Source organism: Pezoporus wallicus, unplaced genomic scaffold (genome assembly GCF_028554395.1).
Source record: "Pezoporus wallicus isolate ANWC-B61680 ecotype Strahan unplaced genomic scaffold, APGP_CSIRO_Pwel_v1 contig_3324, whole genome shotgun sequence".
Taxonomy (NCBI): Eukaryota; Metazoa; Chordata; class Aves; order Psittaciformes; family Psittacidae; genus Pezoporus; species Pezoporus wallicus.
This window is the reverse complement of record NW_026643042.1, coordinates 631,488-775,666: the sequence shown is the minus strand read 5'-3', so window position 1 is coordinate 775,666 and position 144,179 is coordinate 631,488. Positions and strand designations below refer to the sequence as shown.

The 144,179-nt window shown below is 39.5% G+C and overlaps 1 protein-coding gene across 1 annotated transcript; it reads left to right on the top strand.

The window, feature by feature from the left end:
* The first annotated feature begins 30,746 nt into the window (after window positions 1-30,746).
* On the top strand, window positions 30,747-139,737 carry NKD1 (NKD inhibitor of WNT signaling pathway 1). The gene is given in 10 exon segments (XM_057396556.1): window positions 30,747-31,116; window positions 31,257-31,289; window positions 31,488-31,648; window positions 99,710-99,767; window positions 119,738-119,844; window positions 122,404-122,499; window positions 131,250-131,388; window positions 132,421-132,505; window positions 136,935-137,065; window positions 137,813-139,737. Coding segments are annotated over 10 exon segments (1,410 nt in total). The 5' UTR covers window positions 30,747-31,091; the 3' UTR covers window positions 138,388-139,737.
* Window positions 139,738-144,179: the final 4,442 nt, after the last annotated feature.

The following is a 144,179-nucleotide window of genomic DNA, read 5'->3' as shown; positions in this document are numbered from 1 at the left end:
GGGAAACACATGGGGTGAGACTCTGTTTTGTAGTGCTGTAAAACTAACTGAAGAATGAGAAATGAAATTATGTAAGTGTTACGCATGTGTGTACTCTTAAAGATCTGTTTGTCTTCAGGAACGCAGTTGTCTGCTGAACGCATGTGGCTTCTTCTTAGGCTTGTACTTCCTTTTGTGATCCTGTGTGCTCAAATTAATGTAATTGGTAGAAACCAGATATTAGAAATTTTATTATTGGCCAGGTTTAGTTTGATTTCTCTTGCAAAATACATTCAACAAAGGGAAGCTGCCATACAGCTCCCATCATGTTCCACCTCTGCTATTAGTAGCAAAGTTTGATGTGTGAGTAACAAGCTGTTGGAACTAAAAGGTAGTGGCAGCAGCAGGAGGCTGGTAGCATCTCATATCATAGCTATTATGAAACTACACTTTAAAGATGTCTTTAACTTGTCTTTAAAGATATATTTAAATTTCATAGTAGTTCCTTCCCCTGCAAACAAGAAATTCCAGTAGCACATTTAGCATTGCCCTCACCAGCTGCCTTATTTTTAATAACAAAACCAGAAGAGGAAGCATTTATCTTTGTACATTCGTTTCCAAGTCCCCAGATTACTAATCACGTAATATTCAAGGAGGCTGAATTAGTAGTGTCTGTAGAAAATGTAATGTTTGTACTTGTATTTGTTTATTTTTAGACAGGCCTGCTCTTGTTTCATCCTTTGCAATTTGCTTCACTTCAAGAGGTAGAGCCCATTCAGTTGTCTAGTTACAGGAGAATTACAAGTCTGTTTTATGACAATGTTGGTATAACGTTCCCAGCTAGGAGCATTGTCTTGAGATCATTTATTCCATTCCCTGGGACATGAGGACTATATATGTGAATAAGCCTCTGCAGGATGAGGCTACATTCCTGCAAGCTTAATGAGACTGTGGGATGAGGGGGGGGTGAGAAAATGGAGAGCTACCACTTTGCCAAGGCTTGCTTTAGGAGACATTTTTCTGCAGTGCTGCTTAAGTCTGTACTATCTGAACTGTGATAGCAATAATGTGTGGCTCAGAAAGATAAATAGCTACTGAAGTAGCTAACCCTGGAAACTCCAACTGAAATCAAGGAACAGTAAATATTTAATTCATTACAAATTAATAACATTAAGCTTAAGGTCAACATTTTCTGTATATAAATGAATACTGATTGGATGTAGCAACAAGGTAGCAATCCTAACTGCAGAAATCACAGAAATTACCACCTTTGTTTTTCCCCAAGATTAGTGCTGACATGCTGTGCACGTTAGAGCACATCCATGACTTCCTGCTAGCTGCCAGCCGCCACGAGTGCCTGTGAGTGCCTAGAGGCTGCTCTGTGTGCTTCCCAGCTGCCTGATAGCAGGAGCTCTGAAATCACAAGCTCCAGGAAAAGCATAGGGTGATTGTACAAATCATTAAGTTTGACTGTTACTTTTCCTCTGCCTTCTGAGCTTTTTAAGTATAAAGGAAATCACTAAATTGACTAAATATCCCTACTGAGATGCCTCTAGGTGGAGTGATTTCAGCTAGAAAGGTCATGGTAGTTGCTCTGTACTCAGAGATTTCGAGTCTACAATGCAATGTAGATGTTACCGTCTCCAAGTCTTCTGTCTTAAGAGGGCTGTCACTACCCTAGATATCTTTCCTCATTGTTTGCCTGCTCCTCTTTTGGGCCTATGTTGTACAAGCTAATTCTCTTCCCTTCTTCTCTTTTCCTAAAAAGTTCTGCATATGGGAGGAGGCAGGGCATACAGTGTTGTAGCTTACAAGGTAAGCTTACATGAAGCCATATGGAGTGAAAGCAGCAGAGCTTCAAGCTGTGGATGATATGATGAAAACTGTCTTTAGTAGAGGCAGAATATTTTTCATGTGCTACTAAGGGATTTTCATCCAAGATCTCTGGAGGAATAAAAAAGCAAGATGACCGTATCCTTTGTAAGTGGAAAAGAAGTCATAATGCATTCAAATTTATATCTGTATGTATGAAGAAATGTTTAAGCACCATCTTAGGTCATGAAACTGGAATTGAAATAGTGAAAGCTGTTTAACCTCCTGCAGTTTCTTTAGACCTCAGTGGATATACACTTGTCATACTCGGAAAGTATTTTCTTTTATTATCTAATCTCCCATAGACTGTTACTAGTTACATAGTTACTGAAGGGAAAAGAAAATCAACAGTTTAAAATGTATGAATTACGAAACTCTATGTTACATCCCGAAAGTATGTGGGGAGTTTGTGTGCCACGAGGAGTTCTGGAGAAGCTAAACTGGTACGTGCATTTGGCTTCTCAATGAGTCAGCACTGATCACTGAGCATAATTCAACGGTCAAGATGCATGTGTTGTACGTTACTATGTGTTTGAGGTGTTTGTCCAGTCTGCACACTGTGAAATTCATTACAGCACCAAATTTCTTCTCAAAAAGAATTTGTATAGAAGATTTGTATATCATTTTAGTCTCTTGCTAAGGTCACCTTTTTGTGCTTTGCAGGAGGAGAGGTGTTTCAGTTAAAATGCAAATGCTTGTGCAGGGTGAAAGGTGTATTTCTAAAAGAGCAGTATGCTTACTAAAAAGTCAGTCAAGTCAACCAGCAATAAAGTAGAAAAACTTCTTGTTTCGAGTGCAACTCAGATTTTGATGTTTGCCTAAAAAAACCTCTAGACAACACCTGTTTTTCATTTGTCAGCACCTGGTCAGCCAGACTTCAAAGCTGTTTCTACCTCTGTCTCGCTCTCTCTCTTGCCCTGAATATAGTTTATAGTATTCTGAACACAGGCCTATGTTTGCTTTGCATTGCTTTGTATTAATGTACACAATTTTCATACTTCAGTCTACACTACATGAAGATGTATGATATAAAGCCTTTGTGGAATTCACCCAGAAAGGTAAGATATTTCTCATGGAAGAGATGGAATTTGTAAGTCTCCAGGACAGAGTATTTCAAAACAACTGAGCTTGCATGGCCAATAGTTTTCTCCTCCATTGGAGCAGTATCCTTTATGAAGGACTTTGAGAAATGGGGTGTACTATGTCTTCTGCAAAAGGATTTTTTTCAAATTCTTAATCCACTGCGGCTCAGATAGACATTCAGTTAATTACCAGTCATTGGTTTAATCTGCAACATCACGCATGTTAAAAAAGTACCACTGATGATGGAAAAGACAAGGTGACTGAGCTAGAAATCCCATTCCTGAACAGCTTGCTCCATTTGTTAGGCTTATCTTTTCTAATTGAAATATGTTGAAAACATTGCCTTTATAAGGGAAGCTGGTACAGTGTAAACACAATCTGCTGGACAGCTTCAGTTATGTTTGCCAGCCTTTAGAAAAGGCTGTATAGTAAGCCCTTCATCTCTTTGGCTTTTATCTGTGGTTGTGAAGATGTGAACTTCAGGCTGCCCCTCAAAGCCAGACAGAGAACAGACTGTCTTTTGAAGAAATTCAGGACTGTTTTTCTTATTTTAACAGTGTTTGTTAACTATTGTTGTAATACTACAGTCATGTACTATATAGTCATCAGTAGCTTGTGAAAAAAAATGCCTTGTGATGCTTCCTCTAGGTGTTAATTTCATATTGACCTGCCTACTTTTTATACATTTTCCTTGCCTTTTACAGCAAGCATGCCACTAGACATTCTGAGATATGTAAAGAAAATTTGCACTATAGTTGAACTCTGACTTTGGTGTTTAGAGACTAACTTAAGCTTTGTTCTTCTCACTTCTTACAGAGCTTAAACTACAGTATGTGATGTTTTAAATATGGTCCCTGAGCCAAGTTGTTTCCTCCCTAGAACATGCGTTAGGCATCAGCTCTCGCCCGTCATTTGCTGGGATTGATAATGTGCCAAGTCTTGAAGTCTTGACTCAGTTCTTACTCCGACAAGACTCCCATGGAAATCAATGGAAGTTTTGCCTGATTAAATACTTATGGATAGCTCTCTAAACCACTTGGATAATTTATATCAGGCATATTTGGAAAAATCCAACATTTTAGCCCCTGTAAAATAGAATTATCAAAATCTTAACTGATGGAGGCCATTCTGAAGGCAAAATACCCAGCGACCTTCTTGCTGGCAGTGGAACACTGCCTATGTTTGAAAACCAAACAAAAACAAACCCCAAGTCTATAGGACAATGCATCATCTATAATACAGTTAAACTTACCTGGCAATATCCACATATGGACAACATGAGATGACAGTGTCTTCTTCCACTTTAAGGTGATTGATCACTGACTTGTGTTACTCAGGGTTGTTTTGAAGCTAAATAATTGGCTTGAGATATATATAAAAAATATTACTTCTTTTTGTGAAAGTTAGAATAACTGTGCAATAGATTCATGCAGAAAGACGTATTGTAGATAAGTAAACATTTCATTGCAATTTCAATTAATACCACACAAATATTTCAGGATTAATGTAATCACCAAAAATAAACAGAAATTAACATAATGATCACGTTTTAATGTATGAGTATCATCCAACTCTAATTTTATAAACATGCTTAGGTTTTCATGGAACTTGGCATGCCTTTTGTCATACAATACATGTTGCTTTTAAAATAGTACGTGCTTTTCATCCGGAAAAAGAAGCAATTTGGGGGGTATAAGGAAAAGTAATGTGTACACATTCTCTATCATTCTGCTATGGAGTAAATCTAGTTATTTTGAGACAAATGCAACTTTCATTTCTCGGTGAAAGCAAAGGAAGTGAAACAGAGTTTTCAGACAGAGTAAGAAGTGACACCACATGAACCAAAATTAGATGTAATTTTTTTGTTATTCTGCTAAATCTGTGAGTCACTGTGGAGCCTGAGAATTCCATTCTGTATCACATATATCTGTATGTGGTATAAGCAGTCAGGCCCTGCAGTACCATGGGATGATAAGCATCTTTGTTGTGTCTTCATTTGGAGCTGGAGTACATCCTTGGAGGTATTTATGCTGTTCCCACTGTAGGGCACACTTTCCTGCAATGTAGATGCACCTCATTTGAAATAGCTCTGTCAGTGTGAACCAAGATCAGGTCGTGATTCTTTTCATTGCCTAGAGAGATGTTTCAAAGGAGTAGAGCTTGGCATACCATATTTCTTCCAAAGTTTTCATCCAGCTGCCCAGGAACTGCATGTGAGATTGTGGGATTATGTCTACACTGTCTTCACTGACATGAAGAGTGTTAAAGTCTACTGAACCCTATGACACATGCTTTCTTTCCCAATATCTACTATACCAGCTGTACTTTTGAGTTAGAGCATTCACATATTCAGGAAGAGTTGCTTGTGTTATCTCTTGGCAGACTATTTTGTAGCAGGTATAGTTTGCTTGTGTCCCTGTAGTCCATTCAGATTTACGGACAATAGCTTGGGCCTATGCTGAAATACTAGGCATGCTTCACAACTATAGGCACTGTTTTGTCCTCTGGTATCTGCCTTTTGTTTTCCTTTCTTTTACTGTCAAACAAAGCTTGTGATCTTAGAACTGATTTACTATTGCTGTATAACCCGCACAGACAATACTTTTTCTTGTACCTTCGAAAAGTGCAGAGTTTGGGCTGAGATAGGCTGTTACCATGGGCATGAGGTTTTCAGTATGAAAGTGGGGGCAGGTGAAACCTTGAAAATGCATCTAAAAAAGTCTGCAGAGCTGACTTCGTACCCATGCTCTGTGACAGTGCATACAAAGTGTAACAGCAAAAAAGCCTTTGGGAGAGGAATTCTTTAGGAGGGGAGCTGCAGAGCACAAGATGCAACAGCGCTAGGCAAGAGCCAAACTTTCTGCCTGCAAAACTTTGTTTCCTGTCTTTACAAAAGCAAGTTGAGAGAGAAATTGCCTCCAGTCACTTCACAGCTATGTTTGGAACCAGATTGCACTACAGCTTTTGAATGCTTCTTGCTTTAGTTCCTGTATGGTCCATTAGCAAGGGGAAGGACGTATGCAATAGCAATGACAAAAACATCTAGGGAGTTGTCATCTGGTCAACTGTTCTCCAGACTCATGCACAAAGAGTAGTCCTGCGGTCTCTAAAAACACGAGCATGATTGCACGAACAAAGCTACCTTCTTTGAAGCAGGGTGATGTATTTTCAAGTTTTAATTCTAATTTTTTATCACTAATTTATTCATCTTTGTTCTTTGCAATCTAATACCTCTGGAAATCCCCCTGCTTCCACAGGGCCTATGGATGCTCGTCACAGGCTATCATCACTCCCTGCTAAACCAGAAAAAGTTAAAAAGCTTTATGCTACTTCCATTCTCTGAAGTTCTTGGAGTGAGTCTGTTTTATCTTCTCTGCCTTTCAGTTCATATGCTCTTTTGGCAGGAACTGTTGGCCTGATTCTGATCTCATCTGGTGTGTAAATCAGAACAAAGCCCCGTGATTTGAGTGAGATATTGAAGCAAACACCCTGGCACGGTGTATGGCATTATATACTGTCAAGAATTCCATTTGGATTCACAGCAAAACAGAATTCTTAACCAACTTCAGTTTATACAAAGTGCAGTGTACTACTACAAAGGGAGTCAAATAAACAGAATGACTCAATACTGAAACAAAAGTGGAGGTAGGGATCACAGTGTGAGTTTTAAAGGCATTTATTGGAAAGTCTATGGGAGGAGAGGAAAGTAAAAAGGAGGATAAAAGTCAGTTTAGCACAGGCATGAGCAGTCAATATAGACTCATTTTTCTGGATGGATGGATGGATGGATGGATGGAGGCATCAGACTGAATGGGGGGCATCCATGGGAGTTAAAGTCAGCATAAGTAAAAGCATAATTTTAAAAAGAGTGATTTTCAATTTTAAGGTTCAGTATTCTGGCCAGCAATGACTTTGGCAGGAATATATATAGCATTTTGAAGTGACAGTATTTAACTTTTAGTTTTGGACTGACATAGTGATGAGTCTCTTTGGAATTTGCCTTTGATCTTAAAAGTGGGCAAGGAATTGTCTTTTAGGGGAAAAAAATATATCTCCAAATTCCTTTCTTTGCATTTTTGCAGTCAGTGCTTATGTACATATTTAGATTTACCAGCCAACCTATAATACATTATGATAGCTATATTGCTGTTAATCCTGGGTGAACTGACCTATTTTGGAGTGTCTTCACATGAGAAATTGCACCACTGGAAGTCTAGTGGTGAAATTTCAGTGGGATAATTCTGATGGTAAACTATTATGCAGAGAAATTCTCAAAGAATGCTAACGTTTGCTATCTCAACAATTTCCCTGAACTGGAAAGTTTGAAACATCCTTGAGATTGTTGCCACTGAAGTTGCATAAATGAGCTAGCAAAACCGTGCTTCTTAGTCTCACTTGCTTCCAGTACAGTATTGCTAAAGCTGGGAGAGCTTGGTTTGTTTCCCTTCAAGTGAAGGAAGCACTTTTTCATCATTTATAATTCAACTACAGCACTTACCACCACAGAATGCTGTGGAAAAAAGTAGGTTCAAGAAAGTATTAAGCCTATGTCTAATTAAGCACCACTGTGGGGCTGCAGATTCTAACTCAAGGAATTCCTAAATTTCCACTCTTTTGAATCAGGAAGGATAATGGAGATAGGGCTGTGCATGCCTCATTCTTCCCTTAATAGCTTTAGTGCTTAGAAACATGGTACTGATTCTCAGTTTGACAAAGAGCTGCAGATCCTACACTTCTAATTCTCATGAGGCTCTTCCTGGAGATGCAGAGTGGAAATTTGGGAAGCAGTGGTCATAGGCTTCACCAAGGGAAATTCTGAGAAGACATATGGGTAAAAAAGTGTACAGGGTTTGGACTAGGTGGCCTCCAGTGTTCCTTCTAATCTAGATTATTAAATAATTCTGTGTTTATCAAATTCGAAGGAACTTGGCAATATGCCCAAATCACTGCTATTGCAGGAAACATCCCGTTTCTGTCTCTTCAGTTGCTTTCACAAGTTGGTCAAATTCCTTCTTCAAAATAATTGGTAGGGTCAGTGAAAAAAATATATCTTTCCATCTTCAGCTTCTGTGCACTGCTCTTTTCCTCTTCAGGGTTAGGTCCAGTCAAATCCAGTGACTTAAATGGCAGTTACATCTCATTGTTTTCACTTACAGCTGAGGACCAGAGATCATGAATCTAGAGCTAGGAGCTAGCATCCTTTGACCCACACAGCTGGGGATTCCCTGACTGAGGTGACCTCTCTCTTCCCTCTAGTAACTTAAGAGTCATAACAAACAGTTTATGGCAGTGTGTCAACAGAAATTTCTATTTGCCAAAATTGAACTTCAATAAGCCTACTAGAAGGAGATTAGGACATTTTCGTTAGCTCCTTGCTTTGTCTCTTCATAAATATTGAAACTAAATTCCTTTTCCATTCATTGTACCTTCTGTTCCCAGACTACTCCTGCCTGCAAATCCCCCGTCACAGCACTCACTCTTACCTCATTAGACAACTGGATGAACTCTCTTCTACTTTGCTGATAGAGAAGCCTTAAGCTACTCAAGAGCCTGCAAAAGTGCAAACATCCAAACATGTGCATGTCCATGGGGAAAAAGCATCAAGAAAACAGTTATTTTTTTCCATTATTAGTCTTAAACCTGCACTATGATTTGCAGAACCCAAAATGTTGTATGTGTCATATACATTTCATGTGTTTTCAGTATATCCCGTACTTTTAAAGAATAATTTATGCTCATTAGTTCCCTTAGTATTATTCACCCCTGAAATATTTTGCTTTAGGAAAAATAAAAAACATTAAATGGTCAGTATTTCAGCATGAAATGTAGATGTATTACAGAGGTGTCCACTTGAATGAATGTTTAATTTAAATATAATTAAATGTTAGAAATGTTTTTCTTTTACCTGGCTCACCACCTTATTACAAATCACAGAATAGAGAAATCTAGTTCTGGTACTTTAGTTCATAAAGTTGTTATTTTGAAAGTCTTAGTTCTTGCAATCTGTACTGCAAGTCACAAGAACAATCCGATCAGTCATAAGTTTTTACATGTGCCTGATCCTCTTGCTGATTTCTGGTTGATTTAATACTCTTTCAGATGAGCAGCTGATCCCTTTGTCTAGTATCTCATTTCCCGAGAGAAAAGAAGTGACCCCCACAACGTCCACTCTCTGCAGCCCAGCTGTGACAGAGCTCCTTGCCTGTGGCATGCTGCACTTCTCTCTCACAGCAATTTGCCTTTACAGGAATTTCTTTCATAACCAAGAATAGCCACAAGAGAACAGAGTGTGGCTCTCCCCTGTGGGTATGGAGCCACTATTTTTGTTTTGATTTGTTGTTTGGGTGGTTTTTTTTTTTTTTCTTGTGTCAGTGTCCTACATATTTGGCCTTGTCAACTATGTTTACTCTAGAGGAGGAAAAAAGAAGCTGGTCAGGAAATGAAATGACACAGGGTTGAGCAGTTGCTCCTTGTATCATCCTTTAAATGGCGTATCAGTTCACATTCAGAAAGCTAAAACCTGATATACCTGTATTAGAGGCAGAAGGAGAGCTTTAGATTTGAAGCGTATGCTCTTTATATCTAATTATTTCTTAATGATATTCATCTTGAGATTTGAAGAGGAAGGTTTATAGATAGCTTTAGGCTTTGTGCTTGCTCTGCTCATTCACCATGTGATGCACCTTTCCTGTATCAGTGAAGTTCTGAGCTCTTCCAGAGCCCAGCGCGTGAACTCCAGTTTTCCCTGTTCTGACCTCATTTCAGAGTGTGCTGGCATTTCTGCCACCTTTGCCTCTTTGAAGTGTAAAAGTTGGTAAGACAGAGTAGGCTCTGGAGAGTGAGGGACATCAGAATGAAAAAATACTGCTCCAACAAGATCATCTTAATGTTGTGTCCTAGTGTTAATTCATGTAAGTAGCTGTCAGTGTATGCAGAGCAGGAGCTAAAGCTGTTTATGTGCTGCGTAACATCGCAGGGGAGCCTTTTGATTTACTGAGCAGCTTTGTCTAGATTTGTAGCTGCTTCTTTGCATGCTTAATATTATCTTTACAGTTCTAAGAACAGATAAGCTGTTCTGACCCTCAACAGGATCATCATCTTAACAGCTATTATACTGATTATTTTTTAATAGAAAATGCACTCACATTTCTGCATTAACATTGGGATTATTTTCAAGATACAAACACCCTCAGAAGAGCCTTCAGAGTGAGTAGAGCTATTTTCCTATTTTGTTATCTTTATATCACCAAATATAATCTAGCAATAAGTATATTTGCTCTGATCATCCTCTAAACATCAGTTATTATCCCCCCGTAATCATGGGCTCTCATTGGCTGGGTGCCCTACAGGCTTGTCTAGAGTATTAGTGTTTTGTGGGTATCAATGATTTGCATACTTGCAGGATTGCTTTGAAGCTCAGTGAGTGTCCAGCAATTATAACTGGACAATTTGTGGTTTTATGGAAACATCTATCTGGTAGATACTTCAGTTAAGCATGACTAACTAATTTCCAAGCACACATTTAGTCACCTACTTGAGAAATCAATCCTCTTATAAACTACAGATCTATTCTGTTTTGAGAAGCAACTGCTATCTGATCACAAGCTAACAGTTTCTATTTCTTCAATATCCCTACTTTTACATGTGACTCTGCTGATAAATACCTGGATTTCAATCAGCATTACTGCCTTGATGCTGCTAATGTTCTTCATCCTGTGCAAGTTATATGTGAGCCTAGTAGAGTATCTTCCTTCACCTTTATGCATTTTAGGCTGTTAACTGGCTTAGGCAACTTCAACAATCTCTTCCACATAAATTCAGCATTTGTTTAGATTTTCTTCCTGAGTAAGACTGCAACACAGTCAATTGAGATTATCTTATAACACAGTCCTTCAGTGGAGGCTACTGCTCCTTACTGTATACCTGGCTTTCCTTTCCATCATGCTCTGTCACGAGTATGATGTCCATGTATTGTTAGCTGGCGCTATTTTGAGGAATATAGGACATGTAAGCAGGGAAAGATGGCATTGTGGCAGGAATGGATTTTGTGTGGATACTGTGAGCTGTGTTAAAAAAGTATGTCAGGGCCTAATTATGCTTATGCATGGTTTTTTTTTTCCCGTGATGAAAACAGGACCTACAGACTTGGATCTCTGAATCACTGTTGTCATTTCATATGGCTAAAACTTTTTGGAAGGCTTTGAAAATAAGAAGGAAGTGGAGGTGACTTGACTGAAAAGCAGGTACTGGAGGTGTTAGTCCATAGATCCCTTGATAAAGGCCCTATATTGTAGCAACTTTAATGTCTGAACAGTGTGAATGCATGTCTTAAAGACAAAAAAGTGTTCATGTGTCCTAGAAGTGTTTGTTCTAGATATGGGACAAGCAAATCAGGGGCACTTCCACTCTGCTCTGTTTTGGAAGTTCAGGATTGAAATCTGTTTTTCCTTCTCGTTTGTGAAAGGAGGCCATACCTTACTTTTGTTGCAGTTTAGTAATCGCATAATCTTTGTTTAGTAATCACATAATATGATGAGCAAACAGCTTCAAAAAAGAGTGAAATATGCATTGTTGGTTGTTTAAAAAAACTCTTGATGGGGTCTTTAGTATGACTAAAGGCTTCATCGTTAAAACTAACACACAATATAAACATTTGTCAGCTTGCCAGCTTCAGCAGACCTGTAACAGCAACAGCTTGAACCTGGGTATTTCAGTCTCTTAAAAGGCCCAGGAGTAACTCATCCCTCCATATCCTGCACCTTTATTTCAATTTGAAATTCTGGGATTTCCATCTGTGATGGAAAAAGCATTAACCATGATTATCTGAAGATGAACTGCATATTAAAGTGCTCCGTTTACCAGATGATTTCACTGAGGTATACTGTTCTGATACAGCATCCCTCTTAGGTAAGTATTTTAGCACTCTATGGGGTGTTTGCTCTTGAAAGAACAAAGCTATTGTTCCAGTCAATGAAGTGGAAACATTTTCAGTTGTGTTTTTTGATGAGCCAATTCTTTCAGGTATATTTATCCTAGATATTAACAGGAGTCAGCAGAGGCACAAGGGGCCGTCTGGTTTTTGTCCTATGTAGTTTTGTTTGGATGACTTTACCTGGTAATTGCTCTGTTTTGGATAGCATTTGCTGTTAATTTTTCAACCTAGTGATAATGGACAAAGCATTATTGCCATCCTTATATGTGGGCCTGTTTGTATTTTAAATCTATTAAGCTATGGCAGCAACGCGTGGCTTGTCCAGATCACAAATTTGCTGTCCTGAAAATTCAAGTAGAAATGCCCGACTGATCTAACATGTGTTGCCAGGTGGTACAGTACTATGAAACATAAACGTTACCTCTACTAAAGCACCACTCTGAGTTCTTTTCTGTGCTTACCCTCCATCACTAGACTCTGGGTTCAATCTGTAAAAACTTTGACTTGTGGGTAGGCTAGAAAAAGGCAGTCTTTGTGTGTGCATTTGTACGTATGTGTGCATGGAAAGGATGAATGAAAAATGAAAACTGCCAAATCACAATCTGCTGACTGCTGAAAGGGTTTTTCTTTCTTTTACAGCCTATGCTGAAGTTTTCACATACTGGCAAACTCACAAATAAGGCTTCAAAGCTCTGTGCTGTCTATGATCATTCTGGGGGACTTGGATCAGATGATTTTTTCATACTACCAGGTTTAATGATATCATTTAATGTTTCAGTTGTTCCCATTTACTCTTTTTTCTACCAACTGAACTGATTACTTTTGCTAATTGCAGGAAAATATCTCAAAATACCTCAGATTTCCTCTTTCCCTAAACACAGATCAGGCTCTGAGTTGTGCTGCATCAGCTCACAGCAATCAGTTGGTACCTTTTTCAGCTCCCGTTGCCTTCCTGTTCAGTGGGCTGCCAAAAGGGAAAGGTTCAAGTTATATGGGAAAATCTACAACTTCATGGAATGACTGTTGCTTCTTTTTCCTCTTGATCTTGATCTGCAAGTCCAGATGCATCTGAGTGTGTATAAACTGGTTCATTGCCTGCTTATCCTGGAGGACCTTACAAGTACTTGAATATGCCAAAAATAGAAGTTTCCTTAAGTCCTTTGCCAGTTCAGGTGGGGTCTTTTCCTGACTCCTGACTCCTACCTTAGTTGTGCTGTGGCCAGCTGTGTCCTGTGCTGGCTGGTTCAAATGTGTCCGGGTCTGGTCCTGGGTTGGGATGATTCTGGTTTTTGGAGGGGAAGAATTTTTGCAACATTATTGGTGCTACATCAGACTAGCTCGCTGCTAAAAACCTCTTGCCCTTTTTGACCATCTTGTGAGCCATTTGTTTGAGTTTGACATTGAAATGAAAAAATGCCAGAACTTTCGCTTTGGCTTAGCAGGAATTGCAACCTGAAATTTCTGTGCTTATACTTGAGATCTTATTAATCTCTTTTTGACCTAAGGGGCTTGCCAGTTTTAGCTTGTTTCTGTTAGTAGAAGAAGTTGACTATGGAGTGAAATATTTCTCTAGGACAAATCTGTTTAGTTACAAAGAATATGCACTGGGCCCTGTTTGCCTGAGCAGAGCTGCGATTAACAACAGGACTCAGAGATCCAGGCCTTTGTCCAGCCAGCCCTCTACTCTAAAACTCTTTTTTTTAAACTCTTCTCATATCATGTCACCTCTGTTTGCTTTGGATTTCTTTTTGCTGCCTTCATTTGTTCTTTCCCTGCTTCTTTCTCATACTCAAAGATGCAGCACATAAATACAATACAGACCCTTCTGTCATTGCATTTTTTCATCAAACCCCAATTCAGTTTCTGCCTGCAAGGATCAGTTCATTCCCAAGTTTTTCCAGGGCTTCTTCTCTTTCAGCTGTCACTTAACCAAAGGAAAACTAATGGAAATTATCTCACACTCAGTAGAATGACTCGTTCGGTGCCAACCAGAGTATTTTGAAACAAAAGTTCTCCATTGATGTTCACTAGAGCAAACAGCCAACAGATGAAGTCACATTTCTGTGAGCGTACGCTGGAAGTTGGTGCCTGTCTACAGAAACATACCCATTTATGAATTAATTGTGATTTTGGTCTTATTGTGACTAAAGATATAGATGTATGGAGGGGAAAGCAGAATGACTGCCTCACTTCACTTTAGTAGAATGGTGCATTGCTTTTGTTTATCTACCCAAGAAAGGTCTTACCTCAGAAAACTACACCTAAGAAATTGAGTTGGGAGTGACTTACTCTTGACTGTATGTTTCTTGGATGGCTTTTCATGTCTGGGGAAGAAGGTGAGGATGTTCTCAACAGAGGATGTTGTGTCAAAGATTATGCCATACCTTTTTCCATCATCTGAATTGCAAGTACAAAGTGAGGATGGGCACTGGGTTGTGAGCTGCAGTGGTAAAAAAGAAAGTTCTGTGACTGTTTAGCCTGCAAGTTCTGGTCATCTCCAGCAAAATTATAATCTAATCAAGACACTTGATCTGTACCCTTTCTGGTTTTTAAGCATAATTTAAAACAAATTTTGATGGTTTTATCCTAGAGAAAATAGCAGATTACACAGAAATAGTGCATCAAGCATAAGGCTGTACATGAAGAGGCATTTTAAAGGCTCTTCTGGGAAAGAAAGAATCTGTAGAGATACAATCAGGAAGGTTTTTTTTAGCACAAGAGAGCTCTACTATTTTAGTGGTTATGATAATATTTCATTTTACTTCTCAGTATGAGCGGTGCTTGCCTTTCCCTCAGTGTAGGGCACTCGCTTATTTCCATGGTCTAGATCTGGAGCTGGTAGCTACTAGGTAACCTCCTTGTAACTGACCAAACATAGACTGCCTCGTGTTCAAATACTAGATTTTTATTTCATCAGTTATAACTGGGTCTATTATAAATGCTCTTCCTGGAGAGCTGATAGGAAGGCTAGAGCCCTACTCATGGCAATTTGGAAGTGCTGAGGTTCTTAGTAATCACAAATTTAAAAAAAAGTATACTCCAAAGAGGAACATGTTTAGTAAGCAAAAGCGACAATGAAGGGCTTATCTGTGAAGACCATCAAGAAATATATTTTTGGTCCTCAAGTAAAATCAGTGGAAGCTGACAAAAAAAAGAATTCTAGGGCATAATTCCATCTTTTCCAGTTTTATGCTGGCATTATTTTCTATGGTCTTGATCTTTCTATAGTATTAAAAAAAAAAATAAAAATCCATTAAAATGTTTTGGTGTTTTACCCCAAAAAGAGGAATCTTTTCACAAAAACTGTTGAACAATAAAATTCCAGCCAGCATAATTTATTATTTTACATATATGTAGCTGTGACTTAGGATGATCATGCGTTCAGAATACATGATGTTTCTGATGCAGCCCTAGAGTTTTCAAGGATCTTAAATTATTCATAAAAAAAGGAAAAGTAAATCTTTTTTCTCCTAGGTATTTTGTTGCTGCTGAAAAATCAATTTGGGAAACAGCAAACGCATGACCTGGGAAAGAGGGAATCTTTCAAAAAATTTTAGGTTTTCAAGGTTCATCATGATGTACCAAAGAGGTGCTATCTGAAGTGTGCTATGGGCAAAGGAACAGGTTTTGATGGTCCCTATGATTATTTATTTTTTCCCTGAACTCTTAGTGCAATTTGTCACTCAACACTACTTCCCCTACACTCTTATGTTCTTGGTAAACATAATTTGGATAGCAGTATGCCTCTGGCAATCACTGTGTACTAAAAAAATCTGTCAAATTGGTTGGAGAAAGCCCTTATTTAAATTTAAATTTTGTGAGGCACCACTAAAACCTCAGTCTGCCCAGTAACACCAAGGCACACAACTTTAGCCCAGTGCTGCTTTGGAAGGCCTTTGAATGAGAATGTTCAAATTCCAAATCATAATGGGTCTCATTGTCTTTTACCTTGTCAGTAAAGTGATTGAAATCTACATGGGTCAATAAAAAACCACAAGGCAAATATGTTCAAGAACACAATCCCTTCATCTAGCATTCACGTGATATCCAGACATCAGAAGTACCTGTCTCTCTGCTCCTTGAGAGACAATTCAGACTTTATCACTACTTCAGACCTTTGTGAAAACAGCCATAAATACATGCATTTGGGTGACAACCATAAATATATGAAATGCATTGCATACTTTGAAGTCGGTGGAGTTCAGTCCCGGGGAAAGAAAAATAACATATAAAGATTTTATAGAAGTGTAAAAGCAAGGGAAGGAATTTGTTCTGAAAGTGAAATCCCCAACTCCACAAATGTCTGACCGTTTAAAACTAGGGGAATCGCTATAAGTGCTTCATACTTCCTAACATATCCATTCTCATATTAGATGATCTCTGTAGCCCTTTGTACTCACTGTGGTGAATTGCCAGAAACAGGAATACTTTAGCTACTCCTTATTAAGAAAAGCATCTGAGGAAAACTTCTGAGAACTAGACTTTCAACTGTGTTTCTTCCACATTCTTATGTTGTTAGAAAAGAATGTTTATTGCCACCAAAGGATCTTCAGCACAAATATCTCCAGGCTTGAAAGCAAGAATGGAAAGTATTGTTTACTGATAATTTGTAAAGTTTTGTGTGAATTTTAGAGGACATTTTATGTATAGAAAATTTGCACATCTGCCAGCAGAATAAGGGCTCGTGTCTGAACTGCCAACAGCAATAGACTGCGCATGTATCAGGAAGGGTTTGTCAACTGCTCTCTTCTTTTAATTTGCACGGTTAGTGCTGTGAGGTTTATGCAAGGCAGCTCTCAGGGGAGGGGACTGAAAGTTCTTTGAAGTCCTTTGTGGTGGCTGTCTAATCTGGAGAAGAGGATTACTTTCTTTCTGCCAGAAGCACATGACAGTTTGGTAATTAATGAGCATCATAAAGTTCTCTTTTTCTATTAGATACCCATTAGTAAACCTGGGATGGTTGTCATTTTGGACAAAACCATGCATATCCTCATTTTATCCCAACATCAAAGGGGATCTCCTACTGTCTGATGCTGAATGCTCTGATTGTGTTTGCGTTCAGTAGAGTTGGTGCAGAATGCATCTGAAACAAGTCTTGGCATAAACTGTAGGTCCTGTGATTGGACCCACAGCCTGAGCCTTCCCAGAGCTAACAGCTTAAAGGAGTGGTGGGTTTCTATTATTTTAAACATACTGCTCTCTTCCTCTCCTGTCTGTCTGTTTATGCAATTTGTTTTCCTTTGAGAATACAGGAATTAACATACTTTCCACATCCATATCATGCTGAAAAAAAGGAAAGCACTGTGTTGGGCTATTTCCCTTTCCCCTTTTGATATAGTATTACAAAAAGTCTTTCTTTAGGATTTAAGAGCATTTCAGGTATTAAAGCTCTCTTGGGTTGTCTTTTTCACATTATTCTGAAAGTACAGAATGGTTTCCTGCTCTTTATATTTGGCTCTTTTATACTGAAACAGTTGAAAAGTCCTAGTCTGTGGACTTTTTCTTTTTGAGAAAATGTCACCCTTTCTTCCAAAGGGTCCAGTTTCTGAATGCAGTGTAGTTTCTTCAACTGCATTTAATCTCCTTTAGAAATAAGAAGAATGGCTAAGCAGCCTGTTTTATATATTCTGAATTTAAGATTTTTTTTGAAGGTCAGATGCTCATCCTATACTCTAAATCTATGCCTAATACAGACAGGAAAGAAGTCATGGATATGCCTTTTCTGTGAGTGAGGTCGGACCAGAAATCTCCACTGTAATGAAATGTGATGCCTTCAAAGAGACAGTACAGTTATAAAGCCAAAAGAGGAATACATGTATTTGAGATTCTTTTTGGTTTGTTTCCTCTTTTATTATTTTATCTTTTTAATATGGTTATGTCTGTATTATTTGTAGTATCTGATGGGGACAGAGTTCTTGTTCAGAGTTAGTCTGGATGCTGTACTTTGTGACTGATAACTCACTATTAGCAAACAAAGTATTATTAACTTTTGCACCTCATGAGGAAAGATTCCTGGCATTCTAACAAAGCAACTGTAAACATTTCCATAAAATAAAGGCAAACTGGCTCTAGCTCGCCAAAACATTTAGCACAGTCGGAGCCACCCTGAAGTCTGTGTGGAAAGGAAGCTGGCAAAACCAAGATGTTCTTCCTTTATAGTAAAACTGGAATAGAGACTGAAATGCTTCTGAAATGAAAATGTACCTTCCTTCCTCACTAAAATCACAGAATCATAGAATAGTTAGGGTTGGAAAGGACCTTAAGATCATCTAGTTCCAACCCCCCTGGCATGGGCAGGGACACCTCCCACTAAACCATGCCACCCAAGGCTCTGTCCAACCTGGCCTTGAACACCATCAGGGCATCACTGGGCAGATAAACTTGGGTAAATGAAGAGGCAGATGAAACAGAATTGGATTTTTTGTTTTCTTCAGATTATATCTTAAATCTTTAAAATATGATAAAATAAATATAATTATTATATTTGTTATATCTAGGGCCTGGACTTTCAATCATGATTTTCTGAGTCATCTTTGCCCTTTAGGAGATGAAAGGGATGAGTAATACCATTGAAGATATAAAACCACTTGTAAATATAATGCCTGTATTCTCTCATGTTCCAAATTGGAGCTGGTCAGAAAATTTATTGTGGAACAACTTTTCATTGCAAAATGGCAACCTATAGAAATGTTTCACTTTTGACCATTTTATGTGTATTAAAAATATTAGAGCAGGCTATTTGAATAGACTTGAAACAGAAGTTCTTTATATTTTTGGAATAAAACATTTTGACCTTGTAAAGTAGTTTTTTAGTTCATTGTTTCAAATTAGGAAGACAAACTGCTTTGTAATAGTAAAAGCCTAAAAATCACAATGATCAGTTTGAACACCAATAGAACATTAAAAAATTATGAAAATTTCAAGAGTTTTTTCCCTCTTTCAGAGTAAAATAAATATTTGTGGAATTTCTTACAAAGCAGAAAAACTGCTTTCTTCTTCACAGCTCTGATCCCAGCTATATAAGCTTGACAAAGGCTTGGACGACTGTAGCAGTTTTTAAACTTTTTTTTAAGTATTTGCTTAAAATAAATGCAGGGAATCACATCTGAATTCTTTTAATTGCTAAAGTGAAAATTAGGATGGCAGGGATATTTCATGGGCCTTACAAAATCAGTCTCCTGCCTATGCACAAAAAAACATTCTATGTTTACTTTTGAGATTGGTACCTTAAAGTTATAACTGCCTCTAAGCACAAATTCCAGGTGTGTTCCACAGTGTAGCCTCTAGCAACCCACATCAACATCAGGATGGTGCTGGGAAAACCAAAGCCCACCGGGAGCTGAACCTGGCAAGGGATGTGAAGGGCAACAGGAAGGGCTTCTACAAGTGCATCAGCAAGGAAAATGGGGGTCCTCTGAATGAAGAGGTAGACCTGGTGACAAGAGGATACAGAGAAGGCTAAGGTACTCAGTGTCCTCTTTGGCTTGGTCTCTACTGGTAAGACTTCAGCAATTCCTGGTTCCTGAGTCCAGTGAGAAAGTCTGAAGTAATGATGACACCCTCAGTGGAAGAATGCCAGGGTTAAGCAACATTTAAATAAAATGGATATACACAAGTCCATGGGAGCTGATGGGATGCACTCACAAAGAAGCTGGCTGATATCACTGTGAGGCCACTGAATATTGAGCCACATTTATCTTTGAAAGGTCATGGCTACCAGGGGAAGTTCCTGAGGACTAAAATAGAGCAAATGTCACTCTCATCTGCAAGGAGGGCAAAAAGCAGGATCTGAGAAATTACAGGCCAGTCATCTTCACCTTGATCCCAGAGAAGATAATGGAACAGATAATCCTGGAAAACGTCTTCAACCATGCTACAGACAAAAGGTGACCAGGAGTGGTCAGCACTGATTTATGAACGGGGAAAATAATTCCTGACAAACCTGGTAGACTTCTGTAATGACAGGTGGATGTTGCAGCAGGTATTGTTTATCTTGACCTCAGTAAAACTTTTGACACTAACATAATATCCTTACTGACAAACTGATGAAGAACAGTCTAGATGAGTAGACAGGGATGTGGACTGAAAACTGGCTGAACTGCTCACAGTCTTGTGATCAGCAGCACAAAATCCAGCTGGAGGCCGGTCATCACTGGGGTATGCAAGGAACCTATACAGGAGCCAAATACTGTTTATCATCTGCATTAATGACCAGGATGAGGCCATGTTATCTTTTAGGTTGTAAATCCTGTTTGAAATGATTTAAGACTGATATATTTAAATTTCTTAACTATTTGCCCAGATGCCATAATTCTGAGTATACATTTTAATTGTGTGAAAGATTACTATTAAAATATAAGGCTTTATTATAAAGAGAATATGGAATTTATAAACAAAAGTTACATTATCCATCTCATTGCTTTGTGCTACAGAAAAGAATTTGTGGAAACCCATAGGGTATTCAAGAATAATCAGCAGGGTAGAGCTGAAACACATTATTTTTCCATAGAGATTTATGCTGATTTTTGGAATTTTAAATCCAGTTTTATTAATGCCTTCCCACTCTCAGTAGGAAATACTCAGAACATATAAGGAAACTGTCTTATGAAACAAGATTTTATTTTAATAATGTGGATATTATTGTACAGCTACTCAGACATAAAGAAGATGAATTCTGCCTCATGGGTGTCTTGAAATCAGTAAGAAGACTCCGGGCCAGCTCAGTGGTTTAGTTGAACTCGGTGCAGGAATGGGGGCAATACTAATTGAACTTCTTCAGTTGGTCTCAAATGCTCATGTTATGGTAGATAGTTTAAGAATTGCTGTGCAGGATACTCATCTCTGAAAGTGACCAAAAGCAGATGCCTGGGGAAGAATATAATAATAGAGTTAACATGTCATGATACTTCCACTCAGTCATATCACAGTCTCTAGCAAGTTGTAATTCAGGGGATTCTTGAATTTTAGATGCCTTCTATGTATTTAGAAACTCAGTTGATCTCCTTTGTGTTGCTTTGCCCAATCTTTCCTTGAGCCTAGCTATGTAAACTAGGGTACTCCTACTGTTCAGTTGGGTGGGAATATCAGAGGGCTAGAGATGACATAGCTGTTCTTTCATGTATTTTGTCTGCTGGAGGTTGATAGGAATGGTTAGTCAGGTTGCTGGACAGTGCTGTTTCTGTCTGCACAAGAGGGCTGTTTAGAGAAGACCCTAAGATCAGAGCAATTAGAAAGGATTTTATTGGTGCAGTAGTGTTTATGCTACTGAAATTTTCTATGGTGACATTCTTAAACCTTGTAGTAACACAAAAAAACACCTAAACCATTCCATAACAGCCACAAGTACATATACAGGAATTGGCTTAACACGTGTAACTTACACATTGTGTGTCTTTTGTGTTATGGCAAAGGTGTGATCTCTTAGGTTTTTACCTATGCTCACTTAAGCCTTGTTCAGCTTAGCAGCAGTTTATTCCCTCTGATCTCCTAGAGGTTTTGCAGTGTGCAGCATGAAGGATATTATTTTTTTGTGTTAAAAAAGAACAACCCACTTCTTTCTTGAAAACCAGAGAAAAAGAAACCTTAAGTCTTACACCATGTATAGGGAGTGGAATGCATCTCACCTAACTTTAACTGCCTACAGGATTTTCAGTTGATTTGGTTACCCAGTCTCCCCTTGTAGCCAAAGGAGGAGAATAGCTATTTCATCTGACCTGCTATATTAAGATGAAACAAATCATGTCCTAATAGGTACTTTTAGAAAAAGTTTCATCTCAACTTTATATAGATTTATAAAATAGCTCATAAGGGCCTCCTATTTCTCTCCATTGACTGTAGAGAGAGATGAAGTCTACCTTGCACGTTTTCAGGAATTTGTATTTTTTAAAATCTAAATGTGGTTGAATACATAAGAGACTGGGTTATTATTGCATGAAGACAGTATTAGATTCAGTGATCTAGCCCACAATACTATAACTGCCTCAAAATACTGAAGGAGTCCTATAGGGAAAGAGACCCTTAAGACATGACAGAGAAGTCCCACCGGTGAGAGCAGTAAGTAATGCTGAGAGGAAGCACAGGGTGTGTGATTAATGTGCCAGAGATGTTTTGCTTGTCTGACCTTCTGCTGACAGAACAGAGGCAAAAGGAAAAGCCTGCTATGATGTACCCTGTCTTTACAGGATGCTGGCTGAAGTGCTGCCTTGGTTAGACATGGTTTGGCACTTGTTCAAAACCACCACAACAAAATTACTGAATGCCAGGAGAAGAATTGGGGGATTGTTAGGTTTATGCAAATCCCAGATTTCCTGTAGCTTCTGTCATGTATTTGAAAATACGCGACGCAAAAGGACACAGAGTGTGGAACAGAGCAGCAAAGTGGATCTCCATGGGTTATCTTCACTTCATTCAAACTAGTGCCGCCTATCTGAATGCAATAATTATGTCATTAACGCCATAAAACAATGTTGCAGAGATATGGTGAAAAGGCCACATATACAGCACACAAGATCAATGTGCAATGTGCTGGGTAGATGCAAGCTCTTGTAACACTGACAGTTAATGGTAAAAAAAACCCAACAAAACAGAGAAGTATAAATTAAGTGTCCAAAGAGTTTATTTGGTCATCTTTTATCTGTAGATCTGTCAGGACTCCAGGAGTTTCCTTGTAGGAGCAAACACAACTTTGATTCGAAGCTCATTTAAGATAGTGCCTCTCTGTGAGTCAGTCTTCTGGTTTCATTGGATGCATCTTGTAAGAAAAACCTAAGTGAGTTTTGAAAATAAAGCTGCTTTTCACAGCAATATTTAGAGAATACAGGTAAAGAACAAAGGCCATTTAAATCAAGCCATTTGTGCTGTGCGGGTTGCACCAATGTAGTTGAACTGTTCTAATGATTTCTGTTCTTGAAAGGAATTTGTTGCCCACAGGGCTCAGTCTATGTCCATCACATGGGGTGGGTGTCTGTGGTGCTAGGCAATGCTAAGGATTTTTCTCCTTCTGCTGCATGCCTCCACCTCCTTAGGTCCGTGCCTGAAACAAGTCTATTGCTAGTTCAACTTTTGTAGGCTGCACAAACTGAGCACTGTGCCAGGCCCATGCTTTGTGTGCCCCTTGGATGAAGTTACAGAGAACCTATAGTTAACGGTTTGGCTTTTTTCTGTTTAAGTATTGTGTTATTCATCACCAAGACTGTCTCTTGGCTACAGGCAGCCAGGGTCTGCTCTGTGTCCACTGGAGCAGAAACACACAGCCTAAAATGGAGAATGGATCCTCACCTCTATCAGTTGCTGCATCACAAGCTTTACATCAACACCGTTCCTTAGTGTGCACAGAGTATCTGTAGGGAAAATCAGCAGAAGTAAAGGATTCCACATGAAAGCAACTTAAAAATAAACCTAAAGGTTTATTTTGCCATATCTTACTGTTCAGAAGGCGGCATTTTTTACAGCCAAGTTTATTTTAGAATGACAAATACTTGTGGCAAGTTACTGGTGCCAGACTTGTACAGTGACGTGGTGGGCCAGGTGTATTTTTTTAGAGTGAAATTTTCTTTCACAGTATGATATTGGTACAAGTGAGTTTTCCAAAACATTTTGAAATTGTTATAATTCACATAGAGCTTAAAAGATAGCTTTACTAACGTTTTTCACCCTTTTTGGATATCTCTTAAGTTAAACACTTCTTACACTTACTTGTAAGCACAGCACCAGAGCTTCAACAAACTTTATGCTTATTTAAAAAAAACCATGCAAAACTAACATACAAATGCTGTACTGAACCAACACACATTGAATTCAAGCCTTTCATGCTTCATGAGAGTTTTGCAAAGGCTATCATAGCGAACATCAGGCCTGGATGTCCATCAGACTCTAGTTTCAAATATGCTGGTTCCAAAGATGGAAACTAAATACAAAACAGGTGCAGATCCTGATTCTTACATTATCTTTCCAAGCTTTGTCAACATGTGACAATATAACTAAGTGTATAAGACTTCACCAGGCCATAGCTGTAAATAACAGGACAACTATTTCAAGCTGTCTTTCTATCTCCTTCCTCCACTCCTCACTGTGGGTTGCTACTTTGTCAGAAGTGACTTTACACCAGCAGCTTGCTCCAAGGGCAAGGTCTGACTGGTCTCATTCTGTTCACATGCCGATCATTTTTCCCAGACCCTTTTCTTAGAAATAAAAGCAAGTTACAAAATAAAAAATGAAAACAAAAATCCAGCTTCTTGTACCTTAAAAAACCTCCACAACGCTGAGCAAGCAGCAGCAGAGAGGAGCTCAGCTGCCTTACCTGGCAGCAGCTATTTGCTCTAATGCAAGACACATTTCTCTTGTCCACGAGCAATGAGTAGCCTCTAGAATGGATATGAAAAGTAATAAGGAATTGTGTGATTGAATGGTGACCCTCAGTGCCATGCTTTGAGCAGACCTGTGTTGCTCACGTTGTCAGCTGTCAGGAGTGGGACTCTCTTCAGTCATCAAAACATTTATCTGAGTTTACAGTCAGCTGTTTACATTACTGGCCAGTACTTTACTCTTCTGAATACAGTTTACTATTCTGCCACCCTTGTGATGAGTATTCTTTTCAGCAGCAGCAGTCCTCACAGCCTTGGAACATTGTTTTTGGACATAAACGTACACTAGTTATTAGAACACAAGATCAAAGGAGGTGTCCCACTGTCTTCCTTTCAATACTCCCATTGTGTTTGTATGCTGAAGCCTGCTAGAGACTTAGAACCAGAGAAGGGGGGGAAGGGGGAAGGAAACCTTTGTACAAAGGTACTTGTCACTGAGAGAAGCCCATAAAAGATGATGTGAAAAAAGACACCAGGTGGAGTATCAACCACCCTTATTGTTAAGAAATGCAAATAAAAATCCTCTCATATATTAAAACTTTCTTACTTGTCATTTCTTAGATGCTAAAGGAAAGGTTCTGATTATTGAAGTAATGCACTACTTTTTAGTTTGCTTCTTTCCTTTTTATGTCTAGCATACTGTACACAATATTGGCAAAAGTTATTTTTCCTCTTTCTCTGCATATTGTTCTAGTTGTTAGCAAATTTCTTCTCAGCAAAATATTCACTGGAAAAAACCCACAGAAAAATCCCACTTTAAAATGTCTCAAAGATTGCTTGCCTTTTTTTACGAAGGACATCCCCAGTGTTTCAGATTTGTAAATAAACTGCAGGGTCATTTTATTTGGATAGGAACTGTGTTTTCCTTGGGGAAACTTTGATAGGAAAAATCATAGAATCATAGAACAGTTAGGGTTGGAAAGGACCTTAAGATCATCTAGTTCCAACCCCCCTGGCATGGGCAGGGACACCTCACACTAAACCATATCACCCAAGGCTCTGTCCAACCTGGTCTTGAACACCGCCAGGGATGGAACATTCACAACCTCCCTGGGCAACCCATTCCAGTGCCTCACCACCCTTACAGTAAAGAATTTCCTTATATCCAATCTAAACCTCCGCTGTTTAGGTTTTAACCGGTTACCCCTTGTCCTATCACTACAGTTCCTAATGAAGAGTCCATCCCCAGCATCCCTATAGCCCCCCTTCAGATACTGGAAGGCTGCTATGAGGTCCTGGTAATTCTGTCTGATATTTTAATTCTTTCTGGTGGATCTGCAGTCAGATTCCAAGCAGAACTCAGGCCTTCACTGACGGCAGTTGCTGATGTGGACTTTCAGGGTAATAGATAGTGAGAACAAAGATTAACCTGTCCTGAGCCTACATTCTCATTAGTGTGGATTCTTCCATTATAAGACTTTTTAGATTAATTTCCCTGTGAAATGTGATACAACCTAAACAGGAGTATTTTAATGGAGGTGGCATGGAGGACATCTAGCTGTCTCCTGGCGGTCATGGTGGAAAGCAGGGAATCTGCTGAATCAGCACTTGTCACCCTAAACAACCAACTCTTAAACCCGACAGCTGTCTCTTTGTGATGAGATTTCTTGGTTTTGAAGAGAGGTGAAAGAGAAAATACTTTAATGATGGAAACTACGTCCACTAGAGTATGGAAATATAGAGTTTTAACAGTCCAGGACTACGAAGTTTGCCAAGGTTTCTCCAGCAGATCATCACAGGCTTAAGAAGCATAGGGGTAATCTTGAAGAAGGCCTGGAAAAAATTTCTCATGGTACCTGAGCATGTGCAATAGCTGGCATGCTTACACAGCAGGGTAAGTGATGTAGTGAATGTGCTCATTTGTGATAGACATCTTTCTGCTGCATAGGCACTGTTTGAACTTGCTGATCAGTCTTTCTTCCCCTCTAGGGTCAGGGCAGTTGCTGACATCCCCCCCCCAAAAAAAAAACAAACAATAAAAGCAACAAAGAAAACCTGCAAAGTGAGTAGGTTTGGAGTTGAAAGGATGCCACAGTGCAAACTCATGCCAAAGCTTTGAGGCAATAGGCCAAGGCTGCAAAGTTGCTAAAGCTAGTGGGTGCTGACATGCCAGACTGCAAATATGCCTGAGGCAAAAGTGGTGAAAAATCTGCCAAGACCATAGGTACCAAAGACAAAGACCCAAGAGCTGAAAGTGTCTTATGACAGGCATCCCACCTGTGTGTGTTGGGAGTGAAAGACCAAAGCACTCATATGGTCACCAAACCAAAATTTAAATGTTATTAAAAGGATCGGTTATACCTGTAAGAGCAGGACTGTGACCCCGAATGCAGGGTAGTAATTGAAGCAATTGTTAAAGAGGTATCATTGCTGTGGGCAATTCCTTATTGAAGGAGTAAAATGGGATTGATTAGAAAGCAGCTGAAATGGAGGCTGAATGTGGTTTGTGACCCTCTGAGATTTTGAGAGGGATGTGGTTCTACATCGTCTTTCAGCAGGATCCTGGAAAACTTAAGAGCTTAGATATATTTCAGATTGTCTCTGACAATGGTGCTGAGAGCACTAGAGCATCTTTGAAAACATGCAATTATATGTGTTTCCTTTCACAATTGAGCAGCCTTTTCTTAAAATACTTTTGTAAAATGTAGACATAGATTGTTTGCTGCAGAGGAGAAGCAGCACAGTTTGCATTTCACTGCCCCTGTGTGCACTGTTTTTTGAGAATTACATGGGGTTTTTGTTTTTTTTTTCACTTTAAAAAAACACAGTTCAACCCCCACTTCTGCTGGCGGTGGTCTAGCATGACCTGTATGCCACTTCCAGGTGGACAAGAACAACACCCATATGAGACCTTGTGAGGCCAATCCCAGACTTTTCTAACCTTCAGCTGGATGGGAACATGGCAGAAGAGGGGAAGAAAACAAAAGAGATAAAGCTGAAAAATGAGAAAGCGGTTTCCTGCCACTTACCCGTTACCCACACAGGGAAATCAGTGTGATTCTTTTGTCCATCATGCCTATTCCTCCCTTTGCTCCTACACACAGGACACAGCAGCCTGGTAGAAGGGGTGTACCACTGATGCCTTGTCCTGGGCACCAAGCAAAGTCCCTCACTGCCTTAGGGCACTAGTAGTTCTGCCACATGCCCGGTGTGCTGTGCAGGGCTGGGTTTCTCCATCTGTACAGACTTTTGAGTGTGCGTAATGGGGAGATGAATCCCATCAGCTATTTATGAGCTTGCCATAACAGGCTACATTTGTAGGTCTGTGTCTTATGTGATCTCTGACTACATCTACAGTCTAAAGGCAGGTCTACCATTAGTGTGTAGTGTAGTGTGGTGTTTCTACACTGGCATCTAAAGAACTGGTTTTAGCATGCGTGCTTTCACACATCTTTTTACTGTGTTTGGTTGTCTTTAGGTACATGTTGAATTGCACCTTTTCAATGCTCTCTTACTTCATCATACACTAGGCTAGTATGTATTTTTGCCTGCTGTTCTACAGCTAATATGCAAACACAGAATCAAACATGACTTGGTTTGGCTTATATGACTGCATAGGAGTACTCAACTCTGTCTGGACATCAGAACAACCTTCAGTACACACAGGGTTCTTCTCAATCTAATTGATAATCTAATGATATAACTCTTGCTATTGCCAGGTATTGTCATTAATTTTACTATGCTATTGAATATTGAAAATTAATTCCCAGAGTGGTCTTATTCACTTGTTCCTTGGCTAGGATACATTTATTTCCTATCATCAACTAGTTTATAGTATATCAAGGTTCAAAAGGCTTTTTCATCCTCTGAAAATGTACAGTGTAGTCAGCACTAATGAAAGGGCAATGAATAATACTGTACGTCATGGCTTTCACTGGGGTCACTGGGTTGAATTAGAGACCCTTTAACCATTAGTACAGTTTTATGAATGGTGTATTTTACCCTGATATTTTACTAGATGTCACTACTTAACACACTTCTGGCTCCATGGAAGGAGAAAAAAAAGGCTGTGTGTCCCCCGAGGTCCCTGTAGTTTTGGGGATCATATCATTCTGCTGAGTCGCATCCTGAGGTCCCTGAGCAGTTGCCATCCTGAAATCCTCCTGAAATCCTCCTGAAATCAACTGAAAACCATGCTAAGAATCTCAAGATTTGGCCCTTTATTAGTAGCTAAAACTCTCTCCCAGAGAAAGAAATAGCTGCCATTGTGATTCCTACTCACCATAATGTAGCCAGCCTGTATTTGGGTAACTCCTAGGCCCAAGCATTGCAACTCTGAATCCCATCGTATGCAGTCAGTCACTGACATTTGGGCTTCTTTAGTCAGTTCACCTCTCCTGTGCAAATCTTGGTTTGCAGGGTACGTCACTGGCTGTAATTAAAAAGGGCTTGATTTAAACTCTAACAAATGTTGCATAAGGGCAAGCAGAGCTGCACAACAGGGACTGTGTTACAAATGCAAGTCCCTTCATCTCTGTAATGGGGACACAAGTGGACCTCTGTAATCTGTTGTGAAAGTGAGTGCTTCTTCTCCCAGTCACTGGTTGAGAGCTGCTGAACTCATGGCATTCCTAAGACCTCATTCTGTTCCCAAGAGCTGAATGGTGGGGGCACCACTTCACAAAATCAGTTAATAAATCCATACCATTTGGGGGCACTTCATCTATGGTGCTCTGTCTCATAAACAGTGAGGATAAGTGATATCCCAAATAAAGCATTTGCCAAAGAAGTTAAAAAATGGTAAGCTGAGGAGAAAATAAAATAGGTATTACAATTTCAAATTTGTTCATATGCATAAGAGAGTTTTTACAAGTTTTCACAGCCTAGGTGAGGCTCATGCCCCAAGGAGTCTGCTTCATCTCTTTTTTCCCTTCTTTCTCCCTAAAACAAGAGGCAGTCTTCAAAGGAACAAATATGCCACTTTAAATACACAACATAAAAATGGGCCAAATACATTATTAAAATACACTTAAAAAGAGATTCACAAAAGACTCATGTGATTAGCTCTTTGACAAACAATTGATGCTGTTGAAATGGCTGCATTTCACAACACAAGTGTTTTCTTTGCTAGACAGATAAATAGTTGAAATAATGTGAGAAACGACTTTGCAGTCATCCAAAGACCAATTTGGCTCTAAATGGTTCATTTAACGTCTTTCGACTGGCTGTGCTGCGCAGTCGCTCCATACCCGCCCTTCACCACAGCCATGTGCTTTGGAATTCCTTCTAAAACTGAGCTCCAAGCCTCACCCTCCTCTCCCCGTCCCAATTCCCTGCAGAAGTGTTACTACATATGCTTTGAATCTTTCTTTCAGATGCGCTCCCAAGTCTAACTCCTTCCTCCCGCGCTTGAAACATATGGATTTGAAAGCACAGATGTGGCCTTGAAGTTTTTGGACCAGGCTCATCTGGGTCAATCCCTGTATAGTTTGACTAGTACTTTCTTCAGCAAAATTCTCAGAAGCCTTCGTTTTTTCTTGTTCTGACTCTACTATGCACTGCCTTTTATCTCTCCTAGTTGAACTACAAGGATCTCAGGGGAGATGTGATTTTCATAAACAGAAACATAATGGCCAGCCAGAGGAAGAAAGAAAATGTTTAATGACTGTGAGAATTGTCTTTATGAAACACCAAGTTTCCATTTAGTTTATTCTATATGGAAAAAATATATCACCCATAGACTGGAGGAGAAAGGGAGGTTATTTCAAGATATTATTATTATTATCATCATTGTTATTATTATTATTATCATTGATGATGACTGATCATCATCATCATCACTGTCGTCGTGGTTTAAATCCAAGCAAGAAAATTAACTTTATCCCATCCGAAACCAGGCCACTTATTATGACAGTGCTGATAGAGATTTTGTCCCGCTGCTGCCAGCACTGTGCGTCACAGAGAAAGGGTTCTGGATCTGGCCCCGAGAACTCCCTTTTGCCATTAACAGGGACTCGGTAGGATCCCTTCTGCGCACAGGGATGCCCGTAAAACACAGTTTGCGGACTAAGTCAACCGTACAACTGCTTTACCGGACATGCTGTTTTCCTTCGCGATCCAGATGACTCGAGCGGGTCAGGAGCACCCCGGCACCGTGTCCCAGTGCCGGGGGTGATGGGGACCAGCTCGCGAGCAGCGCGGGAGCCCGGCTCCCTCCCGCACCCCGCCGGGCGAGCGGCGCCTGCGAGCCAGAGCCTGTGCCGGGCGGGGGAACCGCTTTGCACCGCGCAGTGCCAGCTGCCCGCGGGGGTTCCAGGGAGTCCGCGGAGGGCGGCGCTGCCCCGGACAGGGTCAGGACGGCTAGCGGAGCGGGGCTGCGGGGACTCATTGTGTGCACCCCGCGGAGCTGCTGGGGGAGCAGAGCGGGCGGCCCCGCTGCCCGTGCCCGGCTGGAAGTGAAACGCGCTCCGGCTGCTCCTTTTTCTTTTCTCTTTCTCTCATTTTTTTTTTTTTTTTTTTTTTTTTTTTTTTTTTTTTTTTTTTTTTTTAGCCTCCAAAAGGCTCCCTCGCCCCTTTCATCTGCCGCCGCGGCCCAATGGGAAGGCGGAGGCTGCCTGCAAGTGGTCTAATCTCAATGAGGTGTCAATCATGTTCCCCGGTGGGTGAAGTAAGGTCTTTTGTAACCGCCTCTGTCTTTGGGAAAGAGAGGAGAGAGAAGGAAGACTGGAGCGGAGCGGGGGACGCTGGACCTTGCTGCAGGAGAGGAGCCCAGCTCTGATCTCCTGCATGCCTGAGCAGGGAAAGCGGAGCACATGGATTTCTAAACACGCTGGGATTTTATAGATCTACAAAAATAACAAGAAGCCAACCTGACCCTACTGAAGATAGTCAAATGAATCGTAATTGCAGATCAATGCAGAGAGATGGGGAAACTTCACTCGAAACATGGTTAGTTCCTTTCACTTGCTACTTCCTTAGCCCCTTCCCCTCATTCGGATTTTACTCGGTTTGTTGCTGTGATTTTATACTGGTGTCTAATGATCTTCCTTTATTATTTCCCCCACACACTTTCCTCCGGATCTGCTTAGCTGCCGTTTGTAAACCCCGAGAAAGTCCAGAAGGTAGGGATGGCTGCTTGCTGCTAGTAACTTTGAACGCTTTCCCTGCTCTGGGTGCCTGCCCCCGGCCCCCTGCCCTCTCCCCTCAACTTTCCGCCGCGATTTGGGCGATCCTGCCCGTCTCCGGGGGATGCCGGTGGCCGCGGGGGCCGGGCGGACTCTGCGGGCGGCTCAGCGGCGGCATTGTCTCCTCTTTCCTAGGTGATAGTTTTGCTGTGAACGCTTCTCTGGCTCGCAGAGGGCTGGAGGACTGGATGGTGAAGCAGAAATACTCCGGGGGCAGCAGCAGCAGCGGAGGCAGCAGCTCGGGACTCCAGCAAGGCTGCCAGCACCGGGCTGTGTGCAGGCTCGCCAGCTCCAGGGTATGTCAGCTTCCTTGCTGCTCCCACCCCCCGTCCCTCCTTTTTGAAACGGGGAAAACCAAAACCTCTTTCTACATCCCTCTCTACCTCCCAAGGGTCGGTTGTGCAAAGGCAGGGTTTGCTCTGCCCCAGTGCTGCTCCAGAGGGCTGCACCGTGGGTGGCTTCCTTCAGTCCTTTGATGAAGTTAGGAGGTGCGGAGCAAACTTGAAACTGGCACAAAAGCCAGAGGAGTAAGAGAACCTATCCGCACTTCGATTAAAACAAACCCCTTCACAAACAGGAACAGAGAATCTCTGGGCAAAGCCCAGCACCCTGCCAGTGTGTGCAACCTTGTGCACCCTGATTGGTGTACAAGTTCGGCTGTGACATTTTGGCAGAGGAATTCTGGAAAGGAGAAGTGCCCGAAGACTGTATTGTTATTTATTTGCTCTTTGCTAATAATGGGGGGCAGGCTTTCTCCGTAAGAGTCATTGCACATGTTGCTTATCCTGGCAGTTAGCACACTGGCCACCCTTCCTCTTGCTTCTGGTCTTTTCGTGTAAAGTTGAGCTGAAGGAAATGTTTAAGTTGCCTTTTTTTTTTTTTTCCTTCCCTTCTTCTTAATGTTGTCTCTTTAAACAAGAAGGCATGATGGGAGGTAAACAGACTTAACAGTTCATAGATATGGTCCTCATAGTGTTTCAGAGTATGATCCAGAGCTTATTGATGTTTACTGAAAGACTTCCATTGACTTCTGAGAGCTTTGCATCAAGCCCTGAAAGCTTCATCAGTGGAAAAGTAACCTGAGAGATGGGGAGATTGGAATCTGTGCTTCCCAGCAAGGAATGTGGCTCTGAAAGCACAAGCAGAGCCTGGCCACCAAACCTCCTGCAGGCTCTTTGCTTTGTTAGCCACCAGTTTTATTGTCAGAAACCTGGACTTTCCATGTCTCAGGAAAAACTATCTCTCAATTGGAGAATACTTAATTGTATTGGGTGTTAAAGTGTGTAGAGGATGCGTATGGGAAAAGATAATGATGACTTATTAGATTCCACCAGTATAGGGGACGATAAGTTGTTTGGAAGAAGTAAGGGGGGGGGGGGGGACGGACGGACGGGACAGGACGGGACGACGACGACAAGGTATTGATGCAAGTGTTTGTTTGATGAGTGTAATCACTTCATGTGCAACTTGCAGGTGTGGTTGGTTGAAGTGGTTTTTATTGTGCTTTACTTGGAGACAATGTGTGCAAAGAATGAAGGTCTCATCAACAGTGGTACATAGATGTGTAATACAGACACAAAGAGTGAACCCATGTGCTTTTAATTCTTTTCATTATCCCCATTTTAGTAAGTCAAGCTTTTTAGATATGTTCTACCTTTCAAATACACATTTTCTACAAAGAAGCTCAACTCACCAAACTAAATATGGGTTTAAAATGCAAGAGTTAAAGGCAAAAAACTCTGACTTTAGCTTTGTGAAACGTGTTTTCTTCCACAAATACAGTTTGTTTTCTGACAAGAAGGAAAAAAACCCCAACTTTGTCAGAGATACTTTTGTATTAGCAAAACTTCAGTTTTCGTTTCTATGTGGTATGCTCAGCTGGAGAGACAGTATTTCTCTTCTTAAGGCGTCCTTTTACTCATGATAGCTCAGCAATTAGCAAGCCATTAGCTAAAAATTAGTCTGCAGTTTTAGTACATTATAATAATGTAAATAGGTTTAAGTATGTTTAAAAGCTGTGTTCCCATGAGGCTTTTTACTGTCATCCTGATAGAGCTGTTGCTGAATGTTTGAAAATACAAATTTATTGCCTAATATATTGGGTAGTATCTGCATGCATATATCGCTTGCTAATTGACTTAGCTTAATTGTCATCCTGTCACAGGCACACTGTGACAGCTACATTAAAGTTCCTCTAAAATATGCTCTTTTTGTAATATGGAAGGGTGCATTCCTAATCCTACATTGGAACCAGATGTGCCATATGTACAGTCTTTTTGACAAGGATTATGGAGTCTCAGCTATTTGCTGCGAGATTGCATGACTGTTTCTTTTCTGAGATCTCTTTGATCTCTTGTATAATTATACCAAGATACAAAGGGAATTGTAGCCTAACCTCTTGGCTCTTTGTTCATCTCAAGATGTAGCAATAGCAGTCACTTCTGGTAATGGTTAGTCACTTGAGATTGTGTGGGACAGTTGTGTATTCCCCAGTAATGTAGTACTGGTGCACTTGAATTGACCAAGGGCTCTTACTACTTTAAAATTCTTCCAAAAATGTTCAGTAAGCTTCCAGGGCTCTGTAGAATGGTGCAGTTTTATTGTATCACAGCTGAAACTTTGCCTTCTCATTAAAACATACTTTTTAGCCCTGAAATAGGTCCTTATTGCTGAGCTTGTGACTTACGGCAGAAGGAGTTAGATCAAACACTGATGAAAATATCTGCATTCAGAGAAACATCCAATGAGTTTTAAAAAGAATGGTCTGAGAAATAATTTCCTCCTAGGAATCCTTAACCAGAGTTTTGTTGATGGTGGTTTTATTGAATCTTATCTGCTAAAATCCAGTGTACAGGTCCAAATACCTGTTTTTTGTAGAAGAGAGCATTCAGTTGCTTTCAAAGCTGAAACTTAAAAGATTTGAATAATTTTGACTAGAATTTGAATGTGATAGTGAAATTTGACTTATGCTGCTCTGTATAAGCCAGAAATTCTGTTTTGGTTCTAGAGGAAGGCTGTTTTCCTCAAGAACAGAGACACTGAATCATTTTGCTGAAGTTCATCTCCAGAGGAGATGACAATGAAGTTCAGGGAGATTCATGTAGCATTTTACAAGAGCAGGGAGTGACTAATACAGGAAAGCAAAAATTTTTCATTTGTGCTCCTCTCTTGGAGGGGAGGTCTTTACATCAGGGTGTTTGACGCAAGGAGGATTCAAGAATACACTACCTTTTATCCTCCTGAACTGAAGTTTTAAGAGTTTCTTGGTCAAAACTCTTCCCTCAGTTGATGTTATTTTTCATGTCATGTCCCATCCATCCATGTCTCCTGCTTCCAATTCACTGAAGAACAGTTAGTGTCCAGCTGTTGCCAAACGCATCAGTCATCTGAGAATGTTCTCATAGTATGTTGGGTGAATGCATGAACCAGGGGAAAGGGAGTGTATCTGGAATCCATGCTTCTGGTGCGTACACAACTTTCTCTTCTAGGCTGAGCTCAGCTCATTAAACCATTGCCACCCGCCCAGCAGGGGCTGCTGTGCTCCAAGGGTTTTAATTACTGTGGAGGATGAGGGTTGGGCTGCAGCCTTCCACATCAGGCAGAACTAAAGAAAAAGGGATTTCTGCTTCATCCATGTAAAGTATGAGGTCCAGAGTCATCTTCTAGTTTCAAAGCTAATTGAAACCACTGGGGCTGTAAATCTGTTAGAGCAATTGAATACGCTTCTTTTGCTGCTTTATGAATGAGTTAACTTGTGCCCAGAAAGGTTTTCTGATGCTGTGGATTATCCTATAATTCTTAAGTTTAATTTTATTCTGTGTGTTTACTTTTGTAAACTATTTTTGGAGTTGAACATTGTTTGCAAGTATTCATGTATTTATTTGTTTAACTGTGACGTAACTCTGTGCTGAAAATATTAAATATGACATTTGCTTAGCTCAATTTACTTTTATCTTCAAAGCCATAAAAATTTCACTGGTTTCTTGTGTGTCTCTTTGAGATCTGTGCTTGGAATTGGAAAAAATGTTATATTTTTAATTAGATTTCAAACCAACTCACGGTAAGCCAAGTTAAAAGTAATCATTTTAGGTAAAATAGAAGAGACTTTAGCTTACCACTTCTGCTGGGCTCCTCAGTGCTAGTGATTCTCATATTCAACCCTAATTGATATTAGTTAGAGTTGAATATCTGATCTGGGAATAATACAGCATGAAATACTGAGGCACACCACTGCTTCAGAAGTGGGGCTTGTTCTCCATTTGTTCTGTGCCTGTAACTGCCAGTGCCATTAATGGACATTCCTTGCATGGCTGAGAGGAGACTACACCAGTGTCAACTTCTCTGCTTCTGTAGCACAATCATTCTTAAATTTAAAAAGAAACAGAAAAAAGCACTTCCTATTCACCCACTGTTAAATACCATATGTGTGTGTGCATATAAAAATACATAGTCTTATGGAAGACACAGCTGGGTAGGTCATTCATCCAAAATGAAAATAATAAACAGGAAATAGACTTTTTAGTGAGATGTATATACTGTGGCTTAAAGGTTGTTGTAGTGGAAGACTTCATTCTAGCACTACTTTGGGGTCATCTCTTGGGTAGATGACATTTGAAAGACTGCCTTCTTACTGATATTGTGACAAGAGCAATTAAAATTTCCTTGGGTGCTGTCTTGTTTGACTGCTTGAAGTAATCTCTTAAACTGAAATATTTTCAAGTACATTAATGTCAGTATTGTATGGATAATTATTTGCATTGACTTTCAGGATTAAAATAAGAGACTCAGCAGAGCTAGATCTTGGTATGACTGAAATAGTATGCTGATACACAAAATACCGTGTATGTCATTTAGAGTGAAATGGCCCAACTTAATATTGAGAGAGAAACAGAATCTTATTTACTGTTGAAATTTGGTGCCAACAAATCAAGGTAATTTAATTAGTGGGGGAAATAGTGTATCTTGACAGCTCTGGTTTGGGAAAATTATAATATGACTATTAACAATCAAAAAGTATCTGAAAGTATTAGTGCCATGGTGATGAGATTAGTGAATTGGCCAATGCTGTAGCAGAAAGCTAGATTCCAAGGGAATTATCCTTGAATGATACCAGTTGGTGCAATTAAAAGCCACAATCCAGTTGCCATATGGAAAGTGTTAGGCATCCTTACATGGTTTCAGAACTATGTGCCAGAGGTTAAATTGACATATGAAGAAAAGCATAAATTAAAAATTTTGTGTTATGAAATTAGAAGTTGACTTTGCTTGAGCCATATGGAGGAAGTAGATGGAAGACAGGCTGTATTTCATCAGGGCTTGTTTCAGATTTAATGTGGTGCACTTTTAATTGGGCATGTTGATTGGAAAGCTGAATGGCCTGTGAAGTTTCTGCAAACAAACTCATTAAAGCAACTTTTTGGGGGGGGGGTAGTTGTTCATCTCTACCAACCCTCTTACTCCCATCCCATTACTTAGGTTGGCATTTGAAAGAAGGACGCATCTTATCTATAGTAGCTGGGTGAAATTCTCCTTAAGCTATGTCTCTTGGACTTCTCGCAGTCCCTGTTGGCTTAGTGAAACCTTAATTCTTCTGAATGAGGAGGGCTTGGTTATGGAGTATATTTTCGTCTGTAAAGTAGGATGCAAAGTAACAACAGTAAGTTCTTTAATGACTTGAATGTAAATAATGTAATCCAGGCTTTACACTAAAAGTTTGGTTGTAATAAAAATGGGAAATTTGTAGCACATGATTGTCGACATATGGGAATATTCTTTACAGCAGCATTCATTAGCAGAAGGTTTTTCTGTAGATTTTTTGAGATCTGTAACAAGACCCAGGAGAAGCTCTGTAAGTGGCTATTTGTAGGCAACCTTCAGAAGATCTTGGTTGACTTTTATGGTTTCTTTTGAATGGGGTTATGTACAGAGGAAAGAGAAGTCTCTTGAGTATTCTCTTGAGTACTGAAACATTATGAGATAGTTTTTCCAAAGTTGAGGAAATAATTGTTTGTTGATGATATTTAAATCAAAATGGAGCATTGCTCCCCATGCTGCAGATGTTGCCCTTTATAGAAATCCTGATGGATGGATTTTGCTTCGTGAATGTCAGCATCAAAACCTGGTTGGAAAGTAAGTGATAGATGTTGAAACACACAAAGTATTTGAAATGATTTTTTTTTTTTGGTAACTAAACCACTTTTCTAGTTAATACACCAGTTACTCTGAATGATTTTGAGTTTTCAGACTGTGATATTTATGGATATCTTCATGGAAAATGAGGTATAGTTTTAGTTCAAAAAATTACTGTGAAGAAATGGTCAAATAGACTTTCTCTGTGCATTTATTTAGTCATATCTGCCAACACTGGCAGCAAAACTAAGCTTGTATTTACTCCTACAGAGTAACTAGAGCTATGGGAGACTGAGTCGGACTGTATTCCCCTCAAGTTATTAACCAAGTTCCAAACGCAAAGTCTTCATTGTGTCTGATTTCTGAGCCAGCAAAGCATGTTTGTGTTGGAATTTCTCATGACATTTGTCTTGCCGTGGTGGAACACCAGTGGTGTTAGCTGTGGTGAAAGGGCTGTGTTGGCACAGACATTTTTACTTTTGCATAATCTAAGAGAGAGGGGAAATGACTTGTGTAGGTTCAGCTATTGCTATTCTCGTTGTTCTGCAAGGGTACTGCTGTACAGTGCATTTGCTTTTTGTCAACTTCTGGATATATTGTCATCAGAGCAATATAGCATATATTTTGTCTTGGAATTTGCAGAATAGCAATGACATGTCAGAACATGCGCAACATCCTTTTTTGAGTTGGAAAGTCCTGTACAGTTAGTGTCTTCCAAATAGACTGCTGTCACATAACAGCATGTCCACTACTTAAGAAGGGCCAGACCATTCGTTTGCCATGGCAGTTGGCATTCCCACAGGCTTATATCTGCAAGTATGTGTTCAGCCAGATTCCTTAATAGGTGTGTGTCTCATGTGATCTGGTGTGTGCCCATCGTATGTGAGAAATACTTTGGTTTAATCATACAGAATCTGTTAGAGGAAGGGAGTGATGATGCATTCTCTTGTTGGGAGGTCCTGTAACAGCTGTGAAACTGAGTACCACTGGGTTTGTTTGTGTGGTGTGGCCTATTGTATGTTACAGGGCAATGAATGCTGCTATTGTTTTAGCCTATAAAGCTTTTGGTGGAGTAAATCCTTAAAATACACTTAAAAGACCCTACCACTCCAACCCCTCCAGGGATAATGGAAGACCCCCTGGTTCCTTGGTTCAAACCAAAATCCTTGCCAAATGCATGAGAAGTAGTTGTTCCTTAAATCTGAAGCTGTCGCTAGTAATATTTAATATTTGTTTTTTTCTGCTTTTTGTCAAAGCTCTGATAGTGTGCTAATTTGCTCCAATAACCCTTCTTGGTCTGAAGCTCATAAAGCTGAGTGTGAAAAGGTCTCTGGCTTATACCTTAAAAAATGCCATTTACCAGTCTTGCTTTTGGTTTTGATGGGTTTGGTTATAAATGCAGGCTCAGTGGCACTGGTCCCTTATGATATTTGCAATAAGAATCTCTTGAGAAACCTCGCTTAAAATGTGGGAAGAGATCAGTTATGTTTTGAGCAAAATTTGCAGCAGAGATCTCTTGAAGTGCCTGGAATTTTCAGCCACGTATCCTTGGACTTCAAGCTAACAAATGCAGGCAAAATATATGTTACTTTAGCTCAGAGATGGGTTGGCATGTGGTCAGAACAGTCTGTGCACTGTCCATCTAGAGAAATACTTTGTGTTTTGTGATTAGGGTGGAATTTAATGCATTTGAGGGCATTACTGTGGTACCTTTAAAGGGATTAAGTATATTGAGTTTCCTATTAAACATTGTGATTCAAGATCTGTGAAAGAAAACCATGCATGGGTGTTTGATCTTGGGGTGCAGCCGTACATGCTGTGAGGCATAAAATAAGGGGATAGACTCAGTAGGGAAGTGACAGAACAAAGTACTGTCTTGCAGGAGAAATGGGATTTGGGAGCAGGCTTGGATCTTTTGATCCATATTCTGATGTGAAAGATGAGTGGTACAGAGGTGACAGATTTGTCTTGGGGGAGGAAGGAGAATGGTGGGTAGTGTGTCATATTGCCCTCAGAGGCAGTTTGCCATCTGATTCCCCAAAGGTTTGATAGTGGTAGGTAAGAACTAAGCCGTTTCTTGTCCTATCTTAAAAATCTTTTCCTGTTCCAGGACAGTTAGTTTCGAGAGAGTTAGGCAAAAACGGTAGCATGTAAAGCTAAGCCTTATGCATTAAATGCATATAAAGAACAGATGCCTGTTTGGGCGGAACGGGAGTTTTGTCTGTACATAGTGCACTAGTCCTGAGCTCACAGAATAACAAGCAGTCTCTGTATTGCATAAGATGCTGTGGTTAAGCCTGTATCAGTGTTTCTCCAATAAACTACTGTTTGAAACAATAAATAATTATTTTGCTTGTGAACTTTCCAAAACTCTGTGTTCACGTAGCATACGTTCACACGTACGCTTACGTGTGTATACACTACAGACACTCATTCCCCTATAAAGAGAGAACATCATAGTCTAGCAAACAGAGTATCTGTCATTCCAGCTGAGCAAAGGTCTAAGGCAATAACCCAAAATATTCTGGAAGAAATTCTAAAAAGCATTGAAGAAATCAATCGTCTGATCCTAGAGGAAGGTCTTTGATGTAACCCTGGTAAGTTTATACTGGGAGCCTGCCTATTTCTTTATGGTCAGCCCTAGACTTTCTCTATGAAAAGTGGATCAAATAATTTCATATGCTTCTGCTTCAAAAAAAGATGGTTGATAGTTTCTAAAGCGTACACACTGTTTAAATGTAGATTGTGGCTTTTAGCCGAAGCCCAGGTGGGGAGGAAGGGCTTTTCAAAACAAGTACTTACAGGAAAATAAATAACACTTTGATATTTTTCCCATGGAAAAACTGTGCCTCATTTAGCCATCCCGAATATTTAATTTTATGCTGAAGATAAACTTCATAGGTTATCTCAGTTAAAGCCATTTTTATTTATGCAAAGCTTATGTGCAAGGTCTTGTTCCTGATGTGTATGTAAAAGGAGTTCTTCAGAATACCATAAGTTACTTTTAAAGGTATATTTATAGCTAACAATGTCCAGTTATGTGTGTCTGATTTTATCATTTTGAAAAATTCTGCAATATTTCCCTGTTGTGTTTTGATGTAAAAGTCCTTTTGTAATAGAGGGGAAACTTCTCACTGCTTTCAGTGGTTTTGTACTGGGTTCTCTGCCACATCAGTGGAAGATGAGGGAAGGTTCAAGTGGTAGTATAAGAGTCTTTTTATCTAGCAGCTACATTGCTGGTGGAATGGCAGTGTGTTTTTCTCTACAGATGCAGTTTATTTGACCATTTTATGACAGGTTTATGAATTTCTTCCCAGTTGTACTGCCACTTAAATTTCCATTTGTAATTAACATTGTAATTTTGCGGATAGGTTTATGAAGCATATTTTGAGAGAGGCTATTCCCACAGCGCTACTTAATACCCGTTAAAATATCACATTTTTATTGTATGAAGGTGTTTTTTATCTAATTAGGTTGGTTTGTTAAAGTATTGCGCCACAATCTCTTTTTTTTTTTTTTTAAAGCTGTTTTTAATCGTTTATTTATGACTGGTAGGAAGCATTACAAAATCTTTAACTCTAGCCTAATGCACAGCATAAAGGAGTAAATGATCTCTTCCTGCCTAAGCTATTGTACAGGGCTTTTCTTTGAAAGGCATCCATTCATGGATTAAAACGTCATGACGTGTAACAGAACAGAAAAAATACCAACCAGCAATCAGCATTTAGAAAGGAAGTATTGTAGCCATTGATGCTACATGGACTTCATTGGAATTTGGTCATCAGCCTTACCATGGCACACTTTTCCACATATGCTGTTTGATTTTTTTCTTTATTTTTAACATAATTGAGAAAAAAAAAAGGAATGAAATCAAGTTTTGTGAGAACTGTGATAAAAGTCAAAGGTAAGGCACATTGAAGTAGCTCTGTGTCCTTGGAGGTCCTTGGGAGGGACCAGCTAGACTAAGCACTGCCTGTGCTTAGTCAATGAACATACATTTGCTGCTTAAACACAGAAGAAACCAATGCTAAAACAATTCATCTTTAACCTGATGGCCACTTCTGGTTTTCCCCATTTTAGAAAGACAGAAACCAAAGGCTCTGCAGTGAGAAGCCCCCTAGATTTGCCAGTAAATGAATAACAGACAGTGGGCAATGTCCTGTGGGAGTAGCAACAGGATTGTGATGTCCTTTATTAGCTCAGCAGCAGTAATCTGACCCTCCTTGGTGTGTTTCTGATGGCGACACTGACAGTCCTGGTCTCCTCAAAAAATAAGGAGAATTTCACCACTACTGGGGAAAATAGGAAAGCTTGTTAAATACAGTGGGACAGAATGGTTAGACAAGACAAGTGCTAATGTCATGCATTTAGGGCTATATTTTTAGCAAGGAAAGAGTCCTGGCCTACTGTCAGCAGGAGCCCTATCCAAAGACCAGGTGAGGCTTCGTCCTTCAACACTTTTAGTAGGCATGGGATCTGGTCAAAAACTACTGTTAAATGCCAAAATCCAGTAGTATCAGGCATAGATAACCAGTTCTGCCTTCAGTTAGAAATAGGCACAGAGACTCTTTTCTGAGAGGCATGCCAGTCTGAGACACATGCCAGACCAAGGGTAGGATTTGGCTTTAAATTGTGTTGGTACAACTTACTGATGCCAGGGGGCTTGGTGATAAATAGCTAACAGCAGAATTGGGTGGAGGGAAGTAGATCAGCTGAAAAAGCAGTCTTCTGGCATTCAGTCTCATCTGCCTGTAATTGGGGGGGGGGGGGGGGGGGTGGTGGTGGCTGGCTGGTGGAAGTGTGTGTTGCCCAGATTTAGCTATCCACAGACAAGAGCCTTTCTTGTGGTTGTGGTGACAGTGAGTATTTTGTGTTGTACCCAGCTGCACACCAAAGTATATTGTAAGTTTTGTGCCATGCTGGTTTGCAGTGGCTGTTCTTGCAGGGTGATGCCTTCCTCCAGTGGCCACACTGCTCTGTTCAGGTAGCACGCCTTTTCTTCAGTTGACCAAGTTCTGCTGATGGTAGACTTCACCCACACTTCACATGCCTATTTGAACTGCCTGCCTGTGCTATAGAGAGGGTGAAATGGTACATGTTTTGCCACACAGGTTTTTGACTGTGTGCTATTGATAGGACAGATTTTGGAGTGGTCTCTGTGGAGTATAAAGGGTTATGTTGTTGAAGTTATACAGGCGCCAATCCACTGGCACACCGCAGGTGATCTCGGAGTGAATGTTGTTTAAAGCGCCTGTCCCACGGTTTCACAAATGTGCTCTGACCAGAGGATGTTTTTCTAACTTCAAAGGGCTTCTCAGGCTGGCTTGGTGCCTGACAGACTGAGTCCACAATTCCTCTCTGCTCGTGATGTGTTCTAACCATGTGTGATTTTTTTGGTATGTGATGTTTTCTTAAAGCGGCATTGACCTGTGTTCAAGTGAAACTTGCTCTTAAGCTTGTAAACACAAACTTGTCGTGTGGGCAGTTTTCATCTTAACCTGATGTGTGTATTTTTGTAAGAGCAAGAATAGACATCAAAAGGAGGAGTAATCTATAGTGAAAAAAAAAAGGCAAAAAAGAAAAAAAAAGGCAATAAACTTCCAGCAGCTTTTGATGCTGCATGGTCTTTGCCACCATCCAGAGGCTTTTCTTTGAAGATCCAAGTGTGGGTCCTTTGCTGGCCATAATGAGAAGAGCATGTTCCCACCTTGCACTGCTAGTGTTGTAGTAGGCTACTTTCACATTTGCCTCTGCACAATGGGTATGCAAAAGGGGAAGGGAAGGCAAAAAAGAGTAGAAAGTGAAAGGGACCTTGAACACGTATCACTGGCCTGATTGTTAGTTTTTTCCTTCTCTGCCTCTTAAGCAATGTTATATTAAAATAAGCTTTTAGGAACATGTTTGTATGTTTTTAAATATTAAAAGTTTCTTTTTCTCCTGTAGTACTTCGTAGTATAGTTTTCTGAAGGTTAATACAAAATGCACTTCTTTTTAATGCTGAGAATTAGAGATGACCGTATATGTTTATATGAGTATATGTGGGTCAAAGTCGTTTACTGTTGAAGTCCACTAATACTTCACCAACTCTGCTGAGAGAAGGATCAGGCCCTGAAACATCTCCTGAGATACACTGTACTACATTAGCTGTGGTTGTGAGTCTGGAAATGTCTGGTGTTTCACCAATTTGCACTGGTGGGCACTGTTTTTTGCAATGTAAGTGCATTCATTAAGACTAGGAGAAGTAGGCTAGTTTGAGGCTTTAATGTCATCATTTTTAGTTTACTGTTATTACTATTATGGACAGTTTTGCATATATTTAAAAAAGCCAAACCAACAGCAAAATAAAACTTTTCTTCTAAGAAAATGGTACCTTAGAAGCCAGACTGTAACACTGTCTGGTTGCCAAGTGATTGAAGACCATCTGCTATGGGAATAAAACATCATACTGTGAATGGCATGTCATGAAAAATGTATCTCAGCTGTGCAATGCAGTTTTGCTCCTCATGAGTAACATTAGTGCAATCTAGCACCTCATAATTATTCCAGCTTTCAGATGCAGTTTGATCCTAAGGTCCTCATCCAGACAAGATTCTGGAGAAGTCAGTGATGTCTGGGACCTAAGCCCTAATGGCAAACAACCTGTGCTACCCTGCCATCCCCTGGTTATCGACAGGAACCATCCCACCACGTTTATTTTGGCTAGTTTTAGAGCAGGTGGCCAGGGTGAATTCCTAGTTTCAAAGTCACAGCTGCTGCTTTGAAATTGTGTAAGAAGGGCTTTGGTTTCTTAACACAAAATAACTGAGCTGCTGTTTGGTATTAGAGCATCATTATTCTGGGAAATGCGCTCTTCAATTTAAAAATATCTTCTGTATGGAAGTTGAAAGTTTATACTTCATGATTCTAAGGGCAAAGAGCTGAAAAGGTTCCTTGTTTGACTGATGATTGTAAATACTTAAGGATTCCTCAGTGACTTGAGTGAATGGAATCTGAAGGTAGTATTAAAAATTAATACCAATATTAGAAACAGAGTTACTGCAGAATGTCTTGTTTGTTGGTATTAAATAATTTCTCAGGGTAACTATAATTTAAGATTTGTCTCTTTTAACTGGATGTCTGTGACAGTTACACCAAAAATGTTGTGTCTTTATCACTGAATCAATTAAAAGGGCCAAGTGCTCTACTTAATCAGAGCAATGAAGCTGTAATTAAGTAGAAGGAAATGTTCCGTTACAAATCCCCTTTTGCTCTCCTTGTAAAATTTTATTTTTAAATGAGCCTTCTTGTGTAAGTTTTTCAGTAGCATCAGCAACATTGTCAGCAGAATAGTGAATTTGTGTCGCTGGAAGTATAAAGAGAATTCATGAAGGAGTTTGTGTTAAGCATAGTTTTCTTTTTTATAAAAAAAGAATTCTATTCACTGTGGTTTTTGCTTCTTTTGTATTCCTTGCCACCTTATGATATTATAATGCTTTTTGCCTAGTTTCAAAATTTCATATATATATATTTATAAAAAATATATGTCATGTAAGCCTTTTTCTACTCTAAGAGAAAGTACATTTTATGCAAGGTACACAGCATGGGGTTTTCTGGGCCTTCAATCTCATATGATCCTGTCTTACAGAAAATACATCAAACAGGAAAGAGCGGAACACAATCCTCTCAGACTGGGTGAAAATGCTCTTAAGAAAAAAGATGAGGGTGGGCTGGCTGGAGAAAAGGCTAGACCTTCCCTCTGAAAGGAGGCCTGAAAAAAGTGAGTAGGCAGAGGATAGACAGTTTCTTTAGCTTATATAGACATGCTTGATAAAGGGTGGAAAGGGAAAAATTAGGGTTCATTTGGTATTGAGGACATAGTCAAATAAATAAATGTCGCATTCACATGCATAGGATGTAACAAAATTGCTGACTTGGTTGTTCAGCGGAAGGGGTGAGTTTGAGCACATCCGAAGTACAGGAAGTACAAAGAAGAAATTGGGCTGTGCCTATAAATCCTTTTTGATTCAATCATAAACTAATTTTTGTTTGTATTTCTGTCTTGTGAGAGTAATGACTAGTAGCTCTCTTATCTGTTGGAAGCTGCATGTTCTAGTGCAACACTTTGTAGATGTATCTATTAATAAGTGGTGCTGGACCATATTTTATGTAGAGGTATGTATGGCATAAAGATCGCTACTGAGTTAAAGCTCTCAGTGGTGTGGACACAGGCTTACTGTGCAATCCTTGTGTCTCTTTGTGTCTCTTTTGGTGGCCTTCTATGATGGGGCTACAGAACTGATGAACAGAGGCAGAGCAGTTGGTGTCATCTACCTGGACTTGTGCAAAGCATTCGACACTGTCCCACATGACATCCTTGTCTCTAAATTTTAGAGACATCAATTTAATAGGTGGACCACTTGGTGGATAAAGAACTGGCTGGATGGCCACAAGCAAGGAGTTGTGGTCAATGGCTCAATGTCCGGCTGGAGACCAGTAACGAGCGGTGTCCCTCAGGGATCGGTGTTGGGACTGGTCTTGTTCAACATCTCTGTCGCTGACATGGACAGTGGGATTGAGTGCGCCCTCAGCGAGTTTGCCAATGACACCAAGCTGTGTGGTTCAGTTGATACGCTGGAGGGAAGGAATGCCATCCAGAGGGACCTTGACATGCTTGTGAGGTGGGCTGATGCCAACCTCATGAAGTTTAACCATGACAAGTGCAAGGTCCTGCACTTGGGTCGGAGCAATCCCAGGCACAGCTCCAGGTTGGGCAGAGAAGAGATTCAGAGCAGCCCTGCGGAGAAGGACTTGGGGGTGTTGGTTGATGAGAAAATGAACATGAGCCGGCTTCAGTGTGTGCTCAGAGCCCAGAAAGCCAACTGTATCCTGGGCTGCATCAAAAGGAGCGTGACCAGCAGGTCGAAGGAGGTGATCCTGCCCCTCTCCTCTGCTCCTGTGAGACCTCACCTGGAGTATTGTGTGCAGTTCTGGTGTCCTCAACATGCAAAGGACATGGAACTGTTGGAACAAGTCCAGAGGAGGGCCGTGTGGATGATCAGGGGACTGGAGCACCTCGCATAGGAAGACAGGCTGAGAAAGTTGGAGCTGTTCAGCCTGGAGAAGAGAAGGCTGCGTGGAGACCTCATAGCAGCCTTCCAGTATCTGAAGGGGGCCTATAGGGATGCTGGGGAGGGACTCTTCATTAGGGACTGCAGTGATAGGACAAGGGGTAGTGGGTTAAAAGCTAAACAGGGGAAGCTTAGATTGGATTTGAGGAAGAAATTCTTTCCTGTTAGGGTGGTGAGGCACTGGAATGGGTTGCCCAGGGAGGTTGTGAATGCTCCATCCATGGCAGTGTTCAAGACCAGGCTGGACAGAGCCTTGGGTGAGATGGTTTAGTGTGAGGTGTCCCTGCCCATGGCAGGGGGGTTGGAACTAGGTGATCTTAAGGTCCTTTCTAACCCTAACTATTCTATGATTCTATGATTCTCTAATGTGTGCCCTTTTGACTGTGCTGACTAGTGTAGGTCCCTGGGTGGTTAGGATTTTCATGGGTAGGATGTCAGTCCTGTTGTACTTAAGGAGATAGGATAAGAGGTTAAATACAGCTTTCTTAAGCACTCTGAATCACAAGGTAGGTAGGCTTTGAAGTTATCTGATACTACAGGATTGGTCTGTGGGCTTGGATGTGAAGGTGGGAGATGTTTGTAATGTGGGTGGTCAGAGATGGATAGCCATTGCTGTGGTACTACCTGGTCTCTGTAACTCTAAATTTACAGCTTAAGAAAGAGGTGTGGGGGCCATGTATTTTAGTCCAGACCCTAGCTTTATTGTGTGTCCTTTCTCAAGTTGCTCAAACATGAATCTTCACAGAGGCCCAACATAGCTTCAGTACTTAACCACTTGTTTAGTCTCATTTTAGTCTCATTCAAAGTCTTCTCTTTGAAACTGCCAGTTTTATCCACTTTGTTTTGCACTTCCCCATCAGGGAAGTGTGAATTGGTTTTATCCTTCTACCTACCTCTTCTGTTGAGGTACACAAAGAAATATTTAAAGTTCACAAAGAACTTCAATGCCAGCTTAACACATAGGCCACTTACACTTAATTCATTGCTATGCTTTTATGAATAATCCAGGTATTTATTACCTCCTTTCCTGAGCAAAGTAAGAAAACAATAACAGATTTTATGTAATTCTTCTTTGCAGGAAAAAAACAAACAAATGAAAGAAAAAAACCAAACCCAACCCACAAACCCCACTCTTAAATTGTTTCTTTTTTTTTTTGTTCTACAGTAATCTTCCTAAAATCCTTTTTGGTAAGAGACTTTTTTGAACTGTCCCACTCTCATCACAATCTGGGGGCCCAAGAAGTCTAATTCTAAAATGTTGGTATCAATCAAAGCAGTTTTAACACATGGAGAAAAGGTATGTTAAGGAGAAGGAGACTTCGGACAAGGTTAGAAGGTGGTAGGACATATCTTTAATGTAGTCTTTAATTTATGAACTGAATCTCTACACCTGGTGGAGACCTGTTCAAGGACAAAGCATTCAAGTAATGTAGACTTCCTGCTTATTGCTGTGCCTTGCTTTTGGTAATGCATATCAATTCAGGGCAAGATTAATAGGAATTAGTGAGAGAGCATGTGGCTAGCATATGTATAAATCATAGCAGGTAGATAATATAGGCTGCCAGACTTTTACCGGAGTTACTAGATGAAATGGATTCCACAGTCACAACTAAAGAGTGAAGGAAAGTGTCTGTTAAAAATTTGGCTGAAGGTGAGCTCTGATGCACCAGCTAGACTTGAGGCTTTCCAGGGAGATGTTTTTTTTTTTCCTGGTGTTTGCTTGAACAATGAAATTACCCTTTTTTGAAAGTTATTCTTCAGAGCAGCAGAGTTTGTACATGAGTGAAATTCATGTCAAAATGTTTACAATAAACTGGAGTTGTGAGTCAAAGCAGTAGGCTTTGTTTGCTCTGGCTTTGTAATGGAGAGCCTTATAATGACTATGCCTCGTATTCTGGTAGGCCTTTGTACTATCTGGACCACAAAGTGGGGTAGGTTTACAGGTTAATTAACACTTCTTAGCTCCTTGTGGTGCTGTCAGTGATGTACCTACCCACCGTCATGTTTAGAATGGCGACTGGTTAGTGATAGATACTCCCAAGCTTTTTAGTTGTTGCCACTGGATTCTCTGCTGGGAATGGCATTTGTTCTTTTAAACAATATAGAGCACAGTTAAATGTATGGTGCTGAAGAAGCTTGGCAGCAGCAGGCACAGCCCTACAGCTGTGCATTTGCAGCCAGGCACATCGCAGCATGTGGCTTCCCCTCTCCCTACTCCTTATAAATATGAAGAAAATTCAGACAAATTCTGCCCTCCTGAAGAGGATTTATTGGCATCTCAAACCCATCATTATGTATTTATGGATGATTTCTCTGAATACTGAATTGTAAGGATGGTTTTAAACTGGTGGCTCTGTGGTTTTGGAGGGTTTGGTCAGTCTGGCTGAAATCTTTGTACTTCAGTCTATGTGTTGGATATGGGCATTTGGTGGTTCTTTTTTTTTTTTTTTTTCCTCTCCCTTTGGAGACTTAAAGTTTTCTCTGCCACCTATTGCCCGCAGGTAACACTTTCTCAGCAGTTGCCCTATGCTGCTTTCTTTCCTTTCCTGTTCCTCAGGTCTCAACACTGTATGTGTTAGATACTTCTATTTTAACACATATTATCTTTACCTTAGCTTGATTTAAATGCTACATTGTTCAGAAACTAAATCTTGATGGAAGAGCAAAGACATGTCGTGCTATAACTAGCAAGGTTTGCATCAAGAATCCTTTTCCCATCTTGCATTAGCCAGCACACTGTGCTGCTACATTTGGGACAAGTATGCCCCGTACATGCTGCCTAACCACATCAGGCCCACTGGACAGATTGCTAACAAAACCCATGTGTAACTTGTATTTTTGGAGCTTCCAGGACTTCTCACATCTCTCACTTCCTTACTTCCTTTTTTGCAAGTGGAAGGACAGTGGAGCATACCACATCTGAGGAGCAGAATTGTTTTGAGTAAAGGGCAGTGCAGAGGCAGTGCTTGCTGCTTTCCTTGAGGCAACAGGGAAATTGGAAAGGAAAATTGTGATACAGTGAATCATAGTCATCTCTGACAGCTCCAGGGGCAGTGCAGCTGTCAGCTTCTGCCTTGCTTGCAGTGAATTATAGGGTCGTAATACAGCCCGCTATGCTGAAGCAGAAAAGCAGTAAATTCATTCTCAGGAGCTGCTTTACATTGTCTAGAAATGAAGAATTCTTCTGTAAGAATGTTATGCTTTTTATCTAACCTCCCAGTTCCCATGTTTCAGCAGCATATTTATCTTCACCATTTTCATGCTGCGAATGAAGGCCAAGAAACATGTATAAAGGACTTCCTTGGCAGCCAATGACATGTGTGGCATAGCATCCTATAAAGTTAACAGGGGTTAAGGTGAATGACCATGTGAGCGAGAGAGGCATCCCATCAGGAAGTATGTCTGTTTCTGTGTAGCAACTAAAGCAATACTATGTACAGACTTTGAATCAAAGGCTTGGACAGCTAAGCAAAGCTAATCCCCAAAGATTAACTATTTAACTCATTTCCTGTGTATGGAACAAATATTGTAGGAGTTTTGAAAGCATTTTCCAGCCATTGTTAGGAGTTGGAGTGTGAGCCATAAAGTTCTGATCTGGGTTTAGACTTTCTCCATGTTTATGGTTTTGGTTTGAGCCTGTCTCTAGTTAGCAGGGGCACAAATGTTAACATTTACCCATGTGGCTTGAGAGCTGTGCCATGTAGTAGTGCAAGTCTTGCTTTTTCTTTGTTTTTGAAAATATTTCTTTTTGCTGGAGTCAGATCCTATCTTTTACTGGGCAGACTCTATATTCTGGCAAATAAGGGCAACAAGGCCTAGTACAGCTGCAAATGTAAGGTGTTAATTGTCTATGAAAGATAATGTTTCTTTTATAAATTTGCTCAAAGTGAGAACTAAAACGTCCTATTATGTTATCTTTTTAGGAAAGCTTTAATTTTTCAGTTTCTTTGCTTCAGCTTTGATTCCTTGTTATATTTCATTAGTCAAGCAACTGAAATTAATAGATGGGAAAAGGTTTAAACTGAATGATGAATATCCTTGATTTTGGAGAAATTTAAGTGAGTAGGATAAACATTAAAAATTAGGTCCTGTAGGAAGTGGAACTTTTTTTACTTTCAGCCTAAATGGAATTGCAAGAACAAGTGTCATGTTGGATAAGAGACCTGCCTGCTCAGATCTGCTAGGCTAGGTCTGGCTGTGCAGTATGGTTATAGAGTGGGAGGTTAGGCCTCTAAGTCTGAATTCTTGTCAGAAGGCATAATTCAAGAATGGCAGTGAGAAATGATTACCCAAATGTGAGCAGTACAAAGCAGCTCAGCATTGAACATGCTTTCTCCTGGGCTGTCACCCATTGTATTTGTAGCCTGCTGTGTGGCACTTAATGTAATTTCAGACTGGCTTCATTCTGAGCAAAGGCTGATAATGTGTGAACATGTGTAATGGTCCTGAGCTGATGTCAGGCAAGCCCATCAGATGCTGCATGGTGTCTGTTTTCAGAAGGGATTTTAGTGCTGACTTTTGTAGAATTAGGCTCTGGCAGTCATAATTGTGTAGCAGAGAATATTACAGAAATGGGTGTACAGGCATTCTCAAATGCTTGGTGCTTTGCCATAAATATAATCAATTTCCATATTTCCTATACAAGTAAACCAATAGGCAGAGTCTTGAAACCATTTTTTCAGGCAAAGCTCCAGTTGATACCAAAGAAGTCAGGACTGAAGATAATCACTTGTTTAGAAGAATTTGAATGTGACCTTTAGAGAAATCCTCTTTGCTTTTGCTGACTTGAGGAAATTTCAATGAGTTCAGGCTACAACCCCAGCTGAGTTGTCACTTGCTGTTCCTTTTTGAGCATTGCAGAGGACATTGTTTCCTCAGAAACTAGCATAAAACTACAGGTATTCTACTCTTCCCTGTTTCTCATTCCTTGTTGAACTTGCAAGTATTCCTCTGTTAGCCTTCTTATATCTGTAGGTAGGAGCATGTGTGGTGAGCACTGAGGTACTTCAGCACAGATGCAAAGGCCAGTCCAGCCCTTGTAGTGTTTTGGATGTGTGTAAAGATCTTAGCATGCAAGCAGTGTGCAATATATGGTTCCCTGCCACCATTACAATATCTTTTTGTTCCCTAAAAGATACTGAGCAAGTCTGAATAAATTCATGGAAGAGCTAAAGATGGTTGGACTAAGATGACTGAAAGAGCAAGTTATTTGCTTCTTGTGTAGGTAGGAAAACTGATAAGACTTCTTGTACTAGACATGGAGTGAAAGAATAAAAGGTACTTTTATTTATCGGTCATTTATGATTTGCTTATACAACTTTTTATTGTGATACAGAGTGTTTGCAAAGCGGTTATTCTAGAATGCCTATTGCAATCAGCTTCCATGTATAAACATCCAGTAAATACTGCTGAAGCAAAGACTGAATGAGAATTTAGTCTGTGGTGTCTGAAGCTTGGAAAAGGTTATTTAGAACTGTGAAGCAGTACCATTAGGAATAGCAGTGAGGGAAGTTGGGAAAGATTGGGTGTAAAGACATAGTAATGGAGGCCTCTTTGAATGCAGAATGATTCTTGGAAAATGGTATAGGTTTTATTTTCTCTCAGAATTTAGAGGGTACAGCTTATTTCTCTAAGTATGTAATGGAAAAGGGTCTTCGAAGTTGGATCCATTGAACTCAGTCCATTTTAGTTTCTTCTACTGAAAACAACATGGTTGTGTGCATCTACGTCAGCAAGATTGAGATTTATGGGATTTTTCTCTCTTTCAGTGAATATCTTGTACATGATACTAGACAACATAGAAATGCTGTTACTTCAGGCATGGCTTTAGCAGATTATGCTGACAGTAGTTAGATGTAACTCAGAGCTCTGTCCTTAATAAAGATTAATGATCCTTAAAATAATAAATATATTGGATATGCCAACTATGGAAGTTGTTTTCAATTCATAACTAGAATCATTTGCATAACACCAGATATATTCCCCTGTTATTCCATATGATAGAGCAGGAGTAAATTACTAGAGCAGTAAGGTTCCGGTATCTCAAAGGTGCTATTGGAGAGAAAAGATCCATTCACAAGGAATATATGTGTTGGGAAAGGCAGGAAGAGGGTGATGACAAGCCATTTTGCAATATCACATTTGCTTATGGCTTATGGGGAGTGCTGCAAAGAGCTTGAAGCTTTTAACACATCTGAGTATTGTTGACTTTTGTTCTCATTGCCATCATTCAGTAGGCAGGAATCAGCTCAGCAGGCAAAGGGACCAAAACCTTGCCTTCTGTGGGTGGGCATAGTTTTGAGGGAGGACTTCTTTTGGGGGAATAACTTACTTTCAAATTTGTTACAGTATAGACCTAGCAGTAAATTAATCATGGCTTTAAGAGGGAGTGCATGTATAGACATTACTTCACAGAGTTGTCATAAAGTCTGCTCTTGCCATATTTTAATTTCCAAGGCTTTTGAATCTCAGACAAGGTGCTATAGATATAGTTATTAAATTCTGCAGAAATATTTTTATTGGGCAAGACATTGCTTGATGATGTAGCTGTGAAAGCCAAATTCAGAGACTAGCAAAAGGTTCTTTATCCATGCTTTTAGGAGGAAAAATATTATTTTGTAACACTCACTTTTTATTGAAATACTTGTTTTAAATTTGCCTTCTTTTTTCCTGAATGTAGGCATGTGTGTATGTATATATATATGTGTATGTGTGTTTGCGTGTGTTATATTGTGCCGCAGTCATGACAACGTGGGGTATATTCTTTTTGTTATTTGGTCATCAGTAACATTATGTAATTGATAATATTGACATCAGTAACACATAGGTGGAAACACAGCTTTGGAAATAAGTGACTAATTCTTGCAGCTCAGCAGACCCTTGCTACTGCAGAGTGACCTGAGGACATAGTGCCCTTTTCCAGCTTTTTTGAATACTCTTGAGAGAAGACACTGGATAAGGCATAAAGAAAAAAAAGCCTTTTAAAAAGTTTACACAGTGTACCTCTTTCAGTGCAAAAGTTAACTTATGTGGGGGCTGAGTTAGACTAAATATTGCTGGAAAAACAGTGTCTAGTTCCCTGCTTTTCAAGAGTTTTCCTTCATGTGCACTGAAAGGGCAAGCCATGTTCTCTGCACCTTTCTGTACCAAAACACATGTTGCTAATTATTTGGTTTCTCCTGGGGGCTGTTCTTTTGGATGGTAGTTTGTCTTTCCTTTTAAGCGTATAAGGACAGCCAACATCAGAGGAAACTTAAAATAGGCTGTCTGCACTGAGGATGTGTTGGCAACCAGGCAAAGAATGGAATGGCGAAATGCAGGAAGAGTTAAACCCCACCTCATCCTACCTAATCTGTGTAGCGAACTGTGCCTGTCCAGGATGGAGAAATCCTAGGAGCAAGTACCATGAAGGCTGATCTGTGAGTTTTGGTTGCAGTCTTGGAGCAGATGGTCTCTGGGTAATCGAGGCTATGGACACACCAGTAAATGGCTGCTCCATGGAGTCCTGTCTGCATTCCCATATGCCCCATGGTAAATACAAGGTAATTTGAAGCAGCTTATTCCTTTATTTACCCCAATGGAAGTGTTGACATGAGCTATTACTGTGGAATGTCTGCCATGTAGCCATACTCTCAGATGTCCTAATGTTGAGAAACTATCCTGAAGCAGTTTGCTGAGGTTCATCTAGTAAAATTTCCTAGGTCTTAGTCATTTGCTCCATGATAGCTGAGCTGTATCAGATGGCAAATTCTTACAGGTCTTTTCTTACAGCTTGGAACAAAATTTAACAGTTATGTATCAAGTTTAATTTGATGTACTAATAATATATAGTGTAAACACACTAAATATATATTCTGTTGCTGGAATTAATCAGGAAAAAGTCATGTATGTAGAATTCTCCTCTTCATCTTCTAAAAAACACACACTCACTACTAGGTCATGTTTAACAGCACTGGTAAATTAAGTCCTTTGTCACAAAACAGGTGTAAGCCACTGTCTTGCCCTGCCAGCACACCTCGGTCATGGCTTGGAGAGCCAGAGCTTGGCCTGTCTGGTGAAACTGCCAGTTGTGTTGCAGACACCTACTTAACAGAAACTGGAAGCGAATTTACTGTTTCATTTAACACTGGCCACCTACTGGATAATGACTTTCAGCCACCATAAGACTGGGCTGGATTTGAAACAGCAACATGTTAGCAAAAGACACTGTTTTCTGTTCTGATTTCTGAGTCAGCTTGTCATCCAGAAGCATTGAAATAATATGAGTGGAAGGTAAGAACATGAAATTTCCCATCCGCTTCAAATGAGTTTGTCCTTGTCTCATTCTCACATACACTGTTTAAGCCTTCAATTCACTGTTCAGTCTTTAGTTCTCAGGTGCCATTTGGCATCGATTTCCATGCAAAATTCTTGGAAACCAGAGAGGATTAACAAGGGGGTGAAATTCTTGTTCTACAAGACTTCCTGCATCAGGCAAATGAGGTTTTGCCTTCAGAGCCAACTTGTTTCCTCGCTCTTGACACGCACAAGTCAGGACACTTGTGCCAAGAGTTTTACTTGCACTTATGTTAGCGGAAATGTCCCTGATAAGATGTAGTCTTGTTGAAGTCTTGTGGCTTTGACTGTGAAGACTTTTAAATTTTTTGCATGAAGGCTGCTGATCCATTTGTATTTGTTGTTGTTGTGATATAAAAATGTGAGTGAGAGTTTATCTTTTCCTTTGAGATGTATGGCTCTAGCTCTGGAATTGCTTCCAAGTTTATAAAATGAGTCTGTGGTTTAGACCTCTCTGATAAACATTTTTTTGTTGTTGTTTCAAAGTTGGACCAGATTTTTGTTGTCATAATGGTTGGTGCACTTGGCAACTTGCATTTTAAATAATGAGGAGATAAAATTGGACTGTGCTTGAAATCCAACATGTCTGGTATTTTCTTGCTTTACTTAGTGATGTTTTTAATCCCTCTTTTAACTTTTTAGACTAATGTAAGGCAGTTAAGAACTGAGGGTTGATAATTTTTTTGTCATTTTTGAAACCTAAATTCAAGCCAGCTTCTCTTGCAGTATTTCAGCCTCACCCTCCCATGACACTTCAAGATAAATCCATGTCTTTGTCAAAAGAAGTAGGCCTTTTGTGGTGGTAGCATTGTAGCGTTAAATAGTCATTCTAATTTGCAGAGTTGAGAAAATTATGTTGAAGTTCCTGATAAACTCTGGGATTTTGAAGCTTTAAAAATGTGCCGCTTACTTAATTTAATTCTTCAGTAGCCAGTGAGGGAGATTACTGCTCAGATGCATGGGAAGTGAGATGTTTTGGGAAGCTGTGAAAGGTCTTTAACACCCTTCATGGTACATGTGAGAAATTGAAAGCAGGAATTGAGGATTTCTCTTTTTTTTTTCTCCTTCCCCTATTTTTTTTCCTGGATAAAGTGCCATGGGAGTGGTGTGGGAGGAAGCACAGGAGAACAGAAGGCTAAATTGGGAAACATTCTTCCCACTTAAGGAGTCCTTGCTGCATGAAATGTATACATTGAAAATATAATTGATATCATTTGAATTCAATCACATTGAGGAAAAGGAACCATATTTGCAATACTGTTCTACACCTCTTAGAAGCTATTGGTTCCAGTTCTGGTCAAGAAGCAGATGCATTTTAACAACTGGAGAAGTAATTTTCTGGATCATTGAAATCAAGTTCTGAAAAACTGACCATAATTTAGCTGCACACTGCATTCAGAAGAGGATTAACAAGACAACATTTGTGACTATGTTTTTCAGGCAGTATCTTCTATATCCAGGCTTGGGAAAGGAGATATATTTTGGAATTAAGTAACATAGATGGCAAACATATAAGCCTAACTTGTACACAGATTTCTATTTATTTGTTTGTTTTAAAATGATTGTCGTGGTTGTACTGAGTTAACTTCTTTAATTCAGAATAAATCATCTAAGGAAGGAGAACTAGAAGTCTCTGGTTCATAGCTACAAATGCCACTTCCAAGGAAACACTTTTTTGTTCACAGTCTACCAAATATGCCACAGAAGGTAGTTGTGGCACTTGCTCTTGCTTCACATTCTCATAGGCATCTTCAAACAGAAAGTACAGAAATTCAGGGACTTTGAATTCACCTTATTTCCTTTGTACTGATGGTCCCTCAAGTGCAGAATTGAACATGGCAGCATGGAAGAACATGACCTTGCTCTCATCTGAGCTGAGTGTGTTCTGAGGATAAATTGACTACTCAGTCTGCTTTCTTTCAAAGGGTCTAAATTCACTTTATTCTCTTTACAGTTGATATTCTGTAGAGACTGGGCCTCCCAGTTTTTAACTCTGGACAGCTTGTGGGAGGAGATCCAGGTGCATAGGCAACTGGGAAAGCAGTTTTGTCCTCTGCTGGTGGCCTTTATTAATTGAGTCTGGATTAACTAGCTGATCCATTTGTGGTGCAGTTAAACACTGAAAATAAAAAGAAAGTAACTGGAAGTGTTGTGAGCCAACAGTTGGGGTTCTTGCCCGAATATGAATAAGAAAGCATACACTAGCTGATATTCTCAGGGCAAGCATGCCCCCTTTTCATGCTTACTGTGCACACACATGTAAAATTTTAAATGGTGAAAATAAAAGTTTAAAAATACCACTGAAGTTTAAATGGTACAAGTATATACATAAAATCAAGCTGTTTCCCTGTGGAATGTTACTTATGAAGAGGAACACCCAAGCTTTGAACTTCCTCCTTCAAAATTTATGGAAGCCTCAGAAACTTTCTTTTTTTCTTTTTTTTATTTTTCTCTGTTGTTTGTTTGGTTTTTTTATGTGTCAGGATCTCTTTCAGGATTTAACTTTTTTTAAAGACATGTATAACCACAGTACGTTTCACAACTTGATTTAATGCGGCTTCCATGTGTCTTGAATACAATTGTAACTTCTGAAACCAATATTTCTTTAGAGAGCAGTAAAGTTGTTTCTTCATGACACCAGTAAGTGGTTTTCTTGCCAAGAAGTATATTGTAAGATTTATTAGACTCTCCATTGCCCTCCACCAAGTAACCCAGATTTTAGCTTCAAGTAAAGCAAACATGCTCAAAAAAGTACTCTTTAACTTCAGGCAAGGCGGATACAAAATAAAATCCTCCAGGGGTACATTACAACTAAAAGATTCACAAGCCCTCCAGGGGGTTTAACTTTTAAAGTAGACATTTCACAAGTATTTGTTGCATAAACTATTATATGCTCCAGGCTTGGGTTCTTGGAGAATTTTTATTTTTTTAAATGTAAGACATGCAGCAATAAATGTATTTTTGTGAAAAATAATATCTCATCTTTGATTAGAAGTCTGTGCTTTACAGCATGTGTTTTCTTGGTTTAATACTTAATATCAAATTTCTTGGACTGTCATTTTAGTCCATCCAGTACCTTGAGGTGCTGCTGTATGGACATGGGGATCAAACATTCCAATTAACTCCCTTCACTCAGTTTTCTGAATCGATTACTTTTGGTATACTGCAACTCCATCTTTGGCAGTTGGAAGAACAGGTTTTGGAGACTGCAAAGGCAAATGACAGCCATTTACATGTTGGTCTTGCATAACTGAATAGAACAGATGGGTGCAAAAGCCCTGGAAAATAGCATATCAGAAAGTGGAGACAGTTAGCCTTTCAGTTTTGGGAGATCTGGCTTCACTTTCCAAGTGTTTCAGAGACTTTCTTGTGAACTTGGACAGTTCATGTATTTCATATGTCATTCATCCTTCCTTTGTTTCTTTCAGTGTTTAACTCCTGGGGCAGACCCCCTCTATTCCAGTTCTGTAATGTGCAAACTGCTGTCTACCATTTCATTGGGACCTCCACGTGCTACTGAAATGCAAATGACAAATAAGAATACAATCAATGGAAAAGAAGTAACGTAAGACAAAAAAGGGCCCTTTTAAGATTGTAACAGGAAGCAAAAGAAGTTTAATCCAACCTTGAGCCTTCCAGAAGTGAATGAGGAGCTGTAATTCAAAGAGATTTTGCAATAGAAGCCCTTGAGTATTATGGGGTACCAAGTGACAAGAAAATGTAGGGAAAGGAGCCTTGATTGTCTTTTTAGACAACTTGTTAGTTGAAATGTTACATTTAAGTAAGAATGATGATCAGTTTGAAGTAGAAAGAGTAATAGAAACTTGCAAGAAGGGAAGTGATGTGTCTGTCAGAACAGCAATATTCAAATTGTCAGACTTGAAGGATAAAGACGATATGCTAAAAGCTTCAGAAAACAGGAAGGGAATATAAACCCCATCAAATTTCTTTCTTTCCAGATCTGAGTACCTTACACAAGAAAAAAGAGAGCCCTGATACCTGTAAGAACATGAAAGAGGGATTGAAGCCAAAATACTGTGTGCACCAGAGCTAAGAGTGATGTAATATAAAGTTTTAGCTATCTGATAAACTGACAGAGTTCTTGGTGGACAGAGGTGATCATCCTTGGTAACACAGACTCTGGAAGTGGTCACTTGCTATACCTTCATTTCCCAAAAGAAACTAGTTCTGCCTGGTTTTTTTGCAGGAGTGTCCTCTCCAGTAGGAGCTCATCAAGTTCTGACAGCAGATCAGCTGTAAGTCTGTTTCTGTCAACCACCGCTTTCAAAAACGTAATTCAGGAACAGGCCTTGCTTTAAATGCACAATTTGAAAGAGAAAGATGAAGATCTGACTGCACTATAAGCATAAATGTTTCTACCCTGGCTGCATGAAGTTCAGTGGTATACTGTCTGACTGCTGAAGGACTTTGCTTATGCTTTGCCTCACACAGAAATTTGAGAACTATTCATGAGAGAGCAGATTCAGTCAGTTATTGATTCATTTCATGAGCTGCATGCTTTGTAAGTTATATATTGCATAAAAGCACACGGCTGGTACAATCATGGGGACATCACTAGTTATTCTGGCTGGCATGATACCCTGCTGCACCTGTGCACAAATGTGACTGGGTTTGGTACCTGGAGAAATTATTCCTGGTGTGGCATGTGATGGTTGGGGAGGAAAGTGGTGTCAGTGGAAGGTTATCATTAATTAAAATATGGTTTAATTTAATTTTATTTTAAGCAGAAGCATACTAGTGATAAATCAATTGTTTCACAACCCAATTGCTATACTCTATTTTGACTTTCCTGCACTGGAGGAGTTAATTATATTAACAGGCCTATACTCAATTATTTAGCGCCATGAATGTTTCTTTCATTTGGATCTGGTAAATTGTATCTATTTCTGTTGTGGTTATAGCTGATGCTGGTTCTCCCTTTTATGGGCCTAATAAAGTCCTTCAATTCATATCTGCAGTTCCCATTGACTTCAATCACCTATATGTTCTATTTTCAGTCTTCTCCACCCCCCCTCTCCCCCCCCCAGACACTCATCATTTCAACATGATGTAGTATCCAAATGTTGCTACCTCCTGGTTTCCTATGGCCTGAATTAAGTGAAAATGAGCCAAATTCTTTTCATGTTTACACAAATGTAGCGCTTCGCTTTGGGAGTGAATGTGTGAGAAGAGATATTTGTTTCAACATGCCTGAGGCTTTTATGTCTCGTCCCTGTTCATGCAACTTCTGCAATTTTTGCAAAGTCTAACTACATTAATGACAAAGCAGATTTGATTGTTAGGAAGAAGTGCTGTTAGTCACATAATATGCAGGAATGAGACAGTTGGTAATAACTGTTTCAACAGTTTTAACTGTTTCAATAATAATTATTTCAACTCTGTCTCATTGAAATTTCTAAAGTGAAAGTAAATTACATAAAGTAAGTTACTAAAGGGCTTTTGAGGGCATCTTGTAGAGCAATCCATTCATTATTCACCTGGGATGGAAAGAAATACTTCAATTTCAGAAGATTTATGCATAGCTAACTGAGGGGACTGTTCTGCTTGTTTAGATATGTATTTCTGGTGTTTTAATGACACTCTAACAGGCGTTAGTCTTTTACCAGATGCTTACTAGAAATGAAAGGCAGTAATACTTTGCATTTAGCTTTGAGAGTGTTGCTCATGACATAAGTCTACAGAAGAAACAGTTCTACAAACAAACTGGAGATTCAGAGTACAAGATCAGATTTTCTCCATCTGTGGGAAGTTGGAAACTTAATATAGAAGGAGAAAAGTATCTTAGTTATCTTTCTTGTGACCCTCTTGGTTTATGTGAATTATTTTCTTAAGCAGAGCAGAGACAGGATATATTTGCAGCTCTAAAGGTGCTAGGAGACTGCCCCATCTTTGGCTGCTGATAGCTCACCAGCTCCTCTGTAGAGTGCCCCCTTGGTTGGGGCAGTCATCCTAGAGAGTTGAAGAAAAATTTAAACCAGCTTTAGATTGCATTATCTCTTCTTTGGGACTAAAGAAGATTTGGAAGGGAGCCAGCATGATGAACCTCGTGGGTTTTCTTTGATCTCTTCCTGACAGTGTGATATGAAACGTTTCTTTATGACTGCAAAGGAGCAGTCAGTCCTGTGGATGCAGTTGAAATGCATTTTTGTGTTACAGACCCAGCTAGTCTTCTTTCTACATTTCCTTGCAGAAGAAGGGGGAAGATTAACCTTATTTTCCTGCCCATACATTATCTCGAACAGGATGGACTGAAATCTGAATGGTGTACTGTTGAATTCTTATGTTCGATTTCTGTGCAGAGCCTGCATGTCTCATTTTAATTTTTCTTCATTTTTTGATTTTTCTTTTCCCTTGGTTCTTCCTTTTTTTTTTTTTTTTTTTAGTAATTTCAAATACAGAATGTAACTTGAAACTTGAAGCAAAAAATTTGCTTTGAGAGATCAAGAGTCTTTTAAGCGGCTTACGAGATCAGCAGTTGCAAAGTTATCATGAGGCCTGAACTCTTTCTATGGAAGCAGCGCAGTGCAGGAGCAAACATCACAACTCTGTATCCTCAAGGGAAGACTTAGTGCTTTCCAGATACAAGCAGAACTAAATACTGTACTTTGATGTACTCAACTTTTTTTCTTTTTTTTTTCTATTAGTTTCAACCTGTTGGGAGTAAGCTTTTCCGTGCTCCTGGTTAAGAATTCCCTTGATGTTTTGTGGGTCTCATGTACATTATATAAACCTGGAAAGAACACTTCTTGTAAATGGTAGCCATCCTGATAGCTATAAGCTATGGATTTGTGTCAGTGTGGGTTTCATGCAGTTCCCTGTGTAAAACAGTAGTCATCATGTGGCAGGAATACTGCAATATGTAATATTTGATGTTTGCCTGCTATTCTTTGTGCTTGATGAAAGCAGAATGGATGCCTGGTGTCCATTTCACTAGGGTGGGCTGAGCTGTTGTTCAGTCTGTTGAGTTAGACTCAATGGGACTGTGACTTAATACAGTACTAGGAGACTAGTTTTCAGACTGTACGTGGTGAGTAGTTACCACAGCATACAGTACTCTGTTGCTAGTCATTGTATTATCTGGGTGCAAAGCTGGGTGTTGACTGGTGGGATACAGTGGACTTCACTCCTGTGAAAGTCTATTTTTAGAATTCAAGGTGCTAAGTTGTATGAGCAATCATGAAGTAAGAGCACAGTGAAGAAAAAGTGGTTCAGCTTTATCAACGAGTTGGATACGCAAGGTCAGCTGAAGCCAGGGGATGGCTCTATCTAGTTTGCCATAGATTTAAAAATCTTTTATCTGTATCTGGTGCATTAGAAAAAATGAGGCAAAGGCCTGGAGTATCCTCTGGGTTGTCAGGGTTATCCCTTGTGGTTACAGCCAGCCATGCCATATAAGCACGTTAATAAATTGACCAAGACCAACTAAAATGAACCCAACAATACTCCAGGGTTCTTGACTGATTGTTTGTTTTGGGGGCAGGGGAAGATAAGATTGCCCCATTTTACCTGTTAACAAGATGTTCTAACCTTTGGGTAGCAATCTGCATCTAATTTCAGCCTAAATTAGTTATCCTGAAATACGGAAACACACCTTTTTAAAAGCAGCAAAAACAAGGCCTTGGAGAAGGAAAACTGATAGCTGGTTCATGGAAGCATCAGGTTTCAACCACTGAAATGCCCTGTCATGATAAATCCAAATCCTGGCAATATCTGTGTTTGTCCTTCAAATGTAAATAAATTAAGCACTGTGGATTTCACTGGCTGGAAGGCTAAAATTTCCTTTTGTTCATCTTTTTTAAGACCATGGGATAGTATCTTTAATAAACAGAAATTGTCCTGATGTCCCTGTCTTGATGTGCCTGCTCTCTTTCCCATTCTCCACAGTGTAAATAATGCACTAAACTGATTCCATCAGTTCACTAAATGCTAAGCGTCAGGTAGAGCCATGTTGAAAACTTCCATGATATAATGCTGGTATGCTGTGGAAATTCAAGTGCAAAATAATAACTAAAATATCTTTATTGTAGCAGCTGAAATAAATACATTTGTGCCAATATAACAAAGAGGTACTTTAAACCACAGAATCAAACTATTATATGAACCTCTCTCAGAGCTCTTGCAGAGCAGAAAAATTTACACCAAAAAATCTGTATCTGTTTCTGTGACCTTCTGCAATACCTGGAGTACTCCTTCATGTCCTTGAATCTGGACTTAACCAAATTTCCTACTGAAACCAGTAATGTTGCTTAAATATCAGTAAAGACAGTAGAGCTGTCTTTGCTGATATTATTTGTATATATATATATATATATATATAAATATATTTTATATATATTTGTATATATTATAAAATCAAAAGCCGATTTGGAATTCTACTGTGAATTTTGTTTCTGAGACAATCTGATTTATCAAAATAAGCAGACTGTGTGATAAAGCTTGATTTCAAAAAGGCATATTTTATTCAAAGTTGCTGAAACATCTGATTTTTAAATGTTTGAAATGAATTTCTAACGTCTGAGCAATTTTTTGTTCAGATATTTCATTTATAGCAAGTAAACAGGAAGAGAAGATTGAAATTGAAACAGAATATCTAAATAAATCTCTAGATTCTTTAATTGGCCCAGGAATATTTTCAAGAAAAAATAAGTAATCTCACTCATAACTGTTTTTGGTCTTTCATTAAGATGTAATTTTTGTGCAGTTTTGAAAATCACTGTCCAGCTCTCCGAGTTTTTGGCTTTCGTTACTGTGTAGAAGTCCGCACTTGAAGTCTGCTTTGATCTTTCCTTCTGGATAGAGCTATACACTGTGCACATTTTATAGTTTGTTTGTTACCCAGAATAATTGGGACCTGCAGTAATTCATATGCAACAGCACTGCAGTGAAATAAGGCTGAACTTCCTACATGCAGCACAAATGTTGCCTCAAATACAAGGACTCGTGTGACAGCTCTTCAAGAAGGTTTAGCTATACTTGGCTTTAAAGGGTGTCTTAGCTAATTAGTGTATTAGAGCTCATGGGCCATGGCTTGTGAGTTCAGAGCTTCTGCTAATTAAGTTTTGAATGTAATTTTAGTTAAACTATTAAAGCTTTGTCCCAGGGCTGTTCTCATTAAGCAGAACTCCAGCTCTCCTGGATTTTCTTTGTTCAGAGCTCTCTTGCAAGTGCATGGAGGCACATCTGGTATTGGCTATGGCATTCACATGGGTCTAAAATGGCTGCAAAAGAAACAATGCAATGAAATTTATCTGGGAAAACAGTGAGATCACAGCATAACATTTCCCTGGAGAAAAGCCTGAACTTTTTTTATGATCTGGTTTAGTACTTAGTATGGTACCCTTAACCATCAAACTTCAGGGCATATGAAATCCCAAAGGGTGGGAATGGAAATACTTTTCCCTTCAGTGAATGCTGGAGTACACCAAGCTAATGATTTCATCTCCTTTGCCAGAAATCATTTATGGGTCTAAGCCCCATGGGTAACATGTACAAAAAAAGTACTGTAGGTACTTGCTGCAGATGGGTATGGACAGGATCACATACTGGAAGTCAGCTGTGACTTGAGTTACATTGAAACCTTGCAAATCACTGTTACATTTCTGATGTCATAATACTACTTTGTTTACCAGCTTTGGGCTTTTAATTAAATTTTACAGGATACTTGCCCACAATATGGATTAGGCCCATTATGTTACTTGAGGAAAATAAATATTATCAAACATGAAGCTTTAAAATTGGCAGTTGCTCAAATTTGTTTTTTCTTAAGATTTAATAGGCATGTCCAAATGAACATGGCAATTTCTTCAGAATAGAAATGAATACTCTGTATTGTTGTATCCCAGTTCCATGTAATAGACTGTGACATCTCCAACTGTGATACCAGGTGAAAACCCCCTTTCAAAACGGCCCAAACCCAGCCATGCCCATTGCCCTGTAATGCCTCATTTTCTAGCAGGCGGGTGCTGGGGAGGCTGTGGGTTGCTGTACTTGTAAAGTGGCTGAACTTCCACACTAGTGTTGCTGTATAGTACACAGATACGGAAAGTGGAAAGATAAAACTGAAATAGAAAAAAAGAGCTGATGCTCTGTGGAGGTGAACAGAAATTGTTCTGATTAAAGGCAAAATTTTACCCTTTGCAGCCCTATGGCAAGCCCTGTGTAGCAAAATACCTGTTGTTCATCTTTGTCTTCAGTTCCTGTGTAACTCGCTCTACTTACCTTCCCTACCTCTTATGAATTACTTGTTTTCTTGTGGTTGTGTTAGTATGTCCTCTTCCTGATAGCCTTGCCTCCACTTCCCTCTGTACCTGTCTTTCCCCAGATCTATTCTTTTTTTCCTCTCCGCTTCTCATTTTTCCTATCATCTTTTCATTTTGCTCATGGAGCATGAAGCCACTGGAGTGACAGCACAGTTTGGACTGCTGTGCTAGGGCTGCAGCTGCTGGTCACTGTGATGGCTCACCACTTGGAGGGAGCTGGGGGCAGGCTACCACTGGGAAGTGCAAAGGGAAGCCAGGAATATGTATTTGGTTTCCCACACACGAACGCTGTGCAGCAAACGGCACTCAGCACCTCTGCATGGAGATCCTGCCATGTAGAGATGCTAACACACCATTCCCTTTCCCTGGCTATAGCTTTACTAGGGTGTTTAGCTGAGTTTCTGTGCGTATGGTCAAAGTGATTTTTTGCTGGAGTGTTGAGTTTGGCTTGGAGTTTATGGGTTGCTTCAATCTGAAACTCTGAATGAACTTCAGAAGCTGCTCCCTTAGGAAACCATAGCTGTGGTCTTGGTTTATCTAAACAGTGGGAACTTGGAGTAGTTTGTTCTCGGAGAACCTTCGGTCATGTTTAAGGACACTGTCCTTACTCCTGACTCACAGACCTGTCCTCTTAACTTCTCTTCCATGTCAGTTATAGTACTCCTGGTTCTTCCTGGGGCAAGAACTCAGCCCAAACACCAGCCTCATTTCAGATTCCACCTCTTCATGTTTCTCTGGCAGCACTTGTCGAGACTGTGGCATGTTTTACTCAAATTCTGGTTTTCTTTTTCACCAAGGAGAAACCACACCATTCCCTCAGCTGGCCTGGCAGGCTACCACAGTGAGTTAGCAGCTTGAGGCTCCCATTGCTGCTCAACTTTTTAACCCTTTTGTTGTGTATCAGGGAAGAGTTGCTGCTTTTGAGACTGTAGGAAGACAACTCTCATCCTGCTTAGCTGGTGGGCTGGTTTTGCATGTCTTTTCTTCTTCTAAATTGACAGCATTGAGAAATGATTTTGCCTATGAGGTTTATCTATTTCATCTTGTATTAACTTTTTACATGCCCCAAGTTAAACATCAAAAAGAAGATAATGGGTTGTGGGTTTAGTTTGTAGTAAGTCTCTTCTTTACTTAGATCTTTGCTATTAATAATCCTTGATCCTTTTTTTGGGTGGAGCAATTTTTAATGACCAACAGAACTTGGTGAATATGAGACCAAACACAAGGACAGTGCTTGTCCTCCTGCAGAGCAGATCTTTGCATAATGGATGTATTAGTGTATTTATTAGATGTTACCTTGGGATAAAGCTATAGCTCTTGAAGGCAGTAAATAATTCAGCTCTCATTTCCTGTCAAAGGCTAGTACCATGTGATTAATGGAAAAAGCAAATGCATCAGCAAATCTATGTAAAGTCTAATTAGTCATATTAACTTTGTCTAATAGCTGTTCCTAAGAAGTGTCATGGTCATGTTGAGGCGGAAGCTCCTGTTAATTTGGTGGTGAGATTATGACTTATAGTATTTATTGTGTCTAAATAATATTTAGCATGGTAGCCTGAAACTGTGAGTAGCATGGTTGATTAGAATATTACTATGTGTGGCAAAGAAAATATTCTTTGAACGGCTACAGTTGTGGTCAGAATGAGCCAGTGTGCACTTGAATGCCGTCATGACTTTCCTAATGTAAACCACCATTTTTCCATGGTCAAAGAATGAGCTGGAGCTGGAAATGTTTTCCCAGGCTTTTCATCTTCTTATTCTTTCCCACCGCTGCAGTAAGCCACTATACACCAGTATGGCAGCAGGTCTGTCCCTCAGCTCAGTTACTGTGAGGCTGCTCATTCTCCACTATGCTTAGTGCAGAGCTGTTTCTTATAGCAGCTTGCTGTTACTGGAGTATCATTGGAAAATGTGTCACAGGAAAGAAAACACCTTGCTGAAGTTGTCTAGGGAGCCTAGTATTAAAAGGAGGAGTTCTTCTAAAGCCATGGGCTAATGCTTTAGTTATATTAAGTCTCTGAACTGATATTTCCCTTTCTTGTATCTCCCCATTTTTTCCAGTTCTTTTTTCCAACTCGGTGTCTAACCTCAGTCTGTCTTGGATGTGCCTCTTTAACTTCCTCCTTCTTTCTCCATATTCATCTGTGTCCACATCCCTGCTCCCTGAAGAGCAGCAGAATCTCTTCTGTATCCTAGAGCAAAGTCATACCATATGTGACTTCTTCTCCAGCACCACTAAAGCTAGACCTGAATCTTCCTTTTCCCTCTCTTCCTCATAGGCATAAAATATCCAATAGAGAGATGTGGGAAAGAGTAAAAGTTTAACTTTTCTTTGAATAATGCTAAAACTGCCTGGCATTGTGTCTGTGTCCATTCAGGAGGGGAGACAAAGTGAGTATTATATGGAACATTTTAATCATACTTCTGCAATTATATACAGCCTCAGGGTCCTCATACAGGAGATGGGGTGGAGGGACCTCCAGAATATTTTTGTCTTCTATTGAACCCTTATGTGACTGGGAATAAGTAGTTTCACTTCTTTTGGATCTTCTTTTCCACTACTGTGTTTACTTATGTCTCTCACTTAGAACGATTGTGTAGGGCAGGATATATTTTCCATCTGTATTTAGGGTCTGTATATACTTTGGATTTTTAGGCCCTTCCAAAATGCAGTGCTTATTTTCAAAGTTTGCTTAGTTGTGTAATCAACTGTGTTTCTATGACCAAAATTTTCTCTGTTGTCTTAGCCATGAAAGACACTCTTGAATCTCATGTATGTTCTGTTCATTTCAGAGGAAATAGGCTCCCTTTTGTATATATCAGATGTGTTTAATGGAATTAACTGTCCTCCTTACCAGAATTATTTTGATGATTTAATCCCTATGGAATTTGATAGGAAATGTAATCTTGTTCTTGTATGTAGCCCTTAAGTGTTATGATCTTCACAGCTGTGAACTGGGTTTCCCTTATGCATACCTTCCTTCCCCTTTGTTAATACAGATTTGGTGAAGTGTGGTTTATAGTTAGATTTCACGCTCATTACAGTGTGACATGAACTGGTAGCCTGCTGAAATGGGCATTCAGAAGCTTAAGAGATGGGAGGCTTGCTAGTGTGTTCGAAAAATAAACACTGTGAGGAAGTTTCTTCATTAGATGGAGCTGGGATCTGGGAATTTGAGAATTATCTATGTACATATCTGAGCACTTAGAACTAAACCAGGGAAGGTGTGAGATTTCAGCTTTAAGTCATACCTGTCAAGGGTTAATGGGAGTTGAAGCTGGGCTACTTCCTTTGCAGCAGTATCCTTTTACATACATGCTTTTAGAAACCTTCTAACCAAATACACTCTGTCCCTCTCTTCAAACCCAGTTCTCACTTTCCTAAGGTTTAACTAGGGCTGTCTGTCCAAATCTGCTCACGTACCATTTGATACCACATGGGAAGATCACAACTACCAGTGGAAAAGGCCACAGATTTATCCTAAGAGCAATGTCTTCCAATAGTTTGTATCCTATGTGACACCCGAGCTGAGAGCTCATGATTATTACCCACTTGGAAACATTCCTTTGTAACTTCAGTTCTCCTGGAATTTGCTATTTGCATACAAATGAGCCCAATATTTTATAAATACATTTAAAAAAAAATCTTTTCTTAATGTGTTTTCCCGAATTTGCCTTTATCATATTTGTTGCTCTGCTTGTTAATTTTTAATGAGGACATCTAATTGCTTGCATGATTGACACAATGAAAGGAAAACTCAAAACAGAAATGCAAAAGCACACTCAAGCTGATTTAAAAAAAAGTAATACATTATAAAAAAGAATAGAATTTCATTTTTTATTAATTTTTATTTAGGAAGATATTTTATTGAATGGAGTGTAGATTTGCCTGTTAGAGCCTTCTTTTAGAGGCAAGTGTTATTTTTAAAATCATATCCATGAATGAGTATCATGAGCATTGAGAAGAGCTGTTGGCCAGAAGAAAATTGGGTTGTAAAAGTAAGAGTTCTACAGGTTACCAGATGTGTGAGTTCATCCTCATTTCAAAGTTCGAGGTTTTCTAATCCCTTCTCTGTGATGAGTACAAATGACTGTCAGAGCAGTTTGAGTAATGTAGGTAAAACCCAGGCTGGTTGTTTGGTTTTAGCCTTTACAGTGGATGGTGAATGGTGGGTTACCTTGCTGTTGTACTGCAAGCCCAGGGTGTGCCAGAAAACATTTAGTGCCTGAGTATCCCTCTAACCAAATAGGCTGAGAGATGTTTTCCTTTTTAGCTTTAATTAAAGCAGATTTTTCTTCCTAAATTATGTAACAATTTTTCAGGCATCTTGGTAGTTCAAAAAAAATTGCTTAATTTTTGTAAAGCAGAGAGAGATAATTTGACTCCAGCTTTTAACCGCAGCAGGTGCTGCTAACTATACTCTGCTTCCCCATGAAGTAATTTACTTTCAAGATGAGAAGTGGAAATACATTGCTTAAATAGCTGACTTGATTGCTCAGAAATGAGGCTGACCAAAATGTGCTGATGACTTTTATTTTAGGACTAGGCTATTAAACAAAACTAAGCATACAATAAGATCAGCAAAACCTGTCTGGGAGGATCAGACCTCATGACAATGGAGATGTTACATTTTTTTTTTTTTTAAGCAAATAAGCATGCTGAATCAAGCAATGATGACTGTAATGCTGTAATTGCCTGCAAAACTGCCATTAGAGCTCAGGAATAAAAATAAGTGGGGAAAACAGTGGATTGCCAAAAAAAGAAGGTACTGGAGGTGTGAATGTTGTCTATAACAATGAATAATAAAGACAAATGTGCTGCATATGACACAATACAGAAAATTAGTCTGGATTCATTAGTGACTTGAGATATCAAGAATTCTGTAAATTATAACTAAACTGGAAAAGTTTCAAATGCTCAGCTGAGGAAAGTTGGGGTCAAAACCTGCAGCACCTACTCAGATAACTTGCCTTAGCTGTCTTTATTCTAATACTTTCAAGTTCCAAAAATAACAAGTTCATTACTAATTTGGTAGTGGTTTTGTGATCTAAATTAAATAAATTTTGTGACTCGGTTAAATAAAATGGGCATAGGAAAACTTGCAGATATTTATACTACTCATGCAAAATCTGCATTTAATTTATAATTACCCTTTGTCTTGCTAGCACCCCTCATCACAAATGCTGGGGCACTCTACCAGTACTATGTATCTCTTGTCATGCCTTGAGTTTAGTTCATCTTGGCAAACTTTAAATGTCTACAAGGTAAATGCTGACAACTGAGCTAGTCATGCTGTCTCCTTTCATCAGTGGAAAGAAAGAGAAACTTAAGTGAGGTCAGTTTTAACACTTGTGTCTGTTTCTGGTAAGCCACGTGAGCAGTAATGTCTATTCTGCTGTCTGTGTTACATCAAGCAGAATAAGACCTCGTCTCTGGCTGGATCCTCTGGGTGGTACTGTTATATATAGACCATGGGTGAGAATTTTCTTATAGCATTAGAACACTGTTATTTTTGAATATATAGCAGGAGGTAAGTAAGGTAGGATTAGCTGCAGTGTCTAGCTGCTTTGAAATTTTACAGTTAGTTGTGCTATTTTAACCAGAGGAGATATATCGAGTTTCCATGGATAGACTCATGCCCACTGTGTGTGCTGGAAGTTACTGTTGTGTCCAAAACTGTCACCCTCTCTCAGGGAAACCAAAAACCCCAACCATGTTCAGTGGTTGAGAAGGAAGAAATTTATCGAAAGAAACACTGCAATAAAAATCTGGGAGTGGATATGTATGTATGTGTATATATATTTATAAAAGAAGAAGAGCAGATGACAGAAAAAGAAGAAAGGAAACCTGCCGTCTGTCCTTATTAATTGCTGCTTTAAGGAGGGCCATTAAGCTGCAGAACAAATTGGAATTTCGGCAGCGACACACAAGCATTAATCTGGTGTATCTGAAAGAGGGCTGATCCAGGAATCTTTGACTGTTAAGCTTGTCCTCTGTTGCGCTCTGTGAAGTGTGAGTGTTTAAGGGATGCTGTGTTTGTGTGTGCATGTGTCAGAGAGAGAGAAAACAGAGGCCCAATGACTTACCTCTGCAGAACCAGAACATGGCACACACTGTCAACAGTGGGTGCATCTCCTCTGCAGATGGAGGGGTTTCTCCATTAATCATCTTGTTTTCTGTGTTTTCAGTGTTTACCTGTGTGCCACAGAACTGGTTAAGCCCTCATGGTCCTCCTCAGCCTGCTGCTACAACAACAGCCCATATCTCTTTGTATCTGCTTTTTACATTGAACAGAGAGAAAATCCTTGCTTTTTCCCAGCAGCACAGGTCAAAGTAACAGCTTTATTATGTTAGAGGTGAGATGTGTGCCAGTAGGAAGAAAGTGTGTGTGTGTAAATAACTTGAACATCTTTAAGCTGTGCATTTTTCTTTCCAGAATAGTGCAAACTTTTGAATGTCTTTTTCACCATGTGTGTAACTAGTTTAAGGCACAAGTAATAACCCTGTCACTCTGCTTTGGAAGGATTATTGGCCAATGGTTACAGATTAGGTGACATTATAGCAAGTCCTGGATTTTTGACCAGTCCTTTTGAGCTCTTTAACTCGTGTGCACCATGCTTTATCTGTATTGAAAATACCTTTAAACATTTTCAATCCCTATTGCATCGTGTACCATCCTATCGCCTGCCATTACTGCTCACTACCACAGCTAGTTGCCATACTTACTTTACAAGGTTCTGTTAATGTCTGTAAAGCAGTTTGTACTGACTTTGTAATGGATTTGAATATTTCCTTAATACTTTCCCTGTGGCATGCTATTTAGGAACAAGATTTTGTCTGTTGAGTAACTTTTCACTTGAGAGTGAGCAATACTAGGGTTTGAGACTTGAGCAAAAGATGATATTGGCCTCTCACAGGAAGGAAGAATCCTTGTCTGTGTTTTAGTAGCATAGATAAAGGGAGGGGAAAAGAATTCCTTCCCTGGTTACTTGTGCTTGAAGTAGGAGGAGCTTCTATTGCTCAGATCTTGAGCTGCTTTATTGTAGCCTGGTCTTCCTCTTTGATGCCTTTTTTCCCTTTAGATTCCTGTAGTTAATTAACTGACTTGATTAAAAGCAGAATGTCCAAACTCATGGGTCACCACACTTGAGCAGTTTAGATGTCCTGTTTAAAAATAGGCATCAGCACCTGATATGCCTTTTGAAGACAGCGGGAGCCAGTCTTGCATGAGCTGGCTAAATATAGTGGCAGCCCCACCACTGCCGGAGAGATTAATAAAGGGAAGAAATTCCATTTGGGCAGGTAGGGTGCAGCAGATCCAGAAGATCCCCCAGCTGTGCTGTCTGGTGGCATGGGATCTTAGGAAGCAAATTGCTTTGCTTTTTATTTTTTCAGGGTAGCGGTACAGAGAATCTTGCATTGTCAGATGTTGTCAAGTTGCGAACAGGAAGGATTTTTTATACCTCTTACTCACTTATTACTTGGACAGAGCAGAAATACTTGAAAACAGCTATTTTTTTTTTATTTTTTTTACTTCACAGCTGCTTGCAGAGATCAGCCCTTATGCAACTTTCACTTAGTGAAATAATGAGAAAATTAAATTATCCTAATTGCACAGCAATTTCATGTTTCAGCTGTTCTTTATCTTCGTTTTATATTTACTGCCATTCCACGCAAACCTGGGTTTTGTCTCATTTGTATTATGGTATATTATTGACATCAGCTAAAAATGATGATGAAGTGAAAGGATCTGGACTGGTGAATTACATAAGTTAAAGTTTAATCCTGCAAATGTATTTCTTGTGTTCCTCAGTTTAGACATACGTCTGTGAGATTTGGCAGGTTGGAAGGCTTTGATGTATGTTGACTTTTTTATATAAACACAAGCAACCAGCTGTCAAGAAATGGAGAAGCTAATTCAGTGAAAAGGCCAAGATCTGAAAAGAGAAACAGAAACAGTGGGTAAGAGGAGAAAAGGGAGAGACTAGCCAAATTACAGATGCAGCAACAAATTCTGAAGGCTGGCACTTAGCTTTTGGAGTGCTTGTACTGCACACACTTACACTAAGGAATCCATCCTCCAAAATAAAGCCTGAAAAGTCTTGTGTCAGAAAAAAAAAAAAGGTTTTAATTGAAGGATGAGGGAAGAAGAGTATTATTGTGGATTTTTTTATCTGTATGATCAATATAAACTTCCTTTGCCTGACTGCAAAGCTAACATAACCTTCCAATTCTGGACAAGAGTACAAATGTACTCTGTCCACATGTCCTAGTACCTGCCTTAGTTTGCAGGCAACAACCAGACATCCTTGTTGCTGCTGCAGTACTCTTATGTTTCAGAAGTGTGAGCACTAAGAGTCCAGGACAGTTTGGAACAGCATAAAATAATTTTCTGCTGCTCAGGAGAAACCTGTAAATCCTTTATACATTACTAAAGGTGTAAAGTAAGCTTAGTGTTGAGCAGATTTTGACACACAATGAAGTACAGTAGTCCACTGTCATAATTCAGATTCATCAAAGATCAAACACAGCAAACAAATCCAACACAGGAAGACCTGAAAGACTGCCAGAGACAGTGCATCTCTGGGATGCACTGTGGCACTTCCAGCTACTGAGAAAGAGAATGCTGATTATTTACCACGATACTATCTCTGTACAGATGGAAAAATACGTTGCTATAGTGTCCTTTGACCCCATAATTACATTCAACTGTATATTGAACAGCATGCGGTTACCATATTCTCCTTGTAATTATAAAGCAGATTCCTTGGGAAAGAATTATATCTGAAAAAGGAACTTTTTAACCTTGATAAGTAGGGACGATATTTAAAGTATATAATATGAAAAAATCTTTCACGTTTGTATTTGTAGATTATTTCATCTCTTCTCCAAAAATCTGGTATTTAAAAACACTCCTACTTACTGCATGTGGACATTCTGATCTGGGGCACCCTCTTCAGTTAATAATTTGGCCTCTTTGAACATAAGACCTTTTTTTTTTTCTCCCCACAGACTACTTGAAGCTGAAACAGGTGCCTGCCTGACCAGGAGGGCATGCTGATGTGCACCAGACTATCTAAATACTATCAAAAGGAAAGAACAGTGATAGGAAAGGATGGGGGAAAACATTCTTTTAAAAAAACTTCCATGGCCTCTGTATACATGAACAAAATATGCTGAGAATTGCTGAAACACACCTGACACAAAGCTGGCACTCCTTTGGTGAGCTGTGTCCTGTGCTTTCTCCTAGTATATGTGTGATATAGGCAGCAGATCCAACATTTCAGGTGGGGCTGAAAGACAGAACTACTTTGCTTTTATTTCTGAGCAGATTCATGAGCTTCAATATCAGTTGCTGATGGGAAGTGTTTATCAATGTCACCCTCTCCTCCCACACTGAAATGTTGCTGTTGAAATAATGCCACTGTAGGAATTAAAAAAGAAGAGAGATGGAGCTAATTTTGTTCTGTCAATATTGTCGCTGAAGATGGGTGGTTTCAGCAGTTACAGGAGAGGCTTAGGATCTAGATGAGTACGGCAGCTGAATGGAGAAGAGGCTGAGGGAAGTATGTGTTCCATGGGAACCTATCAAATAATTCTTGCACATTTCTTAAGAAGGAAAACAAAAGCATATTCCCCAGGTTCTGTTGCCATTGTGTCCATTCTTTATTTATTCCTTTAGTATGGAAAAGATAGAGAAGCTCTTTCCAACAACCTGTCTGCATTAGGCAAAAAATAAATATATTTTTAGTACTTGCCCTGCCCTGGCAGCAGCTTGTCTCTAGAGAGCCTCATGTAGAGCTGCTCCCCTCTGAGCTAATCTGGTGGTTAAGGCAGGGTGGTGCTGATTCCTGGGGGAATGCTTTCTGCATGGGATGACAAGGAGCTGTTTGCACACAGGACAGCTGGGAGCCTGGTCAACACTCCCAAACTCATTTAAGTGGTAGTTCAGTCCTTAGTGCAAGAGGGTTCCAGCTCATCGCCAGGGTATGTAGGCATGGCTGCAATGCAAATAATTATTGTTGCTGGGCTGTCACATTTCAAGAGTAAATAGACATGGAAGCTAAAATGCCATGTTAAGTGAAGTTTAAAACAGAGGCAGTAAAGAAGAGCTCTACAGCCAGTACTGCATAGGGCAGCATGTAAAGGCTGCCAATCTTATCTATTTTCATGGGGTCTTCTTTTGTGTACTACATTTGCATAGAAGTTAATACACTCTCTCTAAATATCTACTTGTGTTCTAAGCTTCTGGACTCTTCTGTTAAAAGTTTTACTGTAGGGAAGCTTAAAGAGAGAAAAACTCCCTTTCTATTCAGAGTGTATGCTGGTGCTATTTTCTGGATTTTCAATCTCCTCATTTTCCCTTTGTAGTTACATCCTTTCCCCCGTTGTGGAAGGGGTTTAAATATTTTAAGACAAGAACATGTGATTGGAAGTGTGCAAATTTCAGATTGGTCTGATTGGTTGTTATTCTCCCAAGACATTGATGAGATTTCTAATGATGGCATCATTTTTATGCAGATAATATTTAAAACATAAAAAAAATACCCAACCTTTTGAGTTTCTTCACAACCATCTTGTCCTTCTGCATCCATTTCCTTTAAAAGGAGCCACCCAAATCAGAAGTCTCATAAAATTGCAGAAAGTAGTTTTTTCAAATGACATCTGGTCTTAAGAAGATATTTTCTATTGTCTGTGCTCCTAAAAACAGTATTTCCCTTTCTGAACTTTTGAGCTGCTTTTGTTTCTGCTGAAATACTTGGCCAAATTGGATGTAAGAGAAAGGTAAGAAGAATAAGAGGCTAGAAGTTCAAGAGAAAAGGAAAGTATTTAGTGGCATCACTAGTTTTAAGAGTGTTATAAAAAATAAGGTTGTATCAGTCTTTATGTAGTCTGTGCTTCTGTGTAGTGTCTAACTGTGTGTGTATCATGAGTTTATGGTAAGCAATCTGTTAATTACTTTGTTTAACAGGAGTTGTTTCTTTGGAGCCTTTTCCAACTTTTCTTTCAGTCTCAAAGAAAATAGATAGAAGCTTTTAGAAATTTGCAGCATTCCCCTGTGCTGACTGTAGAACAGATAGGCAAATCCTGATAAACCAAGACAAATCACATGCGCTTGCCTGTCTGTAAGAGTCAGTAATATACTGGAAAAATATTTCTTTGCCAGCACCTTTCCCACATTGATTCATCTTGTTCCAGCAGTTTAATCATTGCCATTTGAATGTGCCATTGCAGATATTAATTCAGTTTGACGCATCCATTTTCCATACACTTGGGAAGGATATTTCTTTCGACTGGTTCCCTACTTGAAGACACAAAGCAAAACAAAAAACAAAGGGGTGTTCTGTGATTGGTACTAGCACTAGTTTCACTGTTTGTTCGTAAGTTCTTGTTCTTTTTGAAATAAGCTTTAGTGGCAAGAGAGGCCTTCAGACGATCTGAAGGGGATATGAAGAATGTGCTTTGTTTATACTGAGCAAAAATAACTGAGTTTTTCTCTTGCTGCCTGGGAGCCATGTCTCCTGTTTCTGGGACCTGTTTACTATGTACTGTACAGAGCCTGCAGCCTTTCTGCAGCAGATCGGGACTCCCTTAGCCTTTCTGCTGTTTCCTTTTTTATGGTTGGGCTTTTAAGCAGCGCTGGTATGTCCCAGACACCTGCCAGATTTGCATATCATCCTTGCTTGGCTTGAGCATCCACTGCAAAGTTGGCACATGAACTGTGGAGAAGCAGGGCTAGTGTTTTGATTTTACGCCAGAGCCTGATACTGAAATAGGCAGTGGGAAGGAATCCAGTAATTGTTGGCCTCTGATCAATGAAAACTGTCGTTAGGCCAGTAAATCGTCGGTATGTGGGCTTAGTTCTATATATCATCTTTGGGCTGGTGTCACCCTGACTCCAGGACGAGAACATTATCAACATGTCATCAAGTCTGCCGGGAGCATTTTATTACTTTTTCTCCCTTTGATTTATACTCATTCTCAAATTTCATATGGGTCAGGTTTGACAACACACTGGAGGGATGTTGAGGGGATTGTTTCTTTGGTGCAGAAATAGATCTGCCAGCCCTGTCTAGCAGGGTGCCTTCTCCCTCCCATGTGCACCCCACATTGCTGCCGGTTGAGTTCTGGACTGGCAAAGCCTCCCTCTCTCCTTGCTAATTGCCGTGGCAGGAAGCAGAGCCTTCCATTATCTCCGCTCAAATTGTTTGCTGGGATTGTGGTGAGACAACACCTGATTAGCTTTGCCCAGGTCCACACACAAGAGTGGCATGACTTTAGCTTAAATAAACTGCTACTTTAATTTGGATTGAATGGTGAAGACTATTGTGGGCATTAAGGATTCTGGCTATCCTTTTTGTTTGACTTAAGATGATTCCGAATCAATTAAGCCAAATAAAAATAATCCACATGAAATAAGTGTCTACCCAGCTTTTTGCGCTTTAACTCGACCAATTTAAATCCAGCAGAGGCTTTTTTGCAGAGAAGCCCAGGCCGCATGCGGCACAGTGGGAGTAACATTGGAGCAGCCCCTTCAAGCAGTGTAAAGGTACCAGCTCAGGCAAAACTCTACCCTGTTGCCATTGGGAAATTTAAATCTGTACCGGCTGCAAAAGCTGCAGCTTCTGTGCCTTTGCTTGTATTTTTCCAAACAGGTAAATGGATGGTCATTGCTACGTGTGGATGTAGCAATGTGTGGGATAAGGTAAATTCTTCTTTAAGGTAAATTTATTGTGAAATAAAGACTTTTTCTCCAGTGCCACCTGCAAGAGGGAGATACATTGCTAAAGCAATTGCAGAATAATCATGACAAACACCTAACCTGCTTTAAAGGAAATCAGGAATATTCTCACTGTAAAATAATAGCCTTCTCTTTGAGCTGGAGGTAGGGAACTAGCTAGTATTTCTTCAGTAATTTTTTCCTTTATTTCTCACTGTATCCTGTATTTTGAAGGTGAAATAGGTTATTTCTCAGTTACTGCTCATGAGAATGATTAAAAAGTGTTTAAAAATGTGTTGTATGCAATTACAGCCTAGTAATAAAGGTTTGGATTGAACTCCTTTTGAATGCAAGTAACAACTGAAATCTGGAAAAAAATCATAGCTGAAAAGAATTTGGCCAGAAAATACTGATGTTGCCTGTTGGATTACAAAAGCAAGACAGCACATGCAGAGTTAAGGCTGAATGCACGAGTGACTGTGGTATACCAAGGGATTATACGCTGCTGCCTTTTACATACAGGTGCAGCAAGTCCAGATATGGTTAAGAGTCCAGGCCCTGATTTTTCCCACATTTAGCTGAACTTGAAATGTTCTGTCTAAAATAACTTCTTGTGGATTCCTTTCTTACATGTAAGAGAGCTCTTTTTAAAGGCAAAGTGAGATAAAAAGTTGCTGGTTAAGGGGAATGGCTAGCTTTTTACAGGCTGAGTGGCTTTTTTTGAGATGTTTTATTCTAATGGGTAAATCCTCATTAAGGGACACTGTTAAAATCTGATCATGGCCCCATTTCAGCAAAGCACTTAACATGTGCTGAAGTATGCGGGAAGTCAGTGAGATTACTTGGATGCTTGAAGTTCAGCAAGTGCAGTACTGAATTGGGATGTGCATGAGCACGCGATTAGTTGCTACACAAGTACAGACCTTATTACTCAAAGTTAAATATTTTGAATTCTTTTTTAATCTTCTTAATGGGAAAGTGAGTAGGCTGTCTTGAAACTCCTTTCTTGCCAAATTCCATGTCTTAAATCAAAGCTTGCATTGGGGTTACATGACCACAAAAAGCATTATAAACTAATAAACCTCTGAATTTGTTTATGGTTGTGTAAACTTAAAAACAGACAAAACAGCTTAAGATTTTCTTTGTTCTTGTTTTTCCTTTTCTTTTTCTTCTCGTATTTACTTTCAGGCTTGGGCCTTTGAACTGTGTTTTTTTCCTTGGCCACATTATGCTCTTCCTTAGGTCGAGCAGGCAAGGAGGGTATGTGACAGCTGCTTGTACTGAACTACACAGCCAGCCTTGTTACCTCTGTGCACACAAACTCTCTTCAAAGGAGCTATTGTTTTCTGTCAGTAGAGTTTAATATGTCCAGAGTGACATACCTCCCTGACCCAGTTTGTTATCAGAAGGCTTAAATGCAGCCCTGATCAAGAGGACTGCATGCCTGCTTCCAAGTGTCAGTGTGGTGACTTACTGGATGTATAATTAGGTAACTTGTGCTCTCCATGACTCTGCTCCTGCTTCAGTGAGAAGAGCAGAATGCACATTGTAAGTGGAGAGCTGAGACTCTATGTGCAAGAGTATAACAAAAATAAAGACAATGATCATAGAATCACAGAATCATAGAATAGTTAGGGTTGGAATAATAGATTAGGGAAAAGGAAAATAGAAAGAAAGAGCAGAGGTCTCTAAACAAGCCTTTGTGTGTTATCTCCAGCAAGCTTACATGAGAATCACATCATGAATTTGTGTATGTGCGTGAGCATTGGTTTGAGCACGTAGGCTTTAAAGCCTGATACAAATTGTATTTGTTAGTATTGTCTTTTGTCCTAAATTCTATCCAGAAAGTGAGATATTGAGGCCATGATGGTTTCCTATTCCATTTATTTATTTATTTTACAATCTTTTAAGTTTGTTACTTTTAAATGTAAAAGACATCAAAGCAGAGGAGGAGCTCTGCCCATCAAAACAGGTCTATGGAAATATCCCTAGCTAAAATAAACAGAGCTCTATTGATTGAGCACATTCAGGATCCAGTCAGGATTCAAAGGAATACCCAACCCATAACATGCTCAGCAGCTGCGAAGTTTGCTTCGCAGGTGTTATGTAAGAGATGCGCAACATTAAGCTGTTAGCAGGGATTCTCCACCGCACTACAACTGGTAGATGTTGGGTATGAATAGTTATTTGCCATAAAGTGGAGAAACTTGAAATAAAATAGTCTGTTAAGAGGACAGTATAAGCCAATTCAGAATATCTCAGACTTCAGCGCAAAATCCGTATACTGCCAACCTATATGAAACACCTCAGTCCACCCTAGGTCAAGAGAATTTTTGAACTGGTGTGCTAAAACTATTCCAGTCACTGTGTGTTATGATCTAACCCAGGCTTCCCTGCAGTATTTGAGTCTACAATATTCATAAATTCAAACGGACTGGAAAGTTGTGTAAAGTTCTGTTCCTGTACACTGCAAACCCCTCTGTGCCTCATTTGCAGAGCTGGGAAGTCTGCAGCAGGTGCCTTTTTAGGGACACTGTTTTCTAATTCAAGATGCTGGCGCGTCTGCCTTGGCTCTGGAGACCCTGGAAAAACTAGGCAATGAGGTTTACAATTAAGATCTGAGCATTGCATTTTCCCATTAACTTGATGTATTAAGGCCTTTACATCCATCACAGTTATGTGTTTTCCAAGCCCACCTCTATGCACTTTTCCCACTCCTTGGTTTTTTTTTTATTGTTTTCTAGCATCCTTTTTATGGATTATTGCCTTTGAGCAATGTCATTAGAGACAGTTACTCCTTTCTGCATCATATAGTGCATCTGAAGAGGATGTCTGTACTCTAAACACTAATGCAAGTGTAGCTCATGTAGAAACTTGGAGGATTGCTTTAAAATGGTTGCTCAGGTAGTACTGACAGTCATGGCAGCCCAGGGGCACTTGGTGGTGGGTGAAGTACTGCCCTGTCAGCTAGTCAGGCTGCTTCAACAGGGTGACACTGTTGGCAGGAATTTGTTGTGGCAAACACAGAATTAGTCTGCCTCTTTTTTCAATAGTACAGAGTTGTAGAAGAGCTTCATCAATAAACACCATCCACACAATTATCTTCTTCATACTCAGTTATCTTTTGAGTTCTTGAGAAGGTTTTTCTGTTAGTTTTTTTTGGTTTGTTTTGTTTGTTTTTTTCAAGGCAGCTCCATCTATTATGTTAGGTGTTGATACCTAGCTTCATTTTGCATATAAATGATTGGAGGAAAGTTCATTTACATGTTAAAGAAACTTTTCTCACCGGGACAGTGTTCTCAGTGCTTTCTCAAGTATCAGCCAGGAGCCCATCTCATTTCTGTCAGATATATGGTAGAATTTGTCCATAATTTCTCAGAAATCCCACTGGATGCCTGTCTGTATTGCACCCCATTTTGTCACACTCCCACCTACTCATTCTCATTGGGATGAGGCTGTGGCTTTTGGAGCCATGTTGTAAGAAAAACACAACCCTGAAAGGGCTGTGAGCTGATGGTTGAATCCCGTCAGAGCGTGTGTGCGTGTGCATGTGCTCATTCAGAAGAGAAGTCCCTGTAATTCCTAACCTGGGAATGTCTTTAAGAGTTAAACCCAGGTCATTGACATTCACAGCAATGGCCATGGCTTTAGTCTTTTCATCAGGTGTTCAAAATTTGTGGGCACTGGTCCTGAATATATAGGGGATAAAGATATCTGGGCATGTTCTTTCTCTACACCTATTCAATTTTTTTTTCCTGCTGTAGTCCTTGGTTCTTTGCCTTGTTTTTGCTGCAGTCTTTCAGATTACTCTCTTTTCACTAGATATTCTATTACATACCTTAGCCTAGTTTCTATCATCACTTTTATATATTGCTTATATTGCCATTAAGGATTCTTATTCCACTTTGAAGTTTATTTTTAATGAGGGATAATTAACATCAGTAATATGATATTTCCTGTGCTGTTATTCTCTTACAAATACCCTTTTTTTCATTGGTTTTAAGTATTTATTTTAGGTGGTTCATCCTGCAAACTGTAAAATTTACTCCTTTAAGGAGTCAGGTTGTTTTTAAAGAATTGCTGTTTTGAGTAAGCTTTAGTGTCTGTGCAAAGGTTTCCGTGACTGAACACGTTTAATTTCTTATGTGCATCTGTTTTCCAGTCTTCTTGTGTCATTAAGCCTTGTCTCTAACTTCTCTTAACCTGATCTTTTGTTTCAAAAAATTATAATTATGCGTGTGTGTGTGTATATATATATATATATATATATATATGTATGTAACTTCCCCTAGGTTGCTTACTTTATCTTCTGTCACTGTTGTCACCATCCTAGTTCTGCATGAAACTGCTTTGCTTCTTAAAAGAAGTCAGTTGGTAGCTTCCAGGAATAAGTAAGATAATTATTAAAGCATATAAAGGCAGATTGATAGCAGTTTGTTCGGGATGAAAGGCAGCTGTGGTCTAAAGTGAGACCTGCAAAGAATGTGGCCTAGGATGTTAATCTGCAGAGGCTTAAGCTATGCAATGGAAATAAAGTCCACTTCTATTAAAATCAATGGCAAAACTTCTGTTGACCTAAATGGAAGAAGATGCAAATCCACAATGTGTATTTTCTATAATTGCATACATCAGAGTAGAGAGAGTCATACATTCAAACTTCTGTTTTAAGATTTTGAGGAAAGCGTGTATTTTCTAGTGCAGTGCATATGTAAGTTAAAGTTAGTATAAGAGTATTGGTGGCTCAGCTGGGAGAGTATGGAGATGAGCAGTAAGGTTCCAAGCACTGCTCCTCCTTTTTCAATGTCCCCAGATGTCATCATGCTCTGCTTGGTCATTCCTCTTTTCTCTCTCTCCCTCTCATAGCATTCGTTTTTATAAGAGGAAGGTAGGCTTTTATACAAAGCAGGTAAATAGAGCAAAGTCTGTAACACTTTAAAGCCCTTCATGGTGAAGAACACTAGCTTTGATAGATAGTTCAGGTATTGTTGTCCTCAATAGGTCTTTTAGGACCTGAAAGTGAATATATGCAAGAAATTCATTAGAGACAGTGTCGGTGAGAAGCTGTGTTGGAGCTGTGTCTATCTTGCTTCAGTTGCATCTGTCAGCTACACAATAATTTTTTGCATTTTGTATAACTACGTGCCCACAAACAGGATTGTGCAGTACAAGACTTGACTGAAATCAGTGATGAGATAAGAAATCTTTCAGGCAATCTTTAGTCCATGTGCAGAGTATTGAGCAATCCTTGTTCTGCTTTTTCCATAGAACACTGAAGGTTATACATTTGCATTATCGAATCTTAAATTCTGTGTCCCTCTAAATCAAACTGCATTCAGTTAAAAATGCCATTGTATCTCTTAATTGGAGAACTATAACCTTTCAATAACCTTTGCTGGGATTTATAAATGAATTTCTATCTTAAGGCAATACTTTATTTAGCTATTGTACATGGTTGCAGCCCTAGGCTGCGGCAGTGTTAGTGCTAGTGGCTGGGACAGCTGGCCTAAATCTTAATGGCATCAATAGGAAAGACTGATCAAAGTTTAAGGTCATTTGAGAAATTCCTGAATTTCTCACTCTCTGCCATTTTTATTTTTTTTTCTATATTATTCTTTATGGTCAAAGAGGAACCATAGCATTCCAGAAAATGGGGAAACTCTTTAGTGACTAGGATGAGTAGACAACGCTTTAGATAATGAGGTTCATTAAATATAGTGCAAATAGTGTTGTAAATGCCTTCGTCAGTCAAGAGGCCCTTTAGAAGACTTTGGAGACAGGATATTTCCTTTCATCACTGGGGCTTTGTCGAGGTGCACTCTTGATTAGGAACATGAATGTCAGGCTGTCAGTGTGCTGAGTTGGGAAAGCGTGTCTGAACAGACTCCCAGAAAGAAAATCACCGAGCTACACTTAACAGGTAAAATAAGGTGGGAACTGAGAGAGAAAACCACTCTTAATAGAAGGCAGCTGACTGGGGAAGAATAGTGGCAAAAGTCCTCATTATTGTTATTTGTTTCATGATAGATGTCATCTTTTCTCACTACGTAGTAAGTGTCTTCTGAGGAAAGACAGTACACAGTAAACTGAAAGTTCACTTTTTGCACCTTCACTGGGACTGTGCACCAGTCACTTGTACAGACACTGGGGATGCTCTAAGAAAGTCTTTTTGCAAGGTGCTTTACTGCATTACACATTTATCAGGTAGAGTGACTGTCCAATCAGTCAGTACTATGGTTACTGTCTGGCTACTCAGTAGACTGAGACATGAGGATGAGTCCTGAACAATACAAGGTAGTAGGACTTAGAATTCATTTAAGGTCAAGTTAGGTAATTAAAAAGCTCTGTTATATGGCTTTGTGTTTTTAACTTGTGTAAAAAAGGAATGACACGCTAGCTGTAATTATTTCTTAAAAGAAAAAACAGGTGGCACAGTTTTTCTAACACAGGGGTGTCCAAATGCAGACCTCAGTGCTGAGGCAATATGATGTGCCTGGTGTCATTGCAATTGCTGCCGGTCATATTGCAGTATATCTTAAGATTGTAAAGCTTACTTACCCATGGCTGGCAGGGCAGGGACTTCCAGCCTAATACTCACCTGTGCTGTCACGTTCATGGAAGTATTGGCTTATGCCTAAAAGCATTTCTGTAAAGCAGTCAGAACTAAAATTTGTCCTTGCAGCTGACTTAGAAATATAAGCTATAACAGACTAGGCCACAGTCAGGTGTTGCTTATACTGAGATACTTTAATGGGATCTTTTAGTACAGATTTCTTAATCTCTGTTGCTTCTGACATCTTTGGTTGTGTTGGCCTCTCTGTGTCCTTCTGGCCTGGTCAGTTATTAGATCTCCAAATAAGAAAACCTCAGGTGCAGACAGTAATTCGAACCATTAGGCCATGTGCATGGCAAGATAATGGCTACAGCACACTTGAAGTGGAGGTGACTCCAGTGTTTGCAAGATACTGAGAACATGATGGCTGAAAAATCCTTCTTATTAAATCACTCTCCACCATCTGTGACAAGCATGGCAGTTGAAGGGCTTTGCAGTGGCTTCCTACATCTTCTCAGTGCCTGTCCTTGCTTACACAGAGCCAGGCAGAAGCAGGGCAGACAGTGTAAGGTGGCTGGGTGCTTCTGTGCTCACTGTGGTAGGTATGCTGTGCTGTGCTGTGCTGTGCTGTGACCCTGGAACTGACAGTTGTGGCAGTACCGACAGGGTGGGTTTCTCCAAAGGATGACAGTTTAAACAACAGCCTGGTTTTGCAGCAACCTAATGGCATTGGCTTCGTGCATGTTTAATGGAACAGTTCTTCAAATGGCTTTTATCTCTTATTTCAGTGATTTTTAAATGAAAGTTTTCCTTTCAAGAAAGGGTGTCTTCTGTGTGCACCTATTTGCAGAAATGGTTTTCATTCTCATCTTCTTCCCCTGTCCTTTTTTGTTGTGTGGTTTGTTTCTTTGGGGTTCTTTCTTTTGTTTGTGCTGAGACCTTTTTTTATTCCTTTGCAATTTGATTGATCCTCCTTCCTTCAATTCCACATTGGATGGCTGCATATGGAACCCCACCTGGCTTTAGCTGAGACAAAATCGACTGCACACAATTTCCTTCTGACAGCTTGTACAAGAGCAAACATTTCCGAAGAGCTGAAAGTCTAGAAATTCAATCAGCGGAAAACCTACTGTGTGGAACAGCTTTGCTAGTGCTACAGCTCCCTGCTGGGTAGAAAAGCAATCCAGTTACAATAAATCCTTAACAGTGGAGTCATTTGGGTAAAAGGAAAAACAAAAGCTGGTTTATACAAACTGATTGAAGTCAGACGTTTTGACTTCCCATTCAAAAAAGAGTCAAGTCCCAGGCTTGCTTGGTAATTTAAAGGGGAGATTGGTTCCTTTCATCTTTCTCTAGGGCAGGGTTCTTAATATTTTGCTTGTGGAAGAAATATAAAGAGTTTTCAACTTACGTTAAAATATCTACTTTGATATCAATATCGATTCTGTAGCTCACTGTAAAATGAGTTGGTCGTGAATACCCTGGCAAGAGGTGAAGGCACAATTCTCTTTCCAGCCACTCTCATTTTGCTCTACTGCAATTACAGAAATGTGAAACTAGGGTAAACTGGGATCAAAATCAAGGCTTGCATGTCTTGCCAAGACAGCTTGGGCAACAGTTTGTGCTATGGTGCTAGTGTGTCATGAGCTTATGAAGCTGTTGTTGCAATCTGGGCTGCCTGACAGACTCTTTGGGCTTAAATTATGAGTTGTGCGTAGTGAGAGAGATCTATATTGTTTGTGGTCAGTTTCTTTCATTCTCTAAATACAAGCAATTAAAAATTAGCAGCATGAATAAACATTTGACGTTAAAATAATAGTGTTAACTGATATGCCAGTGCTGCAATATTTCTCTTAGCTTATATTTAAAAATTTAAATGAAAGTTGCTTGGGGTAATAAAGTCTCCTTGTCATTTTCCTTCATTTTAATTGTTTGCACCACTCCTCTTTGGGAGCCTTTCCTACTGGAGAATATGTAATCAACCAACAGGTCTGAATCAAAAAATTAAGGACACAAATCTTTGTGCGGTCAAGTGAGCCAAGTAAGCTGACTGGGAATGCTGTGGTTTCCTTCCTCTTCTAATGCCTGTCAGGTGTTTACATAAGACTAGGTAAAACTCTTCTGGGCAAATGCGAATTTCAAGATGCTGCTGTCTCTTTAATAGCTGCATGGGTTCAGTCAAGCTTGCTGCTCTGCATATGATCTGCATTCAGCTATCATCCCTTCTCCCTCCCCTCGCAAATGTGTCTGGTCCTCATGAAAAACATTAAAGATTGTGTAAACATTGTAAAGGATTTTCACTGGCCTTTCTGTTTAAGTAAAAGATGTTGTAAATTTCTGTTTAAATAAGATGTAGCAAATGAGTACAAAACCTTGCCACAGAGTTGTTGGTTTAAAAAAGAAAGTAAGGTAGGATCATAACATCTCCCATTTTGTGTGAAGTCTGATGCCATGGACAGATTTGGTCAGAAGCATGCACTGTATCTGAAATCATAACAATGTGCCTGGAGATGGATCCCCAGCATTCAGGGTGGATCTTGGAGTATCCATACACTTGTAAAACCTGTACCGAAAGACCCAGTTTGGTTGCCCAAGACCAGTGCACTCATCCTTCTCTGGGCTTGGTTACTGCAAGAAGCAAACAAGAGAGCTGCTCCAGACAGCAGTGCCTGAGGGGGTCTTCTCTACTGCAAGCACCTGCAGGTGGCAAGAAATAAATCTTTGCATACCTTTGGAGCCCATTTTCCTGGGCCACGGGAGAGTTTGTGTGTCTTCATGTCACTGGGAGGCACAGGCTGTGGTCTGTGCTAGCGTACTGCAGAACTGTAATAGGTAACAGTAATACTTTCTAATGGAAATGGTGCAACAAAGGGAAAAAAGGCATTGAAAGAGAACTACAAATATTAGTTCTCATAGTGCTTCAAAAGCTCAGGCTTGGCTTTGTCACTGCAAGATAAATTCCTTTGTTTCAGGCTAAGGAACTGCATATATATTCTGTGAGACCAGATGATGGTTTTGTATGTATATCTTGAGAGGAAACTTAACGTTTGGCAAAATTAATCCTTTTTCCTTCAAATTTCTGTTTTCCTTGCAAAGTAACAAACAAACATACCCATGTTGACGCACAATAACAATCAGAAAACCAAGCATTTTTGCTAAAATGCTAAAAATCAGCTATAAAAGCCCTTCCAAGTTCTTTGGATGTCTCTGGACATCATTCTGCCCAGTTGAGGAAAAAAAACCCATACCAATGGCCCAACATTTGTAGTTTTGCCTGTCTGGGTGCTGCCTTCTGGTACCTCAGAACCTGCTGTTGGACAGGGGCTGGTGCATTGGCTGCAGCAGAGGCACCTCAGACATGTGGCACAAGTGGTTCTGGTATTGCTTCTGGAAGGCTTTGAAGCCTTCCCACATGCTGAACAGCCCTCTAAGTCTGGATGCATTGGGTGTTATGGGGGAATTTAGGACTTGGATCTTACAGGTGCACTGTTTGGAGAGTTTAGTAAGCTTTTGAATACATGGAATAGAATCTTAAATCTTCTGATTCCACGTGTTTAGCCCCAGTGGCTCAGTAATGTTTTCTGCTTCTGTATTTTCCCCTGTCTTCTCCTGACATTTTCTATCTCAACCCCACTCTGCCACTGTGGAAAGTCCACAGACTAGATTTGAGTTACCTGAGCGTCCCTGCTGCCTGCTCTCCTGCTAAACTTCACAGCCACCCTGGTGGATGACCTCAGTAATGTGGTATTTTACTTACAAAGCTGCAAGGCTTGAGGACGCCTTCCTTGTTACTCCCTGAAGGAAATGATCCATCCCAAGCAGTGAGTCAGGAGAGATAATAAGGAATCATTTTGTGAGGAACCACATTTTCTTCTGAACAAATCTGATAGCAGATTTTAGTTCTGGTTTTCCTAAGCTGTTCACCAGTGTATTTGGGGGATAATTATTTCAGAAAGAAGGTTGTGCATGGGAGTAGCAGCAGCTGAAGTGAGGAGACTGTGGAGCTGCTACAAGGAAAATTTTTATTCAGGTGAGAGTGAATGCAAAGTGTGGTACTTGGATATGTGCAGCAGTGAAAACCTAACAATTCTGCATGTTGTGCTACAGTACTATGCATTGTATTTGAAACATACAGAAAAAGAGACCACGCTTTGTTTCTGCTGCAGAAGTAGGGCTGACTGTTTCTCTTTTTCTCCTGGAGAAACCAAGCAGCAGGACACACCTGTTTGTATAAAACCTTTAAAACTCTTCACATGTGCATTGTCAGATGGGAGATGCCTACAAATGTGTGGTGGGATAGATTCCCCCTGATACTTTCTTACTCATTACTTTTGTGTGAAGTCTGCAGTTCACTAATAAGAACTTAATACAGACTTCTATGCAGTAAGTGCAGTGGTGGATTTTTAGGTGTTTGTGTGTGAGGGGGAGAAGGAATTTAACATCATTGTTATATTTTTGCTTGTTTTGATTTGATATCCATCCCCACGGAGGGCAGAGCACCACCGAGAGAGGTGCTGCCAGGTGTGGCTTCCTACTGCTTTCTAATTCTGTGATCACAGAATACCCGATTCTGCAGTCCTTGCACAGACAAGCCTCCCACTGATTTCAATGTGGAATTTGCCTGCATCAGGGATAAAAGAGCGGGCCCCAAGTTGTGTACAATGATGCAATCTGATCCTCCTGCTGTGGAAATTGATGTAATCGCATTCTCGCCCTCCCCCCTTTTCTCAGCCCTTCTACCTACCAATCCTTGGTGACTCCTGGGGGGCTTCTCATCAAGCAGATTGGAGGATGCAGCTGTGAACTGCAGCAGCAAGGGAGGGGAGGAGACCTGCTAGAGAAATTTATGGAGGGTTGCATCCTAGAGGTAACCCTAGAAAACAGCCAAGAACATGGGCCTGCCTGCCCTGAAAAATTCAGTCACCTGCTAAATTAGCAAATGTTTCTCCTCTATAATTTTGACATACATGACATGCCCTTTGCCTGTGCGGTAATGAAGTGCTCTGTGCATTGAGTAATCTCACTGTTGCCTGCTTTTGCTCTGGACAGGGAAAAGGGGTAGCTTTTTTAGAGCTCTCTATATTGCTGCTGTTGAGAGGCTCCGCTTTTCAGTGGTACCTTTGTGCCCTGGTACAGTGCAGGTTGCTTGGGAAAATCAGACCTTGAGAATACTGCACTTTGTTGCTGGGTGAGCCAGGAGACCTCTCTGATGCTCCCCTCAGCTTTGCTATTTATATGGGCTTGGCTCTATTTTTTTCCTTTGGGAATTCTAGGCTCAGCTGAATTTGTTCTGTGTTTTGCGGAAGAAAGAGCTTGTTGAAGAATTCCCTGATGACTTTGAAGTGAACTATTTATTTTCTCTTAAGGCTGATTCAGTGTAGCCATTTGCGCCCTCTCCTCTGTTTTTTCACCCCAGTGTTTCCTGAGCTACAAGCATTCTTGGAATATATTAGTTGTAATGAGTTATGTGGGCATCAAAAGTTTTCTTTGAAACTATATGGCATCAACATCTGTTAGCTCTTAGAGAGCAGAGGCGCAGACAAAGGGGCTGATGGGGGGAGGGAGGAAAAAGATATTAAATTCTGGAGTATGAAGTCTCCGAGACTCAGGGGGAGGGGAAGGGGAAATCTGTTCAGCTCCATGGCTTTGATGTAGTCCTCTGGCCTTCTGAGTCCTTCTATCCCAAAGTGCATGGCAGACGGGCCCCCTGCCTGCAATGCAAATCCTGACACAGCCCTTGTTGCTACAGTGACATTTTCAAGGAAAATGCCGTGTTCTCCGTTTTCAGCTATTGAGATGGGGAATCGAAATTACTAATAATAGAGGTAACCCTTAAGGAATTAAATAAACCAAATGCTTAGAAGTGAACTTTTTATTTGCTTGTAATCCTCCTGACCCTGTGGATCAACATGCGACTGTTCATCTAAATCAGGTTTTTAAATGGTATGTGTCTGCGTTATTTTATTGCCTGCAGTTAAAAAACATGTGTCTGTTTCTATGCGCATGGCATCAATCAGCATTCAGGCATGGTCACTGATGGTGTGCTAAATGCTTACAAATTCCTGTGAAGTACAATGTAAGACAGGAATTTGTGGGGATGGGGTCTGCTTTTTCTTTTATCGCTTTCTGCAGAGCCTCACAGTGTCCTATGTGTCAGGGAGAAAAGGAGAAGTGTAAAAGACACCTCTATGTCTGTCTCTTCCTCTTGTTGGCTCCGTTTTCAGCCATAATGCTGGTGGTGTTGTGCTTCATTGTGACTTCCTGGCCTGTTAAAACCCTGACCAGTTATAAAATGGTTATTTGACATACCTGGGCTTTGGGGACAAAGAAGTGGTTTAAAAAGGAATGTGAACCATCTGTTTTGCCAGCACCTCTTGTTGACAGATTTATGGATCAACATTAGCATATGTGTCCAGGGTCACACACCTGTGCATCATAACAAGGTAATATTATTTAGCAGGGTATGTTTCTGTCCTGAGGATTCAAACCTCTTTGCAAAGGTGGGCACCAAGAATTCTGTTTTACAGTTGAAAAATGAAGGCACAGAGAGATTTAAGTGACTTACCCAACAACACACAGTGAGTCTGTGGTGGAGCAATTATTGAATCCAGGTTTCCTCCAGCTGCATAAATATACGTCATCCATTAGCAGGAAAAGACTTAAAGCTATAAACATAATAGAGGAACACTGATTATCATTCTAAAGGAGCTTTAAGTACTTGTGCCATATGAAAACCTGAGCCATGTAGGAAGATGCAGGCTATTATAAGAAGAAAGGTTCAGAATGCAGTATGTTAAAGTGGCAGTGGTCACTGAAGTCGGTGGAAAGGGTACCCTTGATTTCAGTGATCACATCTTAAACAAGCAGGTCATTCTGTAGTTAAGCTCTGTAGCCATTTTCTGCTTGCTTGTTTCCCAGCACGTGCCTGGGTAAACTCACCTCAGTGCACTTTATTAAAGAGTTTCTGGTAACCAAATTGATCATAAAAGGAAGCTGAACAGAAAATCAGATTTATTACATTACTATGCCTGTCTGTCTGCTGTGGTGCAGAACCTCAAAATAAGAAATTTGGAGGAGTTATTGAGCTTCTCCAGGGTGAAAGGTAGATGAAGATTTGTCCTCTTTCATTCATATCCTTAGACTTGTTCATCAGTGTAATCTGTGTTAAAGATCAGATCTTGGGGGACATAGGATAATTGATTTTCCAATCAGCAAAGAGATTAGAGGATATCTAGAAGAGCAAAGTAAGGTAAATAGCTGAATCTGTAGAGTGAGTTTGTTGATTCTTCTGAAGTAGCTTCAAAGTGAATTTAAATATAACAAAAAGCAGTCACTTCTTGTTTCAGTCCTGTATAATCTCGAAGACTGATGACGTCTTTCAGTTGGAGGTGGTTGGACCCTTCGTAAAGTAACTGCTGAATCCTAACGTCTATTCATACAGCTGCTTTCAGTTATATCATCTCTTACCTGGCAAAAGTCCTTGAAAAACTGTCTCACCCTAACACCTTAAAAAGTAGAAGCCATAATATGGCTCAAGAATTCCAATAAGAGTGTTAATGGAAGATGTCACGTTGCAACACCTAGCATAAGAGTTTCTACAGATCAGTGAAATCTAAGGTGAAAACAGTAGAAACAGAAATGCAGTAATGTTCTGTCTTGAAAATGGAATGATCTGAATAAAACTATCCCCTAAATGGATCTTCTGACTATCTACAGACCTTAATGTACGTCCTCAGTATTTTAAACTGTTATTGATTTTGTTTCCTCTACAGACCCCCCCCCCCCCCTTTTTTTTTTTTTTATATACAGGATATGAGCATGCTTATCTTCCACAGCACATAGGAATCTTATGATTCAAGTTAAAAGAGCAGGTTGGTGGCTTTTGTTGAGTGTGCATTGCAGTGACTGACCATTAACCACTGCTCCTTTACCCACTGCAGCAGAGCTGAAAAAGCTACGTGCGAAGAGCATGTTTCAGTATTGCCACTACCTGGTTTTCATAGGCTGGAGAAAAGAAATATATCAGAAGAATAAAGAAAAGATTTGTGGTTTATCCAGCTGGAAAGCCTGGTCCATGTGTTGGACTGGGACAAGAGATGCTGCATGTTGCAAGCAACTTGGAGCAGAAAGTACCACATTTCCTTTCTTACTTATTCAGGTGTTTATCGTGAAGGCTTTGAGTAAGTGTCCATCTACTTTGCACATTCACTTCCTCAACACAGACTCATGTTTGGGTTCCTATGGATGATATATTGTTAAAAGTGTATCATACAACTGCTTCTTGTACCCATTTGAGGGTAACAGGGATATAAAGATACTTAGGATATTTTTGCGTCATAAGCCTCTAACTGGAACCTTTGTGACTGGAGATTAAGGGGGGGAGGGGGATGTTTATGTTATCCTGAATTTATCTTCACAGTATTTTACCAGCAGCTGGAATTTCTCTCCAGTCACTTTCCATGAGATGAGGCTGCAGGGGCTGCAATTCTGTCAAACTGGTGGATATAGATGCATTGATTTCAAACACAACTACCATATTATTATGGCTGCGAGTTACTGCTCCTAGAGCAGAGGCAGCCAAATTGAATGTATTTCACAATCATAGTTTTTGAACTGGTGTATTAGTCGAACTTTGTGCTAAGGTACCAAAGGATGATTTTCTGTATCTGTTGTGCTATACCTATTGTGTTCTGCTGTCTGTGTTACAAAGACCATAACTTTGGACATAGAGGCCATCAGGACAGATTAAAGGCAATAAAATCCTAAACCGAAGCAGCTAAACCCATCCAAGATCATCTGTCAGAGACCTTAAAGGAGAAACCTGTTTTCTTAACAACTCTACCTGCTGTGATTATATTATGAAGAAATGTTATCTGAGAGAAGCTTCCATGCATGGTGGAAGAAAAAAACCCTGTCTGTAATGGATGACAGAGCACCAGGTTCTTATTTCAGACAAAGAAAACATCATAGAAGTTGAGCTTGGAGCTTCTGCTCAACAAACTACATTATTGCAATTGCAATGTATATTTGAATGTTGGTCTAAATGTTAAAAGCTACCTTGACTTCTCCAAGTGTGGGGTGCTTTACATATTCTTTACAGAAAGCTGAATCCTGGTGAGTTGTCTGTATTATTAAATTATCCAGAATGCCAAACTCAATATCAAAAAGTAAAACCTCATGGTTGCAGAAGGAAAGGTGAAATATGCTGTAAGAGAAACAATATTAGGCTTAAATGAAGCCATAAATGTGTATTGCTTTATAGTGTTTTTCTATATGCTATATGCTTTGATTCTTAATTGTATTTATAATGTAACTTTCATAATAGTGAGGTTTGTAATATATACTTTATCTGTGTAAGGCCCTAGGTATATAGATTACTTATGAATAGGGAAGGAAGGGAAGCTCTTGTTCTAAATAGGGCACTGCAATACAAAAGTGTATAGTTTATTTGAAAAGGCTTACGAGAGGGAGCATCAAGCATTTTTGAAAGAGAATATTAATAGGAAGGTTTCACTTCCAAATGCAGAGAGCCAAATGAATGCCCAAAATTCATTCTTATCTTTTGCCTGTAAGTAGTGATCACACAAAATTGTGTGCACAAACATCCACTTTTATGTATATTTGACTGCCAGGGATTGTATGCATGAAAGCTGCTAACCTAGCAAAATGTCATCTCCAAGAATGTCTTGACTACAAACAGTTTGTTTATTTGCTTGCTTTATTTTGGAGTTTTAAGTCTGTCTGAAAAGTGGTATTTGTAAAGAATGATGATCAAATAACTGAATATCTGCTTTCACCTGCATTATCCTAAAATAAATGATACCAATTTTTGAGGTGTGAATAGGTTTCCTACCAGGGGAGTGTAGGGTTGGGTTAATCATAGTCACACACAGCTATGTTTCTAGTCCATGGGAAATTTCAGGTCCCCAAATGGGAACTAGGTTGCTTCCACCCTTTTTTTTTTTTTTTTTGCCCAGATATTCTTTTACTTCTTCAAGTCTGGACAAGATTCTAAAAGAAAAATAAATAAAATAATATTAATAACTGCTTTGGGGTTTGGATAGGTCTCCTGAGCCATCTTCAAAAGAATAGGTTTTTCAGATCTGCTAAGGACTCACTATATAAAAATCAGACTTGCTCGGGGAACTTGTTTCTTGCAAGTGAGACTGAAACTTTCTCAATAGCCACTTCGGAGCTGACAGAGCTCTCTGTCATTTGGGTGAAAAGCCAAAGGGCATCTTTATTCTCTTGAACCTCTATTTCTTGGGATTATTTTTTGTCTACATCAAGAATGAAAGTTTGTGCATAGGTGACACGGCATTCTTGTCGGCATCTACTTTAAAACCATTCTAAAATCTACTCTACAGATTAGAGTTACCACATATTTTGTCCCTTGCTGTTGTGAAATGTGTTCAACTTTGCTCTTTCCAAAAGTACTGGAACTTTATTGCATCAATATGAGAATAAAGAGAGAAAAAAATACATGTTTCACTCAGCTGGTTCAAGATAGGGAGGAAAGTTTTCTTGGTTGATAATTTGCTTTTGCACTTGTTTTACTTGGGGAAAGTGGTGGATAATGATACCTTGATAAGAACTTCACTTAATCAGGAAAAATGCATATTTTCTGCCAAAAATGTGGAAAATTGAGTATCTTAGGTTAAATCAAAGGATTTTAATGAGACGTTTGAAGAAGGAGAGGTAAAGCAACTTGTTTCTACTTGAGAAGAGCAATACTTTTTTAGAGAAATGTTAATTAACATAATATTGACTGGGATGTAATACAGAGAGTAGGGGGGTCCAAACTTTAAAAATGTGCTTGTTATCATAATTATCTACTTAAATTAAAGGTTATCCTTTGATACATCTAGTTACATCTGTGAATGTAGCTGACTCTACTTACACCAAAAACAAAACTGTATTTAATGTCATGTTAGTCCAAATGTAGGTTGATAAAATATGCACTCTGCATTCTGTAGTTTTGGTTCTTACGTGCTGGGTGTCATGGAGAGTGGCCTGAAAAGGCAGAGCCAGGACAAGTAGAGTCATACTTAGACCAAGATCAAAAGAATCAGTGGGCCTATGGGCTAGACACAGGCCGAGGAGTTGTGAACCCAAATGCAAATACAACTGTGTAGAGCCTGGAAGGTGAAGGTAAGGAGTTTAACCCCAATGTAGGAGGAGAAAAGGAGCCAGCAAAGGCATCAGAAGAATAAAGTGGTGTTGGCAGAACAATGGAATGGTAGCATTTTCAGACAGCTGGTGAAAAGGAAGTCAGTAGCTGGAAGCAGCAGTGCCTGGACTCTCCAGAAACTTGTATCAGTAAGAAACTGTCCAGGGTGGTTAGGGCTGATATTGGGGTTAAACAAAATAAATTTCCCAGCAACTTAGAATCCATTGAAGTCTGATTGCACGGCAAAGGTGGGAAGTGAGTGATAATTGCCTGACTTGTAGGCAGCTGAATAGAAGCCCTGGGGTGTGGGAGCTCTTAAAGATTGTTTTTCTTCCTCATCTATGTATATACTCAGCAACATTTCTAAGGGAGTTGCAGTAATTAACTCTTCTCTCCACCTCCAGACTCTTAAATCTGAGTACAGCAGCACCTATCAGAATGAGATATGTGGGCCACAAGGCCTGTCCTACCCAGGCCAGGCAGCCAGCTGTTCAGAGTTTTGAAGCAGATGTTTGAGCCTGAATCATAGTCATTCTGTGTGATTTGTGATGGTAGCTGACAGAGGCCAAGTTATTTATCTGGGAAACTCCCAGAGAGGTAGAGACACTTATTCTAGATGGGTTCCTGTTTAGCAACCTACAGAAATATCATGCTGGAATAATCCTTCTGTGTAAATATTTCTTTTCTTTACTCTTTCAAGTGCTCGCTGACCTCACTTATATAGTATTTAACAGGGTACATCTGGTTTTGGTTGTTTCATGACTCAGTGTTGCAGTTCGAAAACTCAGTGTTGTGATTTAAAACATGGTGTCAGGACAGTGATATACAACTACCTATGACCTAAATGTTGTTGCTTTTACCCTCTGGCTCCACTGCTGCCGCAGACCTGGCTCCTGCAGCTCCGCAGGGTGTGGGGAGGCCCATGCTGCCCAGCCTGGCCAAACAGCAGAGCCAATGCAGGTTTATCATCCCCTCGAGCCTGTGTGGCCTTTGTGCTCCAGCACACTTCTCCCGACTGTTAAATATCTCTACCTGGCAATAGCACTTGCTACCCACTGGAATTTCTTGAGCTACAAGTTCTGTTTTATGCATTTCCTCTTTCCCTCTAGTCCATTTTCTGAATTTGGGTTGCTGGAGGTAGATGCATTATTATATTCATGTTAAGGGAATTTGTACAAGTCATAGGGAAAGTACTCCATTATACAGTACTGGCTACAGTCAGAATTGTTTTCACTGATACTTGTTCAGCTTTTGTACTTTCCTTTTGAGTGTGAGTTTACATACACTGTCCAGAATCCTTTTCTCAAGCAGGTGCATTTTGATATTATCCAGTTTGTGGTATCTGTCTCAGTGCTGCTAAAAATATTCAAGTAACTGTCTTGCGGGTTTTTTGACAGAAGAGATAATCGCAGTAAGATGAATGATAGTTTCTTTTTTTCCTTCGTTTTTTCCCTGTAAAATCTTAAGAGCTGCCCACACCTCTTGCAGATACATATCTGTCTATGAAAGATAATACATGTCACAGTCTTGCATACCCAGAGGAGCACATCTGAATCAGAGCTGATAAATTCCGCTTAAATGTGTTACTAAAATGTTGAAATGATAGTGTCATCAGTTTCAGGATGGATTGTCAGTTTGTGCTATCTAACAGTTATGGTTCAACATAATAAAAACTCTTTACTAGAATTTGCTAAGTGATAATAATTTGGTTTAAAGCAGAAATACTTACTGGGAATTTTCTTGCATTGGGTTACTACTTCCACTTAAATAACTAGGAGATGGAGAAGGAGTAAAACTAGACTATAAAATATATTTATTTAAGACCCATATAATGATTAAGAGTAAGAAAATGAGGAAGCTAGCTTAATGAATATTACTGCTTTCTGCTGTTTTACACTTTCGCCTTCCACTCTTTTCCATTGAGTTACTTTGTGGCGCATTTAACATCAACAAATGTATGCTCATTTTTAAGTGATGTCTTGTGAAAAAAATCATAAAAACTAATGTCTTGTGGGTTTTGTGGAGGATGAGACTAATGGCATCGTTTTAACAGCCGATATTTGATACTCAGATGCACTGTTTGCTTTGCAAAAATTTCAAGAGATGAAGGCTACCGGCTAGCTAGAGTTCCTCAGAGGTACCTCATAAGTAAGGTCATACCTACACATTGCATATTTACTGATCAGTCTAACAGAAAATATTTTTTTGTTTCCCAAGACAGTGGGAGGGAGCAAGAATTCTGAGTTTAGTAAAAACCAGACAAACCAACCACCCGGTTATTAAATATTTAGCATTGTGGGAGCAAGCAGTCACTTCTCTGTATCTCATTATGAGAGCAGTCAAAGCTGCACTTTCAGAGCTTCATGGAAAATGATGACATGAGGGAATTCGATAAATAACAGTATACTAACTTTTATAAGGCCTGGAAATATCATCTACTTGCAGAAATGTAAGTTATGCCAACATGTAATGGCTCCTTTTCATTCACTGCCCATTTCTTCCATATTTTTTAACATAATGATTGATATTCTTCATCACATGCTCAAAAAAGAGACCTTTTTGTTGGAACAAAAACTAAAGGAAACAAAATGTTTTTTGTTATTTGCTTCTTGGAAAGCTAAATCCAGAATGGCAGCTTTTATAGCAGCATTGTGCTGTGCAAAATCCTAGCATTCTGGGCCGGGTTGCCATCATTTCTCAGGGCCATTTGATCCTGGAGTTTTAACTTTATTTCAGGGTATCTGCTTATGAAAAGAATGATATTTGCAGGATCTCTGGGCTAGCTATCCAATAGCATTTGTGAAATCTGATTTTTAAAATGCTGTTGCAGAAACTGATACTGAAGAATTCCTAAGATATGCTTTTGTGGCTTAGTTACTTTCTGATAACTAATCTCAAAGAATAACATTTGGGCATATGGAAGGCAGAAAAGAATCTCTGTCAGCTTTTTTTGAGAAAAAGAGGTGAACAGTTTTTATCAGATTAAATTGCTTAGCAATAAAGATAATGAATACAACCAAACATTAATTTTCACAGGTTATTCCCTTTATTTTTACCTTGTGCAAAAAGCTCTGAACTGTCAAATTCCAGTTCACAGGTTGATGCCGAGAATGCTGGCTCTGTATTCCTGGTACGTTTTGCAGGTGAAAAAGTGGCAATGAGCACAGCACACCAGCTTTTTAGGACCCTATCCTTCTTTATCACCATAACTGTTTATCAGTGCCAGAAAGTGTAGAACTCAGGGAACCAGACTATAATGTAAGCTCAGTGATGATACGGTGATGCCAGAGCCTGTGGAATGAATGGGAGAAGGCAAAACATGAGAATAGCTGTCACTGCTTATGGTTTAGGCAGAGGTGGGGTCTGGAGCTGGAAGGGTCTGCTAATAAGAGTGTAAGAATGCTCTTCAGGGTCTTTGTAAGTGGGATTAGCTCCAAATCCCACTGATGCCCTACTTGAGCACCATTAGAGAAATGTTTTAGGGGTCTGAGATAAGATCGATGGTCTGCATATCTATGGCATCAGCTTCTGTATTGTTCTAGATGTCCTGTGGCTAACAAAATTTCATTAATTTCAGGATTGAGGGATGAAGCAGCTCTTCAGAGTCTGATATCTGCTTTTCTTGTGTGACCTCTGGCATATAAAGGTTTTCTGTTTGTTGGTGGAACCAAGCGATAACATTCCTCTGTGGGCAGTGAAGGGCTTATTTCTCCTGTATTGTTTCTACGTGGAGTTTTTTTATCTTGCTTGATTGACAGAATGTTGAAATGCTAAATATTAATCTACTTTGTAAAGGAATTTGAATATGAGCACTTCTTTTTCTTTCCCCTGTACAATCTATTCATCTCCATTGAATTTTTGTCCTCAAGTATGTCCAGAACATTGTAAAATAGAACAAAATTCATTGACTATCACTAATAAAAGTGATTGACTCACTTTCTGGAAAACAACTTCTCTGTTCTTGTTAGTGGTTTAAATTAGTCCTGATTGAATTAAATAAAATTTCTTAACACCTCAAAACTTTGTATATAGTACATTTGTGATTTTTTTTTTTTTTTTTTACAGGATTTATCTGGGGAAGGCTACAGAGACACTATTGGTGATGAACACTTTCATCTAGAAGGTATGTAAAGAACAAAATTTATTAGTTAATATTAAGGGATATGGGAGTACATCAGTGAATAATCAGTGTGCAAATGCATATATGAGTGTGTGGTTCTTAGTATACTGATGTGTCTTTTGCCTGGCAAAACTTTTAAGGTGGGAATAGGGCATTGTTTCTGAATCTCCTACCACTGTCTTCCCAGTATCAAAAAACTCAACCACTTGGATCATAGGGACCAAGTGTTTTAGAATAGAATCATAGAATAGTTAGGGTTGGAAAGGACCTTAAGATCATCAAGTTCTAACCCCCCTGCCACGGGCAGGGACACCTCACACTAAATCGTATCACCCAAGGAAAAGTCCAACCAGGTCTTGAACACTGCCAGGGATGGAGCATTCACAACCACCCTGGGCAACCCATTCCAGTGCCTCACCACGCTAACAGGAAAGCATTTCTTCCTTATATCCAATCTAAACTTCCGCTGTTTAAGTTTTAAGCTGTTACCCCTTGTCATTTTGTTATAAAAATTTAGCCTTGGCCATGATCTGATTTACTTATTTTATTACAATTGATTAATAACAAGAGGCAATAAGCAAGCAGCACTGGGTGCGCGGGGAGTCTCTGCTCCGCCAACAACGCACACCGGGGTTTTTGGGGTACAGTCTCTTATACTTCTTGGTCCAGGGTTTCAGTTCCTGGTTTTGAGTTTCAGCCAATCCTGTTGTCTTCTTTGCCCGAAACTCGTTGTGGCTCCTTTTCATTTGTTTCTGTCCCTTTGCTGGGGTCTTCTCTCCAGGTAAAGAAACATACTGAAACTTCTCGGTAATACATTAACAGAAAGATGTCTATCACAAGCTTAACCACAATCTTAGACCCATATATTTAACAGGATGTGTCTCCTTGGTTACCTAACCTCCTTAAAGCATTCAAGCAGCTAAACAAAGCTAAAAGCGTTCCTTATTGTTTTAACAGTTTAAATGATTAAAGAGGGGACTAGCTTATTCCCTTGTTTCTTCTTCTTTCCCATCATTACACTGACAGCAACATTTATTATAATCAAGGTCGTTTTTATACATTCCACACATGGTACACTGGTCACGGGTGCATTGGTAACAATGATTTCTAAGTTCTTGACATGAATCATTCTTGTATTCTTTACACTGTCACTACAGTCCCTAATGAAGCGTCCCTCCCTAGCATCCCTATAGCCACCCTTCAGATACTGGAAGGCTGCTATGAGGTCTCCATGCAGCCTTCTCTTCTCCAGGCTGAACAGCCCCAACTTTCTCAGCCTGTCTTCATACGGGAGGTGCTCCAGATCCCTGATCATTCTCATGGCCCTCTTCTGGACTTGTTCCAACAGTTCCATGTCCTTTCTATGTTGAGGACACCAGAACTGCACACAATACTCCAGGTGAGGTCTCACAGGAGCAGAGTAGAGGGGCAGGATCACCTCCTTCGACCTGCTGGTCATGCTCCTTTTGATGCAGCCCAGGATACAGTTGGCTTTCTGGGCTGTGAGCGCACAATGAAGCCGGCTCATATTCATTTTCTCATTGACCAACACCCCCAAGTCCTTCTCCGCAGGGCTGCTCTGAATCTCTTCTCTGCCCAACCTGGAGCTGTGCCTGGGATTGCTCCGACCCAGGTGTAGGACCTTGCACTTGTCATGGTTAAACTTCATGAGGTTGGCATCAGCCCCACCTCACAAGCATGTCAAGGTCCCTGTGGATGGCATTCCTTCCCTCCAGCGTATCAACCGAACCACACAGCTCGATGTCATCGGCAAACTTGCTGAGGGCACACTCAATCCCACTGTCCATGTCAGCAACAAAGATGTTGAACAAGACCGGTCCCGACACCGATCCCTGAGGGACACCGCTTGTTACTGGTCTCCAGCCGGACATTGAGCCATTGACCACAATTCTTTGCTTGTGGCCATCCAGCCAGTCCTTTATCCACCAAGTGGTCCATCCATCAAATTGATGTCTTTCCAATTTAGAGACAAGGATGTCATGTGGGACAGTATTGAACGCTTTACACAAGTCCAGATAGGTGACTTCAAAAAGAATTCAAGGTCTCACAATATTTTCTACTTTTTTTGGCACTAGTAGCAGTAGTAAATATCATTGTCCCCAGCAGAGGCAGTAAACTCAGTCACTGAAAATGTTAGCACTGGGTTTTGTGATACACTGCACACTCTTCAGGGTTACACAAACCAGACTCAGCATTTTCTGCACTTATTTCTAATAAGGACCAGAGGCTCTTATTCTATACATGTCTCTTGAATATGAGTGGAATCATTATTGCCTCAGAGAACTTCTTCTGAGGCTCATTTGGTCTCTTCCCCTATGATTAGGTCTCTCCTTGAAGTGGAGATGGAACCATTGTGGTGGTGGGAAGGGCCTTTGGGGACCTTGAGTATGGACAGAGAACATGTCGGAGGTACCTTCAACACCAGTTGGGCAAGTGGGGGTTGATGAATGGAAGAGATTAATTTGAGGGCATTACTGTTCATTCTTTTAAAAAAAACAGAAAATGAGACTTCAGAAACCCTGTAGTGTTACAAGTGGTTGCTTGGGGCAGTGTGCTAGATTTGTATTATAGACTAGTGGAAATAATATGCCTAATTTATTTGGAGCAATGAACTGTGTCAAGCTTAACTGGGAAATATATGTCCTTTTATAATCCAGTCATTTGTTTCCAGTGGCAGAGACTTCCGTCTAAAGAGAACTTGAAAGATTCTCTATGTTAAGGCTGTCTGTCTTCCAGTTGCTTACCTGTGAAATGTGTTAATATACTGTGCTTCTTGGATCCCATGTTTCTATCACATCTGTAGTTTACAAAGAATATTCCCTAGTATGTGCCTGTAGCATATGAGCTCGAATTCAGCTCTTGCTTGTAGGCTGTTGTTAAACACAAAAGCAGGATATACTTGCCGTGATGGAGTCAGTGTTTGTTAGAAGTGCTTCTGTATTTAACTTCAAAACAGTTTTCCTTTCTGCTCATAGTAAGACATAACTCTAATAAAGGATGGGGTTTTAATTTTCAGAGCTATAGGAGACACTACTTAACATAGGATATTAAACATCAGTAAGGTGAATAATTTCATTTTCCTGTGTCTCTAATTATTTCTTCCTTTGTGTGTAGAATTGCCTTGCATAGCAAGCATAGTATCCAATGTATGTTATTTCCAAACTAGTCAGCATCAGGACTGTTTATTAGAGTGTAAAGCCGTTTAGGCTACTGTAATTTCAGTCTTCCAGCAGTTTTGCATTATTACTTCTGATGCATCTCATTTCTTATGAAGTAGGTGAGTAGTGCAGACAAGATTTAGGACAGGTGGTCCTTCCTTTGTGTGCTGCCACAGGGGAAGAGCTGTTTGGCATCTTTCCAGCTAGGAGGCAGGTAACTGTTCCACCCAGTGCTCAGGCAAACATATGCAGATTGCCAAGGCTTGGTCCTTATCTCTTCTGCTTTCAGATCTTCAGGCTGTGCTTCATGCTGCGGACAGTGTTAGCCACTTCCCACTTGAATGGGGCATTTGAAATCTTCTAGTTAACAGATTATACCAGAAGCATTGTGTTAAAGCAGGATGCTTTCACCCTTTACGCATAACTTTGTACATTTTACAGGCATAACATATTTGGATGATTGTGATAGTGCTAGCATAAACTTGTGATATTAGCATAAAGTGAGGCTGAAACATGATTTGAGACCTTTGTTAGGGCACAGCTTGAATTTTATGCGGCTTAGGTGCACGATGATCACTCATAGCTCTTTTCCGCATAGAAATGTTTTGTGTGAAAATGTACTTAATATTCTAAGAAGTATATTAATTTTCCATCAAAAAGTTGTTCTGCCCTCATTTTGCTACTCACAACCTTTACATATACACTGGTACAATACATGTATGTTGCATTATTATACATTCATGTGTCATAAGGTAACATCAACATCACTGAAAAGTAGTTTCAGAGATAGGGAGCTGTATCACACTGAAACATGGTTGATTGGACTAAGCATACAAAGAACATGAATAACAAACACTCAAACCCAGCTCTTACCAAGTACCAGGCAAGTGTCTAATCAGTGAACTGTATTCTGTCTTCATAAATACACAGTAGGGATGGAAAAATGAAAAAGAAACATTTCTCAGATTTACAAAAAAGCACAGCAGGTGCCACAGTTCTTTTAGGTTCAGGGAAAGTTACAGCCTCACCTCTAAGATTTTACTGGAGAATAAATCTGAATTCTTTAGAAGACTCTCACTGAAAAGAGAGTGGCAGTAAGAGAAATAATTGAATTCCTTATTTTGTTTTACATAGTCAAGTTCATTACCTTTTTTTTTTTTTTCTTCTCTCTCTCTTTTCCCCCTCTTAGCCGTCTGAGCAGTACAGATAAAAAGAGCTCTCTTTGCTGGATTTAACTTCTGTGTTGTTATGTAAAGCTTGATCAAATCCTTTCGTCTTAACAGACTTAACTGGCCAACAGCAAACGGCTCGGGATTCTGGGATTAAGACTGTATTTGGTAAGAGGACTGGTGCATTAGTGCTTTTTTTCTGAACTATAGAAAGAACAAAGTAAACATCAAAAGCATTAAGCCATGAGAGTGGATTGTTGACTCAATGTTGCTGCATGACAAGAGGTTAGAACACAATAGTGGCAACTCTGTTTACTGAGTGCTGTGCAGAAACAGTTTGGCCAGTACTGTCTATTATATCCAGCACCTGCCTTTGATTTTGCTGCTGGGCAAGTCACTAAATTGAAATTTTTTCATTTTCCCTTATGTGGTCAGTGATTTCCTTAGATAAGAGACAACAATGGAAACCTCATTTTCTTCTTATGTGTTACTTACCCTGATTCCCTTCTTTCTCGTTCATTAATAACTGAACGACCGGGCATGCTGGATATAAGTTTTGTAGTGCCTTCATTTGCAGCTTTCATTCCAAGTTTAGAAGTGTTTTCCCACTGCACCGTAGAGATTGCCATTTGCCAAATTTAGAGTTCTTGTGCAATCTGCTGTGGCTGTGTACAAACTTCTTGCGCTTGAACTTTCTTGTCCAGCAGCTTCTGCACAGGAATCATATGCTTCATCACCCTTCATGTCTAGGATAAAAGGGCTTGTGATTTTTCTTCCTTGTACCTAGATAGAATAGTAGGTTGCTGGAACTGAATGACTGGAGGTGGCTCTGGAAGAAATTGTAGAATCTAGAAATGACATTGGGAGATACTTTTCATTCCACTTGGGGAAGCTAAAATGGCAGGCAGGAATTGAATGTAGCTTCAAACAGCAAGTCACTCTTCAATCACTTGCTATCAGTGTGTTCAATAATGACATCCAGGTTCTCTCTCTGCTCTTTAAGGCGTAAGAAGCTTTTCAATTAGTCGTTCAAGAGTTCTGCTCTTGTTTTGCAGAACTTTCTTCACCCCCGTTCTCTTAGTAAATGATCCAGGGAAAAGGTAATTTTCACAGCTAGGAAATTTTCACAGCTACAGCCTGTAGACCAGGAGAGCTGTCTGGTCTTGACCACTCCATGTCTTTATGAAGTGAACTGAAGTTCCTCCATCTTATCACTTGAACAGTTAGCTTTTCAGAGCAGGCTGTTTTCTCCCTGCTTGTGACATCTGAACCAGAAGAAGGAAAATCTCTCTCTGACACAGGCTGATTGTGGGAATTTCCTACTTGTCTCAATACAAGCTCTTTAAAGCTCAGTGGGATTTAGCTATCAGTCTACTTTTGGAGTTCAAGATGAAGTCTTTAAGCTCAGGAGACACCTAACCTATCGCCCCAATTAGTTATGTGATAGTGTGATTTCTCATGTTACTCTTCTCCTGAAAAGTATGGCTTAAGTGTTTCTAGTAACCAGAAATCTTGCATCTCTGTGTGATCCATTTAGTCCTGTACCTGTCAGAGGAGCTGCTTCTTATGCTGATAGCAATCTGTTCCCTGTTTCATTTGTCAGGAGAGGGTGATGTCTTGATTATTATTCTCTCAACAGAAGACTGGAGAGGATCCAAACCTTCCCACTGAAAGGTCTGAACATGATATCTAAACATGATATCTGAACATGATATCCAAAGTCCTGCTGAAAGTAGTGTCAGAACGTGACCTGTACCAACAACCCCTTTTTTTTACGTTTCCCAAACCAGATATCTAGATGTAAGATGTTCCCTTGCCTGGTATCAGAGAGGACAAAATTATTCATGTCATCTTCTTGCCTGTAAATATTGGAGAGCCCTCCAGCAGAGTTCAAAGCACATGTTGTTGCTGAAAACGAAATCTATCATATCTGTAAGAGAACTACTTGTAGCATTTTCACGCATTTACAGGACATTACAGAATTTCTAAACCTGCAAGGCATGCTGTATTCAGCAAAGGAGAAAGATAATTAATTCTATTCTTAACATTATTATCTGATTTTCATATCCTGATTATATCCTGTTTTTCAGAATGTTGCCAAGGTATGGTACTTGGGCCCAAATTGTTTATAAACTTGTCAACAAACGAAAACTTGAACAATCATCATTTTAACTAGTGTTAACTAACCTATTTGCCTGCAAGACCATATTTACCATAATTAGATAATCTTGCAGCTGTAATATAGTAATGTGTTGTGCTGGGCTATAAATGGGTGGTAAAAAGCAGTATTTCAAACTGCATGCTCCTTTCTAGTTAATGTCTTATGAGAGTTATTTCATTTCTTTTCTAAGGCTTAAATAATTTTCTGTATATTATGTACATGAAATTCCAGGGTATATATAGAAAAGATACAGATTGCATCTTGCACAGAGGCAAAGTTACTTTATCTCAGCACCATTGTTATTACCCGCCTAGCACTCTTGACACAGGCTTGGTGCTTTTTAGAAAATGAGGGTCCTGTCTCTGTCATATTAAACCAAATAGCTAATAATCACTGACACTGCAAACAGGGTGCTAAAAATTCTACCTTAAAAGTGCTCTTGTGGTCAGCTTTGTGGGATGTTATATGGGAACTCTGCATTTTAATGACTTGTTGCTAGTCCTGCACACTTACCATAGGTTTTCTATGCAAGAGTATCTGCTATGTGATCACCTCAGAATGGTGTTCACTTGCTCAATGGCTGTATTTTTTTGGCTGCCAAGAGGTTTCTGCTGTACCCTTTCCTACTACTCAGTATGACATGAAACAACTGAAAAAAAACCACTGGCACAGCCACCATTATCTGCCAAACAGCTAGTCCCTGCTGAGGCTGGATGCTGATAAGCTGGTTACTGTGAACTGGAAGGAGTACCAAAGAACACGCCGGGGTGGGGGGGATGGAGCGGTGGAGAGTGCCAAGAGAAAACTGCTTAGTTTGGCAGTTAGAATAAAAGTCACCAAAGAACATGAGACTGGTAGGATTAGCAGAAGTTTTCCTGTGGTCACGCACAGATCCAGGAAATTGTAAGAAGCAGGTAGGCTGTTTGCCATGAGCGGAAGGAAAATCTTATGGCATAAGGCACTTAAAAAAAAATAAAATGAAAAAAGGAAAAATTGTACAAGTGTTTCTTAACATTAGCTGTTCCAGTTGATGGGGGTTGGTGTTTGGATCAGAAGTTTTTGCTTCTAGAGCTGCTGTTTCAAGTGCAGCCAGGTCAGCAGTGATGAAAGACTGTTACCATCCAGTGACTGCCCATGGCCTCTGTGTAATGAGTTAGTGGTCTCCAGGTGTTTCTAAATGGACCTTTACAGTGTCTAACAGCTCCCGCACATGTTGGCAAACAGAGCACAGAAAGGCAGTGAAAAGTAGGCTGTTATGTCACCTCAGAGGGTGAGCTTTCCTCCTCAAGCAGAGCTGCTGCTCGTTACATACATGTTAGGCTATCGTTCTCTGTAGCTGACAACCCACCAGCTCCTATGAGTGCTGCCTCACAGTTTTTGATACATGGTGTGCTTTGTCTATGGTTTGAGAGTTTTGTTCTAGGTTGTTAATTCTCTGCATTAGACTGGGAAGATCATCCTTTCTGTAAGTAATAGCTTCACATTGATCTCTGTAGTCAGATCATCCTATGTTGCTAGAATTCTGTTATTTCTGAATACAAGCAATTTGCATGTTTTGTTCAGGGACACTACACTACAGCGGAGAGCGGAGCCTGGAATTTCCTGCATCCATGTCTGTCCCTTACTTATACAATGGAGAGCCAGTTTCAGAGTACTGTGCAGAAGAAAACCTTCCAAACTTACAAGTGGTCTCTATTCTTTATGGTGGCCAAAGAAAGACAAATGTTAATGTTAATTTATTTGTGTGATGTATAAAAAAAATATTTCAGTATAAAAGAAAAGTAATAAAAAGGGAAGCAAAACTAGCACCTCAAAAACATCGAGCTGATCCTTAGTGAACACCTTAAACATGGAAAGCTTAAAATAATATTATATGCTTGGTATTTATAACAACATTGTTTTTCCATGCTCTTTCTACCTAAGACTGACAACTTCTCCTTCTTTCACAGAGAAGCTAATGCTCTTTCTGATGATCATTAAAAAAGAATCAATTAATAATAAGAATATTCATTTCCTCTCAGCTAATTTACTAGGAGGCAAAAATTCACAAGTGGGTATAGCTGTTGAAAAACCTGTGTCTATAGAGCTCTCAAGGTGTTTCTCTTGTAGCATGTGAGATCCAGACCATCAGGGTACATGTTTGAACCAGGAGAATCAAAGGACAAAAGAGCTTAGGAAGACATCATCAAAGGCAGGAGGGCTCTTGCATGCCTTCCACATCCTAAAATTGAGTGAAGCGTCATGGCAGAACTTAGGCAGCAGACTGCGGACAGCCAACTGGTTGCTCATGTCAGTGAATGAAGCTCGAAGGAAGCTACCACATAGCAGGACTGAGATGGGGTGAGAAATGGGTGCCAGCGATACAAGGCTTATGCTCTGTGTGTGTGGTTTTAAAGGGCTAAGCCTCTGTAGTTTGGACTCACCCAATCAGTCTTGGTCATTGGTGTTTCCCTTGGGCCGTCAAGGTTGTGATTCAGAGAAGGAAGGAACTGTATCCTTTGTAGGCATATCTGAGCTGTTCATCTAACTTAGGCTGAGTAACACACTGAGTGCACAGGAATGCAGGATGGTGCCCAGCTCTGCACTAGCTGTCCACCACGTGGGTAGCCCGTCACACCCCTAACACCACCCAAGGTGGTTGGGTTACAGCTTGCCACATCCGTGTGTGTGTCCTGCTCTCCTGCTTCTGCAGTAGTGACTAATGTGGAAGGCAGGGTCTAACATCAGATAACACCCTGAAAAACTGATGGACTCAGGCATATCCGTGAGAGACGGCTGATCTGTGTATATGGTAGAGATAAAGCTGCGTTACTGTATGCAGCAGTATAAAAATGTTCTTGAACTTTGCCCCAGGATATCTACCACCAAGAACAAAGACTGAAATATGGGTACAAGTCAAAAGTTTGAATACAATCTCTCTGGAAACATGATGAATACCAGTGGTTTCATTTATTATACTTGTAGAACAAAGGTCCTTTTCTACTTTGAATTTCCCAGCAACCATTATTACCAGTTATTTTTCTTGTAGCTTTGACCACAGTTCATGGAGGCTTTATTAAATATGTTTTTGAAAAGTGAGTCAAAATGCCATTCTTCTAACTCCCCTTCCCTTCCCCTCCCCTCCCCTCCCCTCCCCCCCCTTCCCTCCCCCTTTCCCTCCCCTTCCCTCCCTTTCCTCCTTCTCTCTTTTTGCTCTTTTTTTTCTATTATTTTTTAAATTTCTTTTTATAATCCATCTGAAACTAGAGCATATTTCCATGCAATGATTTGGGCCCAGATAATACTGTCATGCTGATGTTCATGGAATCATTCCAGTTTTGTGCTGTTGTAACTGAAAGAAGTATTATCCCTTAGTATTTCAGAAGATGATATACTACTTGTTTCAAATCCCTTGTCTTTAAATGAAACATTACATTCATTTTTAGAAACCTTGAATACTGCATTTAATAGGCAAAATATTCTTCTGCAATTCCAAGCTATTCCTAAAGTCACCAGTTCTCTTGTGTTTGACCTGACCTTGGCAAAGTCAGGCAATCAAGCTCCAGAGTGCTCCCTTTACTGGTTTTTCAGTAGCTCTCTGAAATAGGCTTTTGTTGACATCCCATGTGCATGCTACTGGAAGGCCCTTCTCTCTTGCCCGTAGGGATTTCGTATCCCAGAGTATCTCATGTGAGGGTGCAATTTATGACAGGATTAAACTGTTCTTGTGTTTCTGGGATCGAATTTAAGGGTCATGGTTTTATACACACAGCTAGATGTAAAGATGCCTGAACCTTCAGGCTGGATAGTTTAGACACAACAACCTGTCATTCTCCTGAACCTTACAAACATACAAGTGCAAATCTGCAGACTTAAAGTGGCAATTCCAGTGAAAAGCATATTGCTTTTGCCAGTTGCTGTTCCAAATTCAAAGCGTGTATCAGTCAGGGTGCTTTTGTATGCTTCAACTCCACTTCTGCTGCAGTAGCTACAGAAACCCAAAGTTTTACCTCACCAGGCAGAACAAGTGCCCTTTGTTACCTAGACAGATTACAGCTTTTTCTAAAGTCTGCTCTTCATAAAAGCCCAGCTTGAACAGTGGAAATTCTGACTTGCCTCAGATACTGAGGAGACTTTTACAGTTTCAAGTAGCTCCAGGGTTATATTTTAAAAGTTGAATTTCATCACATGTTTCAAGTTTGGTGAAAAAAAAAAAAAGGCATGATATTTTTAGCAGAAGAAAGTCCACACACACCTTTTTTCTTAACAGATGTTTCATCTCAATCATATCCAAACCTCAAAGCACAAGTAGCAGGCAACCTTATTCTGTGGAGAAAAAGATAAAATGTCATGTGTTTGGAAGAGAGGTTTTTGGTTTGTTGTTTTTTTTTGGTTTTTTTTTGCAACCACAACTAGTTTGTGAGTAAAAGCAAATAAAAAATGCAATGCTACGGGGTTGTGGAAATGAACCTGAAGCAACATTTCTGCTCTTGAAAGAGCATGGAGTCCAGCTGCTCTTGTTAGGTGGAAAGTCCCAACCCCCAGCCCACCAAAAAAAAAAAAAAAGCCAGTAATCAGGTTTTTCTTGCTTTATAAATCTGATCCAGCAATCCAGGTTCTTTCACCAGTGAAATATGTCATACAAGGTGCCCAGCTTTGTACCAAAAAGGATTTAAACAGAAAGAGAGGAAAAGAATAGTAGTTGTAAAAAATATTACCCAGAAGTACAAGAGGCGCTACCCAAGGAATTTTCACAGGGCTCTGGAGGAGCAGAGAGCTTTGCTGTGCTTGGCAGGGGGGTTGTGAGCAGGGCTTAGCCAGCAGGGGAGTGGCTGATGGCAGCCAAGGAAGTCCCGAACTCTTCGCATATTTATCTAGGAGGGAGCTGCAGTCCCTCTACAGACTTGGAGATATGAGGCTGAAGTGTGGTGCTGCACACCCTTGTCCTGTTATTTTAATGAGCCTTTGCAGAGTGTGGGGCCATCCACCATCCATGTGTGGAAGGGTATTCTCGGCAAAAGGGCTTCAGATGAAGACTGCTCCCTGTGCCTGCTGCAGGACTCTCTGGGAGCTAGTCTAAGCACCCACCTTCTCTTCTGCCCCGTGGCTCTGCAGGGTGGATGCCCAGGCCTTGTTACTCCATGATTTCAGGACACTACTTTGGAACAAAAATCCACAGTGACACTGTCTAGGAGGATATTGCAGAGTTTTCCTGCAAAGAGGGAGCTCAGAGAGAGAAGCTGAATCTTGAGCTGCAAGTCACACTGGGCTTTCTAGACAATAGGAAGGGCTGGCTCCTCCTGTAAAATGTGCTCCAAACCATGCTCCAAAATGCCTCCTCTTCTGTCTTTTGAGCAGTATGTAGCACAGGATGGCTCCATCTCTGGTCGTTGTCTTTAGGCTGTACTAATTGATAACAGTTAGCAGTCACCTGCGTTTGTTCTGTGGGAATAATTTCTTGTGTTGTAATCCTGGATGCTCTCTAGTGTTTAAATAAGTGGTTGGGTCAAGCCTTGATGAATTTTATTCCTCTGCGTGTTTTGCAGTATGTAGTGTATCACCTCAGTACTGTTCTCACCCCTTCCTCCCATATGAAAAGGGAAATTGTGTGTGCTGGACTGTCAGTCACTATATTGCTTTTCAGTTGTGTTGTGAATCAATCTCCATTCTCCTCTGTTTCTTAGAGTAAGATGTAGGGCTCTGAGGATGAAAAAACTGAACTTGCTACTGAATATTAACTATGAGAGATTTGTCAGATGTACAACTGATTGATCACAGCCAAAATGATGTTACAGTACAGGTCCACAACAGTGCTCTCCCTAAAAGGCTGGCTTTGTGAGGGTCAGAGTGACATTCCTCCTCATGGGAAGCAGTTCTGATGAAATAAGTATTACAGTTCAGGTGCCTTTAGAGGCCCCGTTATCATAGCAAAGGCGGTGGAAACATTTTCTCATTGAACATCTAAGTTAGATGGGAGCGAGTTGATATCAAAGCCTACATTATTAATAACATTACCTACTCAGCCTTCATTTGAATAAAGGGTTATGTAGTGGATGGTTTTTTTTTCCTTCTTTTTCTTCTCTTTTGAATCTCAGGGGGGAAAAATCCAAAGAGGTATAGAAAATTTAAGATGGAAAATCCATTGTGAACATGCATATCTGCAACTTAACACTGAGAAGGGTTTTGTAAAAAGCAAAATTGTTACCAGTAACTAACCAAAATCAGTGTATGGCCATCTTCAAAGAAGAGAGGTCTTTCTTCTTTTACATTAAGTCTCAAGTGATCAGTTGGTGTCCCCATCTGTCACTGTTCAGCAACAGAATTCAACACTTTGCAGATCCATTCACAGCTCCAGGGACACATAATGCTGTTAGAAAGTGGTAAGTGGTCCATATGACAGTGACAGTTTTCACTTAAGAAGTACTTGCCCATGTTAAATGATATAGATAGTTACAGCAGATTGCATTCTGTTAATGTGGCTTTGATATGCTGAGATCAAGCACCAATCTTGCTGCTACAGGTATCATCCTGAAGTATTCTGACCAAAGCTTATGGAGATCCTTTCCCCTGTCCTATCCCTCCCCCCCCCCCCCCCCCCCCGTTTGTTTTTTTCTGAGACAGCAGAGGAGAGAGAAATTATCTGCTTTGATCTCTGATGAGGAAGGAAAGAAAAAGACTCTTCTGTTCAGGCTTTTGGCTAACACAACAAACACTGTTTAAAATTTAACTTTGCTTAATTAATTAGTAAGTCTCTTTAGTGCTGTCTGATCTTCATCCAAAAGGTATTTTGAAGCTTGAGAACTGAGCATCAAAGTGTATTGGGTGAAGATGGTCAAGTAAGGCATTTAATCTGGCAGTTGCTGTTGATGAAATGCAGCCAGTTGGGGAACTAATTGGAAAAGCGAACCATAATCTGGCAAAATCCAACAAGCTCCGTCCTTTCAGCAAACTCACTCCAGAAGGAGTGTGAGGAAACTAGGTTTAGTGTTTAAGCATGCATGAGTTACACATTAGGTAGCAAAGAGAGACCATATTTTCCTCTGTATCTGCATCTTTAGTGCAAACCTTTTTTTGGTAAGGAGATAGATAGTAAAAAAAAATTTTCCACCCACCTCAGCAGCCAGAAAAATATAGACACCAGACCTAGACAGAAACCTGTGATTCTGTATCAAGGCTTGAAAATAATTTTGCTTAAATATGTAAAATTATGGAGCTTGGCAAAAGGTATCAAAGTTTTAAGGGAGGCAGTGTTGCATAGACCTGTGAGTTTGGCTATTTTTTATTCAGGAGAGAAAATGGTGTTCCAGTGTTTGAGTAGATTTCAGTCTACCAATTCCCAATAGTGTCCTAATGGAAACTTTTCAGAATCACTATCTAATGCCTGAATGATTAGAACACATTTTGTTTATTTTTGTTGGGGTTTTTTTGTAAGCTATCCCTCAGTCTGAGTTACCACCCCCCTGTTCTGCAGTTAACTGTCCCCCTCCAGCCAAGTCCTGGCAATGGGTCTTGTCACATCATGAATCTTTTTTTCACCCTGTGGTGTGCAGTTGAACCTTTAATTTGTTGTGATCATCAACAGGAAACTGTGAAATAGAAGATCATGACTTCTCTCCATATTTTCAGGTTGACATGCCCATCCTAGGCTAGTACAAAGCATTGCTAGTACAGTTATTGCTAAATTGGTTTTGACTTGTCCCACTGGACTTAAAATGGACAATTAATTTCCCTACAGTAAGTTTTAGAGAAGGCAGCTTGATCTTTGTTGTTTTGAAGGGTGTGTCTAATTCATCAGCTTCAGCTTTCAGCCAGAGAAAGTTGAATGCATGATTCTGGCACTGACCCAGGACAAGCTGTTTTTCTGTGCTTTTTTTCTGGTGCCTGTGGAACAAGAATGTCGCTCCCTTCCTGGCTGTATTCTGCCTATTCGTTTGCCACATTCATTTGAGCAAAGAGGACCTTTGGTCAAACAAAGTTATCCCCAACAAGGATGTATTTCAATCAACTCTGTACAATAAAACCAAAATGTATTCTTAATGGGGTGATATTTCTTAATCCAGGCCTCCAGAAGAACTTAAAAGTGAAATCTGAATGTGAATGTCATTGTTAATTAACAGACAACTTCTCAATTTAGACTTTCAAACATAGTTATTGCTGTGGTTGTTGTCATCATGCAGTCAGTGAGGAATATCAGCTACGTTTGTCAAACCCGATTTGCAATGAAAAAAATACCAACAGAACCAGATAATTTAGATGTTAAAGACTTCTATCCCTTTGGTCCTCATAGTTTCTGATTTTAAGTTCTGCTGCATCTGCTAAATCTGGGAATTGGAAGTGAAACCCTTAGCTCATTCAAGTCAATAGGAATTTAGTACTGAGCTTGATTGGGCCACCTCTTTGATGCTCAATTCCACCAGTCAAATATTGCTACTGAAGTTCAGTTTAAGCGTTACAGAAGTGCTTATGACTTCATCTCCTTGTCTTGATATGGCTATGTGTTTTTTAATTTTCCTTTTATCTTACTCTCACACAAGTCTTAGGTTCTAGTGTGTGGTTTGTTGGCTTTGCCCCTGTACAGATAATCGTGTCCCTTTGTTTCTGGTAGTAGTTTTAAAGAATTGCTGTGGAATCCAGTCTATCTGATTTGAGGGGAGGGCTAGTAATACTTCACTTCATAAGATTTAGTTTCATATATGCCAGATGCTGACTTCCATAGGTGGCATTTTTGTCAATTCTCCTGTTTTACTCTGCTTTTGCTCAAAAATTACAGTAATGACCTTGATGTCAAGATAATAGTCACTGGTAATGTCCAGTCATAATTTATTACAATGGAATTGGTAGCTTCCCCCATAGTTCCGCCTTCTGAATTAAGGCCCTGTGATCCATCACATACCTTTCAGAATGGCTGTCATTCCAAGGAGGCTCTGAAGCAGTTCATCTTTAGCCTGAGTTCTCCTAACTGCTGTGCAAATTTGGACTTGGGAGCTGCAACTTAGACCTAAACATTCATCAGAATTGCATCCTCTTTTGTTTCTGACCACAAGAACACCTTAATCCATCTGATGAAAACGTTAAATACAGCTGAAAACCAGAGTGAAACTGTCCTTACTTTGAGAAGGCAGAGCGTTTGCTATGGAGCTTGGAGCTTTGCTTCAATCAGGCTTTGAGAAATCTGAAATGACAAGCCATCTGAGTGAGGGTGAAAGTTTAAGTAGTCACTTTTCCACCTGAGTGAAGCTCTGGTTTGATTCTTTTTTCTCAAATGCAGGATGGAGGTGAGTGACAAATGGTTTGGCTGGCTGAAGTTTAGTATTCTGCCCTCATTCAATAACACATAACGCAGCAGTCAGTTTTATTTTATTTTGGGGATTTTTCGGCAATTCCTAAGCAACAGTTGGAATTATTCCCCACTTTTCTTAGGATTGAATACACCCCTGAAGAAAAGACCTAATTCTTAGTACCTTTAAACTGGTGTTCATTCTCCCCTTCTCTTCCTCCCCCACCTCGATTATGAGCAATTGGGTGGTAGTAATTAACAATCTTAGAGAGAAACATCTGCTAGTACACTTAAGCCAGTAAGTTTGTTTTTCATGAAAGAATGGTATTTCACAATTTTTCCAAGTTAATATTTTTCCTTTATTGTCTTTCCAATTTCAAATATTGTCCAGACGCATTTTTATAGTGTCTTAAGGTTATAGAAGTGAATACAAGACCATTAATAATGAACAAGAAAAGAGAACATCATAAAGAAAACATATGCAGTATTTCAATTCATGAAACATTCTGTTAGGGAATATTATTTTTGAAAGCATATGGCTATTCCCATGAGAAGCAATATATATATATATATTTTTTTTTTTTCCCTCTAGTTGTGGATTTCCACAACAGGCATATTTTTCTCTGTATATTCGTCTGTGTAGTGCATTCTCTTTGTCAGGACTTGTTATTTGAGTGGGGAGGTAAGTAAGTATTTTTGCACAGATGATATGCGGACCTATTTCTGATGGCCTGGACTTTGGAAACACAAGTCTATTAATTCTCCACACTCCTTTGAGATAGTTGTCTTGTCTGGTCTAGTTTAGTATCATTGGCAGAGCTGAAAGGAAGTTCACATTGTGAATGTATCTGAACCTTGGCATGCAGCTCACTGATGGAGCTCTGTTTACAGGCTGCTAGTTTTAACTGTCTCAAGCAGACATTCTCATTTTATTTATAAGTAGGTTCACCATGTGTTTGTATCCTTCATGAAATCAAGTGCATGTCAATAGTCAAAACTAAGTATAGAAACAAGGTACCAAACACCCTTCCCCTCCCAGACAAAATAGTCATACTCCAGTATGGATTTTTAAATGTTCATTGAGTTTGGATAAGGCACATGAGGATATATGCACAGACACATTATTTGATCACTTATAAATATTATTTAAATACCTCCATATTCCCCTTTAAACTTTCTTCATTTATATTTCATTTTTCATTGCTGAATGAAACTTGACATCAGGATGAGATCACCAGATTTTCCCATTTCATGTGAGCTCCAAAATGAGTAACTGATTTCAAAGGATAATTCCCCAGAGCAACAAGGCCAGTAAGTTCTTCAGATCAAAGGTCAGCAAAGCTCAAAGAGGATAATTTCTGGCATACAGTATTTAAACTCTCTGAAGGAGTGTACTGCAAGAAGTAACTCCTCCTTCCCCAATAGTTGAACTCTTGTTTTTTGAGAAGACTAATTTGTCAGAGCACATTTTTCCTCCGTTACATAAATTATACATTAAAGTGAAAGCTTCCTATCTGAACACACAAACTGTACATCCAGAAAGGTTATTAAACATGCCAGTGGAAGGGCTGTGCCTGAAACCAGAAGGTAACTCTGTGCTGTTCCTCTCTGAAGCACCCTATGGACTGGGGAACTCTGGTGCTCTTTGCACATGCCAGCAGCTTTCAGGACAATGCAGGAGCATTGTGGTTTAAGAGAGGGAATGCTTTGTGAGATGCTTCACTTTGACAGCAGAGCCCAGCAAATAGCAGGGGACAGTCACCTTCTGTAAGATCTGCTCCTCATTGCTCTCAGCCGTGAGAGCATGCCATGCCAATGTGTTGGGGGTGCTGTCCCTTAGAGACAAAAGACCACTGTAGAAGTCTTTTGGCCAATGTGTACCTTTATACACTTAAAAGTATGTGTGATAAGAGGATGGATTTTATTTTCAATTGGTTGTCCATTGTTTCAACAAACCTAGGCGTCATACCAGCCCGCCTTTCATTTATTTCATGTACCCTAGACCGAGATTGTGAGGGATTGCAAAAGCCCCTCATACAAATGTTTCTGTCCTCTTAGAACTGTTCATGTGAGAAGCTGGTCACTGGTACAAATGAGCCACTGAAAATCTAGGGGCATATTTAATAGTTATGAAGAATTGCTGTCTATGTAACCATCCTTGTTGTGAAGGCGCATGTTGCCTTTCAATTTCTTGCTGCTTTTAGAAGGAAAACACAAGGCTGCACTATGTACAGGAACAATGTCATCTCTTGTTTTATGGGAGTCTTTTGTGGCCTTAGCTTTGAACTTACAGGAATATGGAATTGTATTTATGGACAAAGTCAGTACAGAGCAAATGGCCCTTCTACAGATATATTTCAAATTTCTGTAAGTAATATGTATTTTAATACATGCCTTTGTTGATAAACACTGTACAGAACCTCCTTAAGAAACAGCCCCTGCTTGTCCAGTAACACCAGGTTAAAAAGACAAGGGAAGAAACAGCAATGAAGCAAGCTTTCTCCTCCTTCAGCTGACCCTCTTGCTTAGCTTATGTTTGGTGTGGAGAGTCCTAACATGGCTTGGAGCAGAAATCCAAGTGTGTCAGTATGTGCATCATAAATGTCATGTCTACTTGCATTTGTACAATGCAAATTGCATGTCTGTGTTGGGAAGCTAGCATTAGTATAATGTCAAGTCTGCAAATAAGTATCAAAGTCAGGAAATTCCAAAGGTTAGGATTTCTACCTCCTTCCTCCTTTCTTTACTGTACATTCAGAATCTTTCATAGTATACCACAGTTTCGAAAACAAACAAACAAACAAAGTAATAAAATAAAGTTAAATTTAAACAAAGACATAAGACTAGAAAATGTGATATATATTGTAGTGTGGCAACATGAATATTGTGGCAGAAATCTTACCTTTTGGAATTTCTGAGAGTATAAAGCTATGGTAAGGGTAGATTTTAATTTTTTTTAAGGTAATTTTTTGGTTTTAAATGTGAAAGAAAATGCTGAAAAATGGCCAAAATCATACCTTAATTTCTAGCATGTTAGTGACTTGCTTTTCTGGAAGAATGCCTGGGAGATGCCTTAGCACTGCTGAATGCCAGGAGGGCCAGTTTGAAATGGCTCATCCTGAACTGGAGGGGATCATGTCTTCTTTTTTGAAAGGAATCCGACTTTACTGAACTGGCACTTCCATGAGATCTTACAAAGGTATCCCAAGAAATGGTTCCTACATAACATTAGAGTAAAGACTTCGGGTAAATACAGATGCTGCAGTACAAGTGAAAAAGTGCTGACTCTAATACCCCCATTCTCACAATATTTTCTGGTTTTTGGGAAGTAGGCATGATTACTGCTATGCTGAATAGGTATGGGCATGACATTGTTGGCAGAGGTATGTGGATGTATAAAAAATAAAGTTTGAGGCTACGGTTTAAAGATCTGTGTATATTTTCATACCACTGATTCATATAGAATTAATTTTCTTCAGGTATACAGCTTCACCATGTGTAAGGCTGACTGCCTCTGCAGGAGCCAAAGGCATGGCTATTAAGTTACTCAGCATTTGTCTTTTAATCCACAAGAAGTATATCTTACTGTTACATATCTGATACATGTTGTGTGTTGTGATATATGTCTGATGTTAACAGATTCTCTTTATGAGTGCTATTGAATTATGCAAGTACATGATGTTTTGACTTGAAACTGAAGTGAAATATACTTTTTCAGACATACAAGAAACTATGCAGCTTAATCTTTTTAGCAGGTAGCGTTACCTTCTTGGAAGGTAGTAAGGTTTGTGTGTATTTGGAGAGGGAAATTGGAATAGAACGAGGACTTCATTTCAGCTTCATTACTTCATTCACTGCTGGTGAATGCAGTGTGGTTTTGCAATATGTCACAAGCTTTCAGTATTTTGCAAATTATTCAACTTATTAACAGTAACAGTTCTGCTGATTTGTATTCTTATAATACTGTGTTTGAACTTCCTGTGACTCTAGTGATGTTTTTAAGAGACACTGTGTACTGAAAGCTGTTGGTAGATTGTCTGCTGAAATTATCCCAGATGTGTAGTGAACAAAAAAGCAAATCAAGTATAATGATCCTCTCATACAAGTTTGCCGAAATCAATTTCACCCTATTTATAAAGACAGATTTGCAAATAGAAGACTGCTTTGACATTTCCTCATAAGTTTTTTGTTAAATACATTTTTCGCAGTGGCTTTGCCTCCAGAGAAGACAGATGGAGTTTGCAGTGGAGATGAAAAGAAAGTAGAAAAAGAAAATGACACACGCACAGGTTCCAAGAAGCAACTGAAATTTGAAGTAAGTCCTCTGTATTTAAAGTTTCACTGTATTGACAAGCATTGTGGTAGAAAAATAACCTGTGGAACAAATAGTGTCCTATGATGCATGTGTATAGCTCCCAATGATTGTAGTGGGTACAGGAGGGAGCAGAATTGGCACAAGTCAGTGTCTTACTCCTGATGCGCCTTATGAGGTGATTAGTGAGATTTATTTCCAGGTTTGGATCCTCTGTAGGATCTGAAATGTGTAGTAACAAGAGGCATTTTCTTTAAAGCTTTATCTTTGAACCTTTTGTTAGTAATTCATTATGCCAGCTACCATGTTACCAAATCTTTATATTGACTTTCATGGACTGTCGCACTTTGTTAAATCTGATTAGTGTAAAAAGATGTTTGTGAAAGCTGCCCTAACCATTGGTCTTCAGTGCCTGGGCCTTCAAAGTGAAATAAACATGACGTTCTACACTGGAAATCCATCTGATCACATGGGAGGAGGAAAAGGATCCTGCAGGGCAATGAATCTGATGGTCTATTTCCTTGTGGACTTACAAATTTCATAAAACTGCCAGACATTTTGTGTAGTTGGCAGGTTTTGTTTATACAGGGAGTGATTTAATAAATATGAGCATTGAAACATGCTGTCATTCAGCTAGAGAGTTGTCTGTCTTTGTGAGGAGGAAGATACTCTGGTACCAGCAAGAAACAGTGTGAATTTTCATCTCGCTGCACTCCAGCAGATGTGGCAAACTTCTGCTTTTCAGTGCTGTCAGCTTGTCACAGTAATGAGCTTTGCATTGCTCGATTGTTATTTAAAAGACCATGCAGCCACCTCGCAGCAGCTCAACTGTTCATTTGCTTCTCTAGGGCAGATTTAGGCATCTGGTACAATTTATTTTTTACTGTTTTAAGGCTGATTAAAGGAAGGTAGCTTTCCCATAGGCAGTTCAGGTGTTGCTAGGTGCTTGTGTGCCTTCTTGGGGAGGTCACTTTTCCTGCCTTTTTTTTGCGTGGCAGTAACTCATTTCTAGCATATTTTATGTACTGCCTTGGGTAGCAGATATTTGCAGACAGGAAAGGCATGATAAATTGCAATTAACAGTGCCTTGATATTTGGATGTTGGAGGGCACCTGCCAACATGGTTGGTGCCAGAGTAGCTGGAACTCCACTGTGCCGGCAAAGTCTGTGTTTGTTCCCAAGTAGTTCTTGGCATGCCATAAAGGTTAGCACTTGGTACTAGGCACTGTGACTAATGCAGGGAAAGTTGCCATGGCTCTTCACTAAGCAGAGCACATCCTCACGTAAAGCTGTTATGTTAGGCAATGTGGGACAGGGAAAGTATTAATTTTTGGCAAGAAACCAAGTATTGATATTTTTTCCCTTATTCTACAATGAAAGTTTTCCACCTGTGTAAACTAGGAGCCAAGAGATTGTTACACGTTTCAAAGGTATGAAAGAATTAGAAACGCAAGTGTTGAATCAAGAGGTCTAAATCTGAGGTGGATGTGATTTGGCTTTTAAAGGTGCCGGGAATGTTTATGTAATATGAAGCTGTGTTTCCACAGTAGAGTGTGGGGCACTTGGCAGCTTTCAGCCAGCCTTGTTACAACTGAGAGAAGACTGCCTTTCAACTCAGCAGGGGACAGGAGGTACCCGTAACTGCTGTAGGGAATTGGTTTCAAGTCAGAAGATCAACCAGGTATTTTGAGCTCTGTCATGCTGAAGCTATTTGGAGCTGTTTATTTTACTTGCATACAGTGACTTTCATTTTAATTGCACTGTAACTTTTCTGTTTTGCCTTTTTGTGGCTCTGGATAATTCTGATTGCACAGGTCTTGAGAGAAAGCAAATGATTTGCACCCAGGTGACTGGAGTCAGTCAAAGTGCATCCTTTGTTCTTGACTGAAATCTTGCGCTTGCTTTGAGGGTTTTTCTTCCCTTTAACAAATTGATTCTTTCAGGCTTTCCAGAGATCACACCTTCACTAAGAGAAGCACAGTTAAAATAAGGGCCAGGCACTACTCCCAGGTCATTCTTAGATAACAGTTCCTAGGCAGGCTCCATTTCAGGGACTTAGTGGCATGATGCTGTACTGCACTAACAGACAGCCTTTGGTTGTATCAAATGCCTGCATCAAGGACAGGTCTCACTGGAGGGGATTTGTGGCATAGGCCCAGTCTGTATTGATGGCTTTTCCTGGCACTGTGGTGTACTTCCTCATTCTGTGGGACTGTTTCTGTTACCTTTCTCTTTGTGAGTTAAGCAGTGGTCTTTCTCACTTTTAAGTGGCAAATGTTATATTTCAAGAGCTTCAGGGAGTAGTTTTCTTACACCTTTTTTGTGTTTTCTACAATAAAGTAAAAAAAGCATCTTGCAGATTCCCCAAAGTCTATCCCAAAGGAGTTAGAATTATTATGTGACTGTGATGAAACTCCTTCACTGTGGTGGACAAGAGGCCTCCCCAGGACATATCCTGAAAGCTTCCTCCCATGAGAGAGGGAGGAAGAAAGCAAGCAGCCTCCTTCTATGGAGACAGGCCTATTGCTTTAGGTAATCAGCTGCTCTTTGCATGTTTCTTAGGAATTGCAATGTGATGTGTCTGTAGAGGAAGATAACAGGCAAGAATGGACCTTCACACTGTATGACTTTGACAACAACGGAAGAGTCACACGTGAGGTAAGCAAAGTACTGCTGCCCCTTTGTGTGCAGTGTCTGCTAAAAGAGACATGTTTTATAACAGGAACATTTTTTTCATCTGTGAAATAGAGGTGTCCTGCCAACTTAAACAGCAGTTTCCATGGATCCTTCCCTCCTAGAAACAATCCCACCAGTAATTTACTGTTTTCAGATGTACTGTATGTCTTCTTAAGCCAGTTGTTGTTTAATACCTGGGATTTGCCTGTAAGTAAAGTAGTACTGGCATTTGCGGAGGAAAATACCTGAAACAACTAAACATAGTCAAAATAACCCCCTGCAAATGTATATTGTTCTGGCTTCTATCCTGCTTTTCAGTTGAGCTAACCAAATAGCAAGGTTGCTTTCTGACATTCTTTCCAGTAGGACTAACTATACTGTTCTGTTATTTTCAGGAATATTAGGCTGATCCCTGTCTTCTTCCTCCAAGTATAAATAACGTGGATGATATTTACTAGAGGACAGTAGCGAACGGCTGTCAAAGCATACCCACATATATTTTTTATTGCTAGGATGTCTTCAAGTCATATTACCTGTGCAAATAAGAAGCCAAATAAGAGTATGTATAGATAGAACACGGTCCTTTTCCAGAACTATTTCTATCCAAATTGAATGATACTTCCTCTAGAAGAATGTCTTTTACTGAGATATACCACAATGTGCTGTCATTGGTTTTTGGTTTGCTTTTTTTTTTTCTGGTGAGGTGTGTTTGCTCCCATGCCTTTGGATAATCAACTGAAAATTGACAGGTTTTGTCTCTCCTGGCTGTTATGCTGGTGTCTGTGAAAATCGCCAAGAGCTGGTTGAAAGGAACAGGGTAAATACTGAAAGAGCAGTGGCCTTAGACTACAAATGAGGGCAGAATTTTTCCCTAAAAGACTGAAGCAAATTTCTTCTGACATTTATGAACAAATTCCAAATGTGGTGGATGTTCAGGGTTTTTAATATGTATATAAACATCATTACTAGGCCTTTTTATTATCTCTGCTCTGATAGTGCTTTGAATAATCAAGTCTGTGTCCCTCATGCAAGAGAATAAGCAGATGAAAAGTTACAGGCCAAGTCCAGAGTTACAAGTGGGAAGATGTGATATATAGAGAGAGGTTAAGGAGAAGGGGTGAGTGGAATGAGGAAGTAGTACTGTATTTGTTAATGTATGCGGAACAGAGACCAGAAAAACGAAATAACTTGCCTGAAGTCTCACAAGAACCTAATGGGAGATTGAACCCAGATCTTTTGAGACCCAAGGCTTAATCTTCATTATAAGATTATCACGACTCTTGAAGAATAGGGCAAAAATGCATAAAACCCAAACTCACGCGCATGGGTGTCCTTTACATTCAGGCATGGAATTCCCATTAATGTCAGTGGGAGTTCCATGTGCTGAACATAACGAGAATGTGCTTTCAAGTATGTATACAATAATTATTTGTGATTATGTGGTACACCAAAGAGCTTAATTTGACTGTACCTAGAGAATGTATTACAGCCAAATTCTACCTCTCCCTGCTCCAAGAGCAGGCTGCAGCTTAACTGAAACCAAATCTGCTCAGGGATTGAAAATCATACTACTCTGAGTCTGGAGGTTGCTACATTCAGGCTTGAGCCTGTGCCAAAAAAAATCTTTTAACCAGGGGACCAAAGAGACTGATAATTTTCAGCTCTTTACATGTGACCAAAGATAGAAACAGATAGTATGCACCATTGCAGAGTTTTTCAGTTATGTTACACATTTCTTTTGCAAGCTGTTCCAGTGCCATTGTATCATCCATCTTGTTGGTTGTCTTCTGTTTAATCCAGATGAAATTTAAGAGTTGTTTGTGCAAGAATGACTAATGATAGCAGCTTGTAGATAATCTTGGCCACAAAAGAGGAATTTTAGTCTCTTCATGTGACATAGAATTTGTTGTTCTATTAGCCTCAGAGAGACTGGCACTCAACAAAGTGGGCCTGATACTGTATTTTATTAAGCAGCTCTGCTCCTGGTCCAGGAAAGGACTTAACGATGGTGAACATTAAACATGGGAATAATTTGAATTAAAATGAATGGGACACATTCTTTGAATTAGAAATATGCAAAGCACATTGCTGGATCGGGGGCAGAACAGACAGTCTGAGAAAGAGGTCTAGCTCTACCAGTGCCATTTAATGAGCTGATGAAAATGCTCTCAGCTGGTCAGCTTTTTTAAACAAGGGTCTAGTGTTCTGATGAGAAAAGCTTAGTGTTCACCTTTTCTCCTTTAAAAGTGTCACTTTAATGTCTCCTGGATTTATAGCTGGATTTAACAGGGAGATGAGATTTCTTAAGTTAGATTTCTAACTGTAGACATTGAGGATCTGTACCAAAAGGAGTCAGCCTTATCATTCTATTTTTCACCTTGGTAAAGACAGACACTGGAAAAGGATGTGACTTGCCACCCACGTCACAGAATCACAGAGTCACAGAATGCTTGGGGTTGAAAAGGACCTTAAGGTCATCTAGTTCCAGCCCTCCTCCCAAGGGCAGGGACACCTTCCACTAGACCAGTGTGCTTCAAGCCCTGTCCAACACTGCCAGGGATGGAGCATTCACAACTTCCTTGGGAAGCCTGTTGCAGTGCCTCACCACCCTCACAATAAATAACTTCTTCCTTATTTCTAACTTAAATATACCCTGTTTAAGTTTAAACTGATTACCCCTTGTCCTATCACTACAGTCCCTGATGAAGAATCTCTCTCTGAAATCCTTGTAGGAGCCCTTCCATTTCATTTGATTCAGTTATTGTGTTTAAAATACTGGACTTCATGTCCAGAGACTTTCCAAAGGAACAGAGAGTGTTAAATGAAGTTTGTAAGAGACGTGGGTGGGGTGCAATTTTACAAGTGCACCAAATGTTTTTTTCATTAAAATGTTTGAAAATTGTAAATGAGATACTGATTTAGTTACTGGACAAAAATTCTCTTGGGCTTTACACAATGAGAGATCACCGCAAGAGCATTCAAATTCCATCGTAGTGGAATTTCTTCTGGATCTTAACAATATCTTCAGAACTTAATACTGCTTTGATTTCCTTCTAGAGTCTGCATGATTTATTCATAGTCCTTATAATTAGAAATCCAGATCTAGTAATACTTCTTGAAGAGATACACTCATTATGAAAGCAGAATTATTGGGATGGCAAATCATAAAATTGGCATTACTGTATATTGTTAAACTACTGCTTTTTCTGTCATAGAGGCCCACAATTTTCAGTTGTTTTAGTTTAGTGGGAAATAACTTTTCCTGCTCTAATGTGTATATTACAAAACTTGGCTAATGATGTTTCCCTTCATTCCATAAGCCATAAGAGGACAATTCATTATGTATTGCAGGCCTTTTTAGAACTGACAGCTGCACTGTAATTATCTTCACACAGATATTTGTAATCGGACTTGAAACTTGGATAATTGAACTAATGTGTTTTGATCCATGAGTTTTTATATTGACCTCTCTGAATGTAATTATACTTCATAAACAGTAACCTTTTTTTTTTTTTAATCAATCAATTCTTTCTTAGAAAATTAAGTTTCTTTGGTGAGTGGGTTGCTTGTGGGGAGTGAAAAAAGGGAAATTCTTCTAAAGTAGCTGTTGAGTAGATAGCAAGCGAAGCTCCTTTCAGGCTCCAAATAAGAATGATTCAAAAACATATGTGATCAAACAAAGCTGATGTTGCAATAAAAACATCCCACTGTACGTAGAAATCAGACTACAAACAAAGTACAAATGAGACATTTGTACTTTTGTTGTTTTTTTTTTCTGAGGGAAAGGTAATGAACTGATATTGATGCTTTTCTTCATGCATTTTTAATGCTAAAAATGTTCTATCTTACATTAAATACTCAATTTTTCCTGTTTTCTTTCTCTTCCCCCCCCCCCCCCCCCCCCCAGTTAGTTTTTGCTCATATCCTCTGTAATGAATGAGTGAAAAGGTTTGAGGTTATTTCTGCATTTAGAAGTCAGCACTAAATCTTTGCCTTGGGGAAGGATGCTGGCTCTTTTGGGGCTACCATTTATCAGCTTGACCCTTATCTTGAAATTTGTTTATTGCACTGTGGTTGTCAACATTGTATTAACTCATGGTGAGGAAAGAACAATGGAACCAATGGCTAGAGTAGCTTTTGTCTTTAGCAGAGGGGCCATCATTTCAACCATTAAGTTTTTGTGGGTTTGTGTCAGGGAGAAATATTAAGAGAAAACAGAACTTTTTCTTTCAGTTTTGAAGGGAGCTAAAGACACAAACACATCTCTCCCAGAGAAGTTATGAAGAATAAAACTGAATGCTTCCTTTCAATGTTATTAAATGTGTTAGGGTTATTTTGTTTTGGCTTTGGTGTTTTGGTTTTGTTTGGGTTTTTTGTTATTGGTGATGGTGTTTTTGTGTTGGTTTGGGGTTTTTTCTTCCTTTTTCCTGGGGGGCTGTAGAAGGTGTGTTTGTGTGTGCAAATATCTCATTCTGTCAAATTAATTCTGCTGGAAAAGCCTCTTAGTTTACAGAATCTCTAGTTAGCTAACTAGTCATATTGATGACAAGCTACAATAATACTGGAAAAATAACCACTAATGTTCCTTAAAAGTAAAATGTTAATACCTGGAATAGGGACTTCCTCAGTCACTGTAAGGAATGAAGTTCTGTAACGAAAGAAGAATACTTCCATGTAATTTGCTCTTGTTCTTTTTTTCAGACCCATAAGCTTCTCTGAGTGGTTTAAATTCCTGCTAATCTCCTACTGGAGATCTGTAAAGTATTCTGTGGATACATTTCTGAGGGCAGCATACATGTGTAGCCTCAACTGTTTGATTTTTAGTATTTTTAATGCAAGTATTTCTGGCAATAAAAAATTGCTCTTTTCAATATACTTTATTGTAATATACTTTTTGTTTGTTGTATTAGCTGCTCGATAAAACAGGATGTTGAAAACATGCAGGTTAACGCTGTTAAGTCCTTCAGGCCTGGAAAAGACAACATAGTGTTTGATAAAGAGGAATAAATCTGGGTATGACATGTGCTGGCCATTTGAAGATTACCCAGCAAACATTTATTTTCCTCTTTGAGGAAAAATATGATTGTTTCAGTTTTCTTACTTGATTAAACTAGCTATTCCAGCAGAAAATCTGCACACTAGAAGCTCTTCAGAAGTTAGATTCATGCAGACTACTTCCCCTCTGAATATAATGTTTATTGTAAAGGATAATTTCTTTTATTCTTATTTCTCTTTATCCATTTAATATACTAGTTTAGGAATCCACAACAATTTCTAACTCAAAGTGGTATAAAAGTACATTTCAGAGGAAAGAAAACAAAAACAAACAAAAAACCCCAAGCAAATGATATTTTTGAGAAATGGGAGACACTGAAAATTCTGATTTTGTTCATTTTTTGCTTAAAAAGGGAGGAAGTTTGAGAAATGTGGGATGAAACTTTTTGTGTGGGAAGTTTCAAGCAGTCTTAAAGCAGTTGCAAAATCACGTGACTAATAAAAGTCATAATCCACGGTACAGAAAGATTAGATTCCTTGGTAGGTGGTCTCTGAAACATGCTGGTTGGTGTACCAGGAGAGAGAAGGATTTAAACAGCTTTTATTCTTGATGTTCAATGCTAAATTGAGGAGAGTGAAATGCCCAAGCTGGTGTGTAGAAGGTAAAGCTGTCTCAATTTTAGGCAGTTCTTTAAGGAATTTAAATATAGATAATATTCAGTGGGACAGCTTTCAAGGAGAACATAGATTTCCTCAGTCTCCTGGCAGGCTAATAGCAGATGAAAATTCTTTTGTGGGTAAATATAGACATAGCTATAAAATACAGATTTTGTAATATGTATTTTAATGGTCTAGAGCTACTGATTTGACAAGAAGCCATTAGCATATTAGCTGCCAAAAAAAGGGCTGTGAGAAGATAGTTTTAGTCACATCTCAAAACTCACTGATAGAGGCCATTCCTAACAGTGGCTCAGGAATTTGTATGTTGCAGTTGTGAAGCAATAACTGGAAAGCAACAGGAAGTTCAAGCTGCCTTGTAGTAGGTACCTCCACAGCCAGAACTTTGGTAGATGACAGATTAGCAAATGACCCAAGCAGACTTGTTGGACCAAATCAGAACTGTCAGTTTACTAGAATTCCCAACCCCAAATTAGGACCACAACTAAATGAATCCTATAATAAAAATGTTGTTGACAGTATTTAAAAGATCAGCATAAACATTAGGCGGTTACTTATGGATATCCCTAACCTCGATCTTGGTATATATCCAGTTTGACGACCACGTTCATTTACTGCCAGAATGCAGAGCAGTTCTGGTCGTCATGCAGGAAGCTGGGTATTAAATGCAGAACAAAATGCAAAGGCAGTAGAGTATAAGGCCTCAAGGTGTCCTGATTAATCTGTGCAGCATCTTAAACTGCTTGGAGCCTGGACATTGATTTGGGTTAATTTGGGCCTGTTTGGCTGACGGATTTAAACTGTTCTGGTGTGATATGTATGTGCGCATATTTCTGACTTCCCAAGTATGTGTCACACAAATGCTGGCCTTCTCTGACAGCATTTGGAAGTATGTTTTAAACCACTGAGTCAAGCAGCTTGTTGAGAAAGACCCTCAGAGAATACAAGCGGCAGATTGTATGCCAGTTAGCAAGTTAGCCCTCATCATTGGAAAAAAATATGTAAAAGGATAGTGGGAGCAAAGACTCTGTCTTTGCCTGTTAAAGTTAAAATAGATTAGATGGTCAGCTTGTACAAACATCTGGCCTAGCTGAAAAAAGGAAAGAGGACAGATGGCTGAGAAAGAGTTGATAATAACCTCTTGATAGTAGTCTTGTGTGGAAAGATGCCATGTTGGCTCACCTACACTTGTTAAGGAATGTATGGGAAAGGCTCAACTCACCAAAGTGCTGAGTGTATGAAGCCCTGTTTTGAATAAATATGGTTCTGAAGTATTCTGATGAAAGGCGTGGGCTGGCTAATCGAGGTGTAGGATTATAGCACCATGCTTCTAGAACATAATTTATGAATGCATATAAAACAACAGATACTGTTTTTTGTATGTCTGTGTTCTTGCTTTGTTGTTTTTTTCTCATAGATGAATAAAAATCCAGCCCTTCAAGCTGGCCTTTAGATATGGCTGTGTCTGTTTAGAGGTCTGGCTAGGTTTCAGCTTAGGGTGGAAGTGTGAGAAGTGAGATGTGTTAAAGAGCTGTGAGGTGTCCACCAAATTGTCACTGAGCAGTCTTTCCCTCATTCAAGCTTTAGACCATGGTTCTTGTCCAGAGGATGGAAAACAGCTACTAACATGGTAGTAAAAGTCCATATATAAACACTCTAGCAACAATTCCACTGAGTGCAGAAAGGTTAGAGGGGTTACATGGTAACGTGAAGCCTGAACCGTCTGGGATTTAGTTACTTATTCTGCCTGTTGAGCTGGAAAATCATCTACTCTAAAATAATTTTTCCTGACCATAAGGTCAGTATTCCCCTAAATTCTGTGTGAGTAGAAATCAGTATTTCTGTGTCACCTTTAAAACTGATTAGATAGTGAGGACTGTGTGGTATACTGACTACTAAAATGCTGGGACCCACTAAAGCACACTAAACTTTGAGCTGCCATCGTTACAGGTATGACCTCTACGCAAAGGAAAAATTGTAGAGGTTTTGAATTTTTATAAACCTCTTAATCCTCAGTTATACTTAGCAAAAGATGATTTAGGTATTTCCTTTGTGCTCACAGGCATCTGGAAGGATGTTAGGTACAAATAGTGCAAGAAATAGGAAGAAATTCTCATATATACATTGAATAGGATCTTCATAGCCTACAGTGATCAGTATGCTCTGGGTTTAGGTTAATGCCTAAGACCAGTTTGGATGAAATCCCTTTGAGAAAAAGTAGTGAGCCAAGAGCTCTCCTTTTCATCCCAGCAATTTAAGATGGTACCCTTTTTGAGCCTGACTGGATTACATCAGTCCAAGAGACCTCTAAGCTACTAAACAGTGTTTCTCCTGTTTGAAACAATCAGTTTATTCAAACTGGTTAGTGTCCTTTCTGATGTAGCCAGACATGCAAGCATTTGTTCACGTCCCTTTGCCTTCAAAGAGACGTGTGAAGAACATTCTGTAATAGGCCTGACTGAATAATCTCTCTTCAAAAAGGAAAGTTTAGGATTGATTTGAATTTTGCAAAATAATCTAGACCCCAAAATGCGTATGTTAGAGTGACATTCAGACATTATTTGCTTCCATACCTGAGGTTTACAGTTCTGCCACGTCTTTTACTGGTTTTCCTCTATATAATCAACCATTCAACTATCCCAAGAATAAACACATGAGACTGTAACATCCGAGATTTTCTTCATTGCTGTATTTATTTTGGTTATGTGAACTCAGTTTTTAGTGCAGTATGAATGGTTAACATAGAATCATAGAATCCCTGAGTTCTGCTGAAATCAAAGAGAAGAAAAGGCAGAACACAAGTTTGCTGATTCACAGTTTGGAAAGGCTGAATATCTTGCATTGTTGTTATTATTTTGATATAGTTTGCCCCATTTAAAAAATCTTATGCCACGTGATGTAGATTGTAATGTTCTTTGCAAATTCAGCTTTTAAATTCAGTGACTTCTGAGACTATTTCAACATTTAATACTCCCAAGTCCAAAATAGTTGTATCAAAGTTGTAGGTTTCATACCATTTTCACAACAGTGTGTCTTTATGTGTTTCAATCCAATTATAGGATATTACCAGCTTGCTTCATACCATCTATGAAGTAGTTGATGCATCAGTAAATCATTCTCCTAGTTCCAGCAAAACTCTGCGAGTGAAACTTACTGTGGCACCAGATGGCAGCCAGAAGAAAAAGAGTATCTTTGCTGGTAAGCACATGAAATCAGCCGTTGGAAAAAAATACAAAAGGTTTCAAGAATCCCTCAAAAATACAACTTCGTATTTTGTTACTACAATTAAATATATACGTAAGGGCAAATAATTATGTGGGTATTTGAAACGCCATGAATCTGCTTTATGGGTGCAAAATTGCCTACCCTCCTCCTTTCAGTGTCCCTTAAGCAAATTAGAGTTCCCTTACCTGATTGATTGTTCCTCATTGGAAGCAGCAGTAGCCCATATGGTATGTAATTACCTTTGTGTACCACAAGGCAGATTTAAGGCCTTTTCAACTTGTACCACTTCAACTCTGCTGATACTACAATGCCCAGCTTCTGTGAAAACAGATGTAGTGGTATAAAATGTTTTTTGCAAGTGCAGAACTGCCACTGCTGCTGGATAAGGACAAGCAATTCAGCATAAATAGCCTTTATGAAACTATGCATAAAAATTGAACTTTTCTATAGTGGCAGAGTCTGCCAGTGAAAATGATGCATACTCTGATGGCTAATTCACATTATACTCACTATAATAAGAGTTGTATAATTTCTTCAGTAGGTTAAGTACTAAAAATACTTATTTACAGTAATTTAAAGTATTTAAAGTAGTACTACAGTAGAAAATGTGGGCACTTTACCCCAAAGGAAAGCCTTGTTACCTCAGGTTTAATATATCCATCTACTCAGTCAAGTGCAGACATAAGAAAATTTGTGCTTCTGGGGAGCTCTGTAATGCATTAGTACAGCATGAAGCTCCAAGCTGCTGAGCCTTCCTGAGAGACAAGTATATCAGTGTGAATGCAGCTCCATTTAACCTGCCACATGGCTTGCAGCCTATAGTCCTACAGTCAAGGTTATGCCTGCCTAAAATCTGTTGTGTGGACAAAAGCACTTTTGAGAAGGGTACATGAAATAATACGTTACATCTTGATTTACCAACAAGAAAATTGCATTTACAATGTGGCATGTTATGCTTATCAGCCAGGACAGTAATGTGAGAATAATGTCCTTTTCTCTTGGCAGATTTGCAGAGTGCCAGGCATTGAGCTGAAAGCAAAGTTAATGAAGAAGTAAGAAGCTCTGAGAAGAAGCAGCGGGCTTCTCTCAGGTAAGGGGAAAGAACTCTATGTCCTAACAGGCACTGGGTACCTCTGAGAAAACCTCTACCATTGATTTCTTGTTTGATTCCTTGCTTTAGTTTTTAAAATTATGTTAAAACAAAGGAATTACAGGATTTTCATTATGGAACCATTAGCAGATTCCAGGGGTGAATACTTTGTACATTAAAATGAAACCCAAAAAGCAAATCTGTAGGATCAGTGACTCAAATTTTCTTCTGTTGGCTCTTTGGAGGACATGCAGTGCCTTTTAGACACTATCTGCAAATATTGTGCCTACTAGTGGAGTTCATAGCACAGCCTTTGGCTAAAAGTGTCCCAGACCCCTTTAATCTCCACAGAGGCCGACTCCTGCTTTTCTCCATCCTCCACAGTGACTTAGCAAAGGGGCCATCTCTGCTGACTCCCCCTTGCTAGAAACCATGCTTCCCTGCTGCCACATCAGCTTTAGGTCAACTTCTCCTTTGCAGAATTAGTTATTTGGGAGTACCCATGAGGAATTAGCTGACTTGCTTAGAACTAATATATTTAATGTAATCTTACAGGAAAATTTGGACTTTTTTTCTTTGTAAGTTTCAGAATACATTTCACCACTTGAAAAAATATGTCTAGTGTCTTTCAATGGACTCCAGCCTGTGTGACTCAGGGTGCAGCCATTTCCAATAAAGCACAAGCACAGTGGGCTTCTTTTATGAAGAGATGCAGGTAGACTTGCAGCCATCTACGGATTAGATAAAAAAAAATTAGTTTTAGTTCTTCCCTAATAGAATGCACAATATTATTTTGGATGCCAGTCCAGAACAGGCGTTCTTCCTCTGAACATGTGTAATCATGTGTATTTATCCTGTTATCAAGGGTTCTACCTGATAGATATTACCTGCACTGAATTTCAGTGTGTGTGATAATCATTTGCAATATATTTTTCAGGTACTATAATTTTTTATAGCGAAGAAAAATGTTAATCTCTCAGTCACATGTAGGTGTACTGTTCCTTTTCTGAATTTGGTATTCTAATGGATAGAAAACCAAATCAAAACCAGATAATTTTCGTAGATTTGAACATGGAGCAGTTGCTCCAAACACGTCATCTTGGTGTATAGGTTTGACCTGTTTTAGGATTTTAAGTTTAACACTAAGGCAGAGGGAAGTGTTCACTGAAGTGCTACAGCAATGACATTGAATCATTTGTTACATTTGTTTCTTCAGTTGCAAATATAAGAAAAAAAAAAAATCCACTCTTGGCTTTCCTTGGATTTAGGGATATTTGTTCAAATACATAATACATTTATCAGGAGAAGGAGCATTCGGTCTTATTAAAGATGACAACAAAACAGTGCCTCCCTTTTTTGGATAGAGTAAAAATGCCAGTGAGTTGTCCCAGTGAGCATATCCCAGTACAATCAAATTTCAGATTAAAAGAAGACTAAAATGACTTAATCTTCTGTTAGGAACAAAATCTTCTGTGAACTAAAGAATACTCCATGGTTTTCCTTGCTGGCCTCAATGTAGTATTCAGATTCCCTCTGCCCATTAGCAAAGGTTTGCCCTGTGTGAATTTAATGCCCTGTTTTTTGCTTGATAATTTGTTGCAAAAATCCCCTTTCAGTCGTAAAAATCCCCTTGAAGTCCTGGTTTTGCAAATGTAGCGGTTTTATGAATAGCAGCCATTTCCTTAAATCCACAGTCACAGAGGCATCAAATGTTGGGGTAGAATCTTGGCTCTGCTGTATGTCCTTCTCATCCCTTTGGATAGAGGCTTCCTAGCCAGAACAAATCTGTATCTTGAGCTGAGCAGATCAGCATCAGGCAACTGTCAGTATCTAACAGGTTTTGTTGCATCTCACAAAATGTGGACAGGACAAAGAATATCTCATGATATTAATGCAGAGTCTTCTCCTTTGAAAGCAGCAATGAGTTCTTTGTGGGAAGTGCACACATTTCACAAATTCAGCCACTTAGGAATTCTAGGCAAGATCTGATTAATATTCAAGATAAAATGGATAGAAGTGTTTTTATCCTAAAGGTGGGAGATAGATGGGTTAAATTTTTCATCTGCTGGAAGCTACGGGCAATTTTCCCCCTTAGGGCTAATGCAAGTATCAAGATAAGTAGCTACATTCATAGCTAGTTTGCCTGGCATGTGTGGTACAAAATGGGTGGTGGAAGAGCACTGTCAGGCAGCTTTGTGGGTTGGGAATCTGTGCCATTCTAGTTCATGTTTCACATCAGCTTCTAAAACATCTTTTTACCCACAGATACACATTCTCGCTCTTTCTTTCTTTCCTGCTGATTTCTTACTGACTGGCTTAAATTCTATGTTATCAATGAGCATAGCTTTCAGGAAATGTCCTTGCATTTTTCTACCCTGGGCTTGTCACTGTGCTATTCCCCTTGCTTGTATATCATTGTGTGCTTATTGCCATCAGCATGACACCCCATGGCAGAAATTTTGGAAAGGGCTTTTGTATACTCCACAAACACTTAAGCAGATGCCTTTTTTTAATTAAAAACAAAGCCAAAACAAAAACCAGTATCAACACTGTGTATGTTTGCACACCATGCTTGATGCATGGCTGGTGCATGCCTGTGTCTTCCCGTCTTCCCATGTGTACGCAGGAGATCATCACGGGGCTGGATGCCAGATGCTTCAGTTCTCTAACTTAAAGTTCTCTGTGGCAGTAGAGCGCAGCTCTCATGAGTATATAGTTGCTTCACCGTTTATTTTTGCCTGAATACTGTTGAATGGCATCTTGCATGTAAGAAAGCTATTGAAATTCGAGAGTGCGGCAGTACTGGCATAGATTTTCTTTACTGTCTTGATGAGAGATAGAATTTATTACAGTAACAAAAAACCAGGTTCCCTGCTAACTTCGTTTTCAACAGACAGTGCTGTATACAGTGTTGTTTTATTGAGTTGACTCAAACACAGTGATGTTTTTCCTGGGTTGACTGTGAGTTTTGTGCAGCATGTGTGTGCAAGTCCCAGTGGTTTCCACGGGCAGTTCATGCCTGGCAATTCAAATTACCCAGGGTCTAGCCCCAGAGATCTTTTATGTAGACCTGTGAAAATGTAACAACTTGTAAAGGTGTGTCTGGGGCAGGAAAGGTACTGAGTTGGCTATGTATCCAAAAGAATAAGGGATATCTGGACATTCCCTCGTTTTTGACAGTACCACATGTCACTTCTGGAGTTCAAGCTGACTCAGTCTTTAATGCTTACCTGCTACCCAGGCAGACTCTCCTCCATTCAGGAGACTCTACCTCTATCAAAGTAGAGCAAAAATCATCTTCCAGGTAGGTCAAGTCTTGCAACTTTTATCAAAGATACTGCAGACCTCTGTCTGACAGTGACACAGGGGACTCAGTTCTGTAATGTCCCTGGACAGTAATACACTAGACCAGGAAAGCAGTTTGTGCCAAAGCTCAGTGGGATCAGCAGCCTTTGGAAACCTGGAAATGTGTTAATAGACTTAAAGCATAGTATTAGGCACCATACAGTATAGAGCCCCGATTTAGCAACTGGTGTAGGATACAAGGCCAAATTCTGTCTAAGGCTGACAGTGCAATCTCACAGCGAAATAGCAAAGCCTATCTTGTGGACTTGGAGACTGAACTATCTGAATGACAGGGAGCAACTTATTCAAGAGTTGACTGCTTATCCTGTTTGTTATATTAAAAATATTGTTCATATCTGCAGACATCCATTTAAATTGCTGAATTAAATTGTTTGGCATTATGGGCTACACTACTGTAAACCTCTGTCTGATTTTTTTCTGCCTCATAAATGAATGGTATTTCAGATATTCATTCTCAGGAAATAGTTGTGCTATAAATAAAATTGCAAAGTTGAGCAGGAAAAGGAGTCAAGATTCTGAATCCAGCTTATTATCTGACCCTACTAATTGTATTTTGGAAAGTGGCAGTTATCTCTGGGTGTCTGACCAACACCTTCGCTTCTCAGGCTTTCTCTAGTTACTAAACCTGTCCTGTTGCCTTTCTGCAGCAGATACATGTGACTAGCCTGACATGAGGCTTGCCCCAGTGCTTCCTCACAGTGTTGGGAACAGTCATGAATCAAAGAGTAGGTTTTCTTTGGCATGTCCAGATTGAGTTGAATGGTTTGGCCCTAAGTCACAATGTAATAAACCCTAGGAAGAGTTTTATTTGTTTTTGCATGTGTAATGCAATTTGAAGGCCTCCCTTGCTTTGCAACATCGGGGTCGATTTATATGAGGGGAAAGAACAGTCAGTTCAGGCCTATCAAATTAGCAAATCCGGTCATCCAGGATTTCAAGTGTTTGTTGTTTCTTTGTGAGCAACTCATGTCACTTCAAAGGGGCCATCAGTTGTTGGTTTGCAGATGGTGATAACAACTTTAAAGAAGTTCTGCTGAACTGTAATTTTGCTTCCTGCTGACAGATATCACCAGAGTGAGAACAATCCAGAGCAAAGTGGGTGCTATCGTCATTGTGTTGATGAGAACATTGAAAGGAGAAACCACTATTTGGATCTAGCAGGAATAGAAAACTACACATCAAAGTTTGGGCCAGGTAATTTGGTAATTTACCTTTTCATCTTTCCTGTCTTCAGTTGCATGTTCCACATCAGGGGCAGTGAATTGTGAACCTGTGTGATTTGTCTGTAATGAATTACTGTAAGGAATTGGACTGTGCGAATACTGCAAGATAATTACTAGTGAAGGTGGTATCACAATGGAGTGGCTAATGTGCTGCAAGCCTGCTTTGAAGTGCTTGTTTGTGTAGCTGAACTTGGAGGTGAGCCTAGGAGAACAATCTCTACATCTAATTAAGTTTAGTCTATGGGTGAGGCGAGGACTGATTTTTGGATGTTAGAGTTTGTTCCCAAGATGATACCAGCATATCTTTTGTACTTGCTACTGACCAAAAAATAGGAGAATGTGGGTTCGTACCTGGAATTTTGGCTTTTGTCCCCACATTAAAGAGATTTAAATTTTCTCCCTTTCCCTATCCTTTGCTAAGATTTTGCTATTCCACTCACAGTTATTTTGGTGAATTTCAGATAGATGATGACCAAGGCAGGATAATATAAAGACGTTTATACATACAGAAAGATGTTCACTCCTATATAGATATGTACTTGTCTGTGTATTATTTACTAGCCAGAATTATTAAGTGTAATTAAACTAGACAGCTATAATTGCATTCACTTCCTTAGGAAAAAAAATCACTCTGCCAATAATGTTATCCCTGCCAACTGCATGCTAGTAATTAAAACTTTGAAATACAAGATGACTAACTCAGCTTGTTATTTCCTAGGATCTCCTCCAGCAGCTCAAAAACATGACCCACCATGCAGAGCTGTGAATCAGACTAGATCCCGTTCTCATGAACCTGAAACTTTCCATGCACACCATAGGAAATCTCAAGTGGTGGATCCAAGCCACATCAATCTGGCTGAAAGTTCGTATGCCAAGATTGCAGAAATCCAACAGAGGCTGCGGAACCAGGACTCCAGCAAGCACTTTGTGAGGTCTCCCAAGGCCCAGGGCAAAAACATTGCCCCTCTGCATCCTGGAAGGGCAGTTAGAAATAAACCTTTTCAAGGGGCACCCATGCCAATGGCTTCCCCTAGTGCAAGGGTGGGCCAGAATCTTCCTTACCTTCCCTTGCAATCTCAACAGGTTCACAAGAAGCATAAGCAGAGGGCAAAGGAGAATCACCAAATGTGCAAAACCTTCCATTCTCCAGGAACAGTTGTGGAAAAGGAACATGTGAGAGACCTACCCACAGTTATTTTATATGAAGGCCAAGTTGGACAGATGATACAAAGACATGAACACCACCATCACCACGAGCACCACCACCACTACCATCACTTCTACCAGACATAGAAGAGATCCCACCAACATCCTCCAAGAATCGTCCCATATGAAGGAAATGTGTTCTTGTGATACCAGAACTAAGGCATTACTATGATTAATATTATTGTTACTCCATTAATATTCAACTAGCATATATTTTAGAGGTTATACAGGACTCCTGAAACTTACCCTATTTATATGTTGTGGAATGGCATAGCTTACTTAAACACCTTGTCGGTTTACTTCTTTGTTTTAAGTGGCTGTAAAACAGCAAACAGCCATAGGTTTTTGAGCTGTGATTTAATGCAGGTCATCAACGCACTTCTTTAAAAGTACTACTTCCACTGTAGTAGGAAAGATACTTCAAACACTCTTGCAGACATCTAGCTTACCACTCTGCTGTATGTCGGCTGATCGCACACAAGCCTTCTATCAGGGGAGCAATGTTCGAAGGGTTGGACTCCAGAGATACTCGGAATAATGGAAAATACAAACAGCTGCTACCTCTAGTATTATTCAGATTTTATTTTCTTTTTATTGATTGTAATGTGCTACAAAAGGGGAATTTTAATATACTGCGTTCGTGTAGCCTGTTTGTGTTCACATCCTTTCAAATTATCTTAATAATTACAAGGAAATATTAGCTATACTTGTCAACAGAGCTACATTTGTACAACTTACACTTTATTTTCTTGGAGATTCTTCACTGACACAAATATAGTCTGTTATATACTGGGTAATATTTAAATATACTTCCTTTTTTTTCCTTTTTTTTTTTTTTTTCCTCTTGCTTACTCTCCATCCTGTTTGGAGTAACCATTTGAAAAGAGGAGGATGTGAAATGGGTTTTTCAAAAGCATCACCAAACTTTAATGCTTGGGCCATAAGTACAGTTCTTGGGGGTTTGAGAAGGAGAGAGGTTGCTTAGAGTTTTGTTTTGTTTAAATCCACAGTTCTTTGTTTTGAGAAAGAATTGAGGAAAATATACTTTCTCACTTTAAATGTTGGCAAATATATATAAAGTATAAATATATATATATATAAATATGCACACTCTCAGGTACATTTTGTTGTGTTTTAGAAATCTGTGGTTTGAATATTAGCATTTTATTTTTTTTTTTCCCACAACAGTGACTTTTTAGAAGCACATGCCATGGCATTTTCTTAGGTGGCTCCAGTTTAAATTTCCCCAGCACCTACAAATTTTTGAGACAATTCAATATGTAAAAAACCATCATTCACAGTCATTCTGGCCTCTTTGATTTTTCCATATCGTAGGGCTTCCATTCCATGAAGGAGAATGAGACCATATTCACAAGACCTTACTAGCTGCTGAGAAATTTGAAGGTCAAAAGTAAACCGGAAAAGTGAAAAAAAGGGTCAGTAGTTCTAGTTCTAGGTCAAGTTCTAGTTTCTATGGGGCCCACATCTATAATACATTCAGTTGTGTTTTGTACAGATCACCATTTTGCAGGTAGAAAGTGACTGAAAAACACCCATGTTACTTTTGGAACCTTAGAGAACTCCTGACATCAAAATATAATTATTCTATAAAAGTATTTGCTTTTGGTTTTAATTATTTAAAGTGTTGTGGTATTTTGTCTATAGTATATATTGTAAAATGTAATTATCCAGCATTGTTATAAGCCCTTTATGATTAGGGTATTTTTTTTCTGACTAGAGCTTTGATCAGTCCAAAATGGGGTACTACCCCATTACTGCTGACTAGTTTTAGAGGGATGTTGTCCTTTCTAAGAACATGGAGACATCAACCTTGAAAGAAAAATTTAAAGCCTTGCCTTCTTGTGGAATTGGAATAGAATCACTGTTTCGTGGTAATTAGGTCCATCTCTTGTCTCTCTGGATCAGCAGTTGTTTAGACTTATTGTCCTCTTTAAAAAATCTGGTTTATTTTATTCTATTTTTTTTTTAGCTGTCAGCAGTGTGTTCTGTTAAATCTAACAAACTGTTTTTAAAATGTGTTTGATCTGTGTGACAGCTATACTGTTCTGTTTATTTTTAAAATTCCTAAAGTCCAAAAATATTTACATACAGAATTTTCTGTATTAAAAATATGAAAAGGCCACAAATTTGGTTAGTTACCACTGAGTTGTTCTATTCTAAGCCTTTTTGCTGCTTGTGTATCATTCTTTTTCAATGTATATATGATTATGGACTGAAAAAAAAAAAAGACATTTTATGTCTAGTAGAAGGAATAAGCTTATTTATATTATAGTGTTAACAAAGTCTGATGTATTCAAGTAACTTACGTATACCGCATGCAAAACACAAAAGTGTACATTCCGGCTAAGAAGGGATGCCATGCTATTTGTTTTGAAGACGTAATTAAAGCTGTTCTCTTTTCAGGGGAGCACCTGCCAGAAAAACTGGGAGGTGGGAATTATTCCTTAGTCAATTTTTTTTAACACAGGTTGTTGCTGAAAGCCAGAAAATGTTCTGGAAAACAAGAGTGCTTTCAGAATTGTGGGTTTTTCTAAGAAGGGGCAACAGAGGGGGATAAATCTTTCACCCAAAGATATTTTGCTGGAAAAGATAACAGCACGAATAACAAAATCCTATCTGATTGAAAAGCTTTCAGTACTAGCTTTGCCAAGTCAACTCTGAAGTGTAACACAACTGACCATTGGTTATAACCTTGCATTGATTTGTTTTGGTTTCTTGTATTTGGGGATACAACAGACAAATTTACCTTGCTCAGATTCTGTGAAATACAAATACATTTTAATAACGTGGCATTCCCATACTAGAACTTTACACCAGCCATCTATGGGTATACAGTATCTATGTACTGTCTTGCAGTTGTGTTACGTGTGTTAGGTGTGAATAACATGTAGCACAGCTTCTTTTCACAGAATCTTAAATTTCTCTATCTTTTAAAAAAGTTTGCTTTTCAGTATTTTGTATAGTAAATATAGATGGTTTTGACTAAATGCTTTATTTATTTAACAGCAAAAACTGTGCCAAGAGAACCCCCTGGTAATTAAAGTTTTGCTGGTTCAGAAAGTAGATTTCCTTCTTGTTGTGGATTTCAGGGGCTTATTGCAGTTGCTGTCAGGGCTTGCATATCCCACTGATGAAAGAGCTTGCATTAACATGTTTGGGAACAGGATCAGGCCATAAGGTATGGACTGAGTATGCTTTGGTTTTATATTTAAACTATCAAGTTTCAAAGTTAAATTTCTTGTCCCCTACTGTTAGACCTGTGTTGAATAACTGATTTTTCAGCTTGTTTTTAAATCTGAAAACCATTTAAAACAGATATGTACATATTTCTTTAAGTTGCTCAAAAGTGTGGCTGAATCTGAATTTAAAATAGATTAATTTCTGGTTAAACAAAAAAATGCATTTCTGAGGAAAAAAAAAGAAATTATTATTATTTAAGAGTAAAATGGAGTGGGATAAAGTAATTCCAAATGGAAACTTTAGTTTTTTCACTTACTACTTCTGTTTTTACAAAAAAAAAAACAATTCAGCAAAACAAAGTGAATCCCAAAGTTTGCACTATTTATTTGCTGAAAAAAAATTCAGTGGAAAAATTTTGCTCACCTTTACCAGCTCCAATTTTTGGGAAGCCAGTTTTTTTTTGAAAATGAAGGTTGCTAGGCTTTTCTCACAACTTCATGACCAGCTTACACAAAGTAAACTAAGCTAAGCATAATGAAGTAAAATCTTTGTCCTAGTGAAATCTTTGGGAAGACTGCCAGATTCCCACTGGCTTCAGGGTACCTATAATTTCATTCTAGGAATGTGGGTTTGAAGTCTACATAATATGCAGAGAGTGATTTCAGTATTTATTTCTTATGCATTTTACTGCTGATGGTTTTGTAGTAGCTAATATTAAATGGAAATTTTACTGTGAGAGATCAAGCTGGTAAATTAATGAAGATTAGCAGCAAATATTGTGCTTTATACTGATGTCACTGGAGGACCTCAAGGCACTTCCAGATGTTTTTGAAACATCCACATGTTCTTTAGTCACTGTTAGATATGAAGACCCAGTTCTGCCCTCCGATGATGAAGTACCAGTTCTCCTGCATATTGGCAGACCAGCCTCTTAAGGCCACACCAAATTAAAAAGCCAAATACATGACTGCTATAACTGCCTTCCTACTGTAGTCATCATAAGCACAGAACAGCAAAGTATAGCTGGAGTACTTTAAAGTTGTATATGTGTGTGTATATATATATGTGTGTGTGTATATATATATATATACATGTGTGTGTTGTCTAGCAGAAGTTAGTGAATGGCACAAGGTGGATTCTGACAGAGGTGATCTTTTGTAAAGGGATAAGTACTGTGTATGCTCAACAGTCTACAAGGTGCCACATAAATATACAGATACAACAAATGCTTACTGTTCTCCATATCTCATTGTGTACCTCAATTATTGAATGACAGATTTCGTGTTCCAATAAGCAGGAAAGTTAGGCCCTTTGTGGCCAAGACTGTACTTCAGAAAAATTCATCATGCTAAAAAATTTGCAAAACATTCACCATGATTTTTTTCTGGAATACAGGCAAGAATGTTCATGTTTGGAAATGTGTCAGCTAAACAAGTCTCACCTTCAATTGCCTTGATGCAATTCATCAAGATCTGAAAATATGTTTTCAAACATGACTTATTCATGGTTTTGCTGGGAACCAAGTCAAATTCAGCATCCTGTTAGTTGTCAGGCTCCCTTTTTTTTCAAATGTACCAAGCAGAAACATGTTTGAAAATCCAAACACTTAATGTGTTTTCTAAGATTTCTTTTTTAATGCACTTAGCAGCAAAACCAGCCTCAGTTTTTCACTTTTTTTGTTTTTTCATATTTGACATGTTCAGTTGATTTAACATGGAAGGGGCTGGTTTTGTAGTTTTGGGGGTTTTTTTGCTTGTGTACATTTAAAACGTGCTAAAAATGAGCTAAAAAGAACAGAGACAGAAAAGCAAATAACTTTATATTGAAATTGTTTAGTAGACATTGAAATGCATCTTATTTCAAATTTGGATTATAGTTATTAAATAATGAGGTTTTCAATTATGATTTAATTTACTTTTATATTTCTATATAATTTCGATAATTTGATCCTACTGAAATAAAATGATAGAAATCATACGGATGAGTTTTAAAATATGCTTTAAAATAGCAGGACTTAAGGACTATGAGATGGATTACTGTGAAAGAGCTTGAAGAAAGACAAGGGAAGAATGGAAAGATTTGAGATATGTATAGATAGCATAGAACTGTCTGATAGAGGTGCAGAGGGAGACAGACAAGAGGCAGGAAAACACTGTATGGAGAAACTATATTCATGTTACTTTTTTTAATCTCTTATGGTACATTTATTGCTTATAAAACAGCAAGAGTAGTTCATAGGATGCTTTTCACTGGGAAAGCTTGAAGACTTCCTAGAAGAGGTCAATCTCCAGTGTGCAGTGGGAGACGCAAGAAAGAGAAGTTGTAGATAATCACCACTAGGGCTGTAACAGGGTAATAGATGATGCCCCGGTTCCCAAGTCCCTGTCCAAGCTGAAGGAAATTTTTTCAGAAGCAGAGGAATGTGTTTCTACAGATGTTTTCAATATTCCTGTAGAATGTGTTTTGAATAGTAGCCTCAGTTCTTTTTCTGTTTGATTGCAAACATACATAAGTTGGTCAAACGTTGCCCAAAGCTTCTATATCTTTTAAGGGGATTAATAAATTTGGCAATGGGCAAACGTTAACAAAAACAGGCTTAATGCTAATGATGTGCACTGTGCTTTCTGTTTTTCATGACATGCCTATGGAGTGGGGTCTGTGTCTTCCTCTGAGTGCCT